This window comes from Indicator indicator, chromosome 23, assembly GCF_027791375.1.
Source record: "Indicator indicator isolate 239-I01 chromosome 23, UM_Iind_1.1, whole genome shotgun sequence".
Lineage (NCBI taxonomy): Eukaryota > Metazoa > Chordata > Aves > Piciformes > Indicatoridae > Indicator > Indicator indicator.
The window spans coordinates 10,322,614-10,460,732 of NC_072032.1; the positions used below are offsets into that span (position 1 = coordinate 10,322,614).

A 138,119-nucleotide genomic window follows, 5' to 3' on the forward strand; every position below is an offset into this window, starting at 1 on the left:
AGAGTAACAGTTATGAGCATCCAGTGCAATGCTCACTCACTTATGTGCTCAAAGGAAAATAGTGGCAAGTCTGCTATGGATTTAAAACAATATTTGCTGTAATTTGCTACCTGATGAAACAATGCTGGCAATTATAATTCTGTGAACTCTTTGGTTATTTTCCTTACCACCATAAAGAACTTGGGGCAAGAGACTATAAAGAAGTATCTTAATAGTTTCCTGAAAGCATTTATTAGGTGGTCAAAATCCCCACCTCTACCAAAGCTTGAATGTATTAGCTGGCTACCACCATAGGTATTTTCTGTATCCAGTTAACGTTAATTTCGTGTGAGGATGAGAATGAACATTTCTTCACAGGTGTCAAGGGATGCTCTAGAATAGTCTTGAAATAAAATAGTCCACACAGTGAAGATCCTTTATTACAGTTACCCATAGAAGGGCTGTAAAATGAACGCATCTTCTTTATCTGATGTTATGTAAGCTTTAAAGGATAAAAGTAGGACTTGGCATTTCCATAAGCTTCTGATAATGATTGATGTAGCTTTGAGCTACAGGTGGTTGAAGCCTGTTTGACTAGTTAGGCTTTTTATTTGTACTGTTATTAGGGTCAGACAGAAACACAGGGCTAGCTTTTAGTTAAGTGAGCTACTACTTACGCTTCCCTAATAGGTGTCTATCCAGAATTCACTCATTCCACCCTTCTGCCATTTTCTTTTCCTTCCCTGCTCTTTAAGAGGAAAGCAAACCTCAGATATTTACATTTAAGATCAGTAATGTCTTTTGTTATTTAAGAAAAAAAGCTTTAATTCCTGGCTTTGGAAAAGTTTAAAATCTAAATTTTGCCAGTGGAAGTAGTGTTAAATAAATCCTGTCTTTCTTTTAGATAATTTTTTGCTTGTCATTGAATCAGTGCCTTCATTTCATGTGAGGTAGGTCACTCCGTAAAAAACAATGCTTTGGAAATTTGATATGCTACCAGCAGCCACAGGGTAAAATGTGGGACGTGCCTGGCTGGAACAGGGACTAGTGCCTCATGGCATTTGGCCTCCAAGCTATGGCTAGGTACCTGAATACCTAGAATCAGGAGAATTGACATTATATGTAAACAAAATACCATAAAAAATATTTAGTGTTTTAAACAGGGCTAAACTCCTCTCCACCCTTTTATAGGCAACCAACTAGTGCTCCAAATCTTGAGGTTTGCATACCTGGTTATCTTATGTCCATAGTTCACAGTTACAACTAAACAATTTAAATAAAAAGGGTCAAAATATGGATAAAGATTGGGAAGATGAGTCAGTAAGAATTGGACTTAAACCCTTTGCTTCTTCTAGATCAGTTTGCTACTCCAGCTAGCAGTCACTGTAATACTATTGTCGGAATGGACTCGGGAAGATAAGAAGGTAAACTGCTGCTTTTGAAAGGTCTAGAAAAGTCCTGATAAACATGGTTATTTACTACGAACGGAAGTGCCAATTGCAAAAAACGGTGGACTGTGGAGCCCAGAGCACGCAAGGGTGGTGAGTGATCGCATTGCCACCCCTATTGCTGGCTGTAGGCTCCATCGCCCATCCTTGCTCTCTGAACATCTCCCACACGTTGGTCACTCCTCAGCTTCCCAGCCAGTCACCATCTGTCAAGGTGTTGTGTTCACCGCTCGCTGTTCTGTCTCCTTATCTGGGGAGCGTGTTACACCGCGTGTGTCTCCGTCAACATGGACACAAGCACCACATCCCTGACCACAACCAGCTGCGCAGAGCCCACCCTCGCCCAGGGACATGGCCACCTCCTGACTAATTTCCCGCCTCATCATTCCTTCCTGACCCTAACCCAAACCTTCACCCTGGCTGCCGGACGAGTCTAAGGCAAGACCCCTCCTGCCCCACAAAGCCCCATCCGCTTTTCCTCCCGCCCTCCCTGGGGCACCCCGGGGCTAACCCCCAGCAGCGGCGGACTTCCCGCAGACCTCCTCCCGGCGCGCAGCGGCTGGGGGGAGGCTCGGCAAGGGCCGGCTGCCCCGCTCCGCCCCCGGCTGCCGGTGGGGGCCGGGCCAGCCAGCGGCCTCGGGGCTCCCCGGGGTAAGTGGGGCCGCCCGCTTCCAGCACCCGGCGGGGAGATGGAGAAAGGTGCCGTTGCCCCCGCCGCAGGCGGCAGCTACCCCCAGAAAAACGCCGAGATCCTCAGCAGCCAATACGGCATCAACCTCTTTCTGGCCGGGCTGCTGCTCACTTTCGCCTGGGCTGTGCATGCTGTGGGCATCAGCAAGAGCCACCTGCTCTCCTACCTGATCACGCTGATGCTGATCCAGCTGCTGTGGATGCTGTGGTACCTCTGCAGGAGCTGCACGCAAAGAAGACTGATCCGGGACAAGGACACACATGCCGGGGCTCGCTGGCTGAAGTGTAAGTACTGGCCGGTGGCACACAGGGTGGCACTGCAAAGGAGACATCTGTGCCATCACCCATCTCTGGTATCACTGTGTTACTCTCTCCATCCCTACCAGGAGGCATCCTGGTATTCATGAACTTAACACACACATACAGTGCACTCTAAAAGTAAATATATGCATAAGCTGAACATACTAGGAGATTGTATGGGAAAGCTGTTTGCTAACCAGCCTCACTTCCCAACCTACCTTTTACAATGCTGAAAGCTCTGCAGCCCTTCTTCCCTCACCAGGCTGGTTCGGAGACCCTTGAAAAAATAAAATACAGTGAATGGAAGAGACAATTTTGTTGGCATCATGCAGCTTTTTTGGAGGAATTGCCCTAATTTTCAGAAAATGCAACTTACTTTAGACTAGTACCAGTCAGAAAGGTCCTCAAGTGTTCCCCATACCAACCTATATCAGAGATTCCCAGCTATATATGTACGGTGATGTCTTAGAAATATCTGGAGTTAGAGAAGGACAAAATCTCTGACCAGAGGAGTTTAGTTGGTTAGTATGTTAAACATCTAAGACAAGGAATCTAAAGCAGCTTGTAGGAAAAGCATACAAGTTTGCCCAGGTAGTGGTGGTCCCTCATATGCAAAGTCACATGCACTTAGGAATATTGATATAAAGGCATATGGAGAGAAGACCACAGTCACAGGGACAGGAATTCTGTGTTTCTGGGTCCCAAGAAAGAAAACAAACCCACATCAGAACTCTGTAGGGTAATAGGCAAGCCCAGGCTTACCAAGCCCTTTTCCAGCCTCAGTGCTGTAAATGATAGGTTGGAAAGTAAGAATGTTACGTGGAGTGCTGTAAGGCAGCTTTTCCATAAGGTATTTCTGTCATACTAGCAATGAGAACAATTAATTAGAAACAGCTAAAAAATATCTAAATGAAAATGCCAAGAAAATCTAAATCCTGATTATTTTGAAAAGTAAGGTTGTGTTGTGAAAGTTTAATTTGTACTCGGTGCTTGTGTCTTTTATTTTTCTTTGCAGCTGTTAGAAGTTATGTTGTATGAATTGCTCAGAGAAAATCTCTTTTTTCTTGTCTAACATTTTACAGCTGTGCTTTGTAAATAGACCCTTGCCTGAAATGTATGGAGTTCACCTACCAGCTGTTCAATTGTTCTTGATTATTCACTGTTTTCCAAATCAATATTCATCTCCCAGGCATTTTTTATTTATTAGCTTATGTGGCTTACAGTCTCATGAGATTCATTAATGCAAGGCTTCACTTGATCCTATTTTGGCCCAAGCTATGCTTTTGTTCCTCAGAGGGTAGTTTTCTCCTCCTAAGTATGGAATAAATACTGCTTAACATGGGTAAGTACAGCAAGACCCCCTGCCCTTTTTCTTTTGGCACAGCGTTCACAGCACTTCATTTGTCCTACAGGATATAAGGAGTTACAGAAACTTAGAAATAAGATACTGGAATGAACTACTGGGTTACCTTATCCATTTCTTTTACCAGCACAGGATGGCTCTTTGTACTTGCTTCTCAAGTGGTGCGGCTTCCACGGCTTCTCTTGGATGTCTAGGCTGCAATTCAACAAAATTGCCCTTAGGGAAAGTCCTACACTTTCCTATTCTTAGGAGTTTCTTGTAGTTACAACAAGCCTGTACAAGTCCTTTATCCTCTGTTGGTAAAAGAAAACTTATTTGAGCTAAGGAAAAACTCAGGTGGCAGTTCCTCTGCCAAGATCCCCTTTGACCTCTTCTGCATCAATGGTCACAGACATCTTCTATCTGAAAGACTGAAAGTCCAGAAAGGAGGAGAAGGGGGGAAAGAGAAATTTTCATCAAGTCTTTCCACAGAAAGCTCTTTCCAATTTTTAACTAGCTCCATCAGCTGCCTTTGAAGAATATCTCCTTGCTCTAATGGTGAGAGCAAATGTTCCTCAGTTAAGCAATATAAAAGAAGTGTATTTTCATTATTCCCCTCAATCTGTGAATGTTATTTTAGGAAAAGCAGTGGCAGCTGGATACTTAGAGTATTTTGCTATGCCAAATGTTGAAAAAGAATGACTTTACAAACACCTCCTGTAAGTGCAGCACTAAAAGGATGCATAATTCTCCAAAATTTCTCACAGAAAAGTTTCCTTGGGCATTTTTGCAACTGTGTGAACCCTGGAGCACAGCTGTCTTCCCAGTCCTATGGTAGACCAAGAACCTCTCTTGTAGTATGAATGTGGGAAAAGTTTCAGGAAGAGCTTTGTCTTTAATAAGGTACAGTTATCCAGACTCAGAGAATCAGAAGGAAGCTTAGGAAGGCCTTTCCTTGACTCATTCCAGATGTTATTCCTTTGAGTACACTCTCTTTTTAGGCAAAGCTCTCTGACCGTTATTTGGAAGTTCAGCCAAGTGAGCCAGAGCCTCAAAATGAAAATCAATTGGCTTCACAAATGGATTTCCTTTACCACATTCTCCAGCAGCACAGCTTCTGCTTAAAGCACAGACAGCTAGGCAACTTACAAAGCTCTTGACACAATTGCAATTTGTATCTTTTTTACTGTTTGCATTAAATTTTCCATTATTTGAACAATATTTTAAGTTCACAGTGGTGCTTTTGCAGTTCTCATTATGGCCTTTTCCCCCTTGATGGTTAAGAGAAAGAATAGTCCACCACTTAGCAACATTGAAAATCCTATTCTTGATTGATCATTTGAAAAAAAAATCCCATTTTCTTTTAATAATACAGTACTCTATAGCAATCACTTAATTTATACTAATTTTTTATCACTGCAACTTCAACAATACATTATTAAATCAGTGTTATATTTAATTAACACATCAAGGGAACATGCTTATGAGGGAGTTAGGTCATGGTCCCTTACAAAAGAGAAATATTAATCAAAGTCAGCACTAGTGATGCTACTTACTCTGTGAGGAATTACAAAGAAAGATTAAGATGCTAATGCTGATCTATATCTTAAGGTCCAGTCTGTGGAGAGATTTTTATCTAGTCTTAATTCAAATAAGCCAAATTAAATCCAGTGGAAGCTAGTTTGGACAAAAGCCTAGAGAGAAAAGGTAAACCAAGCAAATTAGGGCCTTAGCATTTGTTTCAACAATTTTATTGCCAGTTGTGTAAAGTCTTAAAAGTATGAACCCAATAATTAATAATATACATTGTGTTACCACATTTTTGTTTCCAGAATGAGTTTGTAAAAAATATTTCCATTGCTGAAAGAAAAAAAAAAACAAAAACAAAAAACCCAAACGAACCACAAGGGGAAACACGTATTTTGAAAGTTCTGTAGGGTATGAAAGACATATTTAGAGAAACATATTAGGGTTTTGTGTGTGTTTGTGGGAAATAATAGATACAGAAGTGAAATCTTTGATTCTGTTCTAGGAGAACAAACCTTACAGCTCATTGTAGCTTTGGACTCTGAGTTAAAGCATAACCTCCTTAGCCAAGGCATACCAAGTGATTGTGTTACTTCCCACTGTCAAGCTCTTGAGCCAGGAGACTGTAATGTGATTGTTCAGGTCCCTGGAATTGTATAGTTTGCTGTGTGGCTGTATAGAGCATTAATTCATGCACTGTATGGCTGCTTCAGTGCTGCCGTTACTTGAGAGGCTGACTTTGAAGGAGCTGGGAGCCATCTGCAAGGTGTTGAGTGTCTCCAGGTCCTGGCTCCTCTACACTGACAGTGTAAGATGTGTATGTATGGCAATATGCTTTTGTAATGTATTGGGCAGAGACTTTCACAGGTTAGAGGGATTTATTCCTTTGAGTCAATTATCTTCCTGAGCATTGATCTGCTTTCATTTCCCTAAATAAGAACACAGGTATCGACTGACTTTTATTTCCCTAAGTAGATCTGAGCATGTTGGTACAGCTTGTCTGTAGACACTATAGCTCTGCATCCTCATCTTCTGATATATTGACTTTTTTGTTTTCATTTGTAGGTGGGATTACATTATTTGCAGTGATTACTTTAATTCTGGACTCTTTTAAAATTGGATATTATATTGATTTTTCAAACTGTTTATCACCAACTGAAGGCATTTTTCCTGTTACACATGCCGTGCACACCATTTTACAGGTAAAAATCACCAGTTGCAGTTTTATATTATTTCTGTATTTCTTACCAAAATTATCTTTTCTCATAATCAGTGAATTCTACACTAATTTAATTTCTAAGCATGTCACAGGATACTTTTGAGAGGTAAAATTTCGAGCATCTATATCCATTTTATGTGTAAATTCAGGCTTTGCAACCTGAAATTGCTCTGCTGTAAAACTCAGAATGGTTCAGAAAAGAAATAATCAAAAATGTCCTCTTACAGTTTAAATTACATGTTTGGGTTTTTGTTTTGTTTGTGTGTTTGGTTGTCTTTGTTTTCAGTTTTTTTGGGGGGTTGTTGTTTGTTTGTCTTTTGTTTGGTTGGTTTGTTTATAGTTCAAGTAACATATATAACTTTCAGACCTTTCAGGCTGAAATGAGCAGCTTTGCTGAAGACAACTCACTTATTTCTCTGTGTAGGACTTGCCACACCAGTTCAATTCTATCTGTCTACCCTGATGTCCTGTTGTGGTTAGGGATGGAAGCCTGATACTTCAAAGGGACAAAACCCTTCCCATGTATTTAGCTTGTTATAAAATACTATAAAATGGGTTCTTTCCCGTACCAAAAAGATTTCCCTTCCAGAAACTTTTGGTTGTGCTTATCAGTGGCTGCACAGCAGCAAACATAATCACTGACTCCAGTAAAATATTCCAGCTACTTGTTTATTTTAAGGCTTTGCATCTATAATAGATGTTGATACTCTATAGATGATTTTTTATTGTATGAATTCTTCTGAGCCCCCATCAGCAGATTTGTAGGGAAAAAAGGAAAGAAAAAGCTGCTCAGCTAAGTTATAGCCAGGTTTCTAATGCATTTTCCAAGGTTATTAAGTCATTCAGAAAGAAAATAAAATTTTCCTAGCAGTTGCATGTAAATAAGCCTTTGAACAACCTACATTTTACTGCTTTCTGTAACAACAGGAAGAAAAAAAAACACTGAAATTTAAGCAGTACCTCTGATCTCTTCTGTCTTTTTCTCTCAGGGTGAATTTTTGATTTGGTTGAAGTAATCTTATTTTTACATTCTTGTAATATCTACTCTCCATGCCTTGCAGCTTCTCTGCTTTATCTCTGAAAAACAAACCAAAGAAATAAAGTCTTTTTTCCCCTGCTGATCTGCATGCAGCATTCTTCATTGCATCCACTGACCCTGAGCTGACAAGATTTCCAGCTACCATGAACTGGAGTGTGGAAGAAATGGTCTACAACAATGCTGAACAAAGGGAACAAGAATTCTAATTTAAATTTTCTATCACCCAGTGTTGCTGAATTTATCATCTACTTAGCTTAAAATAATGCAATCTTGAATGTTAGCCTGAGCAATGGAAGTAAAAAAGTAATTTGCTGCATAGCTAAGACAAATCTCATGTTCTTGCAACACAGGGTGAAGTTACAGCAGAGAGCATCCCTAATTACATGTCATCTAAAAACCAAAGGATTTGTTTTCTGCAGAATATCTGCCAGATTCTGTCGTATTTCCCTCTAATAAGGCTTCCTGATATGTGCCATTAAATTAATGAATATATATACATACTGCTCCTGTGCAAGGAATGAACTAACATGTATCTGCCCTTCCAAGCCAGGCTCTGCATCATGCAAGCAGAGGCCCCTTTGAGGCAATGAGTATTCTGTGAGCAAAAATTGAGTTTTGTACTATTTCTTTGTCTTACTGACTTTCCTGGTCCTATTTCCACCCCCTTTCTTGACTAGAATGTCTGAACAGATCTTCAAAACTTCTGGTTTTTAAGTTTTGAAGAATGCTTTCTCATCTGCTTTGGATTTTAACTGCATCTATCCCAGAATGGGAAATCAACCATGGCATCGGATGGGGCAAAGGTGCTAATTTGTTTGATTTCAGTGAAACCTCTATGGTAGCTTTTAGTCTCTACACTGGGGGTTTAGAGTTCCTTTAAAGGAATGAAGGAACATGTTATTGTTGGCTGGTGTAGGCAACCCACAGAGAGCTACGTTTTCCTAGCTTTTTTAAAAATCAGATACAGAATGTCTTGGACAACACCAGCTGTGGTGTGGGGTGCCTACATTAACAGGCACAGTGGTAAAACAGATTTCCAATTACTTTAACTGGAAAATTCTGTGTACTTTTCAGACCATTTTTGAAACACCAAACCAGGCATGTTTCTAAGAAAAACCTTTTGGGCCATTTCTCTCTTGATCACTAATTGTCAAGTCCATTATTCTAGGACCTATTCTGAGGAAACAGGACTCCCAGTTTCACCCTGACATCCCTGAGGAATATTGGTATCATTCTCTTTGCACTTATCAGCACTTGGAACCGGTTTTGTGTCAACACCAATCTGTATCCTGGGGTATCCATTATCCTCCCACAAACAGAGGTTCCCACTTTTAATACTTCTTTCCCCTTTACTTGCTAATTCAATATTGTTATCTATCTCTTTTTATTCTCCAGCTTGAGGTTTCTGCACCATGCCTGAGTGTAGATGTGTTCCTAATGCAATTGTCTCTTGGACTGGTAGTACAACTTTTTCTCTTGCTTCCTGATTGTCTGCAGTTTGTTTTATTAATCAGGTCTGGCATCCTTTCACTTATGTCTCTCCCTTCACAGAATTTAATATCTTTAATTCATTATTCAAACTTAGCATCACCATGCCCTGCAGCAATCATACCGCTGTCCACAGCTGGTAACTTTCTTTCCTCTGTCGTTGAAATAAAACCTCTCCAGATACAGACACAAATTCTGCTTTGGTGAGTCATACTGAGACTTTCTGCTGTTGAGCCACTGACTCTGCCTATAAGAGACCTTAGGTTCATCATGCCAGAAAGGTTCTGGGTGAACATCAGTGGAAATCATGATCATCATCACGTGTGGAAATGGAGCTACCTCGGTTTAAGTCATCTCAGGATATGATAACCATCAGTGTTTCCTAGAGATGCACTTTTCTTTTTGAGTGTCATACATGCTCATTAGTGTAATGATCTTTCTCTGTGTTCCTTTCATTTAGGTGTACTTTCTTTGGTGTCATGCAAAGGATATTATCCAGTCTTTCAAAACGCTTGAAAGGTAAAGTGGATCTGATCCTCACCTGGAATGCTCATAGGTGTAGGTGCGCCCAGTTTTACTGTATGAGGGACATTGAAAAGTGTTACCCTCACTGTACAAGTAGGCTGAACTAGATAAAGCCCTCTGTTGGCTTCACCTCTCTCCAGGGGACAAAAATACATGGACTAGAAGTTAGAGAACATGGTGGTATTTGTGAAGAAAGACCAGCCACAGAGAGTATGAAAGAGCACTGCAGAAGGCTGTGAAATAGGACTCAATTAACCTTCTTCAACTGTTCATTTAGTTCATTAGTGTTGACCCTTCAGTGCTGGGTCAAACGTTGGACTGGATGGTCTTTGAGGTCTCTTCCAACTGGATGTTTTCTGTGATTCTGTGATTAACATGAAGCTTGTTCAGCCCAAAGAATAACAACCATCAAAGAGAGAGCAAACCAAATAATAATAGCATGCTAGTGATAGTTTAGTACATTAAGCTATAACATTTTGGAAGTCTAACATTGATTGGTTGTGCTCCACTGTGGTGCATCTTTAGAGATGGGCTATGACTTTATTTTCTTGCACTGACAGCTAAATAGTGCCACCTAGGATGCTACAGAAGGTTCATCTATTTCATGTAACATACATGGAACTGCACTCTGTGAGGATTCCTTCAATCATTGCCTTCTTTTGTAGATTTGGGGTTATCCATTCTGTGTTCACAAACTTACTGCTGTGGACGAATGGAGTCCTAACAGAGTCGAAACATCAACTGAATGAACATAAAGAAAGACTAATCACACTTGGTTTTGGGAACATAACAATAGGTAAGTGGAAGAGTTGGTACACCTTGGGATTCCTGCTGTCATACAAAATACTGTCACTGTAGGAGAAGACTGATTTTCATTTTTTTTTTTTTGTTAAACCATAAACTGGGACATTGCATGAAAGTATCAGTGGTTTACTTCACCTCTTTCCTAGCTGTGAACAACTTTAATCAGAAGTGGGTTTGGTATCAGAAACTCCACTGATAAACATGAGAGTAGAATGGAGTCCTTTCCTTACTAAACTTGTTCTTGATCTGATCCACAGATCCCAGGCTTCTGTGAAAGCCTGCTAAGCTGAAGGGCTGAGGACTCAAAGCCCTTGGGAACTGGATTTTCGTGCTATAAAAAACCATTATTACCAAGACCTTGCTGAAGTTTGACACACTTTGGTGCAGTGCTCATTCTGATGTGATTATAGCTCAGTGCTTGGGCAGTGAAGTCAGAGATCAAACCTCAGTGCACATGCAAAAACATTTTTGGGTTAATGACGTCAGTGATGAGACCTTCCCTTAGGTGGTTAACTGGGTGGAATGAGGTGGTGTTTGACTGAAATGGTATTATTTTATGTATGTTTTATTTATTCAGTTGAAATGAGAAATCCTTACAATGCACATAACTAATCTCTCCTTCTCCTTTAGTTTTAGACGACCACGCACCTCAATGCAATTGCACAACAACAACTCTTTGTTCCATCTTTTCTCAAGGAATTTATTACCTGTACCCCTTTAACATAGAGTACCATATCCTAGCATCCACAATGCTCTATGTCCTGTGGAAGAACATTGGCCGCAAAGTCGAGCATCACCAGCAACACAAAACTCCATTCAAGTTCCACGGCATAACTGTTGGAATGGTTTTTGGGCTGATTGTGTTAATTAGCACCATAGCCATAGTTGTTGTGTATTTGATTCAGATTGGAGGCTCCAAAATCAAAAGCGAGTTAGCACTCACTATGTTTTACTTGCATGCTATCTTTGTGTTGGCCCTCATGTGTACAGCTGGAATTGTTGCCCTTCTCATCTACAGACTGGAAGACAGATCGTTGGATAATTCAAAAAATCCTGCTAGGAAACTTGATGCAGAGCTGCTGGTGGGCACGGCTGCAGGGTCCTGGCTCCTCTCCTGGGGCTCGATCCTTGCCATTATTTGTGCCCAAGCCCATCCAAAATACACATGGTACAACCTGCCCTACTCTGTCCTGGTTATTATTGAGAAATACATTCAGAACCTCTTTATCATTGAATCCATACATCGTGAGCAGGAAAAGGTGAATGATAATATTAAAACCCTCCGAATAGTGACTATATCTCGGGGGAACACTTTGTCACTTACCCCCAAAGAGATTTACAACGGCAGAGCTGCTCCTGACAGCGGGGAGGTTCCCTGCCTGTTTAAGGGCAGTATCTCTGGGAGAGAAAATGGTGGTGGTGATTGTGCCAAAGAAGAAACAAATCAGGAAAACAGTTTGGTCATGCATCCAGACTCAGAATTCTCATTTTACAGTAGCAACTCAGTTACTAACAACAAGAGGAGAATTCTGAAGAACATTGCTGCGTTTTTATTCCTCTGCAACCTTTCGGTAAGATATTTTGAACATTATTCACAAGGTAGTACCCCAAAACTTCACAACTTTTCAAGCCTAATAAGTGTATTAAAAATACATAGTTCTGTAGTTTGTATGAAGTAAATTTTAATTCTTCTGGAAGAATAAGTGAAGATGCTATGATTCTATGATTTCTATGATTCTATGATTTCTATGATTCTATAATTCTATGCCTTTGGGGAACAAAGTTTATTTAAAGGTGGAATCTGGGAGCTGAGGCTCATTTTAGTCACAGTACAAAAACTGTGGCAGCAGCAGAAGCTGAAACCCTCTTCCACCAGTGTGCCCCACAGGGCAGGGTTTTAGGGATTTCCGAAACCAGCTTGCAGTTTGGTGGGGCCACAGTCATTAAGGGCTCATGACTTGTATCACTGGTGATTAACACTGGCCTTGTGTTCTCTCCTTGCAGCTGTGGATACCACCAGCATTTGGGTGCCGCCCAGAGTATGACAATGGACTAGAGGAAATAGTTTTTGGCTTTGAACCCTGGATAATTGTTGTGAACCTTGCAATGCCTTTTTCCATTTTCTATCGGATGCATTCAGCTGCCTCACTCTTTGAGGTCAATTGTAAAACATAGATCATCTATGGTCCCTCAGTGAACAATTGATTGAATAATTAATTAAATAACAGTTGAATGAGTGGATGAATGAATGAGTGAACATAGCAACAGCTGCTCAATAAATAAAAGACTTGATATTGTTAAAAGCAGGGACCACAGGCAATAGAATGTTTGTTTTGTTGTTGTTTTTAAACTTTTTCTTCCCTCTGTTTTGTTATATATGTGCTGTTATCGACGTTATAGGTAATAGTTTTCAGAATCATACTAGTGTTAATATGATTAACACTACATAGTAAAGTGAATTTGATCTTCTTAATCTTTGCTTTAGTCCCCTGGGATTTGTCCTCTACATAATTTGTATTCCTTTGTTTTCCCTCATTGTGGCTTGTGCAAGTGGTTTCATAGGAAAATGTGCATGATTTCAGAGGCAATATCCTAAGAACAGCTAAACTGAGTGATGCTCCTGAGTCACACATCCAAATCTTCATTCCTAGCCATGTTTTCATAGTGAAACCTGAAAACAATTTAGTTGGGATGTTGGAATTATTTTAAATGTACTAAATAATGACAGGGTTTTTTTTAACTATATAGCAAGAAATTCAGGTAATTAACAGTATGGTTAGGTATCATGCTGTATATAATTTCTTCTGATAAAATGTTTTTCTATTAATGCATCCCCTTTTTCTTGTATTTACTGTATGACATAGCTGAGAAATAAAGTTAATCCTTTAACTTAATTCTTTATTCACAGGTTCTTGAAATGTTTTAAGAAAGAAAACTAGTCTTACAGCTTGTGCTTAGGTATATATGTTCTGTTGCCAGAATGGTATGTACTTCCTGTGTAATTTCTTTATGAGCTGCTAATTTCTCTGCAGTTCAGTCTTCTGGTTGGAAGATGATCATATGTCTTCATACAGAGATGCAGCAAAGCGTAACTGATGCTGCTAGAAATGTGGAGGACCCTTGGCTGAGAGTTTTATAAGCATGGTTTGCACACTGCTAGAACATCATCTCAAATCCCTAGGATATTTAGTTGCCTCAATTACCACAGAAAGCAGTGAAAAGTTGGGTGCTTGAATATTCTTAGAATCTGCATCTGTAATGTTGAAAGACTGGAGCAATGACCAGAATACTAATAAAAGGGAGAGACAGATCAATTACTAGGTAACCCTTGCTAAGCCATTAATAATCTAGTCTGTGAGTCAAGGGCTGAAAAATATCTGCCCCTAGTTGCTAAAAGGACAGTGATACAGTTGTCACCACCATCTACCTGAAAGTAGTCATATTTCTACATAAGAGAGTTCTGCTTCTGAGACAGATTGCTCTCGTGCATCAGGAAAATGTTGGCTCTGTACCACTAGATGGCAAACACAGACCATGCCATCAATTACCTGATTGCTTCTAGGGGTTGCTTCACACCATCATTAATCTTCAGTTCTCTTTTGCACTACACACAGCCATAACCTGCCTAGGAATTTTCCCCACCTCTTCAGCCTGGTGCAAAACCCAGAGCAAGTGAAGTGACCTTCACCTGAAGTTGCAGTAGATGAACCATCAGCGAAGCTGAGCATGAGAACTCCTATGTTCTTGCACAGCAATTTCTGTGGTCCAATTTTAAGGGTCACCATCTACTCAGATTGCTGTAATCTTTGCCTCTCTCTAGGGCTGCTCGTCATGCTACTTCATCATATCTCTAATGGTTCTCACATTCATTTTGGACAGTCTGTCTCCCCATGACACAGTAGCTTGATCTCACCTACTTCCATGCAGATACCAGCTCTAAACACTTCACTTGGTTGTGTCTCAGACTGGTTCCATTTCAAGTCAAGTGAGTAAGGCCATCCAGTTAACCAAATAAAGCTTTAATCTTCCTTCCAAATCAACTCTTGGACCAACTCTCCAGCTAATCCTAGTATCAGAAAAAAATCATTTCACTGGATAGATCCGGAAATTCCACTTCATCTTGAAGGAGCTCTCAAAGATGGCTAGAGGAGGCCTGTTGCTTCTTCCTCTTGCTTCTGTGGGATGGCTCCTAAGTCATGCTCCTGCTAGAACTGCTGCTCTTTAGCTGGTGCCCAGTATTTGTGTTCAATTAAAGCAGAGCTGGCTAATCCCTAGGGCCAAGAAGGGGCTATATGCTCAATTAGAGCCATGTAGCACACATTTGGAAGTTTCAAAAAGAAGTAACATAGCTACATTTCATCTGCAATTACCAAACCCTTTCTGTTTCTTAGCATTACTATTAAAATAATTGCATTTGTCCACAAGATTAAACTGATTTGGAGTTTTGAAACTGAAGTTTATTCATAAAAGTGATCTAAGGCAGCAGGTTAGCAGTAAGAAATGCTAATGGGCAAATTCTGTTCTGAGCTGCACTGATGAAACCCTGCTGACTTCAATGGTTCTGCTTCAGGAGCAGAGATTTGATTGAGGCCTGAGAAGCTTGAGAGGTTTTCACAACAGGGCTTCTCTCAAAAAATATTGTTTCATCAAAATACAGAGTATTTTAGGGAAGCATTTCTTAGTTTAAGTAATCTTGAACCAATGGTGAGTCATGAAGTTCCAAACACTTTAGAAACAGAGATTTTTATTAGACATAGATTTTTGGACCAGGAACAATAATTAAATTGTTTATTGTAGTGTGAACTTCAGTTCTCTGATCAATGCTAAACCCCTGGAATTTCTCAAACAACTGTTTTCAAACCTCTCTCTCTCTCTTTTTCTTTTTCAGTTTTGTTTTTTTGTTGTTGTTGTAGCATATCATGACAATACTAATTTATCACAGGTTTTAAAATACAAGAAATGTCACACAGTTACCCTATTTCTGCCTATGTGCTCAAACATGTGACAGGAGGCAGGAGAGCTGGCTTACTCAGGAGAGAGTTGTGACAGCTGCTCATTGTTACGCTCTTGAGGAACCTCTGGGGGACAGTTTGTCTACTTTGGGGTCTCTAGGGAAGAGTCCTGATCAAATATTTCTAAGAGAACTGAATTCCTTTGACTAGTATTTCTCAATACTTTGAATTCCTTCTTTTAATCACTAAATAAATATTCCCAATTACTATTTTGATAATTTTGGAAATATTCCTGTATTGTATGGCCCACTTGTGGTCTATAGACTTTGAGGAGACTCTATCAGTGCAGAGAAGCAGATCACTCCAGAGAACAGCAGAGTGGGAAATTATTCAAGTAATTTAAGCACATGCTTCTTTCCACTGACTAGGGAATCTAAGATCCTTAGGAGGATGGTTAGTTCATTTAAGAACAAAGCTGACTGCCTCTTCCATTGAGTAGCATGTAATAAATCCTTCCAGTTCTAATCTGCTCTTTCCTAAGTATACCCTGCTTGTGTTATTCTCCCTTTTCCTGCAAAAGCTCTGAACAAAGCAGGATGTGGTTAAAAAGCAAATTGAAGATATAGTAGTTTTTCTTAAGTCATAGGCTTTGTGGTTTGCTGGAGTTGTTTCTAGCTGAAAATGAAGTGCAAATTTCAATCATCAGGGTTATGTGACTAGGGTAATTTCCTTGTAAACTCGATGACAATGTTTTGTGCAGACAATATGGGCTTTAATTTATTACTTAATAAGATGAAGAAATTCTTAGAAATCATGTTTGCAAGAATAAAGAGGAAAAGGCTTTTTAAAAGGGTGGTTCTTCACAACTTTCCTTAAGGTGAGATTTCTGAACACCCCTAGGTTGTGGTTTTACAAATGATGCTTTCATTTTAACAGTTGACACCACTTCTTTACTTCTATCTGAGCAGGCCTGTGATGGCCCTGTTAAAGTGTTTGTTAAGGCAGGTGAGAAAGCAGCCTGGCAAACCCAATGAATGCTACTTGAATGTTATTCATCCTCTGTGTGATCTGATAGTGTGCAAAACCCAGGCTGAATGAGTATCTGTGTGTAGGGATGTACAAACACCCTTAAATTATTAATTTCTGCACCCTGAATAATGAGTGAGTGGACACCACTGACCACATCTTGTATGATGCATTATGAAAAACAAACACCCTCATTAGATTTCCCCTAAAATCCAGGAAATAAAAATGATCCCCAAATGTCAACATTTTAATAGAAACACTCATGTTTCAGTTTTCTGACCTTACCCTGTCTGATTAGAAATGATGCATGTACAGCTGGCTTATTAGATCACTTATTCCCTGGGAACTCTTGTCCCCAATTATATGGCCTCATTCTATGCATGTATGAATAAAATGAGATCTGGATGTAAACAAAATAGAAGCAGCTGCAATTGTTAGTGAGAACCTTAAAGATCAGGGTTGGCTTTATCACCATTAAAGGATTCATTTGATCTTCCAGTTGATGATAGTGGGAAATCTCACTTTAATGCCAACAGTCAACGGTGCTGTCACAGCAGAAATATATGTTAAACTTTTACAGCTATAATTTTTATGATTATCTTTTATGTTTGGATAGAGCTACAGCTAAAATAAAATAGTCTGTCCCTCTTCAGGCCACAAATCTTGGTCAATTGCATTAGCAGCTGACACTCCAAAGGCCACAGCAGTGACAATAAGTAGCTGCAAATTATTCTAAAATTAATATTCAGATCCAGAGATCCAGATGGATCAATGTTTCAGGTAATTAGTGCAATCAGTCCAGCCTACATACAACAAACAATTCACAAATATAAGATAATTTGATCTGCAATATCTGATGACAGCAGCTACACAGTATTTCAACTGATGGTTTCTGTCCTTGGCTTTGTTTTCTACTCTGACATTCGGGAACCTGCTGCTCCCTGCGGCTCTTTCTGTCTCAGATCAATACACAGTTTATGTTTCATGAAGACTGGCCTGTGTGCAGTTACCTCTGCTGAATCCCCAAGGCAAAAGTGGTCTTTTTACATATCTTGAAAGTTCATATATGTAAGAGTCTTTTGACTGACTGACTGCCAAAATAACATACAGAAAATCACACTGGCTAGAGGTATTGGTTCACCAACACGAGGATCGCTGGGACAAACTGTTGGCTCCCATTAAGTGTCATGGCCACTGCATAGGTCTCACTGTGACTTTTAACAAAAGCCTTCCCTGAGAGAGGTACAGAGCTGTGATCTTTCCCACATGAACCCCAGACTGGCCCATTTGCCAGGACTGATCAGATCCTGGCCCCACCCAGTATGATGCTGTCAAGGTCCTACCTCCTCCCTTTTCAAAGGTGATTTTTGTTCCAAGGCTGCATGCTGTGGCAGTTCACTGTGGCTCTGACTAATTGATGAATTTGGGGTATTTGCCCTGATTTATTGGAGCATATGCTTTTCAATCTATATGTTCCCTCCATTGATTTGCAGTGTGTCAGCCAGAAGAATGGGGGTCATAAAGGCATCACAGGGAGTGTTTGATGCTGACAGCACTTTAAAAATGCTTATTTCTTCTTTGACCCTCCTTAAGTGGGTTGGACAAGGAGGAACCAATAAGATGACAAATTTAGATACTGTAGGATGAAATGCTGCTGCTCAGGGTGCAGAAGGCTACTCACAACTCAGAATAAACAGCTATTGCAGTCTCACAGACAGACAGGAGCATACACTTTAGTTTTGCTTTGTCAGCTCCAGTACAACTCTCATGTCAGCAGACTGATGTCTTTACCAGCTGACCCTCCTTGTTCTGTAACATATTGCAATAGGTATTTAATAAAGCACTTTCTAATTCTTATTGCTGATATTCTGCTACAGAGATGAATGAGACCTGTTGATTCTAAAGGAGCATTGTATTTTAAGTCTTACTTAAGGAAAAAAAAAAGCGCAGAACTAAATAAAAGCAGTAATTTACTGCTGTTTATCTCAAAGTGACAAAGTTTCTAATTTTTACTTCTAGTGTTTAAAAATGTGAAATTGGAATTCTTCCCCCAAATAAATCCTGAACTACAAAATCTAACGTTGGTCCTAGGCAACCCTTAAAAAAAGATCAAAAACCTGTTGGTTCTGTTGACACACTTGTACAATTATCTTGCATTGTTATTTTCTGGTTAGTATTTGCATCATCCTGACAAGTTACAGCTGTCCCTCAGTGCCAGCAGAGCACCACAGGTTTGGAGATCCTTCTTCCCAGTCCCATTCCTTTCCATCCAGCTGCTGCATTTTGGGGGTGAGGAAGCCCAACTATGAATCTAACCTGGTGAGACATCATCAGTGTTCTTTGAGAGGCCAAGATAGCCACTGACTTCTGTTTTCTGAGTCCCTGTTTTCTGTGAGATTTAAAAGTCTTCACAATAGCATCTGCTTTCAATATGGAAATTACTTGTTGTTTAATTCCATGAAGGATTTTGTTTTCCTACTCATTTTGCAGAAGATAATTTCACACTAAGTTAATGGCTGGGATAAAATCCTAGGATAAATTATGTTGATTACAAGTGCTCCAATAAAACCTGTTAACTAAAGGAGCCTGTAATTTACACATTTGATATAAAATTCACAGGTCTTGTTGATACACAGAGGGTAAGAAAAACAGAAACCAGAACACTGAAAAGAAATTTGTTTTCAAATTACTCCATAGGGCAAATTGTGATAGTGTTTACGCCAGAGACAAAATTACAGCAGCTTCTTTGGGAATTAAGACCACCTGATTTTTATTTGCAGTTTGGTAGTATAGTTGACAAAAAGCAAAATAAAAAAATCTTGAAGTAGTCAGTGTCAGAAAATAAAAATAGCTTTTTTTTTCATCTCGAGAATTTTCTTTGGGCTGATGCTCACCTGGGATGTCACCATCCACAACCAGAGAATACTAATAAAGTACCCAAATTGTACCATTGTATAAATCAGGGTGGGGTTTTGTGGTTTGGTTTGGTTTATTTGTTGTTGGCTTTTTTTTTAACTTGCTTCTAATGTCACTAATCTTTATTAGTTTTCCTCATGTGACCTCTTGCTATATTAAAAGTAATGATACTAATTTTTAGTTTGTATATAATTATGAATACCCAAGCCCACAATATAGTATTTTATAAGATAAAAGCCACAGTTCATTCTGTTATGAATGGTTAATTAACACTATGCATCACATTCCCAAGTCAACAAAAACTGAAATAGGTTTTAAGGCCAGCAGGGAGAATTGCAACCATCCAAAATGACTTTTCCCACAGGTACTGTCTGAATTGAAACAGAGCTGGGGGATGAGCTGAGGCTCTAGAAAAGCATTCAGCCTTGGCTTTCAGACTGCAAATGATGGCAAACCTATCACAACCCCAAATCAATTGCATCAGCCATTAATCATCCTCACTGTTGAAAATGTGCACCTTACCTCTACCCTGATTTCTCAAAGATGCAGTTTCTACTTTTTATACCCTTGCCCAAAAGATTAAAACTCATCTCTTGCCAGAAAACTCTGTGAGACATTGCCAGCTGTTTCTAACCCTCCTGGTGTGCTCTGCTCAGCCAAGGAAGTTTCCCAGACAATTCCTGTAATGCTTTTCTGATCATTGTCCAATTGCTCATATTTATTTTTATTTGAATCATGAAGAGCAGAACCTGACCTAGTCTGCAAGGGTTTTTTTCTGCACTGAATAAATTGGTGATACAGTTCTCTCCCTTCTCTTCCTCAGTATTTTCATGTAGCTATATATACATCTGCACCTTTGTTCATCCCTGTGCAGTAAAGCATTTCAGCTTCAGCGAGCAAAACTGATGGACCTTAAGCATACGCCCAACTGTGCTCCTAAATATAGCTCCACATGAACAAGCTTCTAAAGTTAAGAACATGTCCAGCTACTTCCCTAGATTGGCCTGTTTTAAAGCCTAACTGTAATGGGAGGCTTTTGATGGGATGCTTTTATAGCCCATAGCTTTCATGTAGGTTTACCTCAGCGGTACACCTGTATCTATACATTTTAACTGCCTTTTGGCACTAATTATTTCCCATCTCTTTACATCAAGCATCTCTTAGATGAGAGAATGTGTGAATTTCTGTGTGGTCTATTTTTAAGTATATATCATTCTGCAGAACAGTGGGTCTGTGTGTTTTGAAATGGAAATAGAATATGAGGCAATGAAAGGACAGGGCTAGTAAAACACACATTTCTAAAATCAGTAACTGCAGAGATTATCTTTTTTTCCTGCTCAGTACCATTGCAATAGCAGTTAAATTCCATTACTTCTAATCTGCCAGCTGTGAGAGAGAAGTGCAATTTTAACAGGTGAATAAAAAAAAAAAAAAAAAGAGAGACAAAGATCTGAAGGCAAAGCACAAAAGCCATTTCAAAGATGATTTCAGGATGAAAAAACCCCACCCCAAATCTCTCAGCAAGTGACAGCTGTGGTTTTAATGAACTATTCTTAAAACGAGATTTATATGCAAACTGCCTAAGGAAAGTGAAAAAAAAAAAAAGGATGCTAATAAACTATAAATGTTAAAGGTTTTTATCTCAAGCTCAAAAACTGTTTGTGGCAATAGTTGGAGTATTACCATGCCATACCATTCCCTTTACACAACTGCTGCTCTGACCTGGTGCCACCAGGTACCAGCGCTGCAGCAAAGCAGTCATCCTGTTACATGCCCCTGCTCCACTTCTTCCTATCTCACTGGAGTCCATTCTTGTATCCTGTTACATGCCCCTGCTCCACTTCTTCCTATCTCACTGGAGTCCATTCTTGTGGGGGTTTTAGTCTCATTTGCCACCCCAACACAAATATATATTTTTGTCTTACTACCACAGAAAATATTCCTGATCTCCTGATATATTCCTTTGACTTTCAAGTATGTTTTAAGTGTGTAAGAAATGCTGGATCAACACTGAAAACTGTATCACCAGTGCACCTACAGGTACAGGTGTGTCTTTGGCTGATGAAACCTCCCTCAGCTCAGTAGTAGGTCTTTTTCCATAGGGATCTCTGGTGAGCAACTTCAGTTCACAGCAGATGAAATTCCAGCACATTTACTAAGGATAAAATAGGTAGGAGAGGATGTTATGCCCTCTGAATTACACAGAAGCCAGTCAGCCAAGTGCAACACTTGACCAACAAATGAGATACTATGGAAAATCCTCTCTGCTTTGGGTCTGCCTGCTGCAGACAGTTCTGCAGAAAGCATGGTAAGATTTCATTCTTTCGATGCCTGACAAGTGAGCTCTGACAATTTTTGTTTGAATGGGTTAAGATGTCTTTCCCAGCTGCTTGCACCTCCCCTCTGCCTGAGTCCACCACACAGAGCAGAGCTGGCAGGAGATACCATACACCCACATCTCTGATGCTCCCAGCTGCAGCTCAGCATCTTCTCTTCCAGCGTTAGTGCTGATTTGTACAAAGCCATCAGCCTACGGCTTGGTGCTGCTGAGTTGTGGGTAGACTACATGATTATTGTGCTGCTGTTATTATTAAGCAGAGAGATACCTACACATATGCTAATGAGTACTGAATGTATGCATGTCAATGCATACTGACGTATAGACACCACTGGACATGAGGCAATGGGCACAAATAAAATATGTGAAATTCTACCTTCCACACAAGAAAACATTTTTTTCACTCTGAGAATGACCATGCACTCACACGGGTTGCCCAGACAGCAACTGGCCATGGTTCTGGGCAACCAGCTCTAGGTCACTCTGCTGCAGTAGGAGGTTTGGACTTAGATGATCTCAATAGGTTCCTTCCAATCTCAACTGTTTCATGAATCTATATATAATTTGTGCTGATGGATTGGCATGTACATGAACACACCCCTACATGGGTGAAGCAATGAATGTAAGCTAAACAAGCAAACCAGATCATCGCTTTTTTTACACAAAAAAATCCACATTTATGGACCAGCAGCTCCAGCAGGCACGTGCACGAATACCTGTGCAAGTCGGTCCTTTGTTTATAGACATTGTAGGAGGCATTACTTAGGAAAGCAGAGTTTCTGCAACACATTGTCTCAGCATCACAGCTTTAGTCATGTTGTTTAGAAATCAATGGTGACAAAAGCCAAGTTCTCCCTCCAATATTAAATATAACTCTGCTTAAATTTATAAAAGTAGTGCCAATTTCTTAAGTGAGAGCTAAAGCAAAGCTCCAGCTTGTCTTGTAACAATTCTAGAAAATTGCCTAAAAGGTTGCAGAGTTTATTTATTTGCTCTGTATTTAGTAACTCTAACATTTAATCTTCCATCATGTCACTGCAGATCCAGCAAAAGGTACTTGTCCTTCCCCACCTGCCTGGAGTAGCAGCTGGAAGGCCCCTGAAGAGCAGCTTTCTCTGCCCTTTTTAGTGCCAAAACAGGCTGTTGAGTCAAGAATGGATTTGATCACTGCCAATGGTTTTAAAACAGAATTAAATTGTGGAGAAACTAAATCTATATACTTTTTTTTAAATACAAATCACTAAAACGTGTGCTATGAAACACAGGCACAGGCATGAGGTGAGTGCAGTAGCCCAGCATTTCACACCCATACTGCTGGGGGGGTCATAACTCCACTTCGGAGCTGCGCTGGAGCCCCACTGGGAGGAATGATTCATCCCATAGAATGGCTGAAAAGAGAGAATTGTGTCGTATTTCCTGATTTCTTGCCTCTAAAATATCTCAGACGTCCAGTAGAACTTGTCAGAACAATTCCATTCAATGTGAAGGGTCTAGAAAGCAAAGCTTATGAGGAGTGGCTGAGACGACCGGGTTGTTTGCTCTGGAGAACAGCAGGCTGCTAGGCTGATCTTATTGCTCTCTACAACTTCCTGAAAAGAGGTTGTAGGGAGGTGGGGATTGGTCATTTCTCCCTGCTATCAGGATATTAGAAAAATTTCTTTACAGAAAGAGTGGTCAGGCGTTGGAACAGACTGCCCAGAGAGGTGGAGGATTCACTATCCTGAAGGTGTTCAGGAATCGTGTGGACATGGTTTAATGGCCAGGGTGGTGTTAGGCTGATGGTTGCACTTAATGATCTTAGAGATCTTTTCCAACCAAAACAATTTTATGATCCCTACGGAATAAACCCAGTCCGTCCCACCCTCCCCACAGCAACTTTCAGTCCCACTCGCTCAGGCCAACCAAGCCGTGGCGGTGCCCGTCCCCGACAGCCCCGCTGGCCCCGGGAATGCCGCAGGGGCGGTTTGCGGGTGGGCATTTCCCCTCTTCCCGCCGTGGGACTGCGCTCTTTCCCCCCCTACCCCCTCCCGCCCAGGTGCGCGGAGCCGTGCGCCGGCAGAGAGCCGGTGACGGTTGCAGCGAGGGTGCCTCTTTTCTCGAGGAAAGGAGCGCACAGGGAGACCGCCTACCCCCAGGACACCGTCCCGTACCCGCCAGCCCTGCTGCCCGCCGCGGTCCGGACGGGGCGTCCCCGGCGGCGGAGCATGCTCAAAGGGCGGCGGGGGCGGGTGGGCTGGCCCGGCGAGCGGGCAGGGGGGGACCGGCAGCGAGAAGGTAGTAGCGGGGTCTCCGTTCCGCTGCACTGGGAGCCCTGGTGGGAGCCACTTGGAGCTGCTCACCCCGGGGAGGCGGCACGGAGCCGGTGCCGCAGGCAGGATACGCACAGAGCCGCCGAGGGAGCAGCACTAAGCTCAGAGGAACGCGCAGAGCGGAGCCCCCGGACAGGGGTGCGCGCAGAGTCGCGGTGCAGAAAGCGCAAGCGAGAGGACGTGAGGCGGGTACCCAAAGCGGGGTCCGCGGGACGGAGACCCTGAGCAGGGGACCGCGTCGAACCCCGGAGCGGGCAGCCTAGGCGGAAGCCGCGGGGCAGAGACCACGGGCAGGAGCAGTGCGCTTGCTCTGGGGCGGGCACTGCCAAGGGAGGGTAGCTTCGGGCAGGTGCAATGCGCTGAGCGGCGGTGCGCGGAGACCGGTATGAGCTGAGCCGCGGAGCAAGACCGGCGGCGCGGGGGGGGAGGGAGAGGGGGGGCGAATCCGTAGGGGTGGTGGCGGGGCGGGGGAGGCAGCGGCCCCATGGGGCCGGGCGGCGGGGCGGCTCTGGCTGCTCGGTGCGTCCCGGCTGCCGCCGCCCCGCCGCCGGCGGGAGCCTCCAGCTATGCTGCGGGGCGGTCGGAGCCCGCTGCCGCCCCCGGCGGGCACCCACGGCGGGGCCCGGGGTCCGGCGGTCGCTCCCGGGGCGGCGCAGGTGGCGGCGGGCAGCCTGCTAGCGCTGCTTATCCTCTGGACCCTCTTCGGGAACGTGTTGGTGTGCGCGGCCATCGTCCGCTACCGGCACCTGAGAAGCAAGGTCACCAACATCTTCATCGTGTCCCTGGCTGTCTCGGATCTGCTGGTGGCTCTGCTGGTCATGCCCTGGAAGGCGGTGGCTGAGGTGGCCGGGTACTGGCCCTTTGGGGCTTTCTGCAACGTCTGGGTGGCCTTTGATATCATGTGCTCCACAGCTTCCATCCTGAACCTCTGTGTGATCAGTGTGGACAGGTACTGGGCTATTTCCAGCCCGTTTCGCTATGAGAGGAAGATGACCCAACGGTTGGCTCTGGTGATGATCAGTGTGGCATGGGCTTTGTCTGTGCTCATCTCCTTCATCCCTGTCCAGCTCAACTGGCACAAAAGTGGGCATGTTGTTGCTACTGGAGATATTGGAGATGGATTTGGCACTGGCTGGGCAGCAGCAGGTGCTGTCACCACCTGGGCAGAAGATATGAGCACCACATGGGTGGCATTAGCAGCAATAAGACCCTCTGATGGGACATCTGACAGCAATGACACCCTCACTGGACCATCAGAGAGCTGTGACTCCAGCCTCAATAGGACTTATGCTATTTCCTCCTCCTTGATCAGTTTTTATATCCCGGTGGCTATCATGATAGTTACCTACACTCGAATCTACCGCATTGCCCAGGTGCAGATCCGTCGTATCTCTTCTCTGGAGAGGGCAGCCGAGCACGCGCAGAGCTGCAGGAGCAGCCACGTTGACTGCCACCATCACACAAGCCTCAAGTCCTCCATCAGGAAAGAAACCAAGGTGTTGAAGACGCTCTCTGTCATCATGGGTGTCTTTGTCTGCTGCTGGTTGCCATTCTTCATCTTGAACTGCATGGTTCCCTTTTGTGAGAGCCCACCCAGTGACCCCCATGCTGGCCTTCCCTGCGTCAGTGAGACCATCTTTAATGTCTTTGTCTGGTTTGGTTGGGCCAACTCTTCTCTCAACCCCATCATCTATGCCTTCAATGCTGACTTCCGAAAGGTCTTCTCCAACCTCCTGGGATGTGGTCAGTTTTGCTCTAGTACTCCAGTGGAGACTGTTAATATAAGCAATGAGCTTATCTCTTACAACCAGGACACTCTTTTCCATAAGGAGATAGTGACTGCTTATGTTAACATGATCCCAAATGTGGTTGACTGTAAGGAAAATCGTGAGGACCCTTTCGATAGGATGTCCCAAATCTCTCCTGAACAGGAGATTGCCACTGACTCTGTCTGTGAGCTGGACTATGAAGGGGAGATTTCCCTTGGCAAAATAACACCTTTCACTCCAAATGGTTTACACTAAATTGCATCCTGCCCTGGTCATTTCTTGGATTCTAAACCAAAATATTAGCACTGAGTGGAAAAACTTGCTTGATTTTATGCTATAGTTTGGTCAGTCACTTCATGCTGAACTCACTTTGTAAAAGTGTAGCACTTTGCAGGGTGCAGACACTGTCCTACAGGGAGCACAAACTTAATCGAGCACTTCCCCAGGATGGAAGAGGACCAGGCATTGGTGTTGATTAGCTGCAGTGAGGTGCTGTCCTATAACTGCAGTCTGTTCATGTTTAGAATGTGTTTGCAAATGAAAGGTGCCATTGTGTGCTAAGTATTAACTTCTAAAATCAGGGACAGATGTGACTGGCATAGACATTAAATGGAAAAAAAAATTCTAGGCTGTTTGTTCAGATCTTATGTTTCTTTTTCTCTGTTGTTTTTTGTTTGGTTGGTTGGGTTGCTTGTGTTTTGGGTTTTTTACTTCCTTCCCTCCCCCCCCTTTTTTTTTTTAAAGATAGAACTAGTGAGGTGGTGATTTGGATGATTATTTAAATGTGTGTTTCTGCCAAAAGAGTTTATGTGAAATCCATGTTCTCCTAGGCAGCGTTGTTGCCCATGGTATCCTTGCCATGTTTCCAGATGAATAAATAAAAATTACATTGATCAAGGGGTTATTATCTTTCATTTCTCATCCAAAAAGTATTGAAACTTCAGCATTCTTCTGAATGGTTAGAGTACCAAACAGGTAAACCCTGCTATTTTAACAGCAAAGTAATCTGGATAGAAAAATACTTTTTTTTTTTTTTTTAATAAAAGCAAGGCTCATAGGAATGATTGACTTAAATGAACTCTTTTGTATGTCTTTACTTACAGATACATTTATGACTGTTTTATTTCTTAGTCTTATAACTGATGCTATTCCTCTCTGCAGCTAAAGACCATCAACTATACACATCTACAAGCTATTAAAGCTTTCCACTTAATTCTGTACTTGAACTTTCTTTTTAAAGATGCTATTAATGAGAAGAGTTTGGTGATAGAATTAGGAGCTGAATGTGTCTAAAACCAGTAATTGTGTTTGAAAATGATGCTAAGACTCAGCATTTCCCAGTGTAGACATCAGAGAACTCATTCAAACCAAGAGAAGAAATACTGCTGATGTATTTTTTTTATTTACTTATTAATCAGAACATAAATATGGTTTAAGTACTTTGACTCTACAAAACATTTTAAATTAGTCTTGAAATTTTATAAAAGAGTGTTTGAGGCTCTGTTTCTATTTAAACATTTACTTCAAATGGAGTACTGTATTTAGAAATGTTTGGAAGCTTTCAGCTCAGAAATCAAAAGTGAACTTATTTTCAAGACAAATGATCAAAGGTGGTAAAAACCAATTCCATTATTTATTTAGAGTTTTAGCTTATAAACAACACCTGAATTAATTTGCCCTTTAAAAATACCTGTGCCATGAACAGAGCAGATTTAAATGGAATTGTAGGTGCAGATTCAGTATCACTCCCACCTAACTTTCCCAACCTGGTGCCTCCCCATACTGCCTAACTGGAAACTGAAGGCCCCTATATGGTGCATGGGGGAAAGTCATTTAACCACACACTGGGTTTTTTGAATGTTACGCACTTAGGACTGAGCCTCTTTGGAAGTCACACCTCCAATACTGGTTTGGGGACTGTTTTACCTCCCCTTGGGATATGGGAGGGAAGAAGCTCAGGACTGAGATCCCTTTATGAGGGGGATTGCATCTGCTGCAATCCATTTTTCTCTGCATCTGCTATATTCTGTGTGTGTAGTCTTTGATATTAATGAGTTGTATCATAATTTTGGATTATCTTTTCAACTGCTTATCACAGAAGATTGATGCCTGCCTGAGAGTTTTCTTTGCTGTTGATGTGAAATCTCAGTGTAATATCTCTTTACAACTGTCCTTAGAAAAGAGTATTGTGTCTGTGCCTTAGGGAAGCTTGGAAACCAACAATCCCATGCCCACACCCAGGTTCATCCTGCTAATGGCTTAACGTTGAAGGTGAGTATGTTGTGGCTCCTCTGCTGAAGCAGTCCTGTGTTGCCAGGAGTTCACCATAGTTCTGCTGGTTAGATGCACTTGCCCAAAATAAAATTGTTCCCAAATAAAAAGGGAGAAAACTGCTTCCGGTGGTGTAGTGATGAATTATTCCAACTAGAACTTAAATTTTTGCATTTTCTAGTTGCTACTCTACTTTTGAGGCTAGTACAGCCTCTTAAACTTTCCAGATTTGTGCAGAAGGCCAATGATACTCAGATGCAAGAGGTGCAAGCACCTGGTGCTGATTCCAGCTCCCAGGGCAACACCTGTCCTTTATCTGGTTTTGTTCATAGTAAATCAGAAACAGCCCAGGGAAATGGAGAAGGGAAAACATGACCTCTTCCTGAGCAGTTGCTTACTGGCTGTGCAGTTTGTGCTGTTCCTGCAGCAGAACGGAGCAGCAGAGCAGTTTCAGTAGTAACAGTGAGGAGGGTGTCCCCCCCCGACCTCCTTACATAGCTTTTCCCCTTCAAAATTGTCCCATGTGCTGGTGATGGCCCAGTTCCCTTGGATCCACTTCCCTGCAGGTGTGGTGGAGGGGTAGATGTGTACAAGAAGATGCTAGTGCAGCCCTTTGACAGGTGTTCTCCTCATTGAGGCTTTTACCTGCCTGCATTACTGGAATAAGGAGGTGGGCTTAATGTTGGGATGCAAGAAGGTGACATCTCCATCAGGGGGTTTATATAATGGCTTTGCACAGAATATTAGAAACAGTCATCTCTGAAGGAAGACAATTTTTAGCCTGCCCCCAAAATTTGGGAGCATAGTTAGGACAATACAGAAAACTGGTCAAATTGCAACTTGCCATTACAAATTATTAGTTTATGACTTCAGCTGGTAAACGATTTCTGACGGTGGCTCTACAATGTAGTCTCTCTCCTTGGAATATGTCCCTGTCAGGGGGCTTCATCCTTTGGAGCCCAGGAGCATCAGAAAGGGAACATTTCTGCTTCAAAAGACAGAGGGAAGGTAGTTCTTTTGCTGGAAGCACAGACTGACCTTACAAATCTGAAAAAAAAAAAAAGCCTTTTTCTTCAGTCATAACATAGGGACATTTTCATTGCTTTAAAATGTTTCTTAATTACTGCTGACAAAGCTAGAGCATTCATAATTAGTAAAATGAACTTCTGAAAGAAATGTGTATCTTGCTTTGAACTATGAAAAGGGGCAGGTTGCTTTAATGAAAACATCCCCAAATAGGATTGTTTTAACTTGTTTCAGATGAAACTGCTGCCCTACTTTTTTAGTGGTTTCTTTCTTAAGGACTAATGCATCTGCCTAGCCGTAGAGCAGAGTTGACTGCAAGTGCAAGTAGGTTTTTATAATCCTCATATCCTTGTGATGTCACCCTGGAACTCATCTCTGCTTCCCATCAACATGTTTTCTTCCAGGAAAGTCACCTTGCTCCTATTGTGCATTTAACTCCCTAATTAAGCATGATCCTAGCTCAGTTTTGGGGTTGTTTTTTTGTTTTTAATCCTTTGTACTTTAGTGATTTGCATGTATGGTGCAGCTGGGCTTTGAGTCATCAGCACTAGTCCTGAGTGATGGCTGACCTTCAAGGTCCCAAATTATTTTCAATTTCTGTTTTGTATTATTGTTAGAAATCTTACCTTGCAGTATGTGTCACTGTTAAATAACATCTTAGCCAGCCAAATCTTACCCTGTTAGTCCTGGAAAACTCCATACCAAGGGGTGTTACCATATCATTAGGCTGTGTGTTTTCTGGCTGGGTTAACTAATGACCAGAGGAGTTCACTTCAGTGCAAGTACTGAACATGTAGAGGCATCTTAGTTCATTTTTAAGAAGCTGGGACATGGAGGACATGAAAGTGCAGTGTTTTATGTAAAATGCTATGAACATCAGGAAGATTCTTCCACTACTTGAAGACCTGTAAACACCTCTGGCTTTAACAAAGGATGGTGGGTCTATAGTGGGGTTTTGTGCCCCAAGCTACAGAAAAGTAGACGGCTTTCTTAGAGGTGAACACAAACAAAACACTTTCCAAAGGGACAAAAAGTCCTGTAGTATTTTTTGCTAAGTGGTACTTCATCTCTTTGCTTTCATTGTTTTTTTACTTTTGCCAGCCACATCTGATGTGTGTCTGCAAGGAGGTTCCCTACTGAGAACTCCTGTATTTTTGTAACATATAACAAAAGAAGGGCTTCAAACTTAGGTAAGCTTCCAGTAGAATAACTTTAAGCACAATCTTACACCATTTATGGGTCAATCATGTATAAACTCAGTGTTCAAGAGACTGAAAAGGCTGGAGGCAGTGTTCAGAACATGCAGCAGACTGGAGGTTGGAGAGGTCACAAGTCCCTCAGCTATTTGCATGTGTCAAAATTGCCACTCAACAAGGAGAGCAGTTCTGTCACTGTGACACAGAAGGCAGGGTATTTGCTTAGGTTGATGTCAATAGCTATACAGAGATTTTTTTTCTTTTGTTTGAAGCCATCTTTGCTACTGTTTAAGATTCATCAGTTCTTTAAGATTACTCAGTACCTATTTAAATCAGTAGCAGACCTCAGTAAAGGATGTGGGTTTGGTTCACAGAGCAATGAAATTATTTCTCCTGAATTCTGATGAATATTATTGGTACTGGTATTACTATTACTATTGGTAATACTATTACTATTGGTATTCTCCACTAGTGGATGATGCCATGCTGAATGAAGTATTTCACCAGCTGACAATGTAGAAATAATTATTTTATTCAGAATTAATTATTTGTTTTCAAACTTTGAAAGACTTTTGAAACTTTACAGAAGCTTCACACACAAAACAAAAAACAACAACAACAACAAAATGCCCACAGAGCATCTCTGATTATATCTCAGATCAGCAACAACTGGTTGCAGTTTTAGTGCCCTGGTAACTATATGGGGCATGATGCTTTTATGAACAGAAGGATGTCCTTGTAAGTCTAAGATGATGTTTTCAAAGACAAGGGTATACTTTTGGTCTAAAAGTACTGATGTGCACAAAAAATACCTATAAATAAGGACATTTCCATTCTTAATGGGGCACCAAAGATGTGCCTCCTCCTTTGGCCTTCTGTTTATTGCAGCAGTGGTAAGATTTCAGAGAGCAATAACAGGATTAGAGGTGTAAAGAATGAAAATGCAAATAATATTCTCACCTGAAGCAGATGATGGATCATTTGTTTCAGGGTGCCTTCAGGCTCTCCCAGGATAGTTTAGTTCAACAGGAAATGTACAAGGTGTTTTTTTATCTTGTTTTATGTCTAAATCCATTCACAGTTGTGACTGGAGATAACATTCAATAGTTTTTATAGTGGACAGATAGCTGTTTAAGGAAGATAAACATTTTTATGGACATAATCATTTATGTCACAGTCACATTTGCAAGGTTTGCTAAATACAATGCAGTAATTATAAAAAAATAATTAAAAATTCTACTCCACAAAAAAAATTTCTTCCTATAAATTATTCCCCAGTGTTAGCAACAAATGCTTGTTTGTATCTTTTACTGTGCTCTCACTGCTACCACAAGAAGTTGGAACGCACTGATCCTGCTGCTAAGAATCTGCTGATTCGTATTCAGAGGAATATATGAAAAACGAGGACAGAAATGGCAGCAACAAGTACAGCTCAGTTCAATTCATATAAAATTAGTGTAGTATCAGCCAGCCCATGCAGGGGACTAAATGGCAGTGACCCTTTCCTGGTGCACAAGCACCTTGGCTTTGACTTTGGCTGCATGGTAGACCTCTCGCTTCCAAGGTGGATGCCCAAAATCTGCAGGTAATGCTTAGGAAATCAGAACTTTTTAGCACCTGCTCTGACTTTCGTTTACTACATAAAAGAGAAACCCCACAAAAGAGAAATCACATTTTTCTTTTCTGAAGTTATGCTTTGAAAAATGTGCTTGCAAACGACATCTGGTTGGTGTAGCCTCTTCAGTTTAGCTGCTGCCTGGCTAGAGCTTGAGCGGATGTGGCTACAATAGCTGCTTCAGGTTTCTGTATCTGAGCTGCATGTATAGGGGGCCTAATATTGAGTAGAAGAAGTCCTAAATTCATAGGTTTTTTTTCCAGAGCCCTTCAGGAGTCTGGTGGTGGCAGAGTAAAGATGAACCTCTACTGCAGCCTAAGCTTGGTTGCTTCCAAGGGCATTGGGGAAGTCTGGTCTGCAGCTCACTCACTACAGTTTTGAATGTGTCCTGTGAGTAAAATACTAACAAGGAAGTTCAGCCTGCCCTCTTTTACCACTTCACCTCATTTTTCCAATCTGAAAGGTTATAAGTAAGATTAAAAAAAAAATAAATCTACATTTCTGGCCTTTGGCCTTGACCTTTTACTTTCTCTGTTAACTTCATATAATTAGTCTCCTTCACTGAACAGAAGCTCCTGGCATAGAGTTAGCTGCTTGTCCTCATTGTCACTAAAACTGGAACTACCTCAAGCTACACTTAAATTACATTATGTCTTCAGCCCAAAGGGAATCTTTTAGATCTTTTTTTATTTTAATTTTTGTGTGTGTTGTTGTTGTGTTTTTTTTTTTTCCCAAGCACCACCATTTCCCTCAACACAAGATTATTCACCAGAAACATAATTTAGAGGGCAGGCATAAATGGATGGTTTTTTAAAGCTCTTAGGGATTTTGCTTGATGGTACAAAATGAGAATGGATTGGTATTAGGCACAGGGATAAACAGAGTTTCTTTTTCACAAGAGGTTTAGTTTTGGGCTTTTAATAGAAACAAATACTGGGTGTTTTCGTTGTGAAGAGTCTATGCATTTGATTTTATAGACTTCCTGCATACATATGTTCTTTTATATATATGTGTATGTACACACACACAAAGATAGTAAATCATGTTTACAGGGTAATTAAATATATTTATCTCTCTGTAAATACAAAAAAGTGCAATTCATCCAGAAGGAAGCAAGTAAAATCTTAACATTTCTTTCATCACCACAGTGAAATGCAAGTATGCAGTCTTTCCAGATGTTCCAAAGGCATTCTGACTGTTTTGAGTTGAGGCTCTTTGACAGCCTAAATTTGAATTATGCAGTGAGAGGGAGTGTACAAAATTCCTTCTCTCAACTATTTTATAGTCAAAGCATCTTTATAATGATTTGCTAGTTGATTTTTTAATTTGGTGATCTTAGAGGTCTTTTCCAAACGGAATGATTCCATGGTTGCAAGTATTTTGAGACACAGCAAGGAGTGATGATTTAGAAGCACCACTTGGATGTCTCTCAGTGAGAGATATTAAACAATGCTTTTGTCTTTCCAATTTGGTCAAACAAAGGTACAAAACTATTGACAACATACAGTGTTTCTGCCTCATCAGAAGATAAAATGTATTGCATGACCTTTCAAAATATCATTTGACAACTCTGGTAGAATGACCCTCAGTATGTCAGTGCTACTGTTTCTTTGATCTGTGCAAATAAGGTATCAAAATCTGCTGCTATATATTGAATGCATACATCCATTGTGAAAAGCTGATCTCCTGTGGTGTCTTGGAACATGACATTATGGAGTTTACTGTTAGTGACTCAAGCCCAAACCTGCCAACAGGCAAGTACAAAAGATGTGGGAGTTCTGCTTTCTGCTGAATACCAGTGTTAACCATAATTGGCTTTAAATACAAAGGTACCAACTTCTGCTGTTGGTTTGCCTACCAAGTACAAATACAAGTACAAGTACAGTGATGGGACAGGTAGAGGTGAGCTTAAGAGACAGAAAAAAATTGTAAATAAATATTTATGTATCATGCAAAAACATAACAGGAAAACATTCAATTCTGTATTATGCAAGGTTCACCCTGGTTTGTATCTTTGCAGAATGCTTCTCGTTTTGTTTTTTAACCTTTTGGGGGCTTTTGTCAGAATACCTGCGGAGTAAACTCCAAAACTCAAATGTTTGGATGGGAAATAACAATACCTTTCCTTTAATGCATTCACCACATTAGCACACAGACCTGCACCAGGTAAAACTCAGTATCTCATATCTGCATTCTCTCTGGTTCTGCACACACCACACTCTTGGCCCAATAATGCCCCAGGGTTGAGAAGGGGAGACAGTGCAGGGGCTCATGCAGCACCTCAGCAGCTCTCCTTGGAGGCTGCAAAAGCTTAATCTGATTTCAGCAGGGTCTGTAACCACTAGGCTGTTATACACATTGTAGATATTGTCCTTACTGGCTATGTTTCTGAGTCCAGCTGAATGGCAGGCTCTCAGGATGCTCACCACATCCAGTGAATGGCAGAAATGCAGGAATACCTTGTCCCTAGGTGCCTACCCTCCATAGATGGTGGGAAGGTGTCTCAGCAAAAATGAAGACCCGTGGGGTGTATGTCATGACACAGCTTTAGACACTTGGAGACAATAGTGCTTTAAAAATCCTTTGGATGTGGGAGTGGAATTTTTTTCCAAGGCTATTGTGCTGACATTAAGCACCTAAATTCCACATAAATGGAGATGTAAGCTTTTTAATGCTTTCTAGGATATAGATGATTTTTCTCCAGTATTCCTGTACATGTTGCTAATGAATCTGGATCCTAGCTGGAGAGGCTTGGAAATGCATCATAAAAATGTGAAAACTGAATGACTTTGTAAGCACAGATTAAGTAGAGTCAGCATTTCTCACTCATGAGCATCACTGGTTCAACATCTGCTTTATATTCTTGCACGGTGAGCTGAAGCAAGTCTCTGCCCCTCATGTACTACCACAGCCCTTCATGCACAGGGGCTATTAAAACACCCTGGAGCAGGATTTAGCAACACTGGGACCAATGGATGGAAAATGAGGACCATCCTATGTGATCTGCCCCCAAGCTCTTGCTGGCTGGAGAATGGCTTGTGCTGCATCTGTGCCTCTTTGCATGCTCAGGCAGCCTTGGGGAGGCTAAAAGACAGCCTTAACTTCATATTTCTGGGCCGAGAGTTTTATTTTGTGGCTCAAAGAGGCACAGCTGACTTTCAACTGCTTTTTAAAGAGATGGTATGCTTCAGTGCCTCATGTACAAAAGCAAATGCAATGAATTCCTTGATGGCAGCAATACAAACTTTATAACTTTAATCTAGTAGGACAGATCATTCAGTGGTGAAGATGATTTAAAAGAGATGGCTTTGCCATTCTAAATCTGTCTTTTTTTGTTGTTCCCTCTCCCTCTTCCTCTCCCTCTCCCAACTGTCTTTTTCTTCTATATATTTTCAGTCATGTGAAAAAGTTTTGAGAGTAGCTTGTCCTGCCCCATGCAGATCTGAGAAAACATGGAAGTTATTTCTAAAATTATACATCCAAAGGTTTGAAGAGAATGACTCAAGTTTTACTTAATGTTCCCATACCACATTAACCATTTGAGTCAGCATTGTACAGATAACATGACATTAAAAAATCATCTCTGGCCAGTGTTCTTTCCTTGCCTGGAGGATTATAGCTACTGTCATATGCTGGGTTTAGTAGGAAAAAAAAATAGACTGAGGAAGCAAATTAAATGCTTTTAAGTGACAGAACGTGCTGTAGAGGGTGTTGTATGGGAGCCCCAGTCCTGTATTTGTGGGTGTGTGACTGGCAGTAACAGCAGGAGCCATATGTGTATGGCAGGAGCGAAGGAGTGGGGCTGCATGCAAAGGCCAACTGCTGGTTTCCTTCCTGCAATTAAACTGCAGAAGCTTGTTTATTTCAGTGTTGAAATCTGGAGATAACTACAACAACAAAAGAATAACTGCAGCACCCTGCACTAGTAGGAGTAACTGAGTAGTTTTGTAACTGAGTGGGTTTATCATTTTCGTATCCTGATTCTAACTTGACATGCGCTGACAGACTCTGAGGTACAGCTGACAGCCAAGATCTGGTAAGTCTACAAGTTCAGCAAGTTTGCTTCTCCCCCTCCCCAACTTAAACCACAATAACTCAGACTCCAAACAAGAAATCAAAACCTGTGGCTTCAAGTCAAAATGTTTCACTCAGGCACATTTGAAGTAATTTGTATCTCTTCAACTGATTGCCAAATTGTTAGGAAATTCTATCAGCGATATTTTACTTCCTCTAGCTCTTTTCCTTCCCCACAAAAAACATTTAAAGACCAGGCTGCTAGGTGCAATTTTAGACAAGTTTCATTACATCCACTGCAGAAAGAAAACAAACTCATATCCATATTAAAACTCTGGAGCTTGTGCTAAATAAACAGTTTTGACATCTAATTTTGTTTGTAAGATTTTCAGTGGCCAGCTCACCCAACTACACTGAATCTGCATTTGAAGATGCAGAGCCAATTTGGATAAACAGAAGGGGGGAAAAAAAGAGGAAGAAGAAAAAAAAGGATCACTTTCTAGCTATTAATTCTGAATTGTTAATGTGGCTATTTACAGCCAAATCTGAAAATCAGCTCTTTCGTACTGTCTCTGGCTGGGGTGGAGTTAGTTTTCTTCTGAGCAGCCTGTATGGTCCTGTGTTTTAGGTTTGTGACCAGAACAATGCTAATAGTACACTAATGTTTTAGCTCTTTCCAAAGAGTGTTTGTACAGCATCAAGCCCTTCTCTGCTCTTGGGGATGTGCAAGAGCTCAGGAGGGGATGCAACCAGGCAGATGACCTGAACTAACCAAAGAGATATTTCATGTTGTACAGTGTCATGCTCAGCAATAAAGCAGAAGTTATGTAGGTTAGTCATCTTTTGGTCAGGAACTGGCTAGACATCAGTCTACATGAGGGAGGTAGACAGTGATTGCCTTTGCATCCCTTGTTTTGTTTCTCCTCTGTGTCTTTCACTGTTTTTATCTTAACCCATGAGTTTTCCTACTGTTGCTCTTCTTTTGCTATTTTCATCTTGACCCATGAGTTTTTCTACAGTTACTTTTCCTTATGTCTTTCCCCATCCCACGAAGGGACAGTTTTATTTGCTTCTAGAGCACTGTGTGACCTCTTAGTGTAAAAATCATACCATTGCCTATTTCAGTGTAAGATCACCAAAAGCAACACCATGCTCATGGACCTTGGTTTTTTCACTGTGCTGGCCAGTGTAACCTTTTACTGTGAGTGCTTTTAAACACAAAGGGAGAAATTTCCTTAGCAGGAGAAAAGATGAAGCTCTTGCTTCTAGAACTGAGAAAAAGTTGGAATGAAAGCATGGTAGTGGAAGGCAGTTACAGGACACCTTTGCTAATAAACACAGCCTGTTATAAGTCAAAGAAAGCTGAAAGAAAATCCATGAGGACTGGGCTGGAGCTGCAGCTGCAGCTTAATGAGATGATCCCAGCTCAGAGAACTCTGGGATATTAGTGGGGCTTGCAGGACTCCTGATACCCAGGCACCAGCAGTTAGGACAAGGGTAGGCAAGACATAAATCTCTTATCATGAGCTGCTTGGACTTGTTCCTTGTGAATTCTTTGTGGGTAGTAATGGCTCCCACCACTTTCCTGCTTATACCACAGTATATCTAACATTAGCTCTGCCAGACCTGGACGCTTGATTCAAAAAGAGAAGTAAAACCGAGAGGGAAAAGAGCTGATGGCTGCCTGGTGCCTTCTGTAGGTGGAAAAGGTAAGATGAAGGTAGACTGACTGATTTGAAGAACTTGCTGTTTGCATGGATGATCTGATGACATTCATTTCTAAATTTTTTTTTTAATACATCCCAAATGTATGGGTGATTATTATGTCTGTAATGATGCAGACATTTGTCTGTTTGAGTATTACCTTCAATCATGCACTGAGAGGTACTTGTGCCAGGGGAATTATCATTACTGTTATAGAAAGAAATCTTTTCCCTTTTTCTTCCAGCAACTTGACTCACCACTCTATTAAGGTACATTTGTTCTTATTTAGAAGCCATTTTTCAGATACCCATTTTCAATCCAAGCCAAAGATTCTTTTCATAATTTTCTTTTCAATTCAGCTAGAAATGACACGAGCTGACAAAAGCAGACATATTTCCAGGTAGTGCTTGTCTTTGTGTTTTTACTAATCCCTGGATGATACCCTTGTTCCCCTGCCTGTTGGTCACTCTGTGGACACCACCATGAGTGGATTTACAGAAGAGTAGAAGAGGGAAAGCACATTGTGGTTTAGTGTAGTACCAGGGTAGAGGTGACCTGGTGTCAGCAGGGGCAGAACCCTACTCAGCTTCACAGTGAAGGGCAGACTGAGGCTGCACTTATGCACCTTATGTATACCTGGTGAATCTCACCCTAGTTCCCAGTAAAACACTTAGAAGCAGCGAAGGTAAGAAACTAAGAAAGAAATCAAGAGAGTAACTGAAAAATCAGTATTATTTTCCTTTGAAGAGAATGAAAGTGAAATCTCCCTCTGTGTGATTAGCTAGAAGATACGTTAACAGTTATCACAGCTATTTGGGAAAGGGAGGTGAAGCAGAGAGCCACAAAGTCTAGTGATGAAACTTGATTATTTTTTTCCCCCTTCCCAACTCCCCCTAGACTAGAAGGTGATTTCTCTGTCTCATGATTGTTAGGTTTGAGTCACAACCTGCACTGCAGATCTGACAACACAGCTATTCCTAGATAGGGCTAGAAAGACAGACAATTTTTCCTTTAAGAGGTAAAGATCATGAAGACACCTGGGGCATGTCTCCAGAAGCCTAAGTGATGTTGTAGAAAGGCTTAGCTGCTTTGTCTAAATCTGTTCTGGGAAACTAGAGTTTAAACATCCCATTCCTGACAAAATAAAGCAATAAATCCAGGTTTAGTGCTTGCTGTGCTTTAACCAGCAGGCTGCAGTATGTCAGGTGAACAACAGAGAGAGACATGAGCTCAGAGAAGCTCTTTGAAACTTTCCCAGTGGATCTCAGTCACTGAACCCTAAGGGTTGAAAGCTCATCCACTCATAGCCCTGAATTGAAGCCCAAGCTCAACTCCAAGACTATGTGTTTGACACCAGCCCTAGACAACTCTTCCAAGTGTGTTTGGAGCTTTTTGGATAATACTTTTGAGGAGTCCTCACATCATATGGAAGCTAGACACCTGCCTTTGTACTTCTGCTTGGAGACTAGGCTATGTCCCCTCACTTGTGGGCACTGAGGTCCTTCACTGACCTTAAACAGCTCAGGTGTAGCTCTCCTGCCTGAGTGCTGTCATCTGGCTAGCCTGAATAAATATTTAATACTCAGGTGCTGGCCCTTAGGAGAATCTTTTCAGTAAAGACACATTTAGGGAGAATTTAGGCTATAAAATGGAAAGTTTCTGAGGTAATTCTCTGGCCATGATCTCTTTTGACCACTGCAGCTCTAGCAGGAAGAGAAGTCCCTTAGCTTGACTTTGCTAACCTGGACAGCCATCCTTAATCTGCATTGAGCCTTTCTGAGTGGTTCCTTTCATTTAAAATAAAATTAAAAATACCCCATTTCAAAATGTCTCCACCTCATCAGCATGAAGCACAAACTACTGTGATAGCAACACGTTACTATTGACTTACAGGGAAGAAATTATTGCTTTGAAGCTTCTCATTTTAAAAGGACATGATGCTTCTTTGAAAGCCCTGATGTTTTTGAAACCTTAGTAATGGTCCCATTGGAAGATAGATTAGTAAGTGAAGATGAAAAATGCCCAGAGAGCAAGTAAACTGTATATATTATATCATTTCAGTTACAGCTTTTTACTTTCAGGCTGTTAGCTTCTCCTGAGATATTACAGATGACTCCATAAATTTGTGCACATCTTATTCTGTTGGGTTCCTTGTGGTACAGAAAGTGCAAGCCTGCTGTAACATGGCTAAGATGAATGCTGCTGTGTTTCTTTTCTGTTTTAAAGCTGTGATTGCTTCTACCCAAAAGCTCAGCAGCTTTTTTTTACTACACCCCAGCAGTGCAAGCTGGCTGACCTTTCTGGAAGAGCTGGTTTTTCTTAACCATGGTTTTTTTTTGATTTCTTGAAGTCAAACCATCAAATGTTCTGAAACATGTGATGAGTCTGTGCCATGACTTTTGGAAATATGTGGATGTAATAATTTGATAAAGAGCTTGAGCATACACTCAGTTTTTCAGGCTCTAGGAAACATTGCTGCCACAAGACAGCATCTTCAGCTGCTGACAGTTGCTTAGAAATCTGCTTCTGATCACCTTCTTCAGGGGCTTACCTGCTTACTCTACCCTGCTCTTGGCAAGAAGGGTGCCTGTCTGAGAGATGAATCATCTCCTTTTGCTTTCAGGCTTTTGATTTATGCCCTGTTGGAGATCCTCTGGAGAGTAGCAACAGCTTTATTCCTAGGGAGCAGCCCAAATTGTGTACTTGTGAAATCCCCAGGGAACTTCAATACTATTACAGTTGCTTTAGATTCTCATGTTTCCATGTACAGGTCCTCTGAGAGTCTTACAGATTCCTCTTGGGGCTCTGCACCCATGTTTATATCTACCCTTATTTTACTGCAGTTAAGAGCCAAATGCTCATTGGGCTTTTTAGATTTATGTCAGAATGATTCCTCTCCTTTTCTTCTGTGAAGGCAAATGCCTTGTCAGTGTTCTCTGTTTCACTCTGTCACATATCTCACTGGCCTGACGTGTGCTTTGCAGCTCCTGAGCTAAACAGAACTGCAGTTCAGGCTCTGATAAAGAGCTCTTTCCACTCATGTTTGTCAAACTGAAAGTCATTTTTGGAGTGCTGAACTTGGGAACTTTGGCATTTTCTTTCTCCTTTGTTTTTTTTGTTGGTGGTTTGTTGTTGTTTGTTTGGGTTTTTTTGCTAGATCAAAATGAGTCATCTCCTGCCACTTGGCCATCCCAAAGAATTAAGGCAGCTGTTTGCTTTTAGGGAGCTTGAGTACAAGTATTAAAAACGTGGTGAGCTGAAGGGTGGCTCTCCCCAGTGTCCAGTGCTGTGCTTGGGTGAATGGCTTTGCCCTGTGGCACTGGAGCACTGGCTGTCAGGTTGGAAGGTACATGGAAGTGTCTAGAAAAGTAACTATCTTGTCAGTGGGCTTTGTCTCATACAGGAATCTGTGTATTCAGTATAAGCTTTTTAGGGGCCAATAAATAGGAAAATATTGACAAGTGGGAACCTGGGAACTTTTTTTTTTTTTTTTCCCCTGTTTTCCTACTCTATGTTTGAAAAAACACACAACCAGAAAGATTTGCAGGACGTTTTACTGAGAGAAAGTGGTGCTATGCTGTCTCCAAAAAGTGGAGAAATTGAACCCCTTACCAAGATGCCTGAACTCCTCAAGGTGCTCTGCAGTAAGAAATGGCAGGGAAATGGGAAACTGATCACCAGGAATGGTCCTTGGCTCATCCCAGCTCCTAGACTCTGCTTGGGATGTTTCTGGGAGACTGCTAGCTGGGCCAGAACTGAGCTAGAGGCCTCTAGAGTGATTCAATGCTATAGACAACTGTATGGTTAGAGTGCACAGGCATCTTCCCTTCTGATTTACAGCTTCAGACTTAACCATCAGAGATCACAGGGAATATTACTAAGTTTTGGATACCTGGTGTCATCACTTGGATGCTGTTCCTCTTTGTACCTCTGCTGCCCCCTCTGTGGGATTAACTAGGGGAGCATCTCTGAGAGCAGCACATGGCTGTTTGTGCTGAGATGTGTGCATGGGGCTGTGCAGCTGAGAAGCTTCCCCGCCATGGGCCAGGAGCACCAGCAGCAGTGGCAGAGGGAGCTGCCCTGGTCATTCCCTTGGTCCCACCAGCAGTGATACTGTGGAACCATATGGAGGAGCAGCCAATTTGTTGTGGTGTATGGCAAGAGGTTTCCACTAGAGACAGGCAGCTGGTACAAACACCACCTATTTATTAGGATTTCAACTGAAATGTGGATTCTAGCTCTGCAGTAAGGATGGAAATTGGAGAGTTATACAGGAGAGATCCACAGGCATGTAGATCTTCATGAGTGTCAGACTTTGGAGGAGAGCCTAATAAATACTGACTTGTTTGAGAATAAATGTAGTGGCTAAAATCTTTACCAATGAGAGGGGCAAGGTGATGGTGTCCTCTAGAGTTTAAATATAACCTCCTACTTTGCTGGAGTGAGCAGAAAGATGCACAATAAGGGAATATTAATCTCTTCTGCTGGCACAACAGACTTGTATCCTCTCTGGAGTGATCTGAAAGGTAGTTTCCAACACACAATAATTTTTGCTTTTAGTTTTTTGTTTTATTAGTGGTCTGGAGCTAAACTGCAGCATTAGCCATCATTTATACAGTTTGTCTTGAAGCATGTGAGGAATGAGCTAACACTGAATTTAATCCTAAAGGACAGGAAAGTGGTTCCAGAAATTACTTGTGCCACATTGTGTAGTACTAGGATGTGCTTTGGGATTTGAATTCAAGCCTTTGTAGGTAATAAATGGTGGAGCTTTATGCACATTGATTACATGCTATAAAATGTCTTGTGATCTGATAGAAAAATATGTGGGGCTTTTTTGTGTGTGTGTGTGTGTGTTTTGTTGTTGTTGTTTTTTTCTGGCAGCTGTAATGTTAGGATTAAATCAGTTCCAGACAGCTGGCTGTTACATCTGAAGTAGCTTGGAAATGGAGGGATGTCAGTTTAGTGCAGGTGGTCCAGACCCTGGGTGTACACTAATCCAATGCACACCTTAATGTTGAAAAAGACCCTAGCTCTGACAGAGAACCATGGAATGGTATGGATTGGAAGTGACCTCCAAAGTCATCTAGTCCAACCCCTTTGCAGCAAGCAGAGAATCCTCAACTAGATCAAGTTGCCCAGAGCCCTGTCAAGCCTCACTTTGAACATCCCCAGGGATGGGGACAGGACTGTTGGCTTTCCAGGACCAGCATCCAGAATCAGGGCCCTGGAGTTTGTTATGGTGCTATATAGATATAAGGATTTAGGTTGATTTACTCCCAGAAATACCAGTAAAACACAGAGTTTCTGCTGCTCCTGTCCTCCCAGCTGCAGCCTGAAAGTCCTCTGCAGCTGGAGCATGAGACATGATCAATGGCTGAAAGCAATTCAAATAAGAAAGTTTTGTAATAACTCTACTAATACTCTGCAAAAAAAATGCTGTGTTTTGTTCTGGACTTACAATCTCTAAAAAAAGTTAAAGATATTTGACTTATTTAATTTTTGAAGAGACTATTAGGAAAAAAAAAACATTTATGAGCCCTTTTCTGTGGAGATAGAAGGAGGAATGAAAAGGGATTGAGCACACCCTGGCTTATAGGGTCTGATCCCACAAATTTCCTCTCTATTAGCTAGAAATGTCCATGTTTTCTAACCTACTACTCTCAAATATTTTACTTACTCATTCTTGCTTATTTATTAATGCTCACTGAAAATCACAGTGCTAACAGAACACAGATTTCTTTTTTTTCTGTGAAAAACAGAAAACAATTCCAATTATTCCATTGCCAAACTGTTTTAAAAGCACATTTAGATAAATGTCATAAGTGGAATGACTGATTTGTCTTTTCTAAAAAGCACAAAACCTGTGCACTGAGTAGTCTGATAATTTGTGCTTGTAAATGGCAATAATTAGCATTACACTTTAGTGTCTGCCTTTGGCAGAATCAACAGAGATTGATTAATATTAAGACTCAACAGCAAGATCCAGGAAGAAAAGAATTGGAGTCTAGATAAAGTTTATACTTATTTGAAGAAAGCAGCAGAATAATTTCTATTTTTACCATCTTTTCTGACTGGAAGGATCTACAAACATTGTACAAATTAAGTCAAGTAATTTTTCAGAGCATCAGACATGCTATTTGTACATTACCATCAGAAGAAACCCTATGTGTGGATTGATTGTATCCTGTGAATAGCAGTAATAACATTTACACAGCATCTCTAGCCTTGAAACAAGTACTAATTAAAGTAAATTGCAAAGGGAAAAAATGGAATAATGGCCTTGTTTCCTTCATCATAGCCTTTTCACACTATGAGTTGTGCTTGAAAATAAACCTTTGGTTAGCTGCTCCTAAGAGCAGCTTTAGGCAACGCACTGAAGGTACAGCATCTCTACTCTGCATGTATGTAATACAAAATAATACAGAAACAACCCAGGCATTTCTGATAGTCTGCATTGGTGGCAATTTGTGACAGCCAAAATCTTGTGCTGTGCTCTGTGTAGTTCTTGTGTCTCCGTCTCCACCCCTGGCTTTAGTCTGCCTGGGGACTACCTAGCACTGCCCAGGGGCTGCAGAGCACGGGAGTAGGGGCTGGAGTTCATTGCTTCTCCCAACTCATCTCACCACGGCTGGGCTGGAGCTGTCAGGCCACAAGGAAAGCTCCTGCTTAGACTGAGCTACAGGAGCTCCTACAGGGTCTGTTGAAGCATGGCAGTGGCTGTAGCTCATGCAGATCTGGTGAGCAATCATCGATTGGGCTGTGCAGGTTTGATCCTTTGACACCAATATGCAGTTCGATGCAAATCCCTGCAAAGGGGCTGGAGCCCTTCAGTTGTGTGGATGCCTACACTTACTACAGAAGGAGTATCCCACTGATATATAAAATATAATATAAAGACTCACTTTATTAAAATATAATAAAAGACTCACTTTCCCCTAGTGGGGCTCATCTTCTTGGCTGCTCTATAGTCAGGTGAGGGGAGGAGACTTCAGGGCACTGTTAGGGTGCAGGCAGTAAGCAGGCAGCTCTAGGACTGCCCCCATACCTTTGTGGATGTCTCTGAGTGCCCTGGCAAGCTTGCAAGTATTTTCCTCCTATAAGCATCCTTTATCATCAGGAGAGTTTCAATATTTTGCAACTCATCTCAGCATTAAATTTGCATTTCTACTTGGGATTGTGAAGGACCAGAATTTTGTCACCATTAAATGACATAAACCTAGGGCCAATGTGTATGCAGTACAGAGGCACGATAGCACTGAGTCTTACCAGAGTTTAGGGCATTATTTTTACTTTAGGAAAATACAATTTTTTTCAACTTGTTGATCTAAAATTTAATTATGTGACTGTGGAAACAAAGCCCTGGTTACATCTGGGGCAATACTTCTGGTGGGAAGCAATGTAGTGCTATCATTCACTTATCACCATGGTATCCAGGTGCTACTTATTTATCTCAGTCTTTCTGCAAACTGCACACATTTCTCGGCTATGCAACCTGATATTCCTGGCATAAAGTCATTAAAAGTGTGACTCTAGCAGCCCTGGAGTCTCTGACAAAATAGGCAATGTCAAGATAGACAGGAAAATAATAATTTAGATAGTTCATAGGTTCATTTCTCCCACTGTCATATCTTTCCATTTAAAATTAATTTCTGTAACCCATAAAATAGGAAGGTGATCATTAGATTACTGAGTAGTTGGACAGATGATCTTCAGAGTTCCTTTCCAACCCCTGCCACCCTGTGATTCTGTGACAGGTGTTTGACTGAAGCAGATTTGATCTCTGCATGTATTTTGTTGCAAAAAGCTGGGACTTGAGTTCACTTCCTTACAGACCAGCTCAAACAATAGCAATTAAAAAATATTTTTAATAATTTGAATGGGACAGATTCTGAAATCTCTCTGCTTGCAGATCTTTTCCCAGTGCTCAAATGCTGACAGAGGAGCCTTTTTTTCAATGATGCTCATGGTCCAACTCTCTGTACTCATTTCCTGTCAAAATCCAGCCACTGCTGTTGCTGCTCAAATGCATTTCAAGGTGTCTTGAAATAGCACAAGGATGGGAGCAAAGTTTTAACTGTCCAGGAGTGTGACATAGGTCAGGAAGTGTGGATTTGCTACCACTGCACTGCACAATGCCTTTTATAGCAATAATAACAGAAATTGGTGACAGTATGGAAAGAGAAGGCACCTTCCATCCCCAGGATGGGTTCTGGTTCTGAGAGTGTTCATGGGCCAGAGCTCACCCCTGATAGAGGCACCACAGCTAAGCTGACGTAAGCATGATGTTGAAAGGTGATCTTAAAACATACTTTAGGGGATGCCTCTCTTCTGAAAGACAGCTATTTAAGGTAAAGCACTATGTACCTACCGGAAGTAGATAGTCAGCTCTTCAAAGCTGATAAGCTCTGCTAGTTAAAGGACTAATCATTTCATGGCAATCATCCATCAGAATAATCTGTCCGGGAAGGTGGTGGATTCCCCAGCTTTGGATGCTTCAAGATTCAGCTGGGCAGGGTGCTGGGTCACCTTGTCTAGACCATGCTTTTGCCAAGAAAGGGTAGATCAGATGGCTTTTGAGGTCTCTTCCAACCTGGCATGCTATGATTCCAGTATTCTGTAGCTGTATATGTTTATTGTGGAGCAGACGTTGGAATTTGGAATATGGATTGAAGAGATACTCCATTTTCTGGCTATTTTCAGCCTGATATTTGTTTCTTCAGTGTGTATTATCATGACTCATTTCAGAAGATTCAGCTTGTTCCTACCAAGTCCCTAGTGCACAGCAAGGTGCCTTGAACATTCTTGATGGCTGATGGTAGACTTCGCTCCTTCATTTAACCACTCTGCCTTAATGAGGAGCACGTTTACAGCACCCACTGGTCCAATCCAGATGACACAGACTGGAGTCTCCCACTCCAGAATATTAAAACAAATTGCTGCTGTCACTGAAGTTGAGCCAAGAGAATAAAATTATTCAGTGGCAGTTGTCTTTTCTTTGCCACACAGCTTTAAAACACAGCGGAGTGGAGTGTTGTATTTCTACCCTGTAAGGCTCAGATGTAATTACTAGAGGCTTTCCAGATCAGTATGTTCAGCATTATAAATTTTAGATGCTAATTAAAAGGTTTTTTTCTATTCCCATTGATTTCCTTTTTTTTTCTTTTGGACTTTTTCCATCCCAGTCCAGAGGAGCACTGTCACACCCTGTCTCTGTGGATGATGAAAGCAGCTAGCTGTGCTTGAAGCAATGTTAGCTGGAAGTGATAAAATCAATATGGCTGTGGCTAACTTCTCCTCTTATGCACTGTGAAACAATTTTAGGTTAAAGTAAGTTCTGAGAAAGTAAAAAAAAAAAAAATGTCATCACTCCTGCCCATTCCTACTGGAGACAGAAATACATGGAATAACAGGAGAAAGGCTTTGCTGGGTGAAGCCACTCAAAAAATCAGCAATTATCTCTTGTATCCTGTCAGTTAAGAAAATTGTGCTGAAAGGCTTTGATTGTAGTGTGGAATAGGAGAAAAGAAGGGAAAATTAAAGGAGCTGAAACACAGGTGATTCTCCGTGGTGGCTCAAGGTGCATGTTTGCAACTCTCTTCCAGTCAAGGCCATAGGAATCTGGGGACACTTGAAAGAGAGAGAAATTGACATTACGTTTCTGCTCATTAAGTGGTTTCTGGCCATTCATAGTCTTGTGATGTTGTTGGCTTTATCTTGCCTTGTACCATGATGCTTTACCTCAGAAGTTTGAACCCACAATCCCCAGAAGAGTGTTGGACAAGGCTGGGGGAGCCTCTTAGTGCCTCATCAGAGAGTGATTAATTGCCTCTAAACACCTTTGTACAACTTATTCCTGAGAGAGGAACCTTCCCCACCTCCCACAGCCACATACTGTCCTGTCATTCTCTCTTTACTGCTATCAACTAATAATTCAAATTGCAATTGCACTCCGTTAGATCTTGTTACATCCAGCAAGAGCACAGCTAATGCCCTTCCTTTCTGCAGCAGCCTCTTACATCTAGAGTTTTTCTCAGTGTGGTGGCTTTCTTTATGATGAGACCTGGTTCTTTCACTCTTTCTTCAGAGGCTGATGTCTGCCAGCACCACAAAACCTTGTTTCTCAAAAGCTATGTGTTGTTTTTGCTTTGCATCAGAGTGGCTTTGTTTTGTGACGTGCCAGACTGAACTATACCTTGTTGAGCCCTGAGTGGTGATCCAAACATACATGGTGGGCTTGAAGTCTATCTGTGCAAATCACAACTCTCATCAAAATCCTGCAGGACCGCAGTTCTGGAAAACACTACCTGTGCCAACCATGCATAAGCTGACAGCAGAAAACAATAGAAGTGATAGTAGGAGGTGAGGGCTGGCACTGTGTGAGGAGTGAAGGTGCTGTGGAAATCATGCTTAAAGGAAGAAGTTGAGACTAAGAAAGAGGTTGTTCCTAATGGCTTGGTGTAATTTTGAAATGGAGCCAACAGGCTGAATAATGTGATTTTTTCCCCCTTCCTTATCCATAGCTGTTCCCCTGAAAACCTCTGTCAGGAGCAGGGATTTTCACTGCACAGCTATTTGGCAGTTTCAAACATGGAGAACTCTTCCAATTTGTGTAAAATGAGGAAAAAAGAGAGAGAGAGAAAATGATATTGCTTTGTAGGACTAAATTACAAATTGTACCTGAGCCATCTAGTCACCTGTAAACCTAGGCTGCAGCTGTCAAACCCCAAAGACTCTGAACCAATGTTATCACTTTTTTTTTCTTTTCTTTTTTTCCCCTCTAAGCTTTGTGCTAGAGTATATAAAAAGATGCAGGCATCAATAGATTAATATAACTCCCCATTCTACTGCCAATATAAACTAAGCAATACAGAAAGAACTTCACTATTTCAGTATTAACAAGATCATAAAAATTCATGAGGCATTCAAAGCTGCTAGTTAAGCTGTGTGAGAAATTCAGGGTATGCTTTGTAGAGGACTGAAGTGGAAATAACTCATGAAAAACTTATTTTCAGTGCCTTTTTAAGCTGCTCTAAGTTCTGCAATAGCTATGATCTGCAGCCTGTTATTCTTTGGCCCTAGATTTGCACACACTGCTCACATGGAAGCAGACGGATAATTATTCCAAACTTTGCTGCAATAACTGGGAATGAATGTAGAAAAATCCCAGCCAACAGGGAGCTGCAACCCCTCTTCACTAATTGTGTACAGTTGTGTTGTATTTCAAGGGCTAGAACTGTTCCAGTGATGATTTAGAGAACTTCTCCTTTCTACCTAAAGAAAGTGAATCACTGAGCTCTTGATAGACACATAAATAATTATATTTAAAAATCTGTGAACTGGTCTGGAGAAGTGCGTCACTTTGTGCATTTTAATAAAGTCCTACTTAATCCAACATGTACACCAAGATACAATTGCCTAGACTTGGTGGGTTATTTTATAGGGCCACAAGGATGATCAGAGGGCTGGAGCACCTCTCCTATGAGGACAGACTGAAAGAGTTGGGGCTGTTCAGTCTGGAGAAAAGAAGGCTCTGAGGTGACCTTATTGTGGCCTTCCAATATCTGAAGGGGGCCTACAAGAAAGCTGGGGAGGGACTTTTTAGGATATCAGGTAGTGATAGGACTAGGGGGAATGGAGTAAAACTGGAAGTGGGGAGATTCAGACTGGACACGAGGAAGAAGTTCCTCACCATGAGAGTGGTGAGACCCTGGAATGAGTTATCCAGGGAGGTGGTTGAGGCCAGGCTGGATGAGGCTCTGGCCAGCCTGATCTAGTGTGAGGTGTCCCTGCCCATGGCAGGGGGGTTGGAACTAGATGCTCCTTGTGGTTCTTTCCAACCCTGACTGATTCTATTCTATGATTGTTTGTTACAAGATGAAAATATTTTTTAACACTGTAGGACAGACACAGTTGCTTTTTTTATATAGCTGTGTAGTTCTTTATACATATATGTTCACATGAAAATACATATACAATTATTCCCCCAGTGTCCTTATGATTTCCATTATACTGGGAATGTATCTGGCAAGTGCATGCAGCTCTTGCACTGACAGACCATTGTTGTACACATTTTCTGTTTTGAGTAAAAGATCTCTGCACTTGGAACTGTGGAAATGAGTCCCATAGCCGCACTCTGAACTCAAGGGCAAGACTCTTCTTGAGTCTAAGGTGCACATTTCTCTGTGCTTAACCATTATTTGAATATATTGTGGAAGAAACATCTGGAAACTGTAATTATCTGAAAATAACTAATAAAAAAATCAGCTGCCATCATAACAACAGAAGGCATTACAAATTCATGAGCGCTTCATACTCTGCTGAAAGTGTACAAGGAATAACTGACTAATATCTACCTTCTGTTTTCTGTTGGGATACATCTGATGCTGAGCCATTAGTCACTAGAGTGCCAGAGTGGTATCTGCTCCAGCAAATGAAAGTGAGGTCTAACCAAACTGCTATGTGACTGCAGTGTCATTGTCAGTGGGCTACCACACCTGAAGAAAAATAAACTTTTGACCATTACACTTTTTGGCCAATTTTTTTTTTCAAGCAGTGATTTTTTTTTTTTCTTGAGCTATAAATGTAGATGTCTATGCCATGTGTTAAGTTTAATGTGCTAAGAATGCACCTTAGGTCAGAGGGTCCAGTTGACAGAGTCTGGTTGGTCAGAGCTTGGCATTTAGCTGCTCTTTCTGCTTCTCACGTCCCATTCACTGTTTGTTTTTTTTTTTTTATCTGAGAAGCTGTTGGAAAGAGAAGCAAAATGCAATGAGGTAGAGTGGTGCTGCTCCTTCTCCTGACATGTGGTAGGAGTTTTGCAGCCCTCAAAGCTGTGTTGCAGGAGAGGTGAACTGGATCCTTCCAGTATAGAGGCAAAGGGGAGGAAAAGAGACCCTTCCAGCCTCAACGCTTTTGTGGACTTTTAGGACATTTGTTCTTGTCTCTTATAGCCCCCAGGTAAATCCAGCTGACAAAAGCACAGCCTTTGAAAGGGATTGTTTGATGAGGTACTAAGTATATACATTGAAAGGTTATTGTTTGGATTTATAATACAAGAGAATCTGATGTCCCTGGTGTCTGCAGTTTAGAAAGAGGCAAGGGCTGGAGTTCTTTTGCTGTGAAAGACATATACAAGGGAAAAGACTACCACAAACTGCAGAATAAAGCAGTGCTTGAGCTTCATGAACGTGAAGCACAGAAGGTCATAGAGCAGACGCATTTGCCATGTGTCCTCTCAGTAAGTTGTAAGATTTTTGTCCTTTAAGTAACTGTTGAAGGACTAAACCAAGCACTTCTCCTGGGCTGAGGGAGAGGGACTGGATCTTGGATCTGCTGCCAGCTGTGACAGCATGTAGGAACTCAGTTCAACCCAATCAGTTGTAAAGAGGGCAGATTGTGTGCTGGTCAAGTTGTGTATATAGGTCAGATGAAATATTACAGATAAATGCCCAGGGCAAATCTGTTTTGGACTCATTCCTGCAGAGCAGTTTCTCAAAGCAGAAAGCAAATTGCAGAGGTAGGTTTAGTTTCACTCTTCTTAGGTGGCAGCAGTAGTGTTCTGGTTAGCTTCATAACAGGTCCATAGGACCAGGGGACGGGGGGACTGGTAATGTCTGCTGTATTTGCTGCTTACTGAACAGCCTGCTAGTTTTTAACCTTCTGACTAGCCCTCATTTATGCTGCTAATCAATCACTTTCACACTGCCACAAGCATTTATGTGAATATTCAATGCTGTGTAAAAGTTTGGAGTGAAAGCCTGACCTGCAATGGAAGAGAAGGGTAGAATGCTTAGTTGCCTTCAGGACACTGCCCACCATTACCTACCTCAGATCCCATCTACAAAATTTCATGGTAAAACCTCTCCAGGAACTTTGACCTGGAACCCCAGGGCTGTGTGGCTTTTATATATGGTTGTTTTGTCATTTTTTTGGTAGTAACCTAATAACATCTTGTTGTTATGTGGGTCAGGAAAGAGCTTTCTGCTGTTGGTCTGGTGGAGCTGTTCATGGTATACCTGATAAGAACTGACCATCAAATACAGATCCATGACCTGATATTGCATACAGAAGAAAGTATTGTCAACATCTTTCATTTGAAAGAAAAAATGTCTTTGCCTTCCAAATCTTATCTTTTAAATAGTCTTGAGCAGCTTAATGACAGTGAGAGCAGGTATGATGTGTTACAATTTTCTGTCACTTCTAAATTTAAGAAAAAGGAAAAAAAATCAAGAATATCTTAGAGCTGTGAACAATTTTGCATTCCAGAGTGATCATCTCTCTTCAGCACCACCTACACCCCACATCCCACTTCATTTGGACTCCATTTCATCAAGTTGTGAGTTTGGACTGCAAAGATCACCCCTTTCAGCAATTAGCTGGAGACTACCTAAGATATTTATTAGGCTTTTTAAAGTGATTGAAGGCAGCTGTCCTAGTTCATAGCAAATACACAAGCTTGCCAGATATGCTGATTCTCCTCCTACTGCTGCTGAATTGTTACCATTTTTTCCCCTCTTACTAACACTCATTTCTAATGCTTATTAGCTGAGGATGTGAGCAATCAGAAGAGGCTGAAACTTGTCACGTGTAACAGCTTTGCAGAATTGAATTAGCGAAGTGTAGCAAGGCTCATAAAAGACCAAAGAAAGTTCAGCACCTAATTTCCCAATGATTATCACTAGACATAATTTTCCGATTTTCATCTGAAAAGCTCCCTGGTATGGAAAAAAATTAAGTTTGGGTGGTCTTTGTTTTGTTTTTTAAACAACTCTGAGAGTTGGAGTGTGGTAGTGCTGGGATTTTCCTAGTGCTGTTGTGTTCTGAGTCTGCTCATAGTGCTTACTGCAACCTGTGAGACTTGTGACAGTGTGGCTAAGCAATCATCTATCTAGAACATCATCTTGTCTCCCTAAATTACCTGTGCACCTCAAAAGAAGGTGAAAGAATGATCCAATGGTCAATTAAATGGTCACTCAGTTCCTCAAAGAAATTTCTTGGCTATTAGGTGTAGCTTTTCCCTTTTTATTTCAGTTGAATAATTTAAATTTTGAACTTATCATAGATTTAAATAACTAATCCTATAAAAATTCATTAATGCTAATTTGTGCCAATGAATTCTACAGCTTTAGTTATGTAATTTTTGAATTTTTCCATTACTTTTGAAATGATTTTTAATTGCTCATTGAATAGGTCCTGTGTCACGCACTGTAAAAACAAGCCATTCATCTGTCTTTTATCCTGTTTTTCTCAGCCATGTTTCTTCTTAACTCTCATTTTCTGTTAGAAAGCTTCAAATAATAAGCTTCCTTCTATGCCCTTTTTTAGAGAGGAGAACTGGCCTTATAATATTCTGTTTTTCTTGTGCTGCTCTTTGCTATCCCTTTGGCACTTTGTTTTCTTTGACTACTGTTGGAAAGTGAGAAGTGCTTAGATTTTGCTTTTTACCTTTTGGGAATTATCTTGTGATTGGTGGTCTGCTATGGTGTGTGAACCAGACTACTAGTGCTCCCACATAGAATCATAGAATTGTTTTGTTTGGAAAAGACCTTTAAGATCAAGCCCAACCGTTCTCTAACTCTACCAAGTCTGGTAGTAAATCATGTCCCTCACTACCACATTGCTGTCTCTTCTAAACACCTCCAGGGATGGGATTTCAATCACATCCCTGGAGAGTCTGTTCCCTAAATAAGAAAACCCCCCAAATCACCAACTCAGCCCCAAACTCAGAGGGAAAGCATCAAATCAGTGCTTTTCCAGCATCTGAATAATTATACCATTTTCCCAGACTGAGAAAGCCAGTCATCACTTTACTATCTGAAGAAGATTAAAATGTGCAGGATTTCCTGAGCTTGGACTCCTTTATGTGTGCTATGTTTCTTGGGTATACTTGTACGGTTATATATTTGTATGAAGCCACTAGAAGAGTTTTTTGATGACTTCTTTTATCACTGGAAGCAAAGTCTCCTAAAAGCTTTTCTTCTGTGCTTTTTAAAAACCAAAGTCCCAGGTTTAAAAGAGTTTGACTGTAGTGCAGCTTTAGTGGGAGCATCTCAACAAAGACATTGGCCATGCAATGCCTGCCTGTCAGGCCACGGGAAAAAGCAAAGTTATGCAGATTAGCTTGCAAGGAAGAGGGTTGTCATGACTCAGGTTCTGTCTGATTGCTTATTGAGCTCTGATAACGTGATTAGGTGTCCAAGCACCAAGCTTTTGCCATGGAGTTCACCTTTTCACATGGCTCACTCCCAAATCAAATCACTTGCAGAGAGAATTTTCTAACACCTTGAATATCTGCATTAACAAACCTGCTTCACAGTTTGGATCTGTACAGTTCAGGTTTTCAGACAGTATCTGAAATTCCTTTTCTGGAGTGAGGCTGAAAGGAAAAGATGTCAGGTATTTCCCAAGAATGCTTTATTCAGATTTATTCTTCCTGCTGTGTGAGGTGATAGCAGTTCTAATGGTTTATGTGATGATTTCTGTATGGGAAATCACATGGAGATTGTTACAGGGAAGAAAGCAAATTTCAAAGAGAAGAGTTTGGTTTGGTATGGTTTATTTTTTAAATTATTAGTTCTTTTTCTTTCTTTTCTGTTTTAACTTTTTTTTTCCTAATTTTATTTTGCTGTGAAGATGAAAATTGTCCCATATGGCTGAATTACTGCTCACATCTTCCCCCACTAGAAAGCAGATCCTTGTGGTGTGAAAAACTGGCTTCAGAACCTGAAGTATGCAATTCAATTTTTTAGACGTATTTCAGTTTTCAGGTTTGGCAATTTTTTTTTTTTCTCAGCAGAAGTACTCATTTGACTGAATTTCTCAATAGAAGGCAGAGCTTTAGCAACTCACAGTCATCCATTGCAAATAACTTTCTGCAAAAAAAGCCTCACCAGCTTCAATGATTCTTACATGGAGTTATTGCTACTACCTGCCAGTTTTAATCATTTACCTCTCCAATGCATTTTTATTGTTAAAGCCCAATATAAACAAATGAAAGAATAAAGTGTGACTCTGGGAAGAAAAATATAAGTAAGGCTGAAAAAATAGACAATATCAGGGATGATTTTCTTCCTCAGAACTCCCAATAACCCAACCACACTGACTCAGGTCATCCAGACATAGGACTGCACAGTCTTGTACTGGGACATACAAAGACCCAGGGAACTGTGCAATGAAACTTGTACAGCTTGCAGAGAATCAGATTTACCCAGAAGAAAATCAGCACAGATTTAGTTTTGTTCCAAAGGTTTATTTTTCAGTCACTGTGTAGGGACAGAGTTGATCACACACATAATCCACGTGTACAAACATCATCTCGCAGTACCTCATCCCAATGTCTTTTCATGTAGGAAAAGAGAACGTGGCACCACACAACACTCACAAACACAGGGGCTGGACACAATTTGATACATTCAACAAGAAAAAAGCAAATGCTAAATTGCTGATGTTTCCCATTTTGTCTTCTCATTGCTGGAGAAGCTATAGCAACATAACAATGGACAAAAGACTATTATGGAACAAGTTATGGAACACAAATCTCTCATTAGGGTCACCAATGAGAAAGTTAATGCAGTACTGGCACATCTGAAGTTTTCCTCAGAAGCTTTCACAACCCAAAGCAGAGGAGACTGCAGCCATGTTCCCTGACCAGTGAACAAAGCACCTACACACATGCACATTTGGAAACTGGAATTGCTTTTAACCTGTACCACAGGCTGCAGTAAATCACTGGTAAGGTGTGCAGCTGTCCCATGGTGTCCATGGTCAGTAGCAGCTCTTTTTGGCAGCCACCCAGAAAGTGCCTATCTGGAGTGTGCCTACCTCATGCAGAGCAAGAGACAAAGGAGGTGGTAGAAGTGAAAAGCACAACCCCTTGTCTTTAATGCTGTACAAGCCCATGAGCTGTGCTAGGCAATTCTGTTGAGCCATCTCTTTACCAACACATTCAGAGCTGGGCTCCAAATGCAAGCAGATGCTCAACACAACTATGCACCAGGTCAACACCAAGTTTCATTGAAGTTATCCAAAGGCAACATTATCAACAAGTAAGGCCTCTAGTGTAGCTTAATGGCCAGCACTAAGTGCTGGATTCTCCTGATTCTAATAACACTAATCATAATGGTTTCCAGTCTTGCCACCTTGGCTTAAATCAGCTCACATTGTACCACGTTAATAGCCACAAAGGCAAAGATAATTCTAAGTCTGAATGAAAAGGTCTGAATGTGCAAGGCTCAACCTGCAGGTAGAAGAGGAAAGACTTCTTCCTGAAATATTCTGGAGGGGTGGCATTTTTTTTTAACATAGTCATTCACTTAGCAAGCCTCAGTAACACATGGAATAGGCAACTAAAGCTGCTGAAAGATGACATTTTCATTTGTTAGATGTATAACTTTACAAGTGCTTATTAGAAAACATTTTTCTTCAGTTTTCTTTCAGCTTTCTGATTAGTTTCAATGATTATCACTTGGTATAATCCTGATTCACTCTGTTTCTTAACAGTAGCACCAATATTATAAATACTATTTTTCATTCTTAAGTCTCTGGCTCATATATATTTTGATTTTCTTACTTGCTGCTGAACCTCTATCCCAGTAAAAGAGCATGAATTGTGGTAAAAGGGCTCAGATCAAATTTTTCTCCTATTAACTACTATTAGTAGTGAAATTGCCCTATTAGGTCAGCTCACAATGGCTGCAGTAAATATGACACATACAAATAAATCACAGCAGTAACAGCTGAACATTAGGATCTCTGATTTTAATTTACAGTGTCATTTAGAGTGTAGAAAAAAAAAAAACCCACAACAATAAACAGGTTGGCACTTGGGGAAAGATGAAAAACACCCAAATACTGGAAAACAATTCTCCATTGTGCACACATAGGAATATAAATATTAATGTAATTCTGTGTTTGGAATATATATTAATATATATGTATATATACATGAATATATATACAATTTTTCCCCCTCCAAATGTAGGAACTTCTGGATTAGTTCCTGTGGAAGCAGCTGGCTCTACCTGCATGCTGCACTCACTTCTTGAGCCTTACTCCTAACTGAGAGCAGCTCTAAGACTTTCTGACTTTTCATATAAAAGAGCTAACCACTTCATTTAAAAGTGTTTATTACCTACCCCCCCCTCAGCATCCAGGTACCTAGAAGGATCAAAAGAAAAAAAACTATTATCAAAATTACAGAGTGGAAAGATGTTGATAAAACCCACCCTATGTGGAAGGGAATGGATCACCTAAGCACTGCCAGCCTGCTGAACCTCTCTATCATGAAATTAAGCAGACTCTGCAGCCAGCTTTACAAAGCATAACTCAGAAACTTATAATGTGAACTAGGCCTGGAGGTTCAGAATTGAATGCCCAAATAAGAAGTAGTGCTTGAATAAAAAATAGGCACCTAAATTCCTTTGGAGAGATCTGAGTGTTAAGAAATGATGTTTACTGGATCTCAGAGAAATTTGGGCTCCTAGGATTTGTTTTTTTAAAAAAAAAAAATCTAAAAAAAGCAATCAAAACCCCCAACCCTTTGAACACTTGGTGTTTGATTATTATTTTCTTTTAGTGCCAGACCCTACACATACCATCAGAGTTTTCTCACTTCACCATGAAGTTTAGTTTAGTAATACAAAAGCTTCTATAGCTATTATTAAAAAATAAAATTAAAAAAACCCCATATATATATATATATATACATACAGAGAAATGCAGTGCTAGCAAACCCAGAAATGAGAGGCATCTCTGTAATACTCAATCTGGATTTGCAAGAGAGACAAAGAAAGCCAGCAGGACCCAGAGCTTCCCATTTGTGGGAAGGTGGGGGATGTTCAGACAAGGCAACTGAAAGTCAAAGTAGCTGGAAAAGCAATGGGAGTTCAGGGGAGTGCCAGGAGTCTTCTTTCAAGTCCTCAATTCTCATGTGTAACTTGAGTGATGCATGGGGGAACGTGGAGAGATGTGAGCTGCTACCATTTCATGTTCACTTGCATCAGTTCTTGGCAGACCTCTGCTGGATCTCTTCCATTTCCTTGCTTTCTTCTCCTCTCTGGTGACTGCACACCCACCTCCTCCTGAGCACACAGGGGTACCCAGCCAGCTGCTGCTCACAAGTCTGGCTCCTCACCACCACTTTGCTTCTCTGAAGCTATATTCTCACCCCACTCCCCACAACACCTATTTCACAGGAGCCAAGAAAACTGGCTCTTATTTATTTCATCAGCTGCTGCTTCTCCTGCCTCTCATTTCCTCAACCACCACTCTAGCTTCTAACAAGTCCAACGGTTCTCACTTAAAACATTCAAGGGGGAAGCACTTCATGCTATCACATAAAAAACACAAGTCATGCTCTGCTACAAACATACTAGATGGAAAGTGTACATTTCCCCCCATCACCTGGAAGAGGATCCTGGGCTTACACAATGCCTTTCTTGGTTTCCCCATTGTCTACTGAAGATGTGAAGTTTGATTCTTGTTCTTCACTTGATTTCCTCTCCCCTGGGCAGTGGTTCATTTCTTGCATTTCTAAAGATACTTTGTTCCTCTTGGCAAACGCCTGGCTGATCTCATGGAATGTCTTATTTTTTGTTTCAGGCAGGACAAAAAACAGGTAGGTAGCCCCAGCAAAGCAGATGGCAGCAAACACAAGGAAGCAATAGGTCTGCAAACCACTCTGTGAACAGAAAACAAAGGAGAAGTCTCAGAAAAGGGACAAAATTCAGAAGAAAAGCAACATCAAGAATGGTTTAAAGAAAAAACGGGTGGTGCGGAGCAATTTTTAACCAAGTACAGTAAGTGCTGGCATTCATTGCAAGTCAGAGTGCTTAGAAGTTCATAAAAATGCATGAATCTTTAATTCCTCCAACACTGCCTGTGGCCCATGGATGGAGAAGTGGGATCCTGGCAGGGGTGTGCAGACCTGCCATCTGAGTGATGCTGGGAGGCACCAGCCTGAGCTCAGGCACCAGCCTGGGCTCAGGCACCAGCCTGGGCTCAGGCACCACGGGTGAGAGGAGAGCAGGTGGCAGCAGCACCCCTGCTATGTGCACACAGCTCTGCTGAGCCCTGTGCTGCGCAGTGCTGCTGGAGAGCAGGCAGATGTGTCACTGGGTTCTTCTGCAGCACTGCCTCCCAATTCCTAGGCACAAAAAGCAAGGCATGCTTTTGCAGCACACAGCACAGGGGACACCTGCCAGAGCCATCATCTGCATCACAGTGCTTAGAAGCTTTGAGATTTACAAAACAAACAAGGGAAAAAAAGCCCAATTAGCAAACATTTACATAATTCCTGTGGGAACTGATGGCAGGAAATAATCTGTAAAATGCACTTTTTTTTCATGATGGAAATTAGTGTAAAAATTAACTGGAAATGAAGACTTCACTATATAAAAAAAGAGTACAGTCACACAGAAGTAAATCCAACATTATAAAATCTCCAAACAACTCGTAGGAGTTGCATGATATTTTCCATGGATAGTTCATTACCCAGTTCAGCCCTTCAGCTCCTGTCTGTAATAGGAAAAGCTGGAAAGTGCATCCTTTGATGTTGATTATGGACTCTTGGGATCATCAATGCTTTTTTAGTTACACCCTAGAAACATGAACTCCTGAGCAACCTGACCATCACAAGCCAATAAGCATGGGGTGATAAGGCAGGGGAAATATTCCAGCATGGAGCAGATATGACTTTCAAGCTTATATAGAGGCAGAAGCAAATGGATTTAGTAGACAGGAAAAAAATTGCTTCATAGTGCCTAATAAATGATCCTGTCATACTACAAATTCAAATTTTGCATCTGGCTCTTCTGCACTTGAAATTGTTGTTAAGTCTGGAATTGTGTTTTTTTTTCCTTTTTTAAATCTTCATTGAACTAAATCTTCTCTGTGGTGAAAACAAACCATTAATGCCTAGCATGAATAAGCCTGGAAATCAGCTGCCACAAGTTACCTGCATCTCCTGGTTGTCCAGCCACAACTTTGTCCCACCTTTCTTATTCCTGTTTATTTCTTTGCTGTCCATGATCTGAATTATTGTTTGGAATCTTCTTTGATTCATGTTTCCTTAGACCTTTTCCAATTGAACTGAACACTCTCATGAGAGCATATTTCATTCACAATTATTTTACATAATATTTATATCTTTTGGTAATAAACACATTCTTCTCCATTTCTGCAGATCCCTTTAGAAATAGTTCCCAAGATCTCCAACTGAAGTTATACAGGGAATAAGCTAAAACTTTTGCTATAGATTCTACAAATAAGATTGTGGGAAGAGACCAAGACTTTGTACTCCCCATTTGTTCAGCAGAAATAGCACAATGGAGTCCTAATTCCTGGACAGGAGCACAGCACAGTAATCACAAAATACCCTTTTCTCCCCAGCTAATTGTCAGTCATAATATTTCTTTAAAGCTGGTTATTATTTCACACACAGAGGAAAGACAAACACTCATAAGCTTTTTGTAACTCATTCAGAGTTCAACTTGTATACACAAACCTGCATTTGGCAAAGAAGAACATCACATGTGAATTAAATTGCTCATTATGAACACAAAACCTTCCATCTGCACCACACACTGATAGAGGAGGACAGAAGTACAGGATAAAGCAGAAGGAAAACCCCAAATCCTAACTCAGTAGAAACCCTTAGTGGGACATAGGTGGGATGCAGCTCAGACTAGATGGTTAATTTTTAATCTGTTTCTGATGTATTCTGAACTGCCTGGTGCTGGAGAAAAGATCTGAGGGGTGGAAAAATGAATGAATTGGCCACAGCATGTCTGATGTGCCCAGCAAGGGATCCAGAAGGTGGGATAATGTCCTGGGAAAAGGATAAATGCTGAGCTCCTAGAGAAAAAGTACTGATAGACAGATCTGACAGGAAAATGGATGTATCTTTGTTCCATGAAATTACTCTGCTTTTTCTTGTTAATCCTATATAATATTTATATTATGCCTGTGAAGCCTGTTTCACTCATTTACTCTGACATCTGCAATCTCCAAATCAATAATGCCAGGGCCATCCATACACCCTACCACCTCCACCCTGGCACCTCTTCAGATTCAGAACAAGCTGCCAACTCACCAAGGTTCTTCTCCTCCTGCAACACCAAGCAGGCTTCCCAGAGCTGGGAACACATGATTTTAGCAATACTTGAAGCCAGGCTTTTACATACAAGGTTAGAAACCGAAAGGTTAGAAGGAAGACAGAACAAAGCACTACAGTTTTCTGTGCTTAATAGTTTCCCCCTATCATTTCTTTAGCACACCTTCCTGCTTGACCATCCAAGGTTCAAAGGTGCCTGAAGTTTCAGGTGGTTTCCTAAATGATAATGGCTCTGTCTCTTGATAGGCTTACAGATATTTGTTCAGAGTCAAGGTCAGATATGCTGGTGAAGGTCCTTTCTGTAGGTTACTGAAGATGCCCTGCCTTCCTAGGTGCACAAGGGAGGGCAAGAAAATAGCAGACATAGTTATGCAATCTCCCACGGAAAGCACCTTGGATACCTGCAGCCTGTTCCTAGTTAATCAGCAGGCTAAAGCAGGATGTACATTGGGGTTTTCAAGGCTGCTGAAGGCTATTGCTATACAGGATATTTAAAAGTCAAGCATAAACTTTTAAACCTTCTATTTTCATGCCAGCTTTCTAAGGAGTCTATTTAAAACACAGCATTTCTGGAAAAGTCTTGACAGTTGAATTTTGAATTACTCATCTGTATCTTTTCTGCAGCTATCAGGGCTGTGTATTTGTAAAAATGAAAAAGAAAAGAAAAGACAACCAGGAAATTATTCACATAAGACATGTAAGAAATTGCCACCAAAAAGAATCCAAGTTGAAGGACTCAAATCAGTTCCCCCAAATCAGGTCCCAGGCATGGCAAGCAATCAAACCTGCCTTTGAGGATGAGATGCAGCTGTGTAAGTGAGGTGTGTGAATAATTAGGTGAAGTCCAGCCACATTTTCTTTCACAAAGAGATTAACAAACATATTCCCAGCTTGTGCTATACACCTTAGGCAGAACGTACACCCAGGCAGAACGTACAGGCTTTTCCTCCATCCCTCTTTAGATAACATTGTAAACAATACTGAATTTTTACCATTATGAACAGACTGGAAATGCCCAGAGTGAATGAACAAAAGGGCTCAGCTTTTTTCAAGCTAAAAAGTAAATGGAAACGAATACAAACCTTGACAATGAAATGCTTTGATTAAAAAGAGAAAATCGGAACCCAAAACCCCAAACAAAACAATTTGCCACTTCTGTGGCCTGCCAGCTGAGAACAGTCTTCCCACTCATGGTTTACATGCTGTGTAGTCTGGAAAAATATAAATGTAATTGGGTAGGACATCATCAGTGCTATTTAACAATGCTGCTTACTGACTTAACCCATTCTGTAGCAAAGGCTAAATTCCAAGATACTGAAAACAGGACAATAGATATTCTAGGGCAGATGTAGCAAAATAAATGAGGACATGGACAAATTCTGAATCAGATTCAGCAAGCTTAACAAATTATTATTTAAACAGAACTTTTGGCTCTTCCCAGCAAAGGCCACCATGTGATTCTAAATTCTGAGCTTGCAGTGTCACAGTCCCATGGCACTGGCAGTGGGTGCTTGCATCTGGAAGTTGCCACGAAGGTAAGAGTCATGAGATGGGGATCAAACTGGATTTTGAAGTGCTGAGGTCAAATGATAATGCTTAGGTGCCTTGCTAAAATGATCATCAGCAGAAAAAACCTATTCATGTAGACTTTGATCTTACTTTGCTTCAAATTAATATTACCCACAGAAACAAATGGATGAGAGACTTTGTGTCCTTTACCCTTTCTCCTCTGCTTTCAAACATAATTTAAGGTTCTGCTGAAGGTGCAGGACAATGAAGGACAGAGCATTAAAATATAATGTAAGGAACACATTTCCTAAGTAAAAAATAGAGACATTTTGAGACATGAACTGCAGTTTCACCCCAAGTCTTGCATGTTCACTATTTCCTCATTAAAAAGTTAGCAGATTAAAGTATTTTATACTTTAAGTTGGTGGCTTTTATTTAAGAGCATTTCTTTTTTGTATCTAACCTTGTGGTAGCCTGCATTTAATTTTCTCATCTTGAGGAGAATTTTAACCATTTCCCTTAATACAAGTGCACTGTAGTTACTTTAAACCTCATCTGTATTTCCAAAAGCTGAAATAGTTAGGATGAGGGAATCTGTGTACAGGCTTCTGTGCAACACCTTTATAATTGAACTGCATAATAGAAAAAGTCAAAGTGTATTACTACACAGTAAGGAAATAAGGAAAACCAAAAAACCATCCTGCTGGGTAAGTGAATATTGATGCATGAGAAGGAAAAGCTCAAGTGTGAAAATAAGGAAGAAACAGAGCAGAAGTGCAGGAGAGCCTCCAGTAACAAGTACAATGACTCAGGAGTTTTACTTCACAGGCAGAAATAATCAGTTTCTGAAACAGGGAAACTAACACATGTATAGATCTTTGCATCACATTAGTAAGCAAAGTGAACTGAGGCTACAAGTCTTGTAACACCTGCATCCCATGTGATACTGGATACCATCTTGAACATAAATCCAAGACTATTTTACCAGACACTCCAACTAGTCTAAAAATAAAAGAAAATCAGAATTTATCCAATTCCTAGCTAGTGACAACTCATACTTTATTTCTACCCTAATATAAGGGAAAAGCTTACATGAAGAAGACATATGAAAATTCAGAGTACTATCTTTAGAGTTCCTCACTTGAAATTCCAGCTGCTAAAAGCACTTGATATTCAAGGGGCCATGATGTCCACCTCTTTGTTCTCCTTTCCTGTCAACTCAGCAGCTGTATCTGCCTCTCAGCATCAAGTAATCAAAGAGCCAACCCTGACCCCCTCTGCTAGGGCATAAGAATTACACCTTCATTCATGACTTTTCTGTTTAAGAAGCTCTCCATTACATCAAGGACTGGAATAAATATCCTGTGGGATGTTGAAATCCTTCTGGAGGACTGAGCAGCTAAGAGAAACTCCACTGCCTGAAATGAACTCTTCAGCCAACAATTAAAAATGTATCAGTCTGTTCTGTTCAACAGAAGATAAATAAACAAAAATAAATTAAAAACATTGCAAGAAATAAAGCATCTGATGGCTGCAGGGTGAAGTCAGTTATTTTTTTAAACAGAATAGATGTGATTTGGAGTCCATCACTGAATTTGTACCCTAAGAAGTATGTAATCCACTGGAAACCTTCAGTGGTAACTGAGTCCTATACATCTGAGATACACTGTAGTGCAAGTACAAAATACTAATGCAGGAGTAAGTACAGGATATCTGACAGTTTGTGACTTAAACCAGAGAAGAATAGATAGGTTCCTCTTGTCATATTTGGGGTGGTGTTTTGTAATGAGTCACTACTTGCCAAAGGGAAAAATGATCTGTTTCCTCTCATTATCCGTAAAAGCAGGAATAGATGAAATAATAATAAGCTTACAGAAGGATGACTAATACAACCTTCAGGTTAGAGATTCCTCAAAATTCTGTGGATGCTTGATTCTTGCCCAAGTTGTTCTGAAATCCACAGGGCTTTCTGATGTGTCAGAGAAGTTTAACACTTTCTGGTCTTTTTGAACTGAGTGACCTTTTCTCCCTCCTCAGTTCACAGTTAGCCTTTCCTTTCTCAGATCTTTTCTCCAGGTGGAATGCTTTTAGGTTTGCTTTCTTTCACTCCAAGCTCGTTGCAATTTTTGTCATTTCTTACTCTTTTCCTGCATTTCTCAAGCCCAAAGCATCATAGCATTACTATGCCATCACCATTTCTAAGAAGAAGAGTAATTGCAGTTGCCTTCTACTTTCTTTTGGCATTTTGATTCTCCTGCCACCACAACCTCCACTGACACTGATGTTTCACAGTCACAAAAAAACCCAAACCAAAAAGCTTCCAGGAGCCTTAGGGGAGCCCCACACTGTGTGTGCACTTAGTGAGAGACACTTCCTGCTCTGAAGGCTTGAAAATATCTACAAATCTGTAGAAATCCAGAAGCAGAGGTGCTGGACAGTCCATTGCCATTGCTAAGGCAGTCTCAGTTCTTGACCAACATCTGTCTGTCTGTCTTTTATAGATCTCCAGTAATGGTCAAACTGCAATTTTCCCACACATTATTAAACAGTTACACTATTCTCATGATTAAAAAGTTTCCCAATACCCTTCTTGATGCAGTTATCTGAAAACACACATGCATTCTCTCTGCTTCACCACCTTTCTTGCTGGTGAAATCAGTGAACAGAGACAGGCCTGGACCTGGAGAAGGAACTACAAGTGGGTCTGGCATACCTGGAAACTTTCTAAACGAAGCTGGGTATCAAAACACATCCCTGCTAGAGCTCTTATCTGACCTAACTCTTTTCAATGCTCAGTTACTACATAGGACCTGATGCTGGACCTCATGAAATGTAAATTTCAGATTCACTGTGCCAATCAATAAAAGAATCAATTAATTCCAACAGGTTGTATTATGCATCATGAGGGCTGCAGAAGCCTGAAAAGCAATGCTCTGTCTATATGTGACAGGCAGCAAAAGCCACCTGGGACTGGGACACCTGCAGCCAGAGCCTCTGACTGCTAGGGCTCTGCCCAAACAGGCAGGCTGCTGCCTGTGGTGAAGGCAGCAGTAAAACACCACCCTGTTTTTAAAAATAAATAGCAAAGTATTTAAAGTGCTTTGTTCTCTGTGTATAACCACAACTAAAAGGAATATCCCACCACTGCTGACACCACCTGACTTTTTGGCTCTGTGGTCTCAGGTAGCAGTGAGTCCCTTGTGCTCACTACTGCAGATGAAGGCATGAGGTCAGCATCTGGCAGCTCTGCCCTCGATTACATTAGTAAGGTTCCTAGGGACATGCTGCTGGACCAGTAAACACTACTACCTGTGAAGCTGTGTGAGTCCAAGTGCCCCAATGAAAGTGACACATGCTGTTTCCAGATGAGCAGGGTTGTAAATCTAAGTTTCTCACGTTTCAAGACTCTTTTCTGAGAGGAGGTGCAGATGCAACTCTAGACTGGTTTAGGATGTGGTTAAGCAGGGTAGGTAAAGCATGGTGCTGGAGATTGTGTAGTGGCAAAATGAAAAGGGAACTACAAGCACAAATATTGTTCCCAGTGTAGCCATACTTAGTAATCAGGTAGCTCTCTGCAGGAAAAAACCTTTGCATACTTTCCAGACTAACACCCTTCCCTCTGACAGTGATGAAGATGCCCTCAACTGACTCTGACCTTAAAGAATAGTTACTCTCATGTCTACTACACAAACATTCACACTTTCATAGTGTGGAGTCACCTTCCAGGAAAGAAAGTTAAGATTTGCTATCTGTTAGGCTCTATGTGTTGGAATAACAATCAGCAAAATTAGCCACATGCTCTATTATCTTGGACAAAACAGAAGCCACAGAACCACTGCTGTAATTTGTCTCATTTTAAAAGCCCTGCAAGTGACATTCTAGATTAAAAATGCACATTGCTAGGAAAGAAGCAAACTGAGCACAAAGGAGGGACCTCCAAAATTCTCCTGACACACACAGTTTGTTATGTTTTGGTGAGCTTCTTTACTATTACAGAGGTAATTCAGTGACCATTGTAATGCCCTGTGGCTCCATTCTGAAGAGAAGCTCCTGTGCCACTTCTCACAGGCTGTAAAGTGGGAGGTTGCTTATGGACTTCTGTGACCTTCTGACATGCAAGTGCCATGCAAAGCATGAGATATGCAGGCCAGAGGAGAGGGCAGAGGGCTGAAGGGCTTACTCTGTTATTCCAAATGGATAGTTTGCTGGAATAAAAAATTTTGAGATTTGACACCCAAATAACAGAGCATTACAACCCAGTTCTAGCAGCTGTAGGAGCACTGAAATGCTTTGAAAGGAGGGGTCACCATGTCTTTATGAACTGTTTCCTGCATCTCTGATCTATTGGCTTATCAGAGCTGTCTTTTAACATCTTTTCAGGAAAGCCTCATGCCTTCATTCTTGAGTGATGGCAATGGGAAAGAGAGAGGGTTGAGTGTCACTTAAGGTGATATCTTTGACATTTCACAGGGTCAAGCTCACTAAACACAGGTTTGAAATGCCTTCAGAAATGCCTGCATCCAGATCTTCTATAATTTCTCTGTATGTGCCAGGATCCCATCCAATAACACTTCTTCAATTACTCTATTTTGCACTAAAAAGGGATTTCCAAAAATGCACATTTTTGACACCTACTATCAGACACCCCCTAGTAATTACATAAAATCACAGGTACTTGGGAATTCAGTGCAGCATTGGTTGTCATTTTAACTTCCATTCTGATCCTTCACACAAATGGCTTTCTCAAACAGGCAGTGAAGATAGGTAGAAAAGTAGCCACATTTAAATAGATTTTTTTTTGTTGTTTAACTTTGTCAAAAGTTGATTTGTATATTAGCTTTTCAATCTCATCCATACATTTTAATGTATGACTCAAGCCAATGTTTTATTCTGTTATATGTGTCTACAGATGGTTGAGGGGAGAAAATCTAGGCATTCAAACTAGTTAGTTGGTGACATTTGGAGAGTTAACTACTGGCTGATTTTTTTTTTTTTTTTGAGTAACTCTACAGTTAATGTATTTGTTTGCCAAATGTTTGGGATAATTTTGTAGAAGCACACCAATGATCACAAAAGAATCTGCAGTTTCTCAAACAATCAGGCTAGTATTTAAATACACAGGAGGGCTTATGCATTCCTTCTGTGAAGGCATTTTAAAGGTGTTTTTTTCTGGCTTAGACTTACGAAAATGAGCTAAGAAGAGGCTGTGGCCTTTCTGTAAAGAAACAGGTGACTCACAAGCTGAATTTTGAGAATAAGGTTGACTGTAACAGAAAATAAGTGAAAGTTAGGGAATGAGGAGATGTTATAGTTTGATGGGTAGCTTAAAGGCTTTAGAAAAAGGCAATGGCAAGAACCATCAGTCACCATGAACTGCAGACACAGCCATCAGACTGCATTACTAAAGTACTCCTGTGGAGAGTTTGCCACATAGGGTTGTTCACAGTTACAATATTTTTTCCATTGCAGGAAGATTTTTCTCAGAGACATTCAAACAAGGAGACATGTGGACAGCACAACTGAGCTGGATCACAAACATGGTGGCAATTTAATCCACTTCAATAGAAAGACAATCATTGTTTCCTGAAAACTCATTCAAACATCCTGTCACACTCTGGCAATGGTATCATAGCATATCAGTCACCAGGGATGCTGAGTACCTGAATGAAGGGGAAGAGCAGTCCCACGGCGAAGTTGGAGAGCCAGTTGACTGTCCCAGCTATCATGAAGGCAGCTGGCCTCTGTGACTGCTGGAAAAACTCCCCAGTGAGGACAAATGGAATCCCACCTGAAACAGGGGCCAACAAATCAGTTATTTTAGGAAACTTCCCCTGCCAAGAGCTGTTTCATGCCCTGTGTTGCACACCTCTGTGACTAGCACTGTGCTACAGACCTCTGCTCAGGTGCACACAGGGGCTTCTGAGCCAGTGAGATGTGATTTGTCAAAGTCATACTTTAGAGAAGTGACACTTCTCTCTTTCACACCACCACATCTCCTGGTTTACATCCTTTCAGTGATGGCAAGCAGGTAACACGACAGGGAATCCACACAGCACCTTCCAGAGCACCATGTGATGAGCCATTTGTTAAAAATAAGAATGATTGTTTCCACTGAAATGCTGGACATTCTGAAAATTCAGAAATACTCCAAAATAGTTGTAGACCTTGGCAGTTAGAAAGAGAGCTCCAAGGAGATTAAACTTTGTTTTAAAATGATTATCTACTTTATTTCAGCAATAAAAATGCAAAACCTCTGTAACAACCCTGAGTTCCAAAATATATATATAAATTAAGATAAAAACACCACCAAAGACTGATCTATCCACCAGATGTTCTCCTGGCATGTCTTTTTGTGATTTATTTGCTTCTCCACTGCCCTTACACCTGAGCTGTGAACACATCTCTAAGTGCTTTACAGCCATGCATTGTCATGTAGACTCTTGTGCTCAGTGGCACTACACTTATACATCAGAAGCTGTTCTATGAGCAGTAGGAAACTTGCAAACATGTAACAGGACATGCAGATGACAGATGGAATCAGATACTCCTCATTCCAGATCTTTCAGATGCAGAGACCATGAATATATGAATAAAAGAAAGACAATGTGATGCAGCAAATAGCTATATATGTTAGCATGCATCACTCTCCATCATCAGCTAATGTGAGAACATGTCTGGAATAGCAACAAAGGTTTCAACTGAGCTCTCTGTCCCAAAACCTGCCACTGTGCATTTCATCAAAAAAGTACAGAGTAAATAAATCTATTTACTTCTACTTTATACATAGGAAGCTGAGATATGGAGAGTTTGGACCATCCAAAATGCATCTTAGTGTCTTCCTACAAGCCAAATGCTGTATCTGAATTCTGTGACCATGAAAAGTGACCTCTCCTGAGAGCACTTTGAACATGTAGAACAAGTAGCTGAACATTCATAACTTAACCAAATTCAAGCAACATGTGGTCTATCAATCCAGTGCCGTTCTATCACAGACTTGGGGTTTAGATTTAAATCCTAAAACATGGCAGGCAAAACAATAATCATATCTGTTCTGTCAGCATCTGGTTTAGGTCTCAAATGTTATGCAAGGCAGTGGTTTGCCAGGGCACTTGCCTCTTGGAGAGAGGAGCTGAAGGACTGGAAACATAGAAAATATGTAAGGTGATTTACTCATGATCATTTATTCTGTCATGCCTTTGCTGTAGGACAATCTAGAGAGGTGTTGCTGTTCTTGTCAGTACAATAAAAAATGTTGTTCGAGAACCATTGGAGAAAATATGCATAATACAAGAGAGGAAAAAAAAGCCAGGGGCAGAAAAAATAAAACCCCAAACCAACCAACCAACCAACAAAAAAATCCACACCAAAAAAAAGCACAAAAGGACAGAAACATATCAGAATGCATAAACATTATGGAAATAAAAATGCCTGGGCACTATCTTGGAAAAAGGTTCCTTGAAATTCAAATGTAATTTCTAGATACATATTAATCATTGCTACAATTTATTATTAGCTACACTTACCACAAAAGCTCTTCAAGCTAATTTGAAAAAAAACATCAATTAATTTAGTGATGGTAAAAATAGTATTTTGCAAAGTCTGTAAAAAAAAAAAAAAGAGAAGAAATTTGCAGCTCCTCTAAGCTCTTTGAAATGTTTTGCAGAGGGATGGAAAAGGTGGCACAGAGAGACCTCCAGACTTTCTCCTGGCATATTCAAACATCTCCACAGAGAAAATCAATTTCTGTACAGGGATGACTTAAGTAAAATTACATTATGGAAACAAGAAGCCTGAAAAGCAGTTCAGTGAGTTAAGTGGAAGACAGGCCAGGTCTAGAAACATGCAAAACAAAACGAGGATGGTTGGACTTGATGATCTTAGAAGTCTTTTCCAACCTTAATATTTCTATAAGGCAGGTCATTGCTGTATATTGCTATATGCCTGGAAGGGCAGAGACTAGACCTTACTTGGACGCAGAGCAAGGGGTGCAAATGCCTGCTAAGAGCCATATCACTCTGAAGAACACACTCCACAACTGGGTGTAGTGAAACAGAAACTTGGGCAAGCCGAAGGAAAAACGTAGTCTTAAGACAACAAACAGCAAGGGCACCTGAGATCAGCTGAACTTGCAGCCCCAGGAGTCCATCCTCAGTCATTTCAAGATGTCAGAGGTTGTAACATCAATAGTTAAAATGTTAATTCTTGGTTCTCAAGTAATTTACCCTCGAATTGACATACAGCAACAAGCCTATTAGCTAATGAGGAAACCATGCAATACCCTCTCTAGTCCTAGGCACTCTATCTACTCACTCGAAGACTATTTCTAAAGCATATATTCCATGCAATTATGTAATGTGAAAGACAGAAGTACATCCTTCTCTGAACACCTGATAATTTCTTCTTCAGTGAAATTCTCCCCCTCTTGAATAACAATTGGTGCATTGTTCTATAATTTTTAGTTGCATAAGGCAGTGCTCTGAAGCAGAATTTTATAAGCTTTTCCTAACTGAATCATTTTTTTCCCAGAAAATGTTTTTGATAAAGGCGAAATACTCACTACATAACTGATGAACCCTGATAATTTCAGGGCTTTTAAGATACCATGCTTTACATGAGTTATAATGTTTCCTTTTAAACACAGCAGCTTCCTGAAAGACTGAGTAATTTATTTTCTTTTTGGTAGCTTTCTCCTTTATACTTTTAAAAAATTGTAACAGAAACCATCAGTCCAGACAGAGCCCATTCTGCAAACTGCTGCACAAATCCAATACATCTCATGTTGGTGTTTTGCTAACACTTTGAACCTGGTGGGATATGTTGTGATTTGTTTGCTTCTTTGTTATTGTCATTGTCTGGGGAGCTAAAAGCTGAGCATCAATATTAAATTTCTATTGTGGTACTTAGCAAAATTTCTTTTTTGCCTCACCATTATAGTTCTGCACAGTTACTGAAGAATAAAATGCAGTTCAGAAATTACGTTCAACTACACGTTAATATTTATTTGATTTTTTTTCCAGCAAAAAGAAAGAAGGAATTTTTTTTTTTCCTCCCCACCCACTCAGGCAAGCTCCAGAATCTTTCTCAAAGTGGACTGCAAGAAAGTAGACATATAGAATGCCTCTGTGGGAGGCCCGAAGCATTAGAAATTCTTATATCCCACTCTTGAAGTGGAAAGGCTAAAACAACATCACACAAAGCTTCTGTAAATGGCTATTTCAGGCAATAATACTGATACTGCCTTTCATTCCAGCACTTCCATGTCTCTCCCTGTGCTATCACACCTTTGTTTCTGTTTCACATCCAAGAGAAGATTTTTTTCTCCCCTGATGGCATTTCCGATTCAACAAACCTCATGACTTTCGAAGTGACCTTTTTATCGCAGCCTCTCTGCTGCCATTACAGCTGCATGTTGGCATTCTGAGTAAGAGCACAGACCAATTTAAACTTGAAATAGCAAAATATCTTTGGTACACCTCAGGGCACAGCAATGATTTCTTCTGAGTTTGCTTTTGTTTACTTCCTAACATCAATTTCACAAATGCTGAATATGCCATCATCATGTTTCTATTGTGTCTGTATTCAGCTGTGATAGGAAAGATTTCACTTGCCTTTCATAGATCAGGACCAGTATTATAACACTTCATTGTAAGAGAAAACTCACAAAAAGGAGATAAAAAGTAAGTGAAACATTTTTCTGAAGCAGTTTGCTTTGTTAATGTTTCTTGGCTGTGTCTGAAAGTGCAGTTGCTGTAAAAAGCAGCACTTAGAAAATGAAGATCTCACTACCATAAAATTATTATTTTTCACATTCCCAGTAGAGTGTGGAATTTATTGATTTCCCTTTTGTTTTGTGCTGAATCTGACTGGTAACATACCAATGATCTGATTTTGCCATCCTTATGCATACTGAATAGGAACTTACTTTAAAAGTAGAAACTGAAGTGAAATCACAGAGATTGTTTGATTGTATTTACACTAAATTCAGCCTTGCACAAACCCCACTGAAGTAACAGGACTTCTTCTGAATGCAAGTGCCACTGATCCACAGGAATGCCTACAGGATTTAGGACCAGAATAACTACTTCTAAGTAGTTATACATCATGGATATCTTTTCCAGCCTAAATGATTCTATGATTCTGTAAGACAGTGAAGTCATATGCCCTGGAACCACTGTGTAAGGATTCACTAGAGACATCTGCTTTCTTCTCATCATAGTGCCACTCATTTAAAATTTGAAGCTATCAGTGTAAATTAAGTTAGAAACCAGCTAGAAACTCCTGAGAACATGCTCATCTTCACAGACAGGTGGGCTTTTTGACAAATGGAAACAAAGACCTTATGCAGAGGATCAGGCATCTCAGAGCCAAAGGAAGAACACAGGACTTGGTGACAAGGGAACCCAGGATCATATCACATAATTTGGTTCAAACCCAAGCCTCAGCTGTTTCAGGCAGTATTTAATATATAAAGTTTGTTTGTTTAGTTTCTCCTTTTACTGTTCCCACTGAGAAGCTGATACAGAACTCAGCTCCTCTAGTGCTTAGACTTTTCTTCCAGTTTCTAGTCTAAAGTTATTCACGGCTAGCTAGCACCTGACTTTGGATCTTTATTGTTGATTTCTGCAGCAATTTTTGCTTTCAGCTTGTTATTCCTTTTTCCTTAAATAGTATCTAAGACAAAGTCAAAGAAGGAAGACATTTTGCATGTATCTAAGCCCGTCTATCAATACTCAAGATTTCCAAGGAGCTGCACAAGTTTTGCCTGCTCAGGAAAGGTTCTCTGAATCAATGCATTTGCGCACAACACCTAAACTGAAGAACACAAATGCTTTGTGCAGAAAATGAAAATGTTCTCTTACTCTTTTTATTTGACTGATTTTGTCTATTGATATTTATTTAATTGCTTTTTCTCTCTTGAGGAGCTGGAACCAATCCCCTCAGTCTCTTTGCTAGATGACAATTCTTCAGTTGAAATATATCCTGTGTTTCAGGTCAATGTGACCAAAACCCCACCTACATTTCTATGAAGCTTCTGCCTTTTTCTTGAAGTGAATAACTGTGGTGATATCAGAAAGCAGCAGGTCTCTCTGCAACCAAACACCTTTACTCATGGGTGACTAACCAATAGGCACAATGAGACAACTGCCTGGCACAGCATGGACCCCTAATCTATAAAACAAGAAGCAATTTTGGAAGGATATTTTTCTTTCAGATCATCTTGACCCGTAAGGATCCCATGAACTTTTAGTAAGTGAACGCTTTCTACTGTTTATCTTTTGGTTAAAATGATGAGTACCCAATCACACACGTGCCTGAACGTACCTGTTTTTAGCATTGCTATTTCAGTCCCTAGCAATATGCCTAAAAAAAACATCTGCAAGCTGAAAAGCCAAGTTCAGAAACTGGAACAATTAAAAAACCCCAGTTTTTAGTAACAGCTGATCCTAGCTGTAAAGGAGCAGATGGAACTCATCCATATGCTATCACAAAGTGGGAGACCACACAGCATCTAAGCTATGAAGAAAGTATCAGATGTTCTAACAAGAGAGAAAGTATTTTATTTTTAAAGGCAACTTATGCTCTCAAAAGTCTTAGCAGTGTTTTTATAAGCTCAATTCCTTGTGTTATTGAATATTTTCAGATGGGATAATATTCCAGGTACCAATAGCTCAGTGAACATAAAGTGAATTCAGTCTAGATTAAGATCTGGATCTATAGAATCATTGCAAACCACATGGGATTTACTCTAAAGAATGATGAAATGCTCTCTGTAAATAGAGTAGGAGTTAAAATACTGAGCATTAGTAATGTCATTTTTAATCATGACAGAAAAATGTCACTCACATCTCCTGCAAAAGGCTACAAACACTAAAAGTCTGCAACTTAGTGACAATGAGTGTGCATTGATTTTCTTGGGGAAAAGCCCTTTCAATGACCAGAAAGGTGGAAAAGTTATTCTTAGTCTTGTCTCGTTAAACCACCAGAGTGCTACAAAAGAATGAACAGATACTGAAGTGTAAGATTTCCTGATAAAGGGGTGTGAAAATATCACTGAGAAGGCTTCCATTCCATCTGGAAAAATCTGAGGTGATAAGGGAAAAGTCTACAAGATCACAAGGAACTTGAAGAGGGATGAAAGGGATCAGTTTTCCCTTTTCTGCCAATTCAAGACCTAAAGGGCATCACACAAAGCACAGCAAAGGGTGTGTTTATGAGAGGTGGTATACATAGTTTTCTTTGCCAAAGGATACTAATATTTTTCACAGAGAATGAACAAATCCATGAAAGGCTATGAAAATCTTAGAAACGTGGGAAGACCCTAAACTGAAAATATTATGTACTGGTTCTAGAAAAGTGTCTCACCAGCTTGCCCTGTTTGGGTTTTCTCTAGACACTCCCTTACAGCTACTGCACCTACTGCACCCTAGTCAAGCCTGTTTGTTTCCTCTCTCTTCCAGGCATTACCACATGCAAAGGAATAAGGTCAGAGACTGGTGATAAACTATTCTACGAGAAGCAAAAGGAAAAGGAATATTTTTATCTTCTCCTCATTTTCCTCTAAAGCAGCATAATTTTCCCTCAGCTTTTCCAAAAGTGGATCCACGGAATTAGAGCAAGGTTTAATCAGAGTCCCATGAAGCATCAGCAAATCTTTCTTTCCCCAAATAAACCACAATCAATTAATTAGATCACTTCAGTGGTAAAGATGTACAAACAGTTGATTAATGTTTAATGTCAAACTCTTTATAAAGAAAAAGAGGCAAAAAATGGTGGATGAAAAAGCCTGAGAACTCAGGGGAGCAGAAGTTCTTACTTGCAGGTTTACAGCTGAACAACTGTTAAAAAAAAAATCCTAAAAAGCAGCTGATTTTTTTCCCCATTTTGTGGAGAACACTTTGTAAAAAGGATCTTTGAAAACGCAAGCACTGTTTTGACATCTTACTCTGTACATGAATTCAGTGTGGATTAAATTCCTTTTCGTCTATCTGCAAATAATTTTTATTAACATTTCACTATTTGATAATGGCAGGATCTGATTCTGATCAAGTTTCTAAAAGCTAGAGCAATTCTGCTTAAGAGAAAGCCTACACTTGTTTGCATATTATGCATGCCTATCAAAATGCATTTTCCAAAGATACAACAAAATTAGAATCACAGCATAAATTAAGTTGGAAGGGACTTCCAGAGTTCAGCCCCTGGTCAAAGCAGGGCCAATTGCTTGTGAACTTGTCCAGCTGAGCTCTGAATAGCTCTAAGGATCAAAATTTCATGGCTTCTTTGAGCAGTATATTCCAGTGCTTAACCTCTCTCAGTAGTAAAATGTTTTTCCATAATCCAGTCAGAATTGCCCTTGCTGAGGCTTGTCTGTTGCTCTTGCCTTTTCGTTCTGAAAAATGGCTGACTTTATCAAATTCTTAGACCTTAAAGAAGTTCTTTGCTAAAGAAAATGAAAAAAAAAAAACCACAAAAACAAACCCCAAACCAACAAAAACCCACAAAAGCAACCTGTGAATATTGGATTGTCTCTAAGTTGTATCCACCTTTAAGTAATCAAAATTAGGCTGGAAAAAATCTCTCAGATAAATAGCTAACTACCTACAAAACAGTTACCTGAGGGCATCAGATCTGAAATGCATACAGTAAGTAGAGAACTGTCAGAAAAGAAATGCACTATCAGGACATCTAACTTTTCCACCACCTTCCTAAAGAGAGTAGGTGTAATTCCTCTTCAACAATGCTTTTCCATCTTTGGAAAGGAAAAGAAAGGAACCACACTCAACTGTTCACCTGCCATCCCCTTCCACCAGTGTCCCATTTGTAACCTGTCATCACTGAACCACTGACACAAGCACTGAAAAATAAAACAGTCACCTTCCACTGCTGAGTGCTTTTATAGATTCGCAAAACCATAGTAACTCTACAACATTTAAATTTGGTACTGATTGCAATTTAAGCATTAGTTCTCTAATTATGCTAACACCTACGTGGGAATGCATGCGTACATGAGATTTTATCAATAATATTGCTATCACTTTGTGCTGCTGTCACCTTTTATTATCTTAAACCCTTTGTGGCCTTCAGAAAACAGTAGAGTAAAATTTCTTGCAAGGTATTTGTGCAAAAAATGCCTGTGTAAAAAAAAACCCACAAAACATGTGCTTTGATGTGCACAGAAACACGAAAAGATACAGACATACCAGGTCCGATGCAGAATGATGCAATGATTGCAAGGATGCAAAATATACTGAGGTAAGGAAGCCAATACATGGTGTGCTGTGGAGATAAAAGACATTTGTATTTAGTATATGGAAAAAAAATGTCTCTTTCAGAATTTAGTGTGTGATTACTTTAGAAAATCACAGTATTTCTGTAGAATTTTAATAGATGATTTGTATTAAAGGCCCTGGTCTCTGTGAAATCCCTGTAAAGAATCTAAACAAACTCCTGAACCACTGAAGCCACAGCTCTGAAAGTTTATAACTTCAAGCCAGTTTGGGAAAGGGTTTTTCTTTTCATTGTACAGATTTAACACTTCCATTTTTTCCATCTTCCTCACTTATTTCAGGTATGTTTAAAAAGAGCAACTACAAGGGCCAGTGGAGCTGCAAAGTTCACCTGTTAAAGGCTGGGCTGAAGTTTGGACATACCAGGCTGCCTTTTGGTAGGACATCTGTACTTGAACCTTATCAAAGCATGTAAAAGCCACAATCCAGGGATTTTTAGCCATAATCTCATTATGGAGACAAGGAAGGCCATGTGTGAAAACAACAAATACATAGTAAAATGGAACAAACTATAAATGGTTCTTTAAGGGAATTGTAAGTGGAGTCACTTGTTGTCCTCACAAGGCAATCTTTTTTTCTACTTCTAAGTGGATTTTTCTTTATTTAGACCTCTAAATGATAGGAACTTGAAATACGATGATCAGTTTCTACTGAGTTTTTAGGGCACTGTTTCTAAATCATGTAGCTGAGTGCTTGGTAATTATGCTGATAGATGGGAAACATCCATGGATTTCCATTCCTTGCTCTCTTCATCAATGAGGCTTTTCCCATCAGCAAAGGATGAATGCCATTTTCATTAGGCTGTTCCTGTTTTGCAAAGTTAGTTAAGCTAGGTGTTAACTGTAGAATCACAAGCTATCACCTTCAGTGGCACTGTAAAAATATATTTGCTACAACAGGTAATTATTTCAGTGTTAGATGAGGACCCCCATTTTCTGATGTTTTTTCTCATCCAGTTTGGGTTATTCCTTTAGATATAACCAGGAACTCGTGGTCTCCTAGACATTAACATTAACCATTAACATTAACATTAACCGAGAGACTTGTAGATCTACCAAAACTACATATAATGGAGTTCTCCTCTTCACACCCATCCAAGGTTTCTAAAGGCACTGAGAGAAGGTGCAAAGGAGAGACAGGGTGCAAAGATGGAGTAGATACAAATTTCTGTGAGATGAAGCCTATTTGTACCCTGGTCTGTTTTCAAAGCAACACCTAATCTCTAATACTTCAAAGGTCTGAGACATTTCTGAAAGAAGTAAAACTGAAAGGCACTCAAATATCAGAGATTTATAATAACTGAAGGTTTTCATGTATCAAACTAGGATGTAATAGATTTGGGAGAGAATTTATCACTCAGCCTGCAAAACGTGCAATAATCTCTCTCTTCTGGAGAGCTGTCTTGTAGCTATCATGATGGGTATGTGAGGCAGAGCTTTATTGTGCTGTACATAAAGGTAAGTCAAATAAAACTTTGCACTGCTGTGGTATACACCTGCTAGTCAAACTGAATTACTGACTCTCTGCAACCAAGAAACAAGATTTGAAAGTCAGATTAACAGCAATTGACGACAACAGGAAAAACTTGATGGAAAACCACTCAGAACCATGCCAGTGCAGATGTCAGTTTTAGTTCTCAGAGACCCTCAGGAACAGAAAGAAACTGCATCACTGTGTAAATGGAAGCTAAACAAGGAAAAAGTACTCAGGGTTGGTATTTAGATTGGTTTAATAATCTTCCTCTGACCATTTGAAAGTGCTGGGGAATGGAGTGCCTGTAACATTCGAGAACTTTAGTGCAAATGTTCTGCAAAGTCTTTATATTTTCAATAAAAATATCATAAATATAGCTAGAAAGAAACAGCAAGCATGGAAATTTTTCACTATTGGGGGGAAAAAATCCAAATGTAAAATAAAGGATGGCATATAAAGTAAGAAAGAAATCTCAAAAAGACTCCATTGCAAACAAGGATAAAACCAGAGAATACAGGTAAACTATTTACCCAAAAACTGTCTTCAGAATAGTTCATGAGATGTCTGGATCTTTGAGTGAAGGAGACCGAACACAACAAGCTTTTTAATGCAAAATGGAGAACCATGGTTCTTGAAACCAACAGGCTCATAAATAAGCAAAAGAGAAACCTTAAAATCCTTACGATAAACTGATTAAAAGCATTGGCTTAGGTAGGAATGCTGAGGCAAAATGGTATTGAGCATTTGGTGTTTAAAACAGGCAAAAGAGAAAGTAAAAATATGGAGTGACCATAGCGTTACCTGCAGAGTCAGAGAGACAGTAAGGACTGCAAAGAAGACAATCATCAACCCAAAACCTCCGATGAGAAGAGGCCTGCGTCCCAGCCGTTCAATTACTAAGCCCTGGAAAACAAGAAGTAGCACTGAGGAACAGAAAAGCACTGAAGAACCCAGACCATGCAACACGTTCTCCTAGTACATCTGAACAGCAGAACAAATCCATGAGAGTTGATTTTATGCTGTTTAGCAGCTGTGACGTTTTCCTAACTGCCTTCACAATTATCTCCACACGATTTAACAAGTCCACAGAGTATCCTTCTTTGAGAGCACTCAAAAATCTAGGAAGGCAGCAATGTAGTACTTTGGATTAGTTTTATGCCTGGATTTCCTGCTACAGAACAAATGTGACCATATAGAGAGGGAAAAAGTGCAGCTGGTAAATTCAAGTTTCATATCATTATTGTGGTCAATTTCAAAGTTATTACCACATTTAACTTCTTGTACAACAACTAATTACACAAATGCTGTACAGTAGCTGTATAAAAGTTATTAATATGATGATTGAAGTTTGATTTTCCTTTTCCAAGGCATAAATAAGTGTACACTGATTGAATGGCTTACACCAAATTTCTAGAATAATATGCAATTTCTAAGTGCCAAAACATTGAAAAAAATTATAGCCCTTTGCTTTTGCACTTGAACTCTTTCTTAATTTCAACATCTCCCTGAATTTAAGCTTAAAAAGTTCAAAACTTCAGATTAAAACATTTTTTAGCACATTAAATTTATGTTAATCTAAAATGTTTTCACTCTCTTCTATTTTAACACAAGAGAAATGCTTAGTTGTGATCTCAGATAGGTAATGTAATTAGAATATCCAGCTAAAAAAGAAATCTACCTAGCAGAAAACTTTGCTCAGACCAGTGATTGTAATACTGATTCTTGTGTACTCATGCATATTTTGAATTTAACAGTTGAAGATAAATCAAGTTCATTTAAAAGCAATCACAAACTCTGAACCCTTATCTGTTAGAGAAGTACACAAAGGCTGGCTAATATATAGTTTAGGTCATAAGAGCTGCTGTACTCCTCTCCTTGATAGCCAATTGTAATTAGTGATTACTGTAGCTTTCTTATAAGAAGGATAAAACAATTTTACAAAGCCTGAAATGCACCACTGTAAACAAAATCAGAATCACCCCCAACTGTCTGCCATGTCATTTGCTGGAGACTGCAATCCCTCTTCCACATATCCTTTGAGCAAAAGGTAAAATAACTAAAATGAAATACTGGAAGGTGATGCACACTGTTATGCTGTGAGCACCTAGAAAAGTGTGTTACAGGCAAGTGCAAAGTCACCCAGGGAAGAAACACCTCATGTGGCAAGAACATATCTCACAGAATTGGGTTTGCCAGCAGATTTTAGGACAGGCTTCAAAACATGTTCACTCTACACCCTACACCCTGCTGAGCTGGGCTTCCACACCAGAGAGCTGCACTGTGATGCTGCAGAACACAGAAAGCAGCTCTGGGGTGAGCTTTAGCATTCTTTATTTCTTTAAATGAGGAAATGTACCAATTTTGACAGTTTCCATAATATAATTTATTTCAGAGCTGTGTTTAAAATAGACCTTCACTGATGCTATTAACATTTCACATTGTGCTCAGAGGATCCAAATGTTCCAAAACTGCAACTGCCACTCTACAAGATGCCAAGTATCCTCCACTATGATTAATGAATCCATCTTGCAAACATATGTGGCCAGACATACACTTAAGCAAGAGACATTTTTTATAGTTCTGAGGGATTAAAACTTATCTGATGGACCTGTAAGAAAACAAAAGAATTCTGCAGTAGATGCTTGGCATGCAATTTGATATGAATTAGACATCAGACAATAAATGCTGCACATGTAATTTGGCATACACAGGGAATTACCCTTCTTGTTTTTCAACTCTGGATGAGTGGTCATGGTCATGTGTGACCTACCACTTGTATCTCCTGTTCCAACCCAAAAAAATACATCTACTAATGGCATGGATTCAAACAAGACACACCTGTCTCTGCTGAAATGGGGCGCTACACAGAATCAAGCTCACAGAAAACCAAGTGCAACCAAACCCATGCTGGTTATAAACTATAAAGCCTTCTCATGAATGGCAGCATGTGTTTAGAAAGACAAGAGTCTGTGACTTTGCTGGTCAGGAGCATTCCAAGGCCCAGTAGCAGATGCAAGTTGTTCAACAGGAAGCCAATCTGCAATAGAAAAGCCTCTCAGGGAGTCCCATCCTTCACCAAGGCTTTTTGAATTGTTTAAGCACACAGACCCTTCAACAGCCAGCCCATCATCTGGTTAGGTCTGCAGTATTTCTAAGTAGGACTTATTTTATTTTTGAGGATTTCTTAAGGAAACCTATGACAATACATCAGTACCCCATTTTTTTTTCCTGCTGAATTGATCGTCCCTCTTTTCTCAATGGAAAAAAAAGAAGAAAAAAAAAAAAAAAAGCTCAGATAAACTCTGAAGTTCCAGCAAATACTTGAGAGGAAAGGTCTAATGGATGTTCTATATGAGCAAGGTTCCTTGAATAAAACAACGCTGGGTTTGAGGTTATAAACAGACAACAACTTCTTTTCACTTCTGAAAATGAAAAATCCAAAACTTGTTAACTTGCAAAATCCACTAAAATGCTTATGACTCATAAGAGTGGGAGATGATTCACCAGTTTTCAAGTATTCATAGTTCTGAATGCTCCACTGCCATGCCCTGGCAACTGTTACCTCTTGAAGACCCGTAACAAGCCAAAATGTAGTATATGGTAGAGTAAATGAAGCAACAAGAAATTCAGTATTTACAGTCAAAAAAAGATTCTTACATCCATTTTCTGTTATACCACGCTGAGTTATCTGCCAAATCATGTGGGCTGATGCTTGTTTATGTGTGATCATAAATATGCATTTGCAGAAGCCTATAGCCAGTCATACACAGCTGAAATTACTGAAAATGTACATATATATATAAAAAAAATATTGCAACCAAAATTCTGTCAACATGTCCATTTGGTGATAATAAGGCAACCACTATGCAAACTGAATTAACAGTTCACATAACTTCTGTGGGGCAGGAAACACTTGCAAATGAAGTTTAAAAAGCAAATGGCAGTCCTTGCACGAGTCAGCTGCAGATATCAGGGCTGACATGATGAAAACACAGCACGTTAAAAAAGATCAGACAAGCTTCTCAGGCTAAAATGAATGTGCAAGTGAGTTCTGCAGCCCAAAAGCAAGGTCACTGAATATTGTTCTCTACTTATTTCCTGGTCCTAAATTATACCAATAACTCAATTTTTCTGGATGTCTCAGCTCTGTAAAGAAGTTTGATCTACATGCGAACGTCAAGAGTAGCCACACTTTTCCTCATGCATTTTGGATATAGGTCTGAGTAAGACTGGCTGTCTAGATTTAGACTCAATGTGACAAGTTAACTCTGTTATTTTCATTTTAAATAGCAAGATTAAAGTGGATAATCACATTTACATCACTGTCAGGTCTATTTATGACACGATGTGCAACATCTTGCATCCAGGAAAAGGAGAGAAACAGAAGACTGGGTGTTATGAATTGGGTTTTTGATTCATAATTTTATGTATAGCCATTTGCCTACAGCATGATTTATACAGTTGTAAAACAAAGAAATGAGCTATTTTAAGTGCCTACACTGGAATTTAGTGGCCTAGCACCAAGTTTGAGATATCCAAGTTTGGAAATAGCAATACATCAGCATTGCCAGAGGCACAGCAAGTAGCTTAAACAGAAAAAGTAGTAAAAGCACTCCTCTTGGGTGTTAATAAAAGCTACCACAGGTATCATGAACCAAGACAGACACATCCATCTCAGTATGTATGAAACATGTGCCCTGAATAAGCCCCACAATCTGGTAGCACAAAAGGAAGTGAAAAGGTGACAACTTCCATTTATAGAATGGCTTTAAAATAATGGAATCATCTCTGTGTAATTGTCACCTATTTCCACAAAACAAAACTAAATGAAAACCAAAAACAAACACAAAAAAACCACAAACAAACAAAGAGGTGTATTCTTCACTTAAATCACTGGCAGAGTAATCATTATTATTTTTACATATATCTTCAGCAAAGAAACATTTCTGCAGTATCACAAAGAACAAATTGTAAGAGGTAGGGTTTTCCATACTGCACTATTTCCATCTATCAAAAAGAATGTCCCTCTAATTAAAAACCAAACCAAACCAATTCCCAAACCCTAAAAACATATTAGGTTTTTTTTAATCCCAAAATAGATTTGTGGAAATTCACAAAGATCAGAAGAAGATCTTGGTGACCTTTGAGAGTACTTATGTCCTAGACTATAAGAAAATATACTTGATAGCTGGATTTAGTTCAACATTTTATATGTCATAAGCAGTTGCTCTGCCATTGGAAAGGAGTTTTTTTCTTTTTGTCAAAATCATTCTTCTGACATGTAAAAATGCTTATCTGATGGGCCCAGTATTGTACAAATATAGCTAGTATAGAATATATGAAGGTAAGGAAAAATTCTAACAAAGTAAAAAGTATTTGTTCTTTTGCAATTTTCCATTCCAGAGGCTTCTCCCATTGTTACTTATTGCAGTGCAAACAGAAAGGTATTGTCTTTAGCAATTAATCATGGATTCACTTACTAAAACTTTCAGGTTTGGTTTGCTCATTTAGTGTGGTTTTTTTTCCCTAGTCAACTTTCCCAGTTTGAAATAGGAAAGGGGGAGGAAAAAAAAAAAACGTATGGATATTCCTCTTTAGTAACATCTTCCTCTATGTTCAGTGCATAGCAAAGGTGCATGACCTGCTTGGGAGCTCCTGTGTTATAAAAGATTGCCTGCTTGCCCTTAGTGAATGAAAGAGCAGAATTTAGCACACCATGGGACACCCTTGTCCTAGCATGCTGGCTTACTTTTCAGTAGGCTGGGTTACAAACATTTACTTCCACCTTTTCAAATGGCTGAAGATTTTTCCTCAGTAAGCTGCTGTGGAAAATATGTCATTAAAATGTGCCCAGCAAGACAGATGGCTGTTTCTCTGATCACATGGATCACATCTAGCTGTACTCTCAGCCTTCTCCAACAACGCTGCCTGCTTCCCAGCAGGCACACAAGAAGATTCTGAGATGTGAATACGTTGCTACCAGGTAAAGTTGTTCTACAAGGTGAAACCATTGATGAGTTCTTGCTTAATACACTTCAGGCCTTGCTGTTCTGCCTTCTTTCTCTTCACTCATACAAAGCATATATCAACTTTTCAGGATTCTTTTATGCAACTAAAACTAGCGAGTATCTTCTTAAAGCGACATACCCAGCCACCAACTGGGCTGAGAATTAAACCTAGAAATACTATTTTCAATTGCTTTAACAACTGTTAGACTTAATCCTCAGTATATTATTCTGTTGATATTTTTATCTGTGTAAGGAAATGAAATTAGTAATATAACTACCCAGCATTCTAATGGATTTTTATAACCATACTTACAGAAAAAACAGCAGCCACAGTCTCAACAGCACCAGTACTTAGAGTAACATAGGGAATTGTTTCACGATTGATCCCAGCTTCACTAAAGATGTTGTTTGTGTAGTACCAGATCTGTATCAGAGAGATGAAAATGAGGTGTTAATCATTATGGCTTGAACTACAACATATACCAAACACTCCAAAATGACCACAGGCTGGGCAAGACAACAAATGAAGGGAAGGTGAAAATTTCAGGTGGATTAGTCATAACACAACTGTACTTTGGCTTGCAGACCCAGGCAGAATTACAAGGAGTTTCAACTTGATTCAGTTTAATTCAATTGAGGAGCAAATCCAAGAAACTCACTTTAAGCTTGAACAAAAGAATATAAATAGGTTTCATGTGGCTGAGCCACACTGCTTAAAAAAAACAGGTTGGGGTGGGTGACTTTATGGAATACTTCAATGCCATGTAACAACAGAGGAGAGAACAAGGGAAGAGGTGCTGAGAGGTGCTGCAGAAACTGCTCCTTTTCAGACAGAATGCACTGCTGCATGGACCCCCATACCCAGCATGAAAAACAGCCTTCTCTGCCTTAAGGACAGACCCCAGAGAGCCTAAGGATCCCACTTTGGGAATGATTCTTTTTTTAAACAATATTCAGTACAAGTACTTTATATGAAAAAGGATGATGTTCCCAGTGAGAACTTCACTGTAGTTTTGTGTCTTTGTGGGAACTGAGATTAAATGGTGGAAGATAAATAGATTGATTATGGATTATGTGTATAATGGATACCTTTTATCAGACGAAAAGAGACTAATACACTTACGTCAGTTTGGGTCAGTCTGTCAGGTATTTTGCTGTAAGTGACTACATTACAATGATCAGGGCTTCACCATGATTTCTTTTCCTTGCAGAAACCAACAAATGCACTGTTTTTTAACCAAAACAAATTTTCATTGTAAAGTAAAAGCTTTAAAAGGAGACAAGGGTTCTCAGATACCAGCAGGATGATTGCAGAAGTCTGCCAGCTGGTGATTTCCCCTGAGAGTGACCTGAGACTCTCGCCTGAAAGAAGTCCAACTTTCCCATATGCCCTGCCCAGATGGTAGCTGTGAGAAAGGCCAGACTGACTAACAGGGCACTACAGACAAAGCAGCTGATGGGAGCTTTGAGTTAGAAGGAAGCATTTGCTGTCACTGGCTCATGCCCAGCAGGTTAGTTCAGATGCAGTCAGGCAAACCAAGACCCAGGTTCAGCAGTATCTGTCACACCTGTACCTGTGTGCTTCGGGCGACTTGAGCAACATTAGCTAGGAAAGCCAAGCAAAAGAGACAAGGAATTGAAACCTGGTCTCTCAGTCAAGTGATCCAGCTATTTTTCTTGGCCTCAGTTATTATTTGCTTGTTTTTACTGTTAACACTATTTAAATAATCAATTCCACAACAAAAATGTTGTATGAGTCACTTCATTTTAGTGTTTAGTGGCACTGCATGAGAAGAGGAACAAAGTCTTTTCATGTTTTGTGGCATTGAATAAGGAGGGGAACAAAGTCATAATAAAAAACCCCAGCCAACTTGACACACAGGTTTCCTGACAAAGTCTTTCTGAGGCATATGTTCAGAAACTGGTCACCCAATGGCACTTTAAAACAACTCTAGTATCCATTTTGGACTGAGTGTGCCTCACTATCATCCCTGTCAAGTTATGACAGTGCAGTCATGGAATACTGGACGATTTCTGTCATCTATTAAATATCCTCAAAACCATAAAACTCTTCTATTTCCCCTGAAAATTTAGCTGTGACCTTTATTATTATATTTTTTCCCCCAGGCAATGTGCTTCATTATTTGAACAGTCTGTTTCTTACTACAAGTGTCTTTTTATTTTACTTATGCATTTATAAATCTTGGAAAGCCTGGATGACAAGATAATTCCACTTCTTTTCTTAAAAAAGTATCCACAATAAGGAACAAAATAGCCTGTTGTTAGCACTGAAATCCTACCAGTAGAAGAAAATACCACCTGTACAATTGTTTTTTATAGTTCACACCATAGTATGAAAAAAAATCTTCTAGTTCCCTCCTAGCATTTTGTTGAAAACTTTTAGATACCAGAGTTCTAACTGCATGAATCTTTCAAATAGTCTTGGACAAATTATTTTGGTATTCAAAGTGTTAAAGCTAAAGGGATACCTGAGATAAGGCTGAGCATTTACACTTCCTGATTAGCCCTGGAGGAAAAAAAAAAAAAAACCTAACACCTAGCTTTAGTATGTTGTAGTGCAAAAAACCACAATGAGAGCTCCTCCCAGCAGTGATAATATTACCTTTCATGCAGACAAGCAAGTAACTTCTTTAACTATGAGAAAACCCTCTTTTTCTTTGAGGTGCTTCATGAGAGCATTCCTATTGTGCAACCTAAAGCATCTAAGCCAGATGCTGCACCAAGGAAAGTTCTGGCTGGACATAGAGAAAATGCTTTTCACACTGTAAGTGGTGAGAACAGCTGGCACAGGTTGCCCTGAGAGGCTGTGGACTCTTCACCTCTGGATATATTTAAAACTCAACTTCACAAAGCCCTTAGCAACCTGAACCAGCCCTTAAGTCAATCCTGCTCTTGGGAAGGGCTTGTTCTAGATAATATCCAAAGATCCCTTCCAACCTAAATTGTCCTGTGACCTTCTCTTGGCTGATGCAATAGGCTCAGCAGATGGAAAAGGATCATGACATCCTTTAGCCTCAGATGCATTAACAGTCAAAAGGACTTCTTGACCTGTTTGTGTCTTTTTTCCTCTTCTGCTGCAGTTTCCAAGAAAGGCACATTGAAGCACAGCTTATTCTTCAAATTGTATGAAACCACAACAAAAATCAAACATCCAAGGCAGCCCCTTAAAATCACTTACAGGAACTTTTGTTGACTTCTGAGAATATAGGCCTGAATAAACCCAAGCAGATATCTTTACCGAAAAGACCAAATTTACCTAACATCAACAAACAGTGTGTGTATCAGACCAGACCTTAAGTGACCAGAAACAGAGAATCTCTTTTTTTTCCCCACTAATTTAAAAAAAAAAAAAACAAAACAAATGCTGCAGCTCTCCGTGGACCTTCCCACACGCTGCTCTAACAAAGTCATTACTAACTTGAAACCGCAAAAACTGAAAGTCGTAGAGCTTGGTGAATGATATAAGCACAAACCTTGCATTACAAAAAAGAAAGCAAGCAGCACCCTGGGGGATGCCGTGGCCTGAAGAAAGACACTTACAGCATTGAGCCCACAGAGCTGGTAGCAGCCCATGGTGACGACCACCGTAAGGACCTGCCATCGTACAGCGCGGGTTCGCAGGAGCTGCAGCACCGACACTAACTTGGTGTTTCTTTGGACTCGAGACTCTGCCAAAACCTCTTCTACTTCATGAGACACATCATCTTTCCCAAGGAAGGTCTGAAATGCTACAAAGAGAAGACATGCACTTTAGGCCAGATGCTTGGCACTAAGTGCATTTATAACAGACTTGTATCGTAGAAAGGGAAATGTGGGACACAAATGGGAGGCATACATGGGCTGCAACTTAATTATCCTTCTGCCAAGTGTTGTTCTATTCTGAGCATGAGCTGGCTTATCCCTGCAACTGGTCTTAGAAACTGCAACTGGAATGTAATTTATCTGGCACCCTACCAGTTGTATCCATATTTTATTTAATGTATAAATACAGCCTAAAGGTCCAGTGCAGAGCCAAAATCCTGTGTAATCTGAAAAGGTGTTTTAATAGCAAAGCAGTTCAGGACATTATTTGACTTGGCTACTTTTGCAGCCTAACAATACAGCAGATTTCATTGCTGGAGATAGATTGGATAGAGAAGTAATAGGAAGCAAAGACTTATCAAAGTCTGGCAATCCAGGAAAAGGCAGGCATTTGAAGGCAATAGCTACTACTCTTCATATAATCTCATTTCAACTGCACATAGACGAGAGTTCACTGTCTCAAGATGATTAATATTAGAAAGAACTACTTGAAGCAGTTCAGGACTTTATGTTTGTAAATGATGCAGACATGGGAGTTAATTTCCCTGGCAAATGTAGACAATAAACAACTTCATCTCCCCAGAATGACACTTCATTCAGTATTACACAATGGCGCATTGATGACTTACTGAGATACCTTTCCACTGTGAATAATAAAAGCTTTCCATCTCACACCTCTTCCAGGAGGCACTACAAATAGGCACCTCCTGGTGTATCTCTACCAACCCCATTTTACAGACACTGTATATGTTGATGATACTTTCACCACAATCTTACAAACATACCCCAGGGGTTGGCTTTTAAAGAGATGTTTAAAATGTTCATTGTCTTGGCATGACTGCAGAGAAACAATCCCATTACACATACCCCTGTAAGAAGGTTTTTGCAACCTCAGTAGGCTGTTAATTCTAAAAAACAATCCTTTACACAGCAGGTCACTTTAAATTGTTATTTTTATTAAGTGAATAAGCTGATTTAGTTCTCCTAAGAGCCAAATCAGTTTCCTCCTATCCACAGCTTTGCACAGTACTTACCTGTAAATAAATGACATTCACATTTTTCAGTAACTATGCATTCTTTTGGATCATAGACTGAACTTGGATGTTCAAGGAAGACAGAGACTGGCTACACATAGTTAAAATGCCCAGATCATTTAGGTTTTGAAGTTATAATATGTTAACTTTACCCAGTAGGTGGAAAGACCAAGTAGTGGCATTTCAACGTTGTGAGGGGTAGGTAACACAAATGAACCTCCCTGGAGCATCCTTCTCCATCTCTGGTGAATGTGTAATGCTGCACCCACTGTCTGACTCCCAGTCTGGCAGCTCAGGGAACTAACTTGAGCTCTGGGATAAGATTTTCAGAGGCATTCAGCACTTCTGTTGCATTTTAATGGGTCCTATGTGACTCTGCTTAACAAGAAGGATGATTTCATTAAGGGATGAACACTGACCACCTCTGGCTGTTGAGTCAATTCATTACACTCATTCATTCTGATATATCCAGTTTGGGACAGGAGAGGTCAAAATTTTCAAATCTCCCAGAAACAGCATTAGATTTATCTTTTCACCTGGGTCTTCCAATCAGAAATGAGTTAACAAATTTGGACCCCAGATTCCTGAATTTGAGCTTATGAGTTTTGTCCTTGTGCCATTGCCCTTTTATTATGCAATGATGTGCTAAACACTCCTTAAAAGGAGTGTGATGTATTTAAAGACATCGATTAAAAAATGAGAAACTAGAAAAATGTGTGCCTATGGTCTGTTAAAATCAAGGTCTCACACTTAAATGACACTTTCCTCAGTATTATCAGAGAATTGACAAAGGAAAATTCAAATAAAGATGAGAACAACCAGACACATATCACCATACCCTTCTTGCAAAAGACTCAGATTTTTAAGCATCTGGTTTATCAGTGTAAATTAGGTCAGTGCACAATTTTCTTTATTTTTCCTGTCCTTAGAATCCTCTGCATTACTGTAGGGCACACAAGTCAAAAAATATAGGTGCAGTCAAGTAAAAGGAAAGCAATCTGTCTTTTCTGCACAAGGGAGCTTGCTATGTTTCTAGAGGGACTGCGAAGTAAAAAACTGCAATTACCAAAATATCCAAGTACAAGGCAAGAAAAATACAGACACCTGCTTTCTTTTTCTTCCCTCCCTGGTATCAGAACCAAAGATGTAAATGCTACTAGGAAACTTAAAATAACTAACAAGCCAAGGAATGCTAAAAAAATGTGCTATACATGCATAGTTCTGAGCAGACAACACTCAGTCTTCTTGGAAAAACACATTTTCTTAACACATCTTCAATTTGCTTCCATTAACAGTTTTTCAGTACAGTACAGATCACCATAATTAATGCAGAGATAAATTCTGCATTAGCAGGGAAATGGGAAAACCAAAAGGTCTTTCAATGTGTGATGCTCAATTCTATTCATCTTACATTTTAAACCCCTGCATTGTCTGCACTGAGAAGCACAGCAGCCATTCCCTGCCCTGCCACACTGACTCATTTCTCTCCCTAACTGACTGCTTCTCTTTACAGAGAACTCTGATTTTCATGTCATGCTTAAAATCATCAGGGAAGTTACAGTTCTAGCAACTTTCAGACCTTTCCAGATTTCCTTTTAATTCCCTTGGATCAGCAGTTCTACACTCTCAGTTTTCAAATGTCTGGACACTGCCTTTACAAACAGCAAAATAAGTGGATGGTTCCAGCCAAGGGGAAAGTAGTTAGGAAACCCCTCCATTTGCACCACTAGATTTTGTTCATTTCAATTAAGTGAAGGTGGAACACTTGAAAGTGGTGCAAAGGTCTGAACAAAAATCAGTCAAGACTGTCTTTAAAACTAATCAAACCTTTAAATTAACTGAAGATGTGAAGTGAAGGCATTCTGAACTGAAGATGTGAAGACACTCAAGAACTCAATGACATGGAGAATTACTCATTCTTTTGCCACAGTAATACTTCTAGGACTGTGCCAAGAAAGCACTTGTTATCAAGACTGAATTAGCATGTAAACTTTGAGAAGACATTTCAAAGGATCAAACTGCTATTGTGTGGTTAGCAGAGCAGAGCCAGCCCCAAGCAAGAGGAAGCAGAAAAAGAGAGAAGTGGTCACAGGTAGTAGTTTGGGCTTATGCCCAAACTCTTTCCCAGGGATGTGTTCCCTTTCACTTCACTGATGATTAAGTATGCTAAACAGTGTCTTTAAAACAAAGCTTTGTCTAAGCTCTGCTTAAGCAGCATCATCTTTGGCCACTGTGGGAGACAGAGCACTGGGCTGAGTGGACCTAGACATCTCTTATGGATGCTGGCTGCTGTAGGGAATGGTGGGAGACATATGGGAGGCCTTGTTGTTTGCCTCAGCACTTGCAAAAAGTTTACCCAACTGCACTGCTTTTGAAATGAATATATAGCAATTTCCCTGCAGTAACTCCATGTCAACACCATAATATTTGTAAAAATGAAAATGTTTTCATATACCACTGATTTTATTAGAGTACTGACTAGGCAGAAGATTAATTTAGATGTACTCTGCTGAAGAAATTTAAATAGCTCTTTAAATCTATCAAAATATGAACTACTAGCATATAGCATAGTAAAGTTTAAGAATAAATCTCAAATTTGTTGTTCCAATTCAGTAAATAGAAAAGGAGGGGATGAAAGCAGGAGCAGAACTTTGTGGAAATTCAATGACCTATGTTATCCCAATGGATTTTTATTGCTGTAAAACAATTAGGAAAATTAATATTGTCATCTCCATTTTAGAAGCTTTGACATTCATGCACATTCAAGAGTGTTTTATAAAGACTAATGCAGTCATCTGCCTTAAATACAGCAAACCTTTTACTAGTAACAGGTTTAGATTTCTCCAACAGGATGTAATCCACAGTGAAATGTATATTTGCATGAATAGCCTTGATCCATTAGAGGAAAGAAAAAGGATTTAGTTAGAAGAAAGACCTGCACATTTCTGATATGAATATGCAGATTTAACCTAAGAGGCAAATAATTCAAAGGCATTAACTGTAGTCATCATTAAAATGGAGAATACTGCATGGTCATTACATGGCTTAAAGCAGTACGGTTTTAATAATCCACAAACTTCTCTGGTCTCCCAAAAATGCTTTTCCTCCCCCATTTCTGCATATAATGTTAACATCCAGACAATTTTTATGATTGTGGATTCACAGTTATTCACTCTCCTATTTTGTGAATTACTCTCCTCACTTGCTTTCATTATTCCGCTGCATTACTCCAGATACCCAAAACTTGGCTCATGCCTTCTCCACATGCCCTGGAGTGGGAAGGGGGTCTCCAAACTCCCACACTGACACCCTGGGTCATTCTGTCAATCAACCAAAATCCCTCCCCACTTGCCAAACAGAGGACTAAGAATACTCTCACTTGCAAACCTACTTTAGGAGAGGAGTAAATGCATAGGAGTAAGACAATTTCTTTTTTTCCTAGCAGACATGTAGGCATGTTATAACATAGAAGTATGAGATGATACCATCCATGCTGCCTTACAAGTGGATTGTATTGACTCCAAAATGATGTCTAAGAATCAGCCTTGCCTGTATTGCATCTGATATCCTACAGGCTACCTTGCTTGTGCAACAAGGTGGTTGGTGCTGGAGACATGGCTGCTTGACAGGCAAAGAATGGGAGGGAACTTTATAAATCTTTCTCTGGGATCATTGGTAACTAGCTGTTTCAAAAACTCTGCAGACTGTACTCAAAATGAGTTTCACTCACTAGAACATATCTCAGTATTATTCTTTTAATTTATTTAATTATTTTTAGAATTAATCAAGTCCAAAAGCTTCTATTGATGTGCAGTTACTTTGAAAAGTTTTTTGTAGCAGTCTCTGCTTTTTTTCTCAAAGCATAGTGTTTATGGTGGCTCATGAAAGCCACTTTCTCATAATCAGTATGCCAATTCCTAAAGCTCATTTCTCTTCAGCTACCAAGTAAGGTGTAGGTAACTTGTCTCTCCTGATGTCTCTTACTCCATACTCCACCTCCTATGCTTCTGGATCAGTTTTCAAAACATTTTCAGTACACATAAACTGAAAACATCCCAGACTGCAGTTGGCCCCTTACCAGCAACAGTAAATGATGTGAATTTTGAGGCAGGTGATGTTATTTTACTGCCAGCATTTTACAGTCTTTGAACTCTACCTATGAGAGGCACAGCTTCACCATCATGCTGAGGTTTCCAGGTAATGTGGCAGGATTTCCAGTAGATTCCTAGGATAAGTGTGACATTATGCAACAGCACTGCAGATGTGGATTCTTTGCTGGCCATAGCTCTGGAAATATATCTACATTTTTCTCAGGTAGAAATTAATTAGTTTAAACTTGGAACACAAATGCATTTCTCCCCAACCCAGCCATGGTGCTGCAGAAGTTCCTAGCCAACAGCCAGCCCCATGCTTGCTTATGGCTGTGCCCCTGCTGGGGGCTCTGACCACAGCTGGCAGGCAAGACCTTTCCTTCACAGTCCTTGGGAAAACTGCTCTCTGCCTCACCAAACCTCTGCTGCCACTGTAAAGCTAAAGAACTCTCCACAAACCCTTGTTGCTTTTGTGCCTTTTGTTGCGTGTTGTTTTTTTTTCTGTTTTCTTTATTTTTTCTTCTTTTTTTTTTAACACTGAACTGTGTGTCTAAATGTTTGAGGCTCCACCATTTACAGAATTCTTCTTTCCATACCCAACTCAGACATGGTGGGAGTCTCTTCATCAGTGTGCCATTTCTATTTTAGAGTGCTCACCACCACCACAACAAAAAGGGACAGTTTTTTCATTTAATAATAGAAGAAACAGGATAGAGCAAGCTGCATTAATTTCATCCTAAAAGATTATTAAACTTATGTTTCAGGGGGTGACTCACACTTTGCAAGTGATTTTCCAATCAGCTACTTAGTTACTGAAAAATGTTAAGAATTATATTCAAATAAAGATTTGGGAATAATTTTTTAAAGCTTATTGATGATCTGCAAACATTTTGGTATTATAAACAGACATCTTCCTACACTCCTATTTTTAAAGTGTCCTTATAATAAGCAAACCCAACATTCCAATATTTTCTCAGTCATAACACAACGACGTACTGGAACTTAAAACTGATTGCAGCAATTTTAGTGGGGCAGCTATGATCACACAAGCAAATTTTTTTATACAAAATATTCTGACCTGTGTCTGTGAAACTGCAGCAAGCTATATGGAAGCACTGGAAATTTTCAGCTAAATAGGTGTATGAGGTTTTTATTAGATCAGCAAAGGTAACTGAGTCACAGAAGCACAGGATCAAGCACAGTGACTATTGAAAAAAGCCCAACAAACAAACCACCAAACAAAGCCAAAACAAGGAACAGAACTGGTGTTTCTGTTAGCCAAGCTGCAAAGACTGTAGAGAAGAGAGTGTCATGAAGATTAAGCCCATCTTTCAGTCTCAAATGAACCCTGCATATAGTGGCTGATGCAGAACAACAGGATGACTTGGTTGGCTTTGTATCATTATGCATAATGCCATATAGGTTAGTTTGCTGAAGAATTTCTTTTATAGAAGCAGTTATATTTATGCACATGCAGACAAATTAAAAAAAAATGAAAGAAATATAACTGCAAAGAGAATCTCTCCTCTTGGAATAAAATTCTGCTTTACTGTGATAGCAGAATTACTTTCCAGCCTCCATCCCTACATTAAACACTCTTTGCTACAAGAGAGTAACCCATCATACCTTTCTCTGCTCTGCTTCTGTCATGTTTTTCAAGTAGGAGGTAACGAGGACTTTCAGGAAGAAAAGGCAGAATCACAACTTGTATCAATGAAGGCACAATAATGGCTCCAAATAAGTAAGGCCACCGAGATTCCTGCAAACAAATGCAAACATAAGTCAGGAATGCTACCCCTTAGTGACAGTAGAGATGGGAAAGGCTCAAACTTCTCATCTTATTGTGTCAGTGAGCAGACTGATGTCTTCTGCCTGAGCTTAGATAGCAGTTTGAACATTTCACTCTCAGATCACCTTGCTCGAGGGCCAGGGAAGATAGAATTCAAGCCATCAATCAACTGAGAAGGAAAAGAGACCCAGGGAAGCTACAAGACAGTGACACATAACACGTTTTTTCTTTCCTTCAGCATCAACAACTATATATGCAAAAGTATGATATCTGTTCAAATATGCATTCTACAAGTCATCCTCACTCACAGTAGTATCACTTGGTAGGTTTAAGAAACAGTACCATGCTGTTTTCATACAGTTACATATACCTGCATAGCCTCTTAGTCTAATGTAAATGACCTAAAATCATCCAAAAATATATATATATTTGACTCAGTCCTCTAATTGTCATAACATGGGTAAAATCCTGATAACACTTCAGCTAAGCTGCTCTTTGGCAGCTTTGGGGTTCTTGATTTGAAGCAGGCAGTGGACTTACAGCTTTTCACAGGCTGCTGGTTATGAACCAAGTTGAGGTTTCACCACAAGCCTCTTTACTCATAGAATCATGGAATTGTTTCAGTTTGAAAAGACCTCTAAGGTCATTGAGTCCAACCATCAAGCCAAGATTTCCATGGCCATTAAACTATGTCCCAAAATGCTCCAGTAAATTGTCTGGGTGTTAGCATTATCTGCAGAAATGGGGAGGAAAAGCCTTATAAAGGGAATTCAAAGAATCAGGGAAAAGGAAGGTTCCTTAACCTCTTTATGAAAGAACAGGAAAGGATACAAACTGGGCAATGCCCAGAAACAATAATAAGGTAAAGACAAAGACAGCATAGTTGTGACTTAGACATTAACACTTTGCCTCAGTAAGGAGAAGCACACAGGCACTGCTGAGAGAAATGAAAACAACCACATCTCATTTTATCTCAGGAAAAACTTAAAAGTGCATTAAGGATTTTAATTACAGGGGACCTGACTCATCACCTGCTCTGAATCATTACGAATAACATGTCAAGATAGTAAAATTTTAATTTAAAACTGTCACATTATGGATATTTGCTTAGGCTGGAGCATGAAAACCCCAGCTTTGATCTATTTACAAAAGACAGTGAAATAGTAAAGCAAGTTTAACAACCACAGACCCACTCAAAGGCTGATGTAATGAAGTGCAAGGCTGCAGAAATACAAGGCAGGGAGTAGGAAATGTGCAAAGCAGGACGTGGATTTATCAGCTGCAAATGAGACAAGATCAAACTATACTGGAATACAGTACAGCAAATGTTACCATGGCAGACACTCATCAGCTAAAATGCAGGAAGTGGAACTCACTGTGATAATTAAAAGTTGGAGAAGAAACTGGCATGGGAAAATGTCAACAGGCACTGCTGCCAGCTGAACTATTATTTGATATGAAGTTCAATGAACTATTTAAGCACAGGTTACATTTAATATTTTCACCGATCAGGAAGATTTTGATAATATTTGAAGAGACTTGCAACCCAACAAAGGCTAAGAATGTACAGATAGATACAAAAATCTTAAAAGGGAGAGCTGGATTGTTGACAGTGTCATACAACACAGATGAGAAGAAATGCTGTGCTGCTCTGTATGAGGGCATTCATTTCTGGAAAGATCTAGAGATGTCAATGCAGTATCCCAGTAGAAGATATATCTATGACAGGATCAGAAAGACTGAGTAAGGAAATATACTCAACTCTCACTTTCTCTCAACAATTCTACTTAAAAAGCATAATCTGAACATGCATCCCACTTCCCATTTCCAATTAGGTATCAACCAATACAGCACAGTCAGGGCCCTTATTTGCTCTCTGTCCCAAGCCTAATTTTCTGTGCTGTAGACATCCTCATGTCCTGCTGAGCATCCCTGACGTCAGCTGCCCCAGGGCACACTTCCCACATCCCTGAAGCCCAGAGGACTGCAGCCCTCCTTTGCATCTCCAGTATGACAGCCACAGCACCTCACAGTGCTACCGAGGGCTTGCTTATCTTTACTGCTTGAAAGGCGTGGGAGATCATACTGAAATAATAATAAATACTCACTCTCCCTTTGTCTCATTCAGTAGACAGGATGAACTGTGATGTCTCCTCAGTGAGCAGGTCTATTTACCAGTCACTATTTAAATATTAAATCTAGAATTCATGCCTTGGGGGTGGGGTTATGAAGGGTTTACTACAGTGCTGAATACTTTACAAACAGCAATGATTTGAAAAAAAAAAGAATTGTATATTTTTCTTGTGTAAAATGACACCTTTTACCCATTTTATGTGTGGTGAGCAAAGAGACAAAAGCCTCCTGTGTCCAATGCAAGATACTCAAAATGTCCAGGAACTAGTGATTTAGCATTCTCTTGTTTTTCATGTTCCTATAAAAAGCAGGAACACATTTAAAACTTCTGTTTGGCAAAGTATGCTCACACACAGAGACAAAAATTCTTACATTTAGTATAATTCCTACATGCACCACAAGTCTTACATTTGGTATAATTCCTAGATGCACCAAAATTCTTACATTTAGCATAATTCCTAGATGCCCTGAAGCATTTTGCCTCACTTCCTGTTGCAGTCCCTGAAGGATGCAGATCTCTGGCCTTTTCCCTGCCATACCTGCCAATCCCACAAAGACATTTAACGTACCCTAGGGCATCAAAATTATACTACCTCCTTATGTTCCAGCAACTGAATCTTCTCCTCTTTAAGCAGAGGCTTGGCATGAGAACTTTATATCAGAAATATTCCATTTCACATGCATAAATCACATCCGTGCTCAGAACAGACTGAGTAGACTTGGGTGTGCAAAGACTGCACAAGTCCAGCATTTCTCTGTTAATCTGCTGCTGTGCCACATAAACACTCCTAAAGGTAAAGGACAATCTCATTGGCCTGGGGCCAAGGGCTGAAGAAGCATTGAGATGGAACTAATGTCTTAGCATTGGAACTGTCTTTTCTTCCTTGAGTCAAGGGTATGGCACCGTGATGATGATCATGAGGCAGCTGAGGAATGTGTACTTCTGTATCTCAGGCTTCAGAGCAGCTACTCACATAGGGTGCAGGACAACTACCTTCCTCTTATCTTCCTTGTGCCACTACCAATGCTGCTCTACAACCTCCTCAGGCTGCAGTGGACAGTAGCCTCCTCGTCTAACAGTTGTGTCCGTGCTGGATACAACTTTCTCTTTTCATGACCATTCCTGTAACCCACTTCTGTCAACATATGTTTTAATAACAGTTATGAATTCCCTGCCTTCTGGTTTAAAACAAAGGCAACTGAGCACATGTATTTCACCTCTGTTCTGCACCTGCACAGGGATTTATTTTTCTATGTCACTACTACAGCTGTATCTCTGACAAGAAGATTACTCAAGTCTCAGTGTCTCCCCAGGTATTACACAGTACAGTGTCACCAGACTTCAGGCTGTACAATCCTAATCTAGAATTCACAGAAGTCAGCAGGAAGTTTTTGTAACTCAGTAAACTACCTTTGGATCAGGACTTAGCCTTAAAAGTGGTTGCTGTCCAAATCTCATGACCTTCTTTCTGTTAATGAAATTGCGTGTTAGATCATGTTGTACATATTATTGACTTTTATCCAATACTCAATGCTCTGGTATTAAATCTGTTGTTCAGCAGTAAGTCTAAAAATACATAAATAAATGTATATCTCCATATTTCTCTCTCTTCTATAACCACACTTCCACTTCCCCATTCAGACAAATCCTCTCCTGCAAGATGTTCTCCTTCTCAAACACAAAACTGCAATATTTGAATACTACATACGGCCAATGAGCCATGTGTTGTTCCTAAAACTTCAGGAATTGAAATCTCACAGCACAGCTTTAATAGACTGAAACTCATTTGGAGATACAAAGACTCACAGCTGTTTTCCCATGCATTACTTAATAAGTTCTGTACAGAAAAGGGATGAATAAATACCTTTGTGTCTGTCTGGGGGAGCCAATAAAAGCTTGATTTATAATCTCTAGTAAATACACAGTCTCAGCTGGTCCACAATAGATGCAAGCAAAATTCCTCATTTAATGTCTCTGTTACAAATACATCAACACCCACCACATCCCACCAACAGGGTTGATGTAACAGAGCTGATCTTCTCTTCCCATGGGTACTGCTGAACTGTGCATATGCAACAACCCAGAGGGTTCTGGCAGCATTTCTGTACTCTTGTCAGCACCACCAAGGCCATGTGTATCTAGCCTGGTGGCTAGAATGGGGCAACATATTTGGGCATGTTGCTTAGTTAAAGTCTTTGAGTTCAGATTTAAAAGTCTTAGGAAATCACTTTCCAAAAGCTCAACATGAATACATTGAGTTCTTTGCACAGTAAACTGTTATATACAATTCTGTGTGCACTTAGTGTTTCACAGAATCACTGAATGGCTAAGGTTGGAGAGGACCTCTGGAAGTCATTTGGTCCAACCTTTCTGCTCAAGCAAGAAGATTGGAGATTATAGGTATATAATATCTCTTATATAGATACACATAAACTATAGCCAGCTGCCCAGGGCTTTGTCCTTCTGAATATCTCCAAGGATGAAGACACCATAATCTCTCAAGGCAACTTGTGCCAGCACCTGGTCACTCTCACAGTGAAAAAAAAACAAAAACAAAACCAAACCAACCAAACAACAACAACAAAACACCAAACAAAAAAAAAAAAAACCAAACACCAAAAAAACCCCAAACAAACAAGCAAACAAAAAAGGAATAGGATTGCCCAGTATTGACCCCTGAGCCACACCACTAGCAGTCACTGCACTTTATATTTCTAAAATATAGATAGTCAGAATAGAGATGTTACTTTTTCTGTTCTACACAGTCAGATGTCTGAAACCATTGCAAACAGGACATGTTAGGAATTTGAGTGATTCTGGAAAATGGTAAACTAGTGGACGCTTTTGGCCTACTCTAAAGGAAGTTACAAATGCCCTTCCATAGTCTGTAAATAGCATACATCTATGAAGTATAAGTTACTTTTATTTCCAGTATACTTTATGCATATGTCTCATTGCCACAAGAACTCTTGGTTCTATATGACGAAATAAAATTTCACTCATATCTTGAAAGATAAGTATCTTTAACTCAAAAGTGTTCAAAAGACCTCACAGAAAATTATGAGGATTTATACTTTGGGAGGAAGGGAAAGGGAGAAGGTAATTGAGAAGAGTAAGAGCAATCTGAAACCATAGAATAAGTATTTCCTATTAAAAATATCTCAAACACACAACAAGGAAATAGGAATTTCCATGACACATCACCTTAAAAAGTGTGTGCATGCTTCAAAACAGCAAAAAAACCCCATCAGACCAAAGAAACCCTATTACATAAGAGCTGACGTGTTTTAAGCAGTTAGATGAGCCTCTTGACACTTAAGACATTTAAGCCTTCAAAGGAAGAGAATAGACATCTGTAGAAACCACAAAGTGAAGGTCAGCAAAAGCCATTTTAAGCTTTTCTTAAAATGGGTTGCTTTGGAGGGTTGGGGCAGGGGAGTGATCTGTCCTTCAGTAATGGATAAATTGAATCAAAGCATCTGCCTTCATGAGAGTAGGACAGGATAAGTAAGCCCAGGACTAAAGGGACAGAATAGCAGCACTGGTCAAACAAAAATAAAAGTGTCAGGGAGGATGGTATCATGTATTCACAAAGGAGTTGAATTTGGATGGACAAAGGAGGACAAGCTCTCTCCTCACTTTTCACCAATTTACTACTTTTGCTGGTTGTCAGAAGAGATTCTTAGTTCAGGTTTCATCGTGAGCAGATTGCTGCAGACATTTCCTCTGCACTGCCTTGAAGATGCATCTCCAGATGAAAAGTACTTCCAAGTGCCAGCCTGAATATACCTTGACTTCATTTATTCAGAGTAATGATGACATCCAGTGGCCACCAAGATAATCTCAGTCTACAACAGTAGGATAACCTCTTATATCAGAACAGATAATCTCTTTCCATAAAGGTATATATTAACTCTGTTCTTCCACCTCCTAGTCTAAAAGTAGGAGTTACAAGGAACACTCTAGTCACTATATAAGAGTCTTTCTATTCAGGTCCTCATATGACCTCTAACCAAACCTTTTTCAGTCCTATCTCACATTGAGAAATGAAAAATTAAAAAAAAAAAAATCTGAAGCATTTCTATGGCACTCACAGAACCTGAAAAACAGCAAAAACGCACACACATCAAGAAAGGAGCAGTGGAAAAGGGGAACCTGCATCTGCACCACATAAGCAACCCAAGCTGTTAGAACCACTTCCACACCTACCAAACTCAGTCACACATACACAGTTTTTAAAGACAGAGAAGAAACCACTTTTCAAAGTGCTTCAGAACAGAAAACCAATGTTTCTGTTTTCCACTTCTGAAAGGAACTTAGCTACAATATGAAAATGTAACACTTTAAGCATGTTTGGGTTCTCTCATAGAAAACACTTGTTAAATACTTACTTGTCCAAATATTTCTGGCAGCCCCAAGACTTGACCAGTGAAAACACCAATACAGATGAAAATGGCTGTGACCTGACCCAATGAACCACGGATTTCCTTAGGAGATATTTCACTCAAATACATGGGAAGGGCACTTAGAGAAATGCCTAAGAAAGAAGGGAAAAAACAGATATTAAGTCAAATTGCCTTTTCATTGTGCCAGGTACAGAACAGGTGTCTATTGAAAGGAGTCTGAGTGCTAATCTGCTAACAAGAGTAGCATAAAACCATGCAAAGAACATAATTACATCTATCCACAGATATGAATTATCTTCTCTACATGTCTAATTACTCTTGCACCATTTAATAACCATGGGATTGATTATCTGTAACAGATCTACAGTGGTGTGCGTAGGATTCTGTTTGATGAGTAGCACTAAAGGTTACTCAGAGATAAGAGTCACCAAGAGAACAGATTTTAAATTGGCTCAGCCCAAAGCAAGAAAAATCATGTTAGTACTGGTGCAGGTAAGGAAAGAAAACCCCAATGTGTCAAGCTGACAGAGCTGACACTCAGATGGAATATTTTTACTGTAAATGGCATTAGCAGATTTGCTTACAGCTGCAATGAACTCTTACTAGCAGGATTTTTGTGACACGCACTGATGGGGCTGGAGGAGTACAGGGAGTGACATAACCAAGGCGGACAGCAGCAGCTAATATCCATTCCCTTAGGTCTTCTCCAAACATCATTACCCCAATCTTTAGTCTGCTGTTTTGGCCCAGTGCAATCAGTGTGGCTAGTTCCTGAAATGCCTCTAAATGTAAAGAAAGATCTAACTGGGGGAAAGGAGGAAGATTATGGAAGGTATGTCCAGCATGATCAAAGCTTACCTGCATCAACACCCATTATAACACGGCCCAGTATGAGCATTTCAAATGACCCTGCCAGCAAGGAGAGGGACATCAACAATGCAGCTGTCACTGCAAACACATTATTGAGCAGCAGGGTACATTTCCTAAAAGAGGAAGATATTTTATGTAGGTACCAACCTCACAACAGTAAAATCTAATATTTTTCAAGCACACTAGGCTATTAAATATCCATGAATAAACCCAAAAAATGCCTAACACTGCCTTTTAGACATTTTGTAGGGTACTAGGCTCAGATGGATACAGTTCCAAACCTATACCACAGCTTTAAAATAAAACATATCATAGTTAACTGAAGAGCTTTACTTCAAATGCACAGCAATTACCCATCCTACACATCCTAAGAACTTAAGTGCCATGCCTGAGGCTCTCTATATGAACACAAACAGGAGTACTGCTAGCTGAGCACACAGCATTTGTCACAAGCTGCTACCTCCTGAGCCAAACAGCAAGCTTTGCAACTTGGTGCCAAAACTGGTTCCTTCTGAGTGACTATCTGTGCTGCTGCAGGAATGTAACACAATCCTGTAACCAGCCTGAAGTAGTCCTAAGAGAAGAGCCATTTGTTCAGCAGAAATCAGTTTCTGTAAGCATTCCAGCTGAGGCAGCCAGTTTATGCATCAGCTACACATGAATGGAGTTAAGCTTTAAGGATTTTTTCTGCCTTTTTCTTTTTCTAACGCATTTTCAATGTTAAAACTACTTGAGAATCTCTTCCTCAGAAGAGGCTTTTTACAGAATCACATATAATTAATCTCCTCTGATTTCAAGGTTGTTTGCTGTCTTGATACTGAACAGTTCCAGAGGTCAGAACAGAATTCTAGCAGCTATGTGCCCTCCATGGCTGCAACAACTTTAATTATGGAGTTGATTAAAGAATCTTTTAGTCTAAAACTCACTAGGAAAACAACAGAATTAAAAATCTCACCCAAAATGCATCGTTTTCTCAAAATTCAGACTCTAGTAGCTCCACTCAGGAGCAAATATGATACAAAATACTACACAAGAAGTATAGTAAGAAAGGTAGCTGTTTAAATAAGAAGCTGTGTATTCTTTAAACTAAGTGTTTAAATGAAAGTCAGTAACAGATTCAGTACTGGATCAGCATTTCAGCTACAGCTGATGACTTCAGAATAACAAAGTGGCAGCATTATTAAGCTAATCCAGGTGAATTCCTTTAATTGCTTCAAACGGTTCACTGTGCTTGAGGAAAGTCTCTCCTCTCCTGCAAATGCCCTCCCAGCAGTGTGCTTAGCAATCCACTGAGCATATTGCTCTGGGTGTTGAGGACACACAACAGCAGCTGCTCTTCAGTAGAAGAGAATTTCAATTATGAAGCATCAAAGCTACATCTGAACATGGGATTTATGCTCATGTGGATGAAAGCTCTCTTTCTAAAGAAAAAATTGCTCTACATCTCTCTTGAAGTAAGTAGGGCCTAGGAATCCAGTAATTTGGAAATTATGTTATTAACTTTACAGCAATATGATTCAAGGATGCTCTTTTAAAAGTCATACATTATTTCTGACTAATGCTTTTGATCCCCCTTACTTCATTATTCTGTGTCAGTGTAAATGGAGCTCAGCTTCATCACACACACAACCCTCCAACCTACACTTGAACAATTCAATGGCAAAGTATTTTCTTGTTCTGTCAACATTTCATAATGTGCTCCTCAGTTACCACACCAATATGTCAGTCTGGTTTCCTAGACGAGACAAACACACTGCAGTGTGAACAACAGACTAAAGAACCACACTGTGATGAGCAGCCTTTAGCATCCTTGAGAGATGCAATTCCTTCCCATCTCTAATCACATACTCATACACCATATCTGCAAGAGAGCTGTTTTCATGGTTTAACAGGGATGAACACACACAGGGGCAGAGCCTGAAGGATTTAAAGCTCTGCCCTAGAAACATGAACTGCTTCCATCAAAGTGGTAGCCATCACTTGAACAAAACTGCACTTCACCAAAAATTCAAGCCATCTATGAACCTATTTTAAAATTCACTTTTTAATACAGAAAGGAAGAAACAGTGACAATTCTGGGAATTAATCAATCTAAGCCAAGCATATTTTCACATATTTAATGACTGTGTAAAAGCCAAATTGATGATTTACCTGCAAAGCTTAAAAATGAAATGCAATTAGGAAAAATACATAAGAATTTAAAATCAAATGATGACGTGAAGGGACAGAATAAATGAATAAAGAATGGATAATATATTTACAGAGCAGAGAATATTGACTTGCTCTAAGCATGAAATGGAGAAGGTGAAATATGGGATGTGGAAGAGTTGGGAGAATGACAGAATCCTAGGAGAGCACCATCTAAAGTGTTGGAAACAGTGAAAACAACCTTCTTGACATCTCAACCCTTTGTCCATTCAGAGCAAATGGCTTCTGTGACTCAAATGATACACAGTAAGGCCAGAGGAAAAGGTACTAATTTAAATCCTGGAAGTGTGGAACTCTTAGGAATGAGCTTTCATAATTTGAAGAAGTTTAAATTTTCACTCTGGTGAGGAGTTTTAAAAAAAATAAAATTAAAGTCTTCAGGAAAGACTGTGTGAGAAGATGCCTTAGAAAATGCAAGTTTTCCAATACACTTACCGTCCAAAGAACTTCACAATTGGGGTGACAATAATGGCACCCACAAGGCCACCAATGGCAAAAATAGAAACAGTTATGGACCAGAGGAGAGTTAATGTGCTTTCATCCACTGAGAAGCCATATCTTCTTTCCCAAGTTTCATTGTAAAACTTCTTGATATACTGAAAGAAGATACATAACAATACATGTTAAAAAAAAAAGAATAAAAATCACACTTTAAGATCACAACTGAGAGAAGCAAAATCAAAAGCGCAGTAGCTTGCTTGCAGGAATCACCCTTGCTCTTCTACCTCCCCCCCCCCCCCAAAAATAATAGGGCCTCACTTCTGGATACAATAGTTGCAATAGAGGCAGTCAAAGCATACATATATTTAACTACATGTTGGACATAAACAAGGAGGGGAAGAAAACCACAGGTAGAGATGAATGTAGAACAGGCTTGTAAAACAGAAACTCCTATCAAGTGGAGCGTGTTTCCAGTGAGGTTGGTGGTACAACATTAACAACTGTTGGTGTTAGCCTTGTAGTGCACACACATATAACCACATCAGCCAACCTGCCCTTGAGTAATCTGGTTTAGTAAAAGTACCTGCAAAGTACCTAAGAAAGGTGGAGACAGAACCTACCCTTTACTGCCTTTGTTCTATTAAGGTTTTTTTGCCCCAAATTAAAAAGAGGACAGAAATGTTTGTCCAATCCCATCTGTTTCTACACAAACAGAAAGAAGGAGAGAAGAAGGAGAGAAGGCGAGAAAAAAGAGAAGAAAAAAGAGAAGGGAAAGGGGGAAAGGGGGAAAGGGGGACAGGGGGACAGGGGGACAGGGGGACAGGGGGAAAGGGGGACAGGGGGAAAGGGGGACAGGGGGAAAGGGGGAAAGGGGGAAAGGGGGAAAGGGGGAAAGGGGGAAAGGGGGAAAGGGGGAAAGGGGGAAAGGGAAGTCACTTTGGTGCTTGGTCCATTTAGAAGAATCTCACAGTAAACTTCTAAATGAATCTCTTTAACACAAATACTCAGATTATATTTAGATTCAGATATCTTCTTGTTTATTGTTAATTTCTGATAGTTCTGAATATTAAGAGAAAACATTTTTAGAACACCATTAACATTTCTTGCTAATGGTAACGGTTAAAAATAGCTCACAAATTATTCTCCCCCTGTGTTATGTCTAATTTTCTCAGCACAGCTTTGTTATTTACAAGGAGATGTCAAATAGGTGCAAATACTCAGGAAAAGAAAGCACAAACTAAAGCACTCAACAGTAACAGACAAATGTGCTGGTTTGTACATCACCTGTCCCTGGATTCCCATCTCCAATAAATGGGAAGCTAATAACACATAGAGGTTTTGAGGGCTTGCACATGAAACAGACCAGATCTGTTACACAAATCCACTGGATTTTAATCCATTTAATGCTGTGGAAAGGCTCCTTTGGCATTTTAATTAGCCATATGAACAATGCTAATGGCTTGAGCCTGTGTAAAAAAATTTTATCCACTAAGCAAGGACTACAAGGAACGGGAGCTGACTGATACCAGTATCTTATATCCTGCTGCTTCAGTTCCTCAAGTTAGGTAGTAGTAGGAAATATGAATGGAATATAAGGAATATACATTTTTAAAATTTATCAATATAAGTGATGTGTTTTAAATATAAGGGAAATATTTTTCTGTATCTTTATCAGTAAATAACTTACATCAAAGGAAGAGCTGGACTGGTCTTAAGAAAAATGGTCTTACCCATAGTTACACAGATCACACACATACAATGACAACTGAACTGACAGACCCAGCTGGCTGTGCATTTTTCAACAGTCTTACTCTTCCAGATCAGCTCCAAAGCTGCAGCTGCCTGTGGGGAAGGGGCAAGCGCTGCACTACAGTAAGCAGTGGAGACTTCGCTTCCCGCACAGAGCACAAAGCACATCATTGTTCTACAGACCTTGCCCACCACCAGTCTGTGGGATGAATTGTTGAAATTCAGTAAAAAGAAAAACTAAACCAAACAAAAAACCAAAACCAAACAAAACATCTTCAGCTTGTATTCAATTAAAGCATTTGTCTCCCTACTGCTAAATGCTCCCATACGCTTTTAATAAGTTCTGGTAATTCTTTGAACAGGTCCAGGGAGAATTCTAATTCTGGGTTTCTGGTGTGGCCAAGCACACATCTGATGGGCTGCTGCTCTTTCCCATGGAAGAGTAGGGGACTGAGTGAGGCATGATCTCTGCTCTTCACAAAGCTGGTGCAGTTTATTCCCCGCTTGCGAAAAAAATGAAAGTTGGACTGACTCTACCTTACAAGATGACCTGCAGTAAAATTCATTGATGAGAATTGCAGGAGTTTTCCCCTGTGGTTTGGTGAGCTGGCACAGATTAGCCCTGCAGCTAGAAAAAACGACCAGAAGCCACTCTACTGTTTTACTCTTGAACTACACAACTGTGTATTCCTTGTCAGCAGGACTACACCTTAGCCATAGCTAATGCATGGCTTAACATGAAGATAAAAGACATATTCCTAATCAAACACTGAAGCACCACACACTGAAAAGGGACACTTCATACATGTCAACAGTATGATCAAAGCCATCAGCATGGTGCCCAGTTTCAGTCCAAAATCAACAGTAAAGGTTTCAAGGAAAAAATGGACAATCCTGGAAGCATTACTACCCACAACACTTGGAATTTAGCATTTGTAACAGTATGGTTGCACCTTCAACCACACTCTGATCACCACTATCCTCTATCACATGGTTCAAGCCCAGTTGTCTTAGTGTTGTGAAAGAGTACATCCTATAATCCTTTCTTCCCTTTATTCCTACAGAAAAGGACAGAAGAACTGATTACCAGGACAGCTCATTTATAAAACGGCACTTAAGAGCTTAGAAATTGGATCATTCTCACTGCTCTCTTGACAGTACTGAGGCAATGCAGAAAGGATATCCAACATCAGGACAATCAATAACACTGCTCACTGAATTGCATCTTCCTTCTGATTTCTTCTAAGTTGTGTTTGTCTTCTGATGACTGCAAGGTGAACTGATGCCTAGCTGTATCATGCCAGACTAAATATCCAATTTGTTCAACTCTGTGTTACTGGTACAAAAGTTACCAGGAACTTACAAAAACTCCCAGAATGTATGAGGGAGGCAATTAAAACTTCCCAGCCCTAGCTTCTTCCTAGTCCTCTGTGCTGTCAACACCAAATAAAATTTGGTGTTTACCAAATAAAATATACATATGAAATATAAATTAAAAAAATCTTATTTTATTACTTGCCTAAATATTGCACCCAACTTTAATGTGACCTATCTGTTTCAGTGGAAACCTAGCCACACATTTTATTAAGGAAAGGAACTATTTTGAAATGGAATTTCCACAGTTAGCTCCCCAAATTTACTTGCTACTTTTTCCAAATAGTGTTGCTTTCAGCTCCTCTGAACTCCTTGCTGCTGTGCTTGACTGCAATAAGAGGATCTTTAGGAGCTAGTGTAAAAACAATATGTTCAGACTTTGATTTGTGGTAATTGATATTTTAATGAAACCCTCCCAAATATTGTACACTGATGTAACAGTACTCTAGTCATCAAATCTGTTCCATATGTTGCAGCCAAGAGATGGTCAACACAGCAGTTTTGAATTCAGAATCAAACAAGGCATCATCGCAAGACACAGAAGGAGAGGTCTATTAATAATTTAAAGGGAAGCTGGAGAAATTATTTGAATCAGTACTGTGGGAATGAAATGTTGTGCAACTCTGCAGAAGGGGATGATATGAGGAGAAGCTGCTGAACATGTACATACAGCTTACAAAACACTCACTAGCCAGAAATAAAGAATTAAAGCCACCTTATCACACAAAAGTGTGCAAGATTTAGTATTGGTCTGGGCTTGGAGAGAATGATAAGCAAACCACATGAGCCCACTCACCTCAACAGCCTTGTTTCCTGACAGGTATTGTGTTTATGTAGCAGTGGACAGCAAAAAGATGCTTTCGGGCAAAGAGAAGTTCGCGTGGGGGATTTAACCTCTTCTACTACTTCAGGAGGATTATCAGAGCAGGGTGTTGAGCAGCACACAAGAGCTGGACAAGGCTGCCCTCTAGCGGTGACAAATCCCAGTTCTGTCAGTCACTTACCACTGCGGGAGCGTTCACCACCGAGAGGTTGTACCCATAAAGGAAAGACGAGCCAAACGCGCCAGTTAAAGAGGCTACGATAAGACTCCCAGACCAATTCTGCAAAACAAAAGAAAGATGCAGTCATTGTTAGTATACTTTAACACACCCCAAGCTTTAAATACCCCTTACACTGTCTTGTGTACCTTCTGCAGGCAGATGTCCTTGCTACAGACACCAAACCCCTAATTTTAACATCTGGGAACTGGCATTATCTGTAATCCAGCAAAACTAAATGGCAGAAAGTAATACTAGGAAAGGCAGAAAAGACCCCAAAATTCAAAATGCCTCAAATCAAAGCAGCCCTTCTATTCAAAAGTTAACATGCAAGAATTGTTAGTGAAAGTGAGCTAAAAAAAGGGTGAGGGGGATGAATGGAGGAAATCCAAGAAGGGAGAGGTACAGGTATGCTGCTGGGGAAAAAGGGCCAATGTTGTCTCTACTGCAGTGTGTGCATGTGGCACCAAATTACTGTTGGAGAATGCACCTGGGTTACAAAACCTGGTTTGTAGGCATCATTTTAATTTTTTTTTTGGTCCCAATTTCACTAATCCTTACATTTGTGACAGTGGGGGAGCACACCATCTCACAGGTTTTCACCTAAGTCAGTCCTCCCCACAGACTTGTTGCCTTGAGTATGTGCTACTGCTTGTTTCTTTGTGGCAGTGAAATGTTGCAGATAGCAGCTGCCTTTGCTGAGAAGACACTTCTCCAGCATTTGACTTTCTAGTGTGGAGACTGGTGGGATGCTTGCAGCAGAATTTGTGAGGTTGGAAGAAGTTCAAATGTTCACTTACGTCTCAGTAAATGTTATCTGAGATGCTGTCACTTCACATTTACTGTTCCTTGGACTGCAGCAAGGGGATGTGTTTCAGACTGTTGTTGTAGACTCACTATGATCCATGAGGAAGGGAGGATATACTTGGGTGCTAGGGCAGGGACTGCAGTTTACAACCCAGTACACCTGGTGTCTCTCAGTCTGTCACACTCTGTACCTGCCACTCCTGAGGGCTCAAAACACATCCTGTGGGACAGCTGAGTGTTTTTAACTTCTTCCACTCAACGTGGGAACTTTCTAAGAGATTACATGGTTCATTAACCAGCCTGTTTTCAGGCAGGTCAGGAGGAAGTGTACATGGGGAAGGAAAGACTTGTGCAAGAAATGTGTCTCATTGAGTTCGTTACATAAGCCAAATAGAATTCATTACTATTAGCCAGCTTCTTAAAATGAACATTATACACACAGAGCTCTGCACCATTGCTTTGGTAGTAAAAAGTAGAAATTCTGACCTAAGATTTTCTTTAGTTTCCAGTGGTAACACCTCATATTAGGTGAGGACTATTTCTCTACTATACACAAGTGTTCCTACACATAGGAGAAACTAATACTACTGTGAACTAATGATGTGGAAGAGAATATCATTGGAGGTCTGCCAGGCTGCTCCCAAAGGGTTCACAAATGACAAGCTGAAATTCAGAAGTGCTACATAGTAATCTTGATGCAGTATTGCTAAAGGGCTCTACTCCAACAATGTTAGAGCCATCATAATAAGAATCCTGCAAACAAAACCTTTCAGATCATATAGCCTAGAGTTTAATAAAAACTCCAGTGGGTGCTTAAACCTTTCCATACACACAAATTACATGCACTAATTAGCATTAGATGTTAAATGAAAGCTAATGCAGAACCAATCACAGTACTGCCAAATTAAAAAACCTCACATCCACTTTATTTTCAACTGTTGCAAACGACTGGATTTAGAACCTACTTCAATACCAAGAGTTTTTGAAGCATATAGCCTGCTGCAGAAAACCTCAGGCTTACTGGGTTCAGAGTTTTACAGCTCTTGAAACATGAACTTCGACTTCTCCATGACCTGTCTCTCCATACACTGCTTTAAATATTTGCTCAAGCTTCAGCAACACCAGATAAAAGACGAAAGCACAATGAAGCAAGAACGTGGAAAAAGATAAATCAAACTGTTGCTCAGAAATGTATTAACCCCGTGGCAATGCTAGCAAAAGGAAAAACAAAACAAAGCAGACCCGAATGTGTTTTAACTGTGACTGGGAAGCAAGAAGGTGACCACACCTCCCTCACAGGTGTTCCTTGACTTCCCCGGCCATGCATACTGTCACCAGCACAAGGGCAGGCAGGTGTGACTGTCAACACAGCAATAAGTGTTCAGTCCAGAAAGCTGCATGTCACTTCACAGCAAAGACCTCCAGATACCTGAGAACTGCTTACTTGTGACTGTCCATATTTTCAGTCTTATCACAGATAAAGGCAACATACTCTGAAAGGTGCTTTTCCTGCCTGGTTCAGCAGGCAGAGTAACTTTTCTGTCGGCTACTATGAGTCTTACATTGTCTTCGTTTGTTTTAACGCATGACAGTTTGCATTTCAGTTTTCAAAACACAGTTTAGAGCATTACAGTTTGGTTCACTCTAACCCCCTTCTCAGATTTAAATTCTACACAGTAGTGTCAAACATTGCACGCACACACAAGGAAGTTTCAGTATTCTTAAAAAGGTATTGCTTTTCCATTGACATTGGACAGATGGATTTTGGGGCGCCTTACCCGATACTTCAACGAGATCCAGAGCTACGAAAGCACCACGTACCCCGGGAACCTCAAGTCCCGAGCCAGTCGCTGCTGACAGGTGTGGTTCCCTCGCCTGCTCTGCCCCCAGGGCTCCGGGAGGAGCTCGGAAAGTCAGGTACCTTCATCTCAGGTCTGCCCTTGTCCTCGGGTCTACCCAGTAAAGGTGGTGTGGGGAAGGAGCAGAGTGTGCCCTGCCTTCTCCTTCTTCCACCGCCGGTCGCTGCTGCTCTCCCCGTGCCCCACACCGACCCCAGCGCTGCCCTCCGCCCGTCCTCTGGGTCCCAGCTTGGCCATGGTATTTTTAGGGCTGCACCCGCCCCTGACCGCCTCTGCCCCAACACCAACAACTTTCCAAGCGGGTACGAGCTCTATCTTGCTCTCGGGAGATTCACGGAGGGTTACTCCGGCTCCCACACCCACCGTGCACCAGCCTCGCTGCTCCCCCGTGCGCACCAAGCTGGGAACCGACTGACATCACCCCGTTCTCCGGGCCGACCGTTCCCGACGCACGGGCAGCGCACGCCGAGCTGCCTGTCTGCCTGCTCCTCTGGGCTCACTCCAGCCCCGCCGACCACCCGCAACCGCGACAGTCAGCCCGAAACAGGTCCCCCTGCCGGAGACGCTACGCTGCACCGCGCTACTTACGCTCCCTCCTGAACGGCGGTGGCGGCCGCTCCCCTCTCCCCGTGCCACCAGCGTGTCCCCCTCTGCCGGCCCCGCCGCTCGGTCCATGCCGCTGCCTCACGTGCAGAGCGGCCAAGCATCGCCCCCGGGCCGCGAGCGGGGCACTACGGGGGCGCGGTCCCGGGAGGCGGTGGCCGCCGCGGCGGGGCCGTGCCTAGCGTTTGGAGAGGGTGGGGGGATGCCCAGGAGGCCCTGGGCAGGTTTAGCAGCGCCGGCTACAGGAGGACACGACTCCTGGGAAGCGGGGGTACAAGCGGCAGCGGGCCAGGGACTGCGGGCAGAGCCCCGGCTCGTTTTCCTGCTGCTAGCGTGTGCCCGCCGCGGCTGCCCGGCAGGCTGCTTCTTTCGGCAGCGGTTCACCCAGCGAGAAGGGAAGCGTTCACGACTGGTGTCGATCGCGGCCTCCCCTCCGAGCGGCACAGCGGCTGGGGGATCACGGCTGGGGAGACTGGCCCCACGCCGCGGATGCTCCATAGAAACTATGGCTGCCGGAGCTGCCAGTCCACACGGAAGAGCCTCCCGTGATGCCGAGGCTGCGAAGCGAACATGCCGCAAGACTTGCAACCAATTAAGATGTTAACATCAGGTCGCAGGGATGCTCCATAGCCCTGAGAGGTTTAGATGGGACCTCTTACACTACTAACAGGGTGATTAGACCTGCTACCCTGATAAGACAAAACCCCTCAGCTGTTATTTTTGAAGATGCCTATTTGCAAATGGAATTATCCATTTCCATAACTATTCCAGGAGTTAAACTTCACATTCTAGTTGGCAATGGATGAGCTGAGCCGCATTATCATGCTTCATCTAATGACACTGGTCCTCTACAACTTGCTGAAAGGAAGCTAGAGTTAAGTAGGGGTCAATCTCTTCCCCCTAGTACAAGTGACAGGACAAGAGGAAACAGCTTCAAGTTGCACCAGGGCAGATTTAGGTCGGACATTAGAAAAAAACTCCTTCACTGAAAGGATTCTCAAAACTGGAACAGGCTCCCCAGGGAATGGTTGAATCCTCATCCCTGAAGGTGTTTCAAAGAGGCACAGATGTGGTGCTGTGGGACATGTTTTAGCACAAACCTTGGAAGAGTTAGAGAATGGTTGGCCTGGATGATCTTCAGGGTACTTTCTAATGAAAAACCAGTTCTGTGACTACAGGTAATAATTGGTGTAGATCTGCACTGTTTCTGCTCCCCACATGCTACATACCTCACAAATAGCTCAGAGCCCTCAAAGACCAAATAGGTAATACCATAAAGCACCTCAGCTTTGACAGAATATTGTGATGCAGCAACTTTGAAGTGCCATTGTCTCAGACCAAGCTGAGCAGTGTTTGAACAGAAAGTCAGGTGCTCCTTGCTAACATGGAAAATTGTTGTACATATTGGGAAACAGCAGCATAGAGAAATGAGAATTTATAATCTCTTTGAATGGTCATAAGCAGTAAAAGTGTCAAGTTAGAAGAATCAAACCTCTAAAACAAATGGAGTTTATTTGAGATAAATCAGACCTCTATTTTATTTAGTTTCCTTTTAAACAGCAGAGTGCAAGCAAATAGGTTCCCTTTGCTCAAATCGCCATGTTCCCATGGAAGAAAAAAGAACATTGTTTTGCTTTTTCTGTGTCAAAACAGAAGGGAAAATAAAGGAAATACTCAGCTTTGAGGGTTCTTGCATAAGAAAGGTGTCAGAAAAAAAAGCAAAGCTTTTTTTCCCCCCACGGAATACATAATCCCAAAATTTCCTTTTGAAGGCTCAGAAACTCACCTCTAGAATGTTACTACTGGCCTTGATGACAGAGTTCCTCCCATAAAAGGGAGGCACTCAGCTATCCCAAAGTCAAGTAATCCCTGAATGGTTTGCCTGAACCAGTTTTTGGCTAGTTCAAACCCAAACATACATCGAAAGAGAAATATAGGGGAAAAATGGGAGACCTGTGGTACAGTCTCACAGTAATCCCATTAGCAACCCAGGTGCCAAAGGCAGATTAGAATGGAACCAGCAGTGTTCTTGTGTTTAGGACACTGAGCCTTTTTCTCCAGGTATTCATATGGGTCTGAATAGCAAATTCTGCCTCCAGTCCCCAAGCAGCAAACACAGAATCATAGATTTGTTTTGGTTGGAAAAGACCTTTAAGATCATCAAGTCCAACCATTATCTAACTCTACCAAGTCTGGTGTTAAACCATGCCCCTTAGCATCACATCTCTGTGATGGGAATTCAACCACCTCCCTTGGGAGCCTGTTCCAGTCTGAGAGCCTTTTCAGTGAAAAAGTTTCTCCTAACATAAACATGTATTGAGAGAAGAGTTGGGGAATTCACTCACCATATTTTTCTTCACCACCTTACTTTCCTTCATCTCACCATTGCTTTGCTGTTTGTTCTCCATTCTTCTTTCTATGTAGAAAGGAGAAAAGAGGGACAGTTGTGGTACTGTTCAGGTGAGACAGATTGGGCTGTTGTGGTTTTTTGGCTTGTTTTAAATAAAAATCTTAAATCTGACCTAGGAAAGACTTGAAAAAGCTCACAAGAAGTTTAGCTACTCTTTTCAAAAGTCAGATCCTTGCTCAGGAAGGTGTAGCAGCCCCAGATGTAATGCAATTAAAACCAACCAAAACATACATGTTATGTTTAAGTAGTCCACTCATAAGGTGGCATGCTCTGTGGAGCAGATGCAGAAGTTCCTAGCCCAAATAAAATGTGAAGGGGAAAAAGCTACAGTATCAGGCCCACCAGTAGACACTGTCTCTATTAGAATAGTAGCATCAGACCCACTGCAGCTGTAAAAGAAGTTTAGATGTTCAGGTGGTACATACTATGGTTGGGCTGCATCCAGGACATTTGGATTAATTGGTAGTCTGCTTCTGATGATTCTTAGACCTCATATTGTCTGGGGCACTGCCTGAGTGTGTTTGCAAAGGAGGGGTCTGTCTACTTACTGCTCTGTCAAGAATATTCTTGCCACAACATCATTGTGTGTGCTTTAATAATGTCAAAGAATATTTTAATCCTCATTTATGTTACTAAATTGATTTCTGGGAGCTCAGAGAGGATGGAGTATCTGTTATTTGCACTATGCTTCATTATATGACATTGGCAGTCTGGCAGTCTCTTCAGTTCTTAATTACCTGGCAGCTTATTTAGCAATATATAGGCTGAGTTCATTACTAGGGCATGAAATCCAACTGACTGCTACAAACTGTTAGCTTTGGTAAGGATGACTCAGCAGTTCACAGAGCAGGAATATTATGACTGGCACAGCAATCTGACTTGAGAGAGGTATGAATAAACCTACTGTAGTCTAGGTTTGGTTCTGAACTTCTATAGAATGTTCAGCATTCATTAACTGCGAGTCAGGAAAAACAAAAGCTATTGGAAAGATGTCATGTCCACAAAAAGCAAATATGCAAAGGGAGCAGGTTCAGATTAACTCAGATTTAAATAGCCATATTTGTTATGATAGATGACAAAATAACCAAGAAGCTGACCACCTCAGAAAAGCCATGCTACAAGCCACAGTTAACGAGAAAAAAAAAAACCCAAACAACAAACAAAACAGAGTATAAGACCTGGAATAGATCAATTATTGTTTTTTTTTTCAGTCTGAGCATAAAGCACTTTTTTTCCTTTTGCTTCAACACTAACTCTAGTAAAAGTGGGTAGAGTAAAAAAAAATTGTATCTCACTCCTATCCTATATCTTATGTGCTGCTACCTTTTTTCCACCCAACGACAGTTGATATTCTTAATGGCTGAGCACTTGTGCTTTTCAAAAAAGGAGCTGTCCTTGCATTGGAACAGACTTCAGCTGAAGACTACCCCATGTTTCAAGTGAAATGCTTCTCTCACTGGTCTATGGCAGGTACTTCAATGCATGTGCAACTCTCCTTGGTACTGTAAGTCACGCACATACACTCACACAAAAGAAATCCACGATCAATTAATGAGAAGATTAATTAGATCATCCAATGTACAGAACACATTTCAAATGTGTTGTGTCCTCCAGATTAGGGAAAGTTAATGTATTATGTCCTGATAAGTGATATACCTATCTGGATAAAACTCCATCAAGAAGTGAAGGCTGGGTACCCCCTGCTACTGCCACATGAGATACACCTCTGGTGTCCCAGGTGCCCACCCATTGGGGTGGACACAGGAAACGGCGTATTTCTACCCATAAATCCTGCGCCCTATAAAGCCATCTGCAGAGTCATTCTCTTTCTCTTTCTTCCCTCTCTGCCCCCATGGGAGATGCTCTCTCTTATCGGGTAACGGTGGGGGAGTATCTCAAGGCCTAAAGTCTAGGCCTAATGCCAGGAGGAGAATGGAGGAGGGGCAGTCTCAGACCTGGCCAGCCTGAGACTTGCCTAGCAGCGGGAGGGGGAAGAAAGAGCCCTGGGGGTTTTGGGTAGACCCTCAGGTGGGAGAAGGGAAGGATTGGGAAGCTTTTGGGATTATGTGAGGGGGCTCTATATGCTTTGAGATATTCTTGGCACTATGCTTTGTAGTCTTTTGTAGCTTCACCAATTGCTTTTCCATTTAAACTTTCCATCACTCTCCAATCCGTTTGTGTGAGTCTCATTCTTTTGTCCCTTTCGGGGCAAGAGACGATCTGTCTGGCCCCAAACCAGCACAAGGAATTATTTTCTGCTCAGGTAGTTTTGCTAAAATAGATCTGATCTGGTGCAAGTGAGACTGTACAAGTCAATGTTGCTTGTACTGTTTATGGAAAATGTCAAATAGTCCCAAAATTAAAATACTATTGCTGAACTCAGGTGTAGCATGGCTTTAACTTGGCCCAGAACATTCCTGTGATACTGAACCATTTACCAAGAGTTAATCTGAAATACTGCAGACACTCCAACTTCCAGACATACCTGTAATACTCTTGAGTAATCCTTTGACATAGTATTGAAATATGTGTATGTCTCTCCTTTTTTTTCCCTTTGTATCTGTAGTATCAGTTCTGAAGTGTCTTTATGAGATGATGAATTGTTGTGTCTGAATTTCAGTGTCATACAAGTCACAATCTGATCTCTTACACTGAGAAATTTCTGTTTAAAAATTAAGTGTGGTATTTGATTTTGTTTATATATATATATATATATATATACAGAGAGAGAGAGAGAGAGAGAGAGAGAGAGAATTATAGCTATTTTCCATAGAACTCTATTAATCAGGACGGGAATACAGAGGTATCAGAGGCTGAGAACTTGACTACTACAGGAAATTATTTGTTTACAAATTTCACAAGTTTAATTTGTATCAAGATAAATCTATTCCTCTCTCCCCAACTCAAGACCTTGAAAGCTTTGCAAAAACTCAAATTTAGAAAAGTATCAAGTTCAGCTTCTAGACACTCACCACTTATCCAAAGTATTCTTCACTTCCAGTGATTTCTGGAGTTCAGTGCAGTTCAGGAGCAGCCTTCTTCAGTAGTACAGCAGCAGCCCTCTTCCCTGGATTGGGGAGAGTTAAATCACTGAATTAAGTTCAAAGCCAGCCTTAACTCTTTTATACCTTTATAGAATTAATGAATAATTAACAGTAAAACCAAAGAATAGCATGACGTTCAGCTGGAATTTGTGCAATAAATCTTTCCTACCCAGAAGAAAACAAACTGCCTTGTATGGCTGAAATACCATACAAGAGGTCGTTGCTTCAGTCACCACACAACATGAAAAAGCTTTGCTTCCCACATTGGAACCAAAAGACTTTTGAAATGCAAGTGCCTAAGGCTAAGGCTCGCATTCATATACTCTTACCTGATAACAAGCCATCAGGTGGAGGAACACCCACAGCATTCCATGTGCTGTAAATGGCTTTAAACAGTGATGTGTTGGGCCAGTACTCGTGTGTGTGTGAGATGGTGTGGGGTACGTGTCAGGAGTCAACCCTCTGCAAGATTTTGAAAGACTGGGACATGACATACTGTAAAGTAATAAACCCACAGTATAACATGTGCTTCTGGCTTTGTGCTGCAGGGAGAAACTCCATATCAGTGTTAAATACTAGAGAAAACACCAGTCAGGACAAGGGTGTAACAGTGCTGACTTGACTTTTCCATCCCGAAGGTAAGAAAAGAACACTCTTTGTTATGAGAAAGTGTTCTCTGTTTTGGCTTTGCCCTGTTGGTATGTGTATTGCTTTCTTTGAAAATTCAATTTATATTAAATTAAGCCCATCAATATTTCCTCAAGGACCTTAGTAGCCAATTTAGTTGTATTATCTGTAAGATTGTAGATGCTAAGATATCCAAGACTTATTAGGTCAAGAAGCAACAGTACAGATGTGAGCTGGCTGAAACTGAATTCTGGCAGGGATTTGAATTAACCTTGTTCTGTTGGGGAAGGTGGCATTACCAAGCATGTGATGCCTGGTTTGTATTTCAGGTTATTATTGTTTTGGCAGCTGCTACGGATCACTTTTGATCCTGTTACATAAATCTCAGTGAAGTTCTCTAAAGATATTACCATCAAATTTACTTGAGCTAAACATAGACATCCTTCTCTGGTTACAAGATGCTAAACAATGAAAACACCACTTTTGAGGGACAGAAAAGCAGGTCCCCATAAAATCCTCTAGCATATTTTATCTGAATGTGTCTTTAGACCTTACACTAAATATCTTATAATTACAGAAAAAAAAATAAAATTCTTGTACTTTAGCTCTCTGTAATGCAGTGGTTGTAAGGAAAGAGGAGATTCTGTCTTCATTCTCTGAAGTTAACAGTGAGGGAGCAGACAGATGAGTTTTAAACAAATCTTTCACCTCAGATACAGAAGACAAATTATACCTTCCAGATCCAAATACATATAATTCACATTTTAAATAATGTGAATTTTAACTGAAATCCTTTTAACTGAAATCTTCAGAACTTTTAAATTAATCCAAAGTGATTAAATTGTGACATCTAAAATCAAGACGTGCTATGTCTTAGTAGCATCCATTGTTTGTGGAAAGGACTTGTTGATCAGCATGTCCTATGATTAGCATAAGGACAGGAAAAGAAACAAGACAAGGCTATAAAGATGGTACTCCTAGATTATAAAACGTTGTGCTTGGTTATGTAAGCTTTGGGAAGAAGTTCCTGCTCAAAAAGCATGAATTTAACAATTTTTGAAGAGCAGCCCACTCCATGCTAGAACAAACCTTTCCAGACTAAACAAAACTACCTCTTTGATCCAAGGTTTCCTAAGTTTTATATTCCAGTTTATAAATTTGGCTTCTATCAACCTCAGCAAGAATGCAAAGAAACCATCTCAAGGGCAACATAAAGTCAAGGCCAAGAAACAGGACAAAACCCCCAAGAAATACTATGTTAGATGCCACACAAAAAAAGTGAAGGGGTTTTGCCTTCTGGAAATTATAAACAGAACAGAAAAAGTTTAAGTTAAAAGCTCACCAACTGAATATTCAGACAGATGACTGTGAAATTTTAATTTCAAGTTTGAGATGAATTTTTTGTTGTTAGGAAGCAGGAAACAAAAGTGGTTAAGTAAACTGGAGAGCATCCAGTGTCTGCAACTATACACGTGAATGCTCATGCACCTGTGAAGATGCAGCTGTTTCTATGCACACAGTACTCTTGTGGAAACACAATCTCAAATTGGAAAGCCAAACTGATGCTCAGATTTTAGTTTATAAAAAAGCCCTGATCTGGCAAAGCATTAGTGTAGTGTACAGTTCAGTTTTAAACCTAACCCCATAGGGCAATTAAGTCTGTACATAAATATTTTGGTAGTGAAAGTGAGACAACCTAGCTTCTCAGTCAGTCCCTAGAACTGGAATTTGGTGTCTTTCATGGCTACACATCCCTGATGGGAATGTATTGCATTCCTGTCCTGCTAAAATTGCAATTTGGAGAGAAAAGCCAGGGCATTGACCATTTTTATTTAGTCTTTTCATCTTAAAAATCTCAAAGTTCCCAATATGTAGGTGTCAGTAGATGTCAGATCTAACAGATTGGGGGATGATGACATATGGGATGGAGGACACAGGGCAGAACAAGAATATTGAATATTTAAAAATACTTTTTACTGATTATTTTGTAACAGTGCCTTGGGGTCAGCTACGGCAGTGTATTTCCCAGTTCTTTGCAAGAGAAAGTGGTTAATAATTACCCTTTGCTGTGTTGGCCATTAATGTGGTTTTAACCATTTTCTCTCATTTACACACACAGGTCTGGTATGTCATCATTTAGGAAAAATCTTATGAGCCATGAATTTAATGTTATCATTATGTTAGGGTTATTCCCAACATTACTTTCCATGTAGATTAAAGTTAGTTAAATCTTTGCCAAGTTATTTCCAGTGAAGTCAGCCTAGCATCCACCTGCCATTTAGTAAATGTTGAATTAAATATTGACAAGTAAAAGCTTTTATATTGTAAGGTCATGCCCTGAATTAAGATCAGAGCTGCTCCTGGGTATGGGTTCATTCCAGGTAGAAAGGAAACACCATCAACATAACTCTTGTTATAAGGAAGGATTGTGCCCCTAAATGAAGTCCTTCTAGGGAGGGAGATTTGTCCTCAGTTCCGAAGAAGGCAGAGGTTTTAGCTGAATATTGGAGAACACTTTCACATTTCCCAAAACCCATATATTTGAGCAGCTTCTATTGTCTTCATTAATGCTGTAAGCAAGGAAACATCTCACCAGGGCACTAAGTGCTTGAAAATTCCTTCTCATTGCAAGCAGCAGCAAAATTTGTTTCCAGCAGGCAGATATATCCTGACATGTGGATTTTTTTACACACCTTTTCGTGAAGTCTTATAAACATAGAGAACAGGCAGACAATTTCTACTAAAGCAGTTTTTGCTGTCAGTGGTCCTAGTACACTTAGAATTGTTTACTAATCCTCTTGAAATCTTCACAGGAGAACCAGCAACCTTTTTGAAAGATCTCTTAACTACTCACTATCCAGGTGAAGCTCTGTGTTCTGACTGACACAGGATTATCCTCATTGAAATAATGAATCCTTCCAGCCTCAGAAATCACTTTTGACCTCTGTGGAGAGGCAAATGAAAAAAAAAAAATGCCTTTGCATGCATTGTGCTCCCAGCCAGTCTCCAGCTTGCTCAAAACTTGGGTCGCACGGCTTGAGCTCCTGCCCCCTGGGAGCCGCAAACACTGCTCCAGCCCAGAGTCCACACATTCCTCACAATGCTGAATGTGCCTAAAAAGGATACAGAGCAAGCCCAGAGTAGAAATACATACTCATGTTGCTTTCTTGTGAAAGCTGGTCCTAGAACTCAAGCTAGGAAAATAAACTTTGCCAAAATTTGCCCTATCCAACCTGCCCAGTTATTTTAAACAGCCTCAATCCTAGCTTTGTTTCAAGCTGCCAGGCGCTTTAAGCTTGTTGAGCTACACTTTTAAGTCTGATATCTCATTTTTTCTTCATCTAGGTACAAAAAATACTGCAGAAATGTTTCTGTAACAAGTTATTCTCTCCACAGACTCATGAAATCTGGCAGGCAGCAGCTCAGTGTTTATTCTCTTGAAGGCTAAGTGATAATCACCAAAGTACTGTATTCTAAAAGTAGGGAAAGATGAAATAATGTAAGAATTGGCTTTGAGGTATTATTGCCTTAATTTGTATAATTAAAACTTCATGTTTTAATTATAGGTATTAATTAAAACTTCAAGTTTTAATTAATAGGGTAAAACTCTGTGTGTCTTGAACATGGATGGTTTCTCCCACTTGGAGGAACTGGAGAATGAAGGTAAAACCTAGTGAGATAAATCCTCCCACCCCTCTGGAATTTTAGCTGTGATTTCCAGGGGCATTTAAATGTCCTTCATTGTAGCCTTACCAAAAAAGTTTTGTCACACTCAGTGGGTTTCAACTGCATAAACTTAAAGAGGAGAAACTGCCTTGCATTTCATGGGGTTGTGAAACACTGGAAAGGCTGATAGCTGAAGTGCCTGCTTTGCATTTCAAAAGCTATTAGGGTCAAAGTCTGTTAGTTATTACCATTTTCAGCAGTTCTTGGTGTCAGGGCCCCCAGCACACAGCCTGTCCTGGGCTCAGGGCCAGCTTAGAGGATGGGTGCAGCCATGAGGAGAACCTCTCTGAAGAAGTAGGGACTGTCCTCCAGTGTCACTAAGGAGAAGATGGTAAGGGGATGTTTTCAGCTGTTGTCTTCAGTGCAGGTTAGGCTGATCCAAACCTTTACCCTGACCAGTGGGCCTGCCTTGTCCAACCTCAAGCTTGGACCTGCCTCATCATTATGGACTTGTCTGTTGATCACAGGGCTGTGCCCAACCTTGGGTGCTGGTGTCATGGGCCTGACTCTGACTTGCTGGCTTTAATTCCTAACTGACCCTTAGACCCGACTCATCAGCAGGGTGTCGTATGCAAATCCTCTTGGTTGACCCTGGCAACAGCCACCAGATAAGTGGCAGTTAAACAAAGAAACAGTACTGAAGATGCATAAAAGGCACAGTTATACAGTAAATTAAGATGTCAGGTGGAGCTACAGGCTAATCAAAAAAAGAACAAAAGACTGGAGGTGACTTCTCATAACCAACACTCTACCAGCACAAACCCATCAACATTAGGGCCCAGAGGAGCAGGAGATGTCTGAGCATAATGCTAGGGGGAGGATCAGGATCTGAGGAGTGTGTGTCTAACACTTGTGACTGCATTGTCTGTAATAGAGCTGGACTCATAACAAAACTTACTTCTAACAAATACAGGAATGAACTCCCAAATAACAGTGAATTCTCCATAAAAAAAAAGACTGACTGCAACTGAAGCAAAGATAAATTGTACAACTATTTTTCTGCAATAAACTTGTCAGTCTTTGCTCAGGATGGTCAGTAATACTTCTTAACCACCTAATTATTTAGGTAGTCTAATAAGTGATTATGTAAGCAAACCAGCATCTTCCAGGAAGTCATTAGAAGTGAAATAAATTTTGCTGTGATTTCAAGTGAATAAGGTATCTTTGCACTCAGCTTATGCAATAAAAGACCATTGACAGAAATCCATTATTTTGGATCCAGACTTTTCCTATGGAGAGGAAGAATAACTTCTGTAACAGGCAAACTGGTGTTGCTTCCCATCAGACAAGGTTTACTGCAGTTAAAGTCCATTTCCAAGGGACTGAGTGTATCTCCTGCAGTGGGACTGAAGGCTGAGGATGACTCTTCTCACCAGTTCAAATCCTGTATGTCATATTGTGAGATAGCTCCAGAAAACTTACATCTTGTGCCCTCCCTGTGGTGTTGATTGTAATGTAATGAACAAAATACAGCATAGGAGGTGGGGAACAGTGGTCTGCATAAGGACTGTTAAAGTGTTTCACACTGCATTGGTGTAAATATTGATGACTGATTCTGAAAAGTACACCCTGAGCCTTCAGAGAAGATACCTAAACCCTGAAGGAAGGCATCATGAATTTAGTGAGTGGCTCTTAGCAAGAAAGCTCTTCCAGTGAGAAGATGGCCTACCCTGTAACCGTATCTGCCTCCAGACAGATGTGTATACATCTCAGGCAACACAAAACCACCACATTCATAAATGGGTGTGACACCCTATGGTAGCCTTTGTTCCATTGCTAGTGGCAGCTACCATGTAAGGTTTCTTTCCACCTTGTCTGCTTCTCTCAAATTCAAGCATTTCCCATTGTAGTAACCTTTTTGGTCTATTGAGTCTTAAGTGCTGGCTTTCAAGTTTGGTTGGAGTTGACCTCTGCCCACTCTTTTTGCTGAAGGTTTCCAGGTTGAATGAGTGTGCTGGTTTGGGTTAGGATAGAGTGAGCCAGCAGGGCATAAACCACAACAGCAAGCTACTGCAGAGTCATTAGGAGCAGGAAGGTTTGGATTGGAAGGGACCTCAAAAGATCATGGAATTTCATGGTATAAGATAGCATATGAAAGGAAGTGCACTGATACAAAGAAAGTCATTAACAGTAAAATTGTCACTAGATTATCAGAACAACTTAGGACATTTCATGAGACTCAAGTTTTACTGCCAGATATACCAGAAGCTGACAGCGACTGAATCATATCCAATGACTGAATTATATCCAAGTGCATGACTCACCCCATGGATTTTGAAAAACCTGGAACACTTCATTACTGCATTCCACCTGGCTGCTGATTCAAGGGGCATTACTTTCTTGCTAGAACTTATGTTGTTAATTAATCAAACGTTAACCTGAGAGCAGAAACAGGAATCTATAGGTAGTACACACTAAGACATGAGGAAGAAGGTACAAAGTTGTGAGCTTATTGCCACAGTGAGTATGGAAATAACTGGCAATTGCATAGTAGAGTTTTGGGTAGAGATTTCCTCCTCTCCCATTTATGGTTGTAATGAAAATCAGGGTTTTAAGTACTTTGCATGACTCTGTCTATGAAAGGTAATTTCTTTTCCCAGACCAGTACAAGATGCAAGAACAAGCTCTCTAAGCACGTGAGCAAGTTATGCATGTGCTAAAACACCATGCTAAACTGGATATTGGGTGTACTGCTGAATTTTGTTACTTCTGCATAAATATAATTCAAATATTGGAGTAATACACAATGCCATTATCTGGGGATTGTATTGCTCAACCTATCACTGAATTATTTTGAAAAGGAGAGCAGATACGAGGAGAATGTTTGCTTAACAGTGTACTGAGGACTGTCAAATCTAAAGCTGATGATACAGAGATGTAGAAAGCCACTTTCTAATTTAAGTGACAGATAAAATTGATTGCTTACACATGGTTATTAATCAGTGTAGAAAAAGAAATCTTAATGCACATGCAGTAATGGACTCAAAGACAGCTATTTTAATTTGGAAAGATCTTGAAACTGTAGTGGATAGTCCTAGGAAGCTGACAGTTTGGTTCTGAGGCAGACAAAACAAGCAAAGCATTAAAATAAATCTTAACGAAAATGTCCTTCCCTTGGTACTGATCCAAACTGCAGCCAGCAGTACATTCTGTTATGGACCTTTCCTCTCACAAGAGATCCAGAGGAGGACAGAAATGAGGAATGCTGCTGTGTGAGACTAAGCATACTAAGGACTGCTTAGCTTAGGAAGGAGACGTGCCTTTTCCATCAAGTTGTCTTTTCCTTGCAGAACCTTTTCAAAGTACAGATAATGACACAAACAGTCTCACTTTAGTAAAACTAAGCAGGACTGTGTTTGGTCCAGTCCCATAGTCACATCCTATAATGGCTAATAGTGGCTATCCAAGGATGCAATGAGAAGCAAAGCAAGTATTGGAAAAGCCTTTCCCAATTCACCTGTCCAGCTTCTGGTTATTAGTTTCTTAGGAACTTCCTGACTTATAGTATGTGTTTGGATCCACTTTTCATGCTCCTATTTCCCTTCTCCAATTTATTTGTTTTTGTTGTTGTTGCTTGTTTCAGTGTCCTATGGCAATGAGTTCCACAGGATCAATATACAAGGTTGTCAGTTTCAGCTTCTTTTCTGGTGACCTCTCTGGAAGTTCCTTAATTTTTCTGTTGTGAGCCTTATCAGCCATACTCTTCCTAAACTAAGTTGTGCTGGTTTGCATGCACCTTTGTGCGTCAGCTCTTTGGTTCCCTGGGCACACTCCTGTTGTACTACATTAAGCAATTATACCTCACAGGCTGTATCTAAATTATTCAAAGCAGTTCTAATTTTCTTAAACTTTACAAGACATCCAGTTTGCATGCTCCAAGGTTTCTCTGCTTCACAAGCCAGAACACATCTTGGTTTACCACAACTCAAACAAAAGCACCACTGTGGCTACACCATAATTTTCTCAATATACCCTAGGCATCTCACCTCACCTAAAGCTGTAACAGGCCTTAGGTTTACTCTCCCACCAGTAGTGGTTGGTGTGTTTATTTTAAAGAGGAATTGCTGCACAGGAAATATCTGTTTTGGTAACATTCTCCACTCTTCCCCAAAGTGCTGCAGTACTACCAGAAAGTGGGGCAAGAGATCACTCAGCAGAGGAAAAACCAAGGGCATCACAGCCAGCACTGCTTGATAGGACAGCCAGCAAAGGAAAATTATCAACAAAATAGAACACTACAGTCTACAGAAGCAGCCTGTTGCTAGTAGTCTTAAAATATAAGTACCCTCTGTTACAGCAAGAGGCTGAGAGTAAGAAATGAAGAGCAGGGGAAATCAATAATAAGAAGACTAGACTACTGTCAGACTGCTTTAAGCTATTATTTTACCTTTGGGACAATATTTAATTAATTTTTCTTGACATTTTTCTCCATCCTCTCAAGCTTTCTGAAAGAAATTTCCTTATTTGGTTGTTTACTTCCATTTCAGAATGGGTTTAACGAAAGTTCTTTCCCCTCACTCCCATCTTATTTGAGAATTGCTTATGCAACTTCCACTTCAGTCGTGATACAGCAGATCTTTATAGTCTCTAGGGAGTGGGGTCTGACAGCTCCTTGCTGTTTATTCCTAAAGACCTAGAACAGGAAATACTGTAATTATGTAAAAAGGTATAGATTTTTGTATTTGCCTGGGGTTTGTGGCTGAGGAGTACAACTCAGTGTATTAGATATCACAGTTGTCTGTTACTTTTTCCTTCTCATCCCAACCCCTCTTTGAGAGGGCTGTATGTGCACATTAGTCTTTCAGAGTCTTTTTGTTCACTGACATTTGTGCAACAAAGGTTTGTGCACATCAGAAGTGCAGGGTGTGCTTCTGAGGTCCAAAAACTCCTACAATCCTCAAATCTCACTATGGAGGGGGACAGGGAGAATAGGTTTATTAACAAATTCATTAACCCTTCTCCTTGTATTTATTTTATAAAATAGAGTGGATTCTCAATTAGAGACACTAGATCTGATCTAAAAATAGGGATTCTGTCAGGTAAGTGTAGCAGCAGAAACAGACATGTCTTCTAAGGGCTTCTGAGAGCCTTTAGCAGTATATATAGTAAAATAGTTCTCTGGTCTTATGCACATTTTATCATCTTCTCCTCTCCGCCCCCCTGACAAGCAGATTTCAGACATGAAACCCACAGGTCTGATAGCCAATAAGATGGTTAAGCTCAGTAGATGATTAAATTTAAAACTGCTCATTGGTCTTTCATAACACATCATGTATCACTTAGTGAGACTAAGACAACCTATTAATCTCATTCCTGAAAGAATCTTCTGCGCAACATTTAAACTTCAGGCTGAAGACTGCAAAAAGCATGACATGGTGTTTTGAAGAAACACTGAGAGCAAATATCCACCCTGTGCTTCAATATCCAATTATCAACAAACCTTATGACATTTAAATACAACCTGTGCTGGTTTATCAGCTGCACCTGAGCAAGCTGATAATCAGCAAGCAAACATTATAATAATGCTACTGCACTTAGTTTTTCCAACTTGTTACTCAAAACCTTGACAGAGAGAGAGAGAAGAGCTATGACAGAAGAGGGAAACACAATGAATTTTGTCTAGACAAACTCATGGTGATGTTTCCCTAGTTAGTAACAGGCTCTGCCATGTCCCCATCTTCCCTAACAGAGTCAATTCTCAAACAGTTAATAACAGCTAGAAATTTGCACAATTGTATGATAAAGCTGCAAAAGCATAACTCAGGGAAGCAGGAACAGTAAAAGAACCAACTTGTGTAATTACTGTTGTGAAAGATGTACATAGCTTCTAGCCAGCCTGTAAGAAGCAGCTATCATCTAGTGTGCCAGAATAAGAGAGACAAGCTTTTCATGTAGCCAGTGTTACTCCTGTATGAATTCTTGCTGTCTCAATGGAAGCAAAATGATGACAACCTCTCTCACTACAGTTCCTGCCACCACAGCTGCATTGGGTGGCTAGAGGCTGTAGACTACAGACATGTATGCAGATTTCATGGAATGTTCTGGATATATGTAACTCCTTGAAGTAGTTCAGTGCTAATGTCAGCTCTAGTATGATGAGCTCTGAACCTTCAAAGCAGCAAGACAGTGTAAGTACTATACTCTGCAGATCTAAGAGACTGTGAAAATTCTGGTGATCTCCATTCTATCTTCTGTGGCTGTTCTTTTGTTACTATGGTTTCCCATTCCACCTTTCACAGAATTTGGTCAAGGCACAAATTTAATTCCTGAGGCTCCCTAAGCTGCTGTCCCCATCTTGCCTTTCCTCATGTTTTTGCAAGAACACGATGTTATCTGAGGCTCAGTTCTGCCCTATGGCCCCCACATCCTCATGGCTTGGCTTGTCACTTAATCATTTTGATGATTTCTTTCCCTCCAGGTGCAAAGCACTGATGCAGCATCTTGCTGTCTGCAATTATCCTAGACTCTGTTTTGCTTGAAGCCTTAGCTTTAACTCTTCAGCTCCTTTATCCCTGTATAAGTAATTTGGGCCTAAGTGCAGCTGGAATGAATACATAATGTGCTGTCCCTCTTCCTGGGGACAATACTTTGTGCTCACACTTCACTCCAAAATCCACAGCAAAGACTGTTTATCACACCAGACCCTGTGGCATTCAGATCTCTTTAAGTGACGTCTTTCCTGACCTACATTGGTTGATTAAAGCCTAGAACCCTTTGTGGGATGAGATACACCAAGGACAAGATAATTTCTCAAATCAGAGGTTAGATTGTGGTGCACTTACATGCACATCTTTGTCTTGACTCATGCCTTCACACATTGTTCCTCAGAAGCCACAGCCCTCTCTGACCAAATCAAGACTTGTTTGTGTTACACAAGCCTCTGACTGACCGCAGATGTTAGACACAACAGATTAAATGTGATGTTATTCCTCAGACCTACACTTCTGTTGTGGTAGGCTGTGTGAAAGTGAATATGAAGAAGACTGACTGCATTTGGACATTGACTCTCCAAACCTATCCTAATTAAGCATCACCCCTAAACTGAAGCAATCTTAACTACTGATACAAATTGTTGTTCTATCCAGATTGCCAAGGAAAGGCTTGGAAATCAAAGCAAAGAGCTTGCACATATCAGCAGTGAAAAGGATAATGTGAAAGTTTCAAATGTCTGCAAAGATTGAGAACAAGACCTCACAACTTTTGATCACATGCTGCTTAAATTCTTTTCCAAAACCCAAGGAGGGAAAGACCTGACTGTGACTCTAAGCTGCCCTCTTCTCTACATGTTCTTTCACATTTGCAGGGATTACTTTGAAACACCGACAGCTTGGAGGACAAAATTATTATTATTATTTTTTAACTAAAGCTGCACCTTTTCAAGGTTATTGTTAGGTGGTTTTGCATGCAAAGGAATAATTTGGTTTCTTTAGCAGCGTTGGATGCTCCCAAACCCTTTGTATGAATGTATGAATTGATACCACTTGCTTCAAAGTGTTCTGGCATTGCATGCTCTGTGTTATGATCTCATTCTATCTGCTTCACTTGCTCAAGAGCTCTGAAAAGATATTTTTAATCCTTCTGCAAAACAGTTTGCAATCAAAAAAAAAAAAATCTTGCACTGGGACAGTTTGCTATTATAATTCCTGAGCTGCCTTTTTTTTTTTTTTAATTTGGAAATCCACGTATTTTCCAATATTCCCTATTTGTTCTTCTTTTCAAAATTAAATTAAAAAAAAAAAGTGGAGCTGTGTTACCACAGAAACCCTTATTAATTTGTAAATTAAGAATCAGTAAAGTAAGTAAGGAAACAGTAATACATTTTCTTTCTCAAACTGTGGTGCAACTCAAAACCTTCTGTAATTACAGGAAACTGATTTGACAACTCCCTAGTTAAACAAATCTACTACTTTTCCTTCTACACCTTGTCTGTTATGTTTGTCCATGAAGAGTCTTCCTAGTAAAAGGCCATGATGAGTCAAAAGTTTCATTGTCCCCTCCACTATGACCCAGGGTTAAGAATGAGGAACAACTTCTGCTGCTAAGAAACAATGACAGAGCCATGTCCCTTGGTAGGACTTTTCTGTTACAGTGCACACTGAGGAAGAAAACCACTTACTCCTTTCCTTGTCCATTTTTTCTCTTCTCATTCATGGACTAGTTTTGTCTGACTTCAAAGCCAGAAGTAGAGATAAACTCCTTTCAAACAGTTTAGATTACAGTCTAGCAAGAGAAATAACAAGTTCCTTTCTATTTCTTAACTGTCATTGGGTTTACTATGAAGGACAATAGAAGATTTACCTTCAGTGATTTGCTGTACAATTTTAGAACCTATAACTTGATGTTTTGTTACTGTGGCATTAGACTTCTTGGGAAACATACACCCCTGAGGTACAGAGAGATAACTAGGTGATTAGAATCTGCTATTAGACATGGAAGATGACTCCGTTCTTCAACTCAGTGATATGTGAGAGGTTTTGGAAAAAACCTCAAATGTATATTATCAGAACTGAGAAGCAGATTTTTTCCATCCTTTGGTTTTCTCCACACAGCTACCTTCTCCTCCACTTCTCCCCTTGCTCTCTCACCAGTGTGGCTGAGCAACACAGAGTAAATCTCACCTTTGGACTGAGGACTGAGACTCTCCCTTAGTGTGGGAAGGAAAGGAAGGGGTGAATGGGGAATACAACACTGGCAAAACTAGAACAGGAGCTTATAGGGAGACTAGGACTAGGAGTCTGGAGGTGTCAGGTCTTGCAGCTGAAGGAGCAAACAGAACTCCATAGAGACACTGGCATCAGCTCTCTCTCCTGTTTCCTGCCAGGAGTGCTGGGTGAGTCAGGCCAACAATTGCAGATATTTGAGACTAATGGAAACATTTGGAGTTTGTACACATTTTGACTCATCCTCTTGTATTACAGTTAAATTCAGTCACTGGATAGTCTCCAATATGAGAGGGAACTGCTTACAGCCAAACCATGGTTCTCAGTCTAACTTCCAGCTTTGCAGCCTTAGGACTCTTACTCCATGGCTTACTGGAAGTGGACTTTTTAGCTTTTCCGAACAAAGTATTTTTGAACTGTTATATGGCACTCCAAAACACTGGGGACAACCAATGAGATCATTTCTGCACAAATACATAGAAACAAAGTTCCAAGTAAGCTGCTAAGCAAGCCTATGGACTCCACCTCTGGCTTTGTCAGCTATTACTTACTGCCTCAAAGGACAAATGCCCCAAAAAGCACTTGCAGGAAAAAGGTATTTTAAAAGGAACAATATCCAAGGTCTATAAAAATCTTGAAGTGAAAATTTACTCCAAATCAATTAACATAGATGTTATTAAAGGGAGATGGGTTTGTTTTTTCATCTGCTCAAGTGCCTTCAGCCAGCCTGTGATCGTTGCTTGCCTTTGACACCGTGTGCCTAAGCAAAGGGCGTTTTCCCTGGTTTGCTTTCTTCAATCTTAGGACTCAAAGATAATGGATAAAAAGACATACAAGACACAGAACCTCAACTTAAGCCTACCGGACTCCGCACTGTTTTTCAAAAGAGCTGAAATATTCCCCACACAAATTGCCTCTCCAGAAGTAATATTATGTTAACACTGAATTAGGCCCACTGACCGAGTAATAATATCTTATTTTTTTAAGAAGGATATGGTGCAAACTCAACTCCCAACTCTGCTTTCCTGCCTTCCAGTTCAGAAAACATCCTTTACAGTTTTTAAAGTGTATTTAGGTCTAAACTAGATCCCACAGGATCGAGTGGAGAAATTCCCATTAACTTACACAAATATTTGATCAGCTGTCTTAATTACAATCAAGCAAGGATACAAGAGTGCCCACTTATCTATTGCAACTTTCCACATGCATTACTACACACTTTAAGAAACCACCATACCTACCCCCTTCTTTCTTTAGATATCTCTATTGTAAGATTATTTCCTTGTATGTTGGTTAGAATGCTTATGTCAGACCCTGAGTTTACAATTCAGAATTTGTTCCAAGGAGCTGAAACCCTCCATGATTTTTATATTCTTCTTTTTTCCCCCCCCTCATAATGAGCTTTTTACTGTGCAATTTGTAATACAGCTACTTGCCAAGTTAGCATATGATTAATCTATACTTACATCGATTAAAGAAAAAAGAATTAAAGAAAGCATTAGAGAATTTGTTGCCCCGAGGAATGCTGTGGTTACAGAACAGCGTCTTCAGAAGATAAAAGCTGTGGCATTATACAAACAGACACCTCTTAATCAGAAGATTTTCCTCAAAAACAAACCTTTTGTGAATCAGTAAACAGATGAGTGATTGCTGGGCATCCTCTGCTGTGCTGGCACTCAAGAAAAGAGATGAGAAGAGCTCTTCCCTCCCTCCAAGTCAGCAGAAAGGGCTCCAGACAGTATTAGGAAAGACAGCCAACCTCTGTGTTTGCAAGTCGAATTTCAATCAGTGCCTGGCTGGTGGAGGTGGGAGGGAGGTGTGCCTGCATCCCAATGTGCTAAAAACTACCAAGGTCTCACGCTGTCCCTCGTGAGTAAAGGAACCAAATAAATGGTAAAACATAGCTCTGTGCTCACCGAGGGAGTTTGTCCCATGCCTTGCACATTTGCTCCCTGCATTGTGGTGATAAGTACTCAGCTTTAAGTTTTCAGGAAAGAAAAAGCTGAGTGGTAAGGAACAAAGTCAGCTAGCAGGTGAAGAGATGTACAGCAAATAAACTCAGCTATTGACTTAAATATTAAGCAATTAAGTGTACTAGAAAAAAGATGAAAGAAGAAAGATCAGCATAGTAAGTTTTTAGACAAAGCATGCATTTATTTATATTTGCCTTTTCTTATTAGTTTTCCTGTCAATCAACCTGTTTTACTGCAGCTAAAGCCTTAAAAAGACAATAAACACCTATCTTAGAAGGTCTTCAGGCTAAGACAACAAAGAACAGTTTCCTACATGAAACCACTAATACATATTCATTTTAAGCTCCAGTTCTATACTGGCCATTCTTTTTTAGCTCTTACCTTACAGAGAGTTCTGAGGCAGACACAAGCTGAGTATTTAAAGATTAGGCACAACTAAGAAATTCTGCATTTTATAGCTTCAGTTGCATGGATGGTAAGAAGTTAATTAATTTGGCTTCAGAGTCTAGTTGATTCTTTCAGAATTCTCTGCAAACCAGTACCTTTCACAGCCTGAACTTTACTAGAGCTCAGAACTATCAGGGAAGTTAGCAGCTTCCACAGATTCAGCACTGTCCAGCCAAAGCGACCACACACTGCTTGAATAGGCACTGACAGAGAACACACTGTTGCATTCATATTAGTGCTTCACTTAAGGGTCTAAGTGTGCTTCCTCTAACATCTGCCAGATCTTCTGGCTTGGATCCAGGGGACTGTAATAGCAGTGCCAGTAACACTTACAGGTGATACACCCTTTCTCCCAAAGAGCCATTAGCACAGATATTAAATATTTACACAGTAGTGACTACAATCTCCAAGATTAGCATTCTGCTTCACAGTCTGGTAGATAAATAGTGTCTTGGTAGGGAGTTCACATCACTTTGGATGGAAGAAGATGGGAACAACAAACAAAAGCAGAAAGGTCAAGACAGTTAGTAGTGCAACTCACTTGCATCTCATGCAGCTGGAACCCCTTGACCACCACAATACAGGGTTATTCCCAAACATCAGTGAAGCTTTGCAGGTAGTACTGAACAGTTACACTAGTTTCCAGGACTATAACTGTGCCCTGAGGAGTTTCTATCTCAGGGCTATGCAAACTCCTTAGAAGTAAAGAATGTATGATGGGCAAGAGTGTAACGTTATGCAGTTCAGCAAGGGCAAGTGCAGGGTACTGCACCTGGAGAGGAATAACCCCATGTATCATTACCAGTTGGGGACTTAACTGCTGGAACACAGCTCTATGGAAAAAGACCTGGCAGTGCTGGGAGGCAGCAGGATGACCATGAATCAGCAATGTGCCCTTGTGGCCAAGAAGACCAATGGTATCCTGGGGTCCATCACAAAGAGTGTGGCCAGAGGGTAGAGGGAGGTTCTCTTCCCCTTCTGCTCTAGTGAGGCTGCATTTGGAGTACTGTGTCTAGTTCTGGGCTCCCCAGTTCAAGAAGGACAGGGAACTGCTTGAGAGGATACAGCAAAGGGCTGGAAAGATGATTAGGGGTTTAGAACATTTGTTTTATGATGAAAGGTTGAGCAACCTGGTTTTTCTTAGCCTAGAGAAGAGAAGACTGAGGGAGCAAGCCTTGGGAAAATCACTGAAGAGGGCATTGAAGCTTCTTCTGCAGCCAAAGGTCCATGGCAGCCTCTTTTTGTCAGGTCTGGACATAGCTGCTGCATTAGACATGCAATAAGTACACCTACTCAGAGAGCTCCTCAGCATGCTCAGAGCAGATTCCAGATTGAGAGTAGAAAAGTGATTTCCTGACTTTAGGCCAAACTGAGCACCAGGACTACTGCAGAAGCAGAGATGCCTGGAGAGAATTATGTACTGTGCTTAGGGCTATCAGCCTCACACAATTGAGTTTAAAATTAAAGCTGGCTGGGCTTTTATAAGGCCAGTTTTGAATGTTTCAATTCCATCTGAATCTTGCATTGAACTAAACCTAATGTTCCAAATAAACCTCTCTATAATCCTGTTAATCTGCAGTCACTAACTGAGCGTCATTCCAGCCTGGAGACGGATTTAGAGGAGATTAGAGTGGAGAGGCTCCAAACTGGCTCAGAGACAAGAAGCAGTGACAAGCCCATCAGACCACAGCAGCCCAGTGACCACACAGCTGCACAAAGGGAAGGGCACAGCACAGACCCAGACCCCAAGACAACATCTTTCACTGTGGAGTTGTACCAGCTCACTGTGCTGGTGTGGAAGTCTCAGCACTGTGCTCCTAGAATCATTGTAGAGGTATCTGCAGATAGAGAAAAAAACAGGCTGTGCACAGACTGCACTGAAAAAAATATTAAGGAGTTTTCCTATTAACAAGTCAAAGTGGTGAAGATGTTGAGCTAGAGTGCTATCAGAAGCTGTTCTACTCCCATCAGTCAAGTTAAACTGAGCTTAGATACATCCCAGAAGGACACAAGCTGTGGCTGAGAACAAGATAGAAGTATTGAACCCATCAATTAATCTCTGCTCTCAAGAAGCAGTGTGCCAGCATTCATGACATCTCTTGTATGAGAATGGCTTCTCTGTGGAATTGCATGAGAGCTTAAGCCAGAGGCTGAAACTTTGATGAAATAATAGAAGTATATTTGCAGTCATACATCCTTATTTTCCACACAGAATATTTTTCTGTATATATCTGAACCTTACTCTGAACTAGAACAAGCCATACTTTATCTTGGAGCATGGAACAAGGAGTAGAAGATAAGTAATAACACTGGAAGATAAGTAAAAACCCAAACTTGGTTTCAGTTTATAATATTTTTGTTTTAAACAATTGAGGACTGGCCTTCAAAGTGAACTTACTTTCTTTCTCAAAAACTGTGTTAACTATGCACAAATACTTACTTGAAATTGTAAAAAGCACAAGCTACACTGATCATTTCATAATTCAACATTTAAGTAACATTTTATGTTCATAGAATCAGAGAATGCTTTAGGTTAGAAGAGACCTTTAAAGGCCATCTAGTCCGACTCCTCTGCAATCAGCAGTGACATCTTCAGCTAAATCAGGTTACTTAGAGTCCCATCCAACCTGAACTTCAATGGTTCCAGGAATGGGGCACCCACCACTTCTCCAGGCAACCTTGGCCAAGGTCTCATCATGCTCATTGTAAATAAAATTCTTCTTTCTCTCTAGTCTAAAACTCCCCTTTTAAAGTTTAAAACCATCACCTCTTGTCCTGTCACGACAGACCCTGCTAAAACGGCTGTTCCCATCTTTCTTATGGGCCCCTTTTAAGTACTGAGAGGCTGCAATAAGGTGTCCCCAGAGCCTTCTCCAGGCTGAGCAACCCCAACTGTCTCAGCCTTTCCTCATAGGAGAGCTGTTCCAGCCTTTGAATCATCTGTGGCCCTCCTCTGCACTATTTCAACAGGTCCCTGTCTGTCTTGTTGCTTTATTCTACTTTGTATGAAGGTTATCTGCACCTAAACCAGAGTTTAGTCTTGCATGAGAAGTTTCTGTTCTAGCATCCCTCTCTGAACCTACTAAACACATGCTAGTGTGAGCCCCAGCACCACTAGACCAGATTATGTTCATAAATGTACACCATTATGCACAAGATTTTGTGGAATAAAAATATGCCTCTGGGATTTTATGGTAAATGCTAAGTTTTATTGAAGAATAAATTGTGGTTAATTATCTGTCTCAAAGAATGGGACTTCTGGGGTTCTTATTGCTAATGCAAATAACCACAGTGTCTGTTATACAGCAGGAGTAACAACTAGAAAGTTGTTCCAAGGAAAGATCCTTCCTGGCAGTTGTGCAGGTGTTGTAGACAGGGCAAGTAACAGACATTTCAGAGCTTTAAGGTCTGTTATAAATGAGGTTTTTAAAAAAGTTTACCATTGCTTAACAATAAGCAGCATTGTGGTGCTAAGGGACATAGTTTAGCACCAGACTTGGTAGTTAGATAATGGTTGGACTCAGGGATCTTAAAGATATTTTCCAATCAAAATGATCCCATGATAATATTTTTCTTTTCTTTTTTTTTTTTTTTTTTTGACCTAGAAACCATATCCTGAGTAATTTGAAGAGAATAACAGGATAGGAAGTTGGACATACAAATGGAAGAAAGACCTGCAATGTGATGTGTGCCAAGACAATTGTAGCTGATATGTTTAAAAAAAAAAAATAAAAACACATGCATGCACACCACATTAAGTTAAACCCTTTCCTGAAATACAGGACAAACCCCAAATGGTGACAGCTAAATGAATATTAGCAGGCAGTGTCAGTCAGCAGGTAAAAAGTCTGGCCATAAAAGCTTTAAACAGATCACAATCTATGCCAGCAAGCAATATGTACATACTGTTGAAAAGAGTACAAAATAAATCACCCAACTTCCTCCTGCACACATATCTCTATTAACATCCTAGTTTAGAATAGCCCAGTTCAACACCCCAGCTTGCAAAATAAATAAACATGTGAATAAAAAGCACTTATTTTACTAGATATAGTCATCTACTTACTAAAACCTTAGTTTGGACTGGAATTTATTCTTTTACTCACTCTTCCAACAAGTCTTCAGTTTCTCCTCTTCAGCACTGCCAACCCTCTTTTATAGTCCTCGTCCTCAGAGTGTGAGTCCATCCTCAATTCACATAAACTGACTAATTAAACAAAGCAGTTCAACTACATTCCCTCTGCTCAGGTGTTCCTGGAAGGGGAGGAACTCTTAATCTTCCTCTGAGAGGAAATTTCACACCTAGGGACTGTGGGGGAAAACAGCTCAATTTCCTTGATAATTTGTCTATGGATATTGCTCTTGGGAAAAACAAATAAACAAACAAACATGAATTATATTGAATTTAAAGCAAATCCAACAGGAAAAAAAAAAAGGGTTTTATTCAGTATTTTCAAAAGCTTTCTGATTTCAAACCAAGCAAAACTAGGAAAAAGAAGAAAGATAAGGTTGTTGATTCCTGTAGCAACATGCTAAGGTGATCCTGAAGTCTTTCCTAATATGTCTTATATTTAAGCATTAGTCTGTGGTAGGGCTTTAACTACTCTGAGATATGAATACAGATCTTCAAACTCACACAAACCAGAGAAAATTACCAAATGAGGTTCTCAAAGAAAAATTATAGCTCTGAGATATTTTAATTCTTTAGTATTCCAAGAGATGTTTACATGAGTAAGCATTGGTCTTAAAATGTGATTATAGGAGAAAGAGTAATTACACCCTAGGCTGTAAGTCAAGAGAAATGGTAATGGATGATGACCTGGCATTTTGTGATGCTACCTCTGCAATACTCTGTCAAGGTTTGGGTCCCCTGGGACAGGAGAGAGAGATGTGCAGATGAGTGAGAGCTCAGCTGAGAGCTACACAGCTGCTCAGGGGTTTGAGTATTCAGCATAGAAGCAGAGGCTGAGGGAACTCCAGAATTGTTCAATCTGGAGAACAGAAGACTTAAGGATGAGTATAATTTCTGTCTTCCTGAGCTAAGGTGAGAAGGATGTAGCCAAACTCTTCTCCTGCCTCCGGCTTCCACCTGAGAGACAGAGAGTCCTTGATCCGATTGT

At 40.4% G+C, this 138,119-nt stretch overlaps 3 protein-coding genes across 4 annotated transcripts; 2 read left to right on the forward strand and 1 right to left on the reverse strand.

Moving 5' to 3' along the window:
- The first annotated feature begins 2,116 nt into the window (after positions 1-2,116).
- Positions 2,117-12,536, forward strand: OTOP1 (otopetrin 1). Its single transcript, XM_054391526.1, has 6 exons — positions 2,117-2,402; positions 6,352-6,488; positions 9,493-9,551; positions 10,223-10,353; positions 10,992-11,932; positions 12,366-12,536. The coding sequence occupies exons 1-6, from the start codon at positions 2,117-2,119 to the stop codon at positions 12,534-12,536; spliced, it is 1,725 nt and encodes a 574-aa protein (XP_054247501.1).
- An 11,932-nt stretch (positions 12,537-24,468) lies between these two features.
- DRD5 (dopamine receptor D5) lies at positions 24,469-25,926 on the forward strand. The gene has a single exon (XM_054391535.1). The coding sequence runs from the start codon at positions 24,469-24,471 to the stop codon at positions 25,924-25,926; it is 1,458 nt and encodes a 485-aa protein (XP_054247510.1).
- A 31,993-nt stretch (positions 25,927-57,919) lies between these two features.
- Positions 57,920-114,520, reverse strand: SLC2A9 (solute carrier family 2 member 9). Of its 2 annotated transcripts, none has more exons than XM_054391487.1 (12): positions 114,473-114,520; positions 108,808-108,906; positions 104,675-104,835; positions 102,020-102,144; positions 101,147-101,292; positions 94,459-94,591; positions 87,447-87,634; positions 84,199-84,309; positions 78,679-78,780; positions 76,318-76,393; positions 67,780-67,907; positions 57,920-58,177 (listed from the first exon to the last, which is right to left on the reverse strand). In XM_054391487.1, exons 1-12 carry the CDS (start codon positions 114,518-114,520, stop codon positions 57,920-57,922), a joined length of 1,575 nt encoding a protein of 524 aa, XP_054247462.1. The 2 variants fall into 2 exon arrangements, with proteins under 2 accessions (XP_054247462.1, XP_054247461.1); XM_054391486.1 differs by lacking the exon at positions 114,473-114,520 and adding an exon at positions 112,098-112,184.
- Positions 114,521-138,119: the final 23,599 nt, after the last annotated feature.

Coding starts and splice junctions, on each gene's coding strand:
- SLC2A9 (XM_054391486.1), bottom strand. CDS start 112,184: ATGGACCGAGCGGCGGGGCCGGCAGAGGGGGACACGCTGGTGGCACGG. Junction 102,145..104,674: donor ATTGTGAAGTTCTTTGGACG/GTAAGTGTATTG, acceptor TTCCTCTTTTAG/GAAATGTACCCTGCTGCTCA. Junction 101,293..102,019: donor TATAATGGGTGTTGATGCAG/GTAAGCTTTGAT, acceptor CTTCTTTCTTAG/GCATTTCTCTAAGTGCCCTT.
- DRD5 (XM_054391535.1), top strand. CDS start 24,469: ATGCTGCGGGGCGGTCGGAGCCCGCTGCCGCCCCCGGCGGGCACCCAC.
- OTOP1 (XM_054391526.1), top strand. CDS start 2,117: ATGGAGAAAGGTGCCGTTGCCCCCGCCGCAGGCGGCAGCTACCCCCAG. Junction 2,403..6,351: donor CGGGGCTCGCTGGCTGAAGT/GTAAGTACTGGC, acceptor TTTCATTTGTAG/GTGGGATTACATTATTTGCA. Junction 10,354..10,991: donor TTTTGGGAACATAACAATAG/GTAAGTGGAAGA, acceptor CTTCTCCTTTAG/TTTTAGACGACCACGCACCT.